General features: G+C 45.3%; 1 protein-coding gene and 1 pseudogene across 6 annotated transcripts; one reads left to right on the plus strand and one right to left on the minus strand.

Annotated features, from left to right (window-relative positions):
• The first annotated feature begins 1,859 nt into the window (after nt 1–1,859).
• LOC147703729 (cytochrome c oxidase subunit FA4-like) lies at nt 1,860–2,088 on the plus strand (annotated as a pseudogene).
• Nucleotides 2,089–21,556: 19,468 nt separating this feature from the next.
• Nucleotides 21,557–117,049, minus strand: LOC147703730 (importin subunit alpha-1-like). Of its 6 annotated transcripts, none has more exons than XM_086928964.1 (12): nt 116,963–117,049; nt 113,574–113,646; nt 101,032–101,175; nt 97,929–98,014; nt 97,024–97,292; nt 96,578–96,660; nt 85,727–85,987; nt 78,112–78,345; nt 76,022–76,204; nt 74,639–74,788; nt 52,509–52,551; nt 21,557–21,915 (listed from the first exon to the last, which is right to left on the minus strand). In XM_086928964.1, the coding sequence occupies exons 2-12, from the start codon at nt 113,637–113,639 to the stop codon at nt 21,902–21,904; spliced, it is 1,533 nt and encodes a 510-aa protein (XP_086785090.1). In that variant the 5' UTR covers nt 113,640–113,646; nt 116,963–117,049; the 3' UTR covers nt 21,557–21,901. The 6 variants fall into 6 exon arrangements, with proteins under 6 accessions (XP_086785090.1, XP_086785089.1, XP_086785088.1 ...); XM_086928963.1 differs by having other exon boundaries at nt 113,574–113,728; nt 116,963–117,004; XM_086928962.1 differs by lacking the exon at nt 21,557–21,915 and having other exon boundaries at nt 52,302–52,551; nt 116,943–116,982.
• Between the last annotated feature and the right edge of the window lie 27,130 nt (nt 117,050–144,179).

The raw sequence follows: 144,179 nt of genomic DNA on the forward strand, positions 1-144,179 counted from the left end.
CTTGTACCAGTCCTCAAAATGGCCCCCACCCACATGGCCATGCCCCATCAACACCCCAAAAAATCGAAAAACACACAAAAATCACCACAATCCAATGCCATCCATGCCCTCCATGATGTTTACATTAAAGAGACCCCACAGAAAGACTCAGTCCATGCACCACTGAGTACCCCTGGGCAAAAGGCCCCAACAACAGCCAAAAAATCGAAAAACACACAAAAATCACCACAATCCAATGCCATCCATGCCCTCCATGATGTTTACATTAAAGAGACCCCACAGAAAGACTCAGTCCATGCACCACTGAGTACCCCTGGGCAAAAGGCCCCAACAACAGCCAAAGAAAATCGAAAAACACACTAAAATCACCACAATCCAATGCCATCCATGCCCTAAAGCATGTTGAAATTCAACAAATCAGTTGTATCATGCACCCATAACTAACCCTGGTCCTACTGGATACTTTGGCTACCCACAATATATTTTATTTAATGTTCTGAAAAAGTTCCAAAATTGTAGTTGCAGCAAATGTAATGCCCCAAACAAACTTACTTGTGAAATTTCTAATCCAAAAGTGATCCAAAGAAAGTCAAAAAGGCCTCAAATCCAAATATCCAGCAGCATCCACAAAAAGTAATCGTTCCAGGTCAAGATCCAAATCAAAGTAACCAGGGCATGAACAAAGCACTGGGAGGAGCCTGCTGGACAGGAACAGGAAGTTGGAGACTCTGGGGCACTTCCTTCCTCCCACCCCCGCCAAAATGGACTCATTGCAAAAAAAAGTAAAGGCAAATGTCAACCTGAGGAGTTATTCTGATAAAAATCATCATTTTCAGAAGGTTTATGCTGCCTGCTGGTGGATTTCTTGTGCAGAATTGCAAATTTTGCAATTTCGCAAACGGGAGACTGTTGCTGCCCGCCGCATCTACGTGTTCTCAATTGTTTACTCCCGCGATGCGTGATCACGGGCCTTTATGACGTACTTGCGTTGACAAACTCCCGCTGTGCAAGGTGGCAAGCCGCGATGACGTAATCGCGGTCGACAAACTCCCGCGGGATCCCGCAGCAAGATCCAAAATGGCACAGCAGACGCAGACATGGAGAAAAACAACTCTTCAAACGCTGAATGACGGTAAGTGAATGCCGCACGCCGCAATATTGTATTTGTCAAGGGCGACCAAGCAAAAAAATCCGCTGCGTGCGAATTTTCAAATTTTCGGCAAATTTGCGAGAATTAGCGGATCGCGAATTTGCCGAAAATCCGCAAATTCCGCTAGCGGAACGGATTTTACACCCATACTTAGGTTAATCCAAGTCGCTGTGTGGAACATTCATATTTAACCCATCCAGCAGCTTCCTGGTGGCTACTGTACACAGCCAGTTCTTCCATAAAGTGTATGGCTTTCCTGGGAAGTGATGTTCATTCCCCCTCCCGCCCCCCAATCTACCATCAAGTGATAATGTAATTTAATTTGCAGCATTCAGTGATAATGGGCAGAAAACATACATTTTGTGGTGTTCCTTGACTGAAGTGAACAGGCTTTAGAATCAATATAGTTAAACATTCCAAGGAAACCCGATAGCAAAGTGATTGGCTGGTCCCATTGTGAGCAAACGAATGTGGTCACATGACCATGAAAACCATTCAGAGGCCACCAGAATAAAGTCATATGTCCAGGTGTAGCCCTGATCACTCACAAGCCTGCAGCATGCCGCAACCTGTCAGCTCATTCTTCTGATCGAATCACTTTTAGTGCTGGAAGATTATAAAAAAAAGTCTGTCCCTTTATTGAGGTCTTGTACTATTCATTAAAGTCTACACCGGAAGTCTAGTGACTAACCAGAGAATCGCGGTTATCATGTTCAGCTGTGTGCGGAGCAATGTCACAAAGAAGCCAAACTTTATCCCTGTAACCGCTTTCATGGGGCTTGGACCATTGGTTCATTAATGCACGCGTTGCATGTGATGAAGCATTCGGAGGCCACTTGGGAAAAAAACAACCCTGAACTTTGGAACAAAAATACTACCCACACAAGTTGGGTCCAGAAACCATAGGTTACAAGGAACTAAAGAAAGAAGGACCATGACTTTCGAAGCACAACCTGCGCAGTCAGTGAGCTGTACAGAAGGATGGTGATATTCAGACGCTGATGACCATCAAGCCCTTGTTTTTTTATGCTGCATAATTACTTATAAGGGAACGTTATCAGCAATTCCATCCTTGTAAGTCACATTTACGTTACGTGCCCTACATTTCCATTTGAGGTGTATATACAATGAATAAATATGTAAAAGGTGCACTTAGGTTTTTAGACTTTGATTGTGTGTAAGGGGTATAGAACATGACAGTGCGAACAGGGATTCTTCCCAAAAAAAAAACAACCTTATATACGTGCCTCTTGTAGTACACATGCCCACTTTAGAGCTCCCTCAAAGGTAGAACCCAGTCTCCATCATCCAGACTGCTAGAATGCACCATTTGTTTCTTCTAAGTTCCTGGTGGTTCTATTATTACATCTAGCAAGGCTAGTGGAGTACCATGTTGTGTGTGGTCAGCCCTTTGCATGACTACCGTAGAAAAAGTGCACGCTTTCCCCACACGTTACATTTTGTGTCCGAAACATGAGCACCCACCCCAGAATGTATACAAACCCAAGATATGTGGTCCCAAACATTTTACAAATTCTTTAAGGGACACAAGTAAATACAGAAGTGTGTGTTACAAAGATGAAAGTGTCTACCTCAGCTTTTGGTTTCATTAATAGATGAGCCACTATGTGACGCCAGACAAGGATTCTTGTAAAATTACCAAGACTAGTATCAGACATGGTTAGAATGAAGAGTCTTTGTTTACTAATACACTCATGGTTACTATACTTTGAAGACTTAGGTTAAGGCACCCACATATTTCTATAAATTGAATTAAATATTTAAATGATTTGAGATTCCAGCTGATGCACCCACATATTGCCCAACACTATAAAGCAGGATGAGAGCCCTCTCCTATACAGAGTAGCCCACAACACTGACATGGATGGCAGCATGAAACAAGAGGTGACATGTTTGTGTGGCTACATCTTGTAATGAAAGGTGGAATGGACAGTGGGCGGCTATTTGCTAAACAGAAGGGTCAATCTTAGAAGAAACCTCTATTAGAAAAAGCTTCTCGTTGAATCACTATCGCCCAACTACAACCTGCGGTTGGCTATTGAGGGTGGAGAAATTTCAAGGTTAGCTTAGGTTCCAGAAATTATGATTTTTAACCACGAAAGACCAAACAATTCCAGTAAAGAATAGGCCTCAAGAAAGTTCTACATGCTTGGTATGGACTAATTGCCCCTTGTTTCCTTTACATTTTAAATGCTATGAGCTTGCCCTAATTTACGGGTCACTTTGTTCACCTCTAATTGTCTTCTTTTGACCCCCTCTCCTTCCAGCATTTTGATACTTTGCTTCTGTGATTTTTTTGCCTCGTGTATTAAACTTGTGATTTGTACCTCCTCGTACCCACTATAGTTTTCTGCTAGGAAATGGAAGCTAAATCCACCTCTCTGTTTGAAACATTTGAACGACTACTCGTTCAAAATTAAAATGGCCGTCTTATTACATATACAATCTGCAGTTGATGGATAAGACTTGACTTTCAGAAAACTGCTATTTTCAGTATAGCCTTTTGGGTTCCCTTGTCTTACACTAGCTGCAATGTTTGCAATGTCCCTTGCCCACATCTAATTCTCGAACTTTCAAGTTGCACTCCTGGGTGTTCTACTAACGCCAAAAGATTTCTCAAAACAAGAGCTCCATAATAACACATTGGCTCCTCTACTGAGTTTATGGTTTCTTCCTGCCCAAGTTTCTGTTGTAATCTTCTATGTCAGCTTTGGATTGTGGAGCACTGTGCTCAGTGCGTTCTACATTCCCTGATAGCTGATGGTTCCACTCTCTGGCAGTTACTTACGGACCAGCCGGAGGGAGAGCCACGCATTTCCACTCGGATGATTGATCTTCAATAAACCTGACAATTTATATTACTAAAGAGTCCTGTCAACTTACTACATTTTGGCGACATCCTGGCTGTTGTATTCCCGAGGTGGAAGTGGCTGGAACCAAGCGTGAGCACGAAGGTCGGTTCAGCGTTGTTCTGAACATGGATTAGTGCAGAAAATAGAAGGAGCTTTGTTGGCTGTGGATACGTGTACTGTGAGTAGCGTCGTTTTGGCAGAAGTCGGCGTTTTCGAAGTATTTGGAAAATCTGGCAGTTGGAGTGTAGCGCGAGCTGGAGTGTAGCGCGAGCTGGTTACGGTGACGTAGGGAGATCTTGAGCTAACACGCTGCTGCGTTGTTTATGCTCGATCGCCTGTAAAAACATCACGCAAACCACGCTCGACGCGCTACTACAACAAGGCCGATTCCCCATAGAAAACACGTACACACGATGTAGCAGCCATTTTGTTCACAAAGTCAGCTCCGGTGAAGAGAAAAATATCGATCAGAATCAAGATCGACATTTACTTGAGGTACTTTACGCATTTAAGTAGATTTTTGAGAGGTATTAATTCACTATAACTTCATTATTTAACTGTACTGTGCTCATAGTTTTTGGAACTTCAAAGGATTTGAGATCATATTGTCAATTTTAATTTCATTCAGTTTCCATGGCAACCACCTACGAGTTTGTTGGTCAGAGGTTTTCATCTGCAACAAAATATTTTACTACCATAACCTTGCAATTTATTTTTCTTTTTTCCTTTTAAAGAGTGATTATACTGGTACTCAAGCATTCATTTTTTTGTTTCCTTTATTTGACATTCCTTTTGTTATGGCTAGTCAAAGCACCATAGTTACCCCACCTATATTTTTAGCTTCTCCTGGACCACTTGCAATAGAGTGGGAGGACTGGCTGCCAATGTTTGAGAACTATATTGATGCAATGGATGGATCCAAATTTAGTGCAGAGAGGAAAAAAAGCTTTATTGTTGAATAACCTTGGGAAAGAAGGGCAACGTATTTTTAAGTATCTGCCTGTTGCAACCTTACCTAATGGTAATTCCATTGAAAATGTCTTTGAGGAAAGTAAGAAACGTTTGGAAACTAGATTTGCAAGAGAAATCAACATAGTTATGAATCGTCATCAATTCTACACTCATAAGCAAGGAGAAAATCAGTCAATAGATGAGTTTGTATCGAAACTAAGAGAGCTATCCTTGAAATGCAAGTTTGGTGCGATGACAGATGAAATGGTACAAGACCAACTTATTGTACAGTATAAGTGCAGGAAAACGCAGGAAAGACTTTGGGCAGCGAAAAACCCAACGTTGAAAGATGCTATTGAAATAGCAAAAGTACTTGAACACTCACAATACTGTATGCGTGAGATGAACAAAAAAGAAGACGTTTTTGGCAGCATTGCTTCTTTAGTACCTTGTGGGGAATCAGAAGTTGGAGCGGTGTCTAAACCTGGAAAGTATTTTCAAAGAGTACATTATCAAAGAGGAAGGCAACAATTTAGGTCATGTTACAGATGTGGGGGCGCTCACAATGCAGACTACCATAAATGTCTGGCCATCGACAAGAATTGTTTGAAATGTGGACGGAGAGGTCACTTTTCAAACATGTGCAGAAAATCTTTTAAGCAAAGGATTGCAACTATAGATGATAGTAGCGAAACTACACCTGTTTATACTGATGATGTGTCTTTGCAGGTAGATAGGATTTTGTGTGTTGATGATCCTGATGATCAAATTGGTAGGAAGAACCGACCAAAGGCTGAATTTAGAGTTAATGGTGTAACTGTGGAGTTGATGGTTGACTGAGGATCAATGTACACTATTATTCCCAAATGTATTTATGACAAACTTTGGCCTGGTGGGGAATTACATCCCAAAGATATCAATCCTGGGGGGTATCAGGGAGAAACCATCGTTCTTATAGGTTTCACAAAGTCAACCATTGAATTTAAAGGCAGATCGATAGACGGTAAAGTCTATGTTGCAAAGGATGGACCACCCATTTTGGGATGGATGCATCAATTTGACTTGTCCATTATTATAGACCCGAGGGCTCCGACACAGGTATTACTTGTAGAGGATCCTTCTTTGGAAGATATTTTGAAGGAAGCTAAGGATGTATTCAAAGACAAATTGGGTTGCTTTAAGGGATATGTGCATAAAATAATTTTGAAGCCAAATGCTATCCCAGATCAGCATACAGCAGGCAGGACACCTTTAATAGCCAGGGAAGCGGTGAAAAAAATGCTTCAGGATATGCTTGATTCAGGCGTGATTGAACCAGTTGAGAGCTCCTTATGGGTTTCGCCAGTGGTTATCACTGAGAAATCTGATGGCAAATTTAGGTTTTGCATTGACCTCAGGTCTCTCAATCAAAACGTGGTGGTCGATACCTTTCCCCTCCCTAACATTAACAAATTAATTTTGGCATTAAGTGGTGGGAGAGTTTGTTTAAAATTGGATCTTAAGAACGCCTACCACCAGATTAGATTACATGATGATTCTAAGTCTTTGACAGCGTTCATTACCACGGAGGACATTTACCAATGTGTTAGAATGCCTTTAAATTGTGCTCTGCGGCAAGTATATTCCAAAGGATGATGAACGTCCTGATTAAAGGGATCAACAATATCATTTTCTTTCAAGATGATATTTTGATATTTGGGGACACAGTTGATCAGCATAACCATACCCTTCGTGAGGCTCTATTCAGGATCAGGGAATCAGGAATAACTCTTAGGCAGGATAAGTGCAAGTTCTTAGTGGATAAGGTGGTTTATTTAGGGTATGAAATCTCAGAACAGGGAGTGAAGCGCAAACAAAATCTGTTTGATGCTATTCGATTAGCCCCCGTTCCATCGGACAAAGATAAATTGCAATCTTTTTTAGGATTAATCGAATATTACTCCAAATTTATTAAGGATTTTTCTACTAAAACAGCTGATTTAAGATCTCTTTTAAAGAAAGGGGTTGGCTTTTCGTGGAATAATGTTCAACAGATTTGTTTTGAAAACATAAAAAATGACATTTGCTGTGCAGAGGTTCTTACACCTTTTGATACTAAATTACAATCTGTACTTACTGTGGATGCAAGCGCTACTGGTCTTGGAGCAGTTTTAGCTCAGATCCACAATGGTAAGGAGAAAACCGTAGCGTTTGCATCAAGAACTCTGACCCCATCGGAAAGTAATTATTCTGTCATAGAACGTGAAAATCTAGCTGCTGCCTGGGCTTGTGAATATTTTAGAACCTATCTATGGGGAACCAAATTTACACTTAAAACGGATCATAAACCTCTTATAAGAGTGCTGTTACCGGGGGGCGATACAAAGTGTCCGGCTGGATTAGCAAGATTGCTTCTCGTCTCCAGGAATTTTGCTATAACATTGAGTATATTCAAGGTTGGAGAAATATACAAGCCAACTGCCTCAAGATTGTCGCTTGATTGGGAGATGGTTGATAAAGTTGCTGTTTTGAAAAAAGAAAATGAGGGGGCTGTTGCTTTTATTCAAGATGCTTTAAGTATGTGTGAACCCCAGGCTTTAAGTAGGGATGTGTAGGTCAATGCTATGTCTACTGACAATGCTATGCTAGAACTTAAGAACCTGATAAGAAGAGGTTGTAAAAGGGAGAGTACTGTTTCTATCACCAATAGGCCATTCGTTAAAATTCTAGATGAATTGTCAGTGTGTGAAGATATTGTGATCATGAGGGGGGACATGTTCATTCCTCCGACTTCTTTGAGACAAAACTTAATCAAACTAGCACATGAAGGACATTTGGGACAAACTCGCACAAAACAGAGGTTAAGAACAAATTGGTGGTGGCCAGGTATGGATGCGGATGTGAATTTATATGTTACAAATTGTCAAATTTGCAAAGAGAGTGATAAGCGTTTGAAAACTGGTATACAAGCATCTTTAGGTCACATCTCTAATCCGGGCTTACCTTGGCATACCGTATGCATGGATTTCATTGGTCCAATGAATAGTCTCAAGGAAAACTTACGTTTTGGCATAGTTGTTGTGGATGTTCACACAAGATGGTTGGTAGTAAAGTTCTCCAAGGATATCACAACTTTGACTACCATAAATGTTTTGAAGGGTATTTGGAAAGATGAAGGGCTACCTTCAGTGCTTATAACAGATAATGGCAGGCATTTAACATCTCTGGAAATGAAAAAAAAAAGTGTCCACTTGCGGTATCAAGCACAGCCGTACTTCCCTATACAACGGAATTGTTGAGAGAGCCAATCGTCTTATTAAAGGTGTTATCCAAATGGCCATTTCCAGCGGTAACAACGTAGACTCTATGGTATGACATGGTTTGGGCTTATCGCTCTAGTGTAACCAACAAAACGCCTTTTGAAATGATGCGTGGGAGACCACCCAACACGAAATTGGTTCCCACATGGATCAAGGACATTGTAACTAAAGATGTGTTTTCCACCAGTCCGTCTCGAATTGCTCCACATGGTAAAGTGAGCTACAAAAGGAACTTAGACAAGAGAATTTGTCCTGGAGACTGGATTAAAATATGCTCTGGCAGACCGGGTGTTTCGTTTAGGAAATATTTAGGTCCTTTTAGAGTTGAACTTACTTTACCCTATTGTGTGGTGTTGGAAAATGGGGAAAAATGGAATTACAGGCCGGTGGCTTTGTACCAGAAGGGAAATGTATGTGCAGAAGGTAATGGGAGTTCAGAGGTTTTAATTAAGAACAAGAGTGGTGACAAATGTTTAGACAATATGTTTTTGTCCATGTCTGATGGTGACCTTGTTTACAATTCCCAGGAGATCTGTGCTCCTCAAAGAGTAGTACAGGGAGGAGGTGATGCTCATGCTTCTGTTCCTGTAGATTCCCTTGTGGTGAGTCAACCTACCCGGGAGGTAAGACTTTATAGAAATCGTTACCCTCCTGGTTACTTAAAGGATTACATATGTAAATAACTGAACCTGTTTACTTACTGATACACCTATTTGCATTGGTAGGTTATCTGTTACTCACTTTCGCATATTTGTTAGAGAATAGACTTCTGTAATATTTAATCATCTTTATGTATTTATCCTAAATGTTCTTCCTTAATTTTTATTCTTCCAGACGATGTTTGACTTTTGTTTGAGTAATGCTTCAGTATTTTATTTCATGTCTTTTGTTTAAATAAAGAGAGGATATGTTGTAATCTATGTCAGCTTTGGATTGTGGAGCACTGTGCTCAGTGCGTTCTACATTCCCCGATAGCTGATGGTTCCATTCTCTGGCAGTTACTTACGGACCAGCCAGAGGGAAAGTCACGCATTTCCACTCGGATGATTGATCTTCAATAAACCTGCCAATTTATATTGCCTAAAGAGTCCTGTCAACTTACTACAGTTTCCCTTTGCCTGTTCGTGCTATGAAGCTGTGCATGTCTTAAGGATTTGGGAGAAATGTTGAATTAAGTGACATATTTTCTAACAATTCAAGCCTGCATGATGTAAGATCATATTAAAATGTACTTAGACTTTCACACAAAACAGCAGTCTTGTCTGGGGCTCCAAAATCCATAAAAGGACCCTGGGTAGAGAGACAGAGGGAGAACGTTCATGATCGAGAAATCAGTTCAAGTGAGCGAAACAGAAAAAGGTCACTTTAGCAGAGGATCGCAGAAACAATTGCTTTTACTGGCCCCATGATTGAACCCAACGTAACTACACCTTTATGCAGTCTGCTCTTTCCCACACAAGGGACAATAACCTTCCCACAGTTCTTTTTATTTTAATTAACAGATGCAACCTTGTTGCTATCAAGCATGCTACTGTGGCCCACTCATTAAAACAGCAAGAGAGTTTTGAATTTGTTATGCACATGACCGCTTAGCTCACACTCATTTTGCAAAAGGCAGCAGAACAATTAACAGCTTAATTGTGTTATCTGGATTGTGCGGACTACAAATTAGCAGCTATGCATGACCAGAGTAATGCGCATATCCTACAAAAGTTGAACAGTACACTCTTTGCTACAGTGGCCATCAAGCTGTTCAGTACACTGCTTTCTGTCCGGAATAGTGTAGTCCAAGTTTTGGTATTTTTTGATAACCAAAAAAAAGTTACATTTAAGAGCATGATAATTAACAACCTGGTACAGTATATCTTAATCTCAACTGTCCCCCAAAAACTGCAAGGAAGCTTAGATATTCATATCACATCCTGCAACAAGAGTTTGTATGATCTCCTTGAGAAGTTTGTCTGTGGGACATGTTGTCCCAATTTGCCATACAAGTACTTACTGTCATTTGTGGATTTAATTTGATGGCAGAGCATAGAGACTGGCTCTCTTCAGTCTCATCCTAAAGCATTATTAGGTTTATCCCCCCTGGCCTATGTGTGCTGTCATCCAATGTATGACACTGGAGAGATCATGTTTGCCCAGGCCAAGAGTTTAGTGGATTGAATGTTTGGCACGTCATATGCATTCTGCATGCGCGCACTTACTAGCATTTGTTATGGTTTAACTAAGCATTCTGTTGTGCTTTGTAATAAGGGCTCACGCATGCAGCTGACTAACTGCAACCTTTAGTTGCTGTTGGGCAACATGATAACAGAGGAGGCTGTCAAGACAAGAGCACAGGCGTGCCTCCATTGCCATTTGGCATCCTTTGGTAAGAGTAGCCTGGTTTGCTGGTACTCCACACAACCTCAGGGTTGCTTTGGAAGAACACTTGGCATTTTTCAACACTTTCCACTTTGTCTTAGAACACCAAGCGCATTGCCATGAGAGCTCTCACACAACTGGTTCGTGTGCATTCTCTATGTATTATTCGGCAGCACACGTCACCGCGTAGCATGGTGGCAATTTTTATTTTGGAAGGAGAACTACAGTCTGCCTTCTCATTCAGTAACAGACACACCACTTCGTCTTGATTGTCATTGAATCACCACACACGAGCATTCTCATCAACAATCTGCCTTAACACTCTGTAATGGGCACACCTTTTCTTCAGAGAAGGACTCTTCCATCACTGCATACCAGCCACGAATTGTAATATTGCAAGGTATTTCATTTAAAGATTGCCTACACACTCAGTAACAGGAATACCATTTCATCATTGTCACAGTACTCTGCAGTGATTTTGTATTTTCATTTAGGTACTTGTGTTAGGGTTTCAGCATTACATTTTATTACTGCATTTTTGGTCAAAGTATTTTCGTTTGTCTTGAGTCTTGCCTGGAGTCCATTGTCAGATACTGGAGCACATTTAAGGTACACTTCAGGCTATGATGTGTCCTCAATTTATTTGAATTGTGTTATCTACCTCTACATTTGAGATGTTGGCTGTTTTTGTACAGGTTTTTTTTTTCCAAATTGCACATTTACTGCATGTTTCTCATGGCGACTCACCAGTAAATTACTCAGCCACCTCCTTTTCCAACTTAATCTGGTAAACCACTCCTTTGGCTGCCATAGATGCCAATGGGTACAGACCAGTGTGCAAATTTGCCTTTTAATTTGGAAGCATTGGCCGTTCTGGCCAACAAGTTTTTGACAGCTTACCGGCTGTACCAGGGCCTTCTGAAGATGGTCAGTGGAATGTTTAAATGGAGGCTATCACTAGGATGTAAAAATAATTCTCAGAAGCCTAACATTAAGGGGCGGCTCCTCCGCTACGCCGGAGGAGCGTTTCCCCACTGCTCTGTGAGCAGGAAAGGAAAAACAAAATGATAATTCTGCATTATCATTGTATCATTGCAGTCAGCTGGTTAGGGACGGGGCTGAGCCGTGACAGGAGCAGGGGGGGGGGGGGGGGGGAGGAGTGGTGATCATTCCAACCACACAAGGCAGTTTGGCAGGCCAAACAGTCATGCACATTTAGCAATTATTGCACAACCTGGGTGGAGAACATGCACAGGCTGCCACTCCATGCCAGAGTGTCGAACCACCGAGCTCAGACCAATCAAAATGGGTCTGTAAGGCGGATTTGTGATCGGTTAGGTGAGTCTGGGAGCCTGTGTGCTTCCTGCTTCTTGTCCATTGAGTCCCGGCATAGACTGAAGAGGACTGCACCAGCTGGCCTGCAGCCTAGTGATTTATTTTTAAATGTATTTTCATGCCCCCAACCGCCGTTAAGTGACAGCCACCACTGATCATTATGCCTGAATGTCATCTTCTGCAAGCGTAAGCAACAACCAGATGAAAACTTGGAAGAATATGCAACAGCCCTTAGAGTTATAATTAAAACGTGCAAATTTGGTCCTACTTAGACACTTATTCGTGACCAGTTTGTATTTAACTGTTATTCAAGGAAGATTCTGGAAAGATTGTTGAGTTGCAGGAATCAAACTTTGCAAGAAGTTGTTGAATTAGTCAAGAGCTCGAGAGATCACTAATTGTTTTCCAAAGTGAACCTTTTTTAAACACTGGCAAGATGTTTTGGTTCAGGTCATAGGTGTGGGTCAAAAACTCATCTCAGTAATTTCCCTGGCTGTCCTACTGTTGGCAAGAGAGGTTTACTGTGTAAAAAACAAAAAAGGATAATTTTCAAAGTGCGTGCAAGAGTGTGAAACAACCTGTGAAGGTTGTAAGTGTAAATGTGGATATATGCGCAGAACCCTTCAAATGTTGTCCACATATTGGACTGTACTGATCAGTCCACACCTGAGGAGAGTCCATCATGTAAAGGTCGCTTTGGTAATGTCATCGATGGTCATAGCAGATTCTGGGTCACCCATCACCATTCTGAGACACCACATTTCCTGAGTCGTGGAGCACTAATTGCACATTACTCCCCACAGAAGTTAATCCCAAGACGTTCAGAGAGAATGATATCTACATGCTTGGCTACTTCAAAACTAATGTGTCTTGTCTGGATAAAGAAACCTACACTAAAAGTGTATGTAGCACAGAAAGGCAGAAATAGTATTGGGTGGCAGGACCATGCCAAAATGAACTTATATGAATTCCCAGGTTCCGACAACCCTGTAGTGGTTGGTGAGGTTCCAGCATCATTGGTTGGTGACAAAGGAAACTGTAGACCATATCCTGGACGGACATTTTTTCCTCACTGGCTTTTTTTTCCAGCACAGTGCCAGATAATTTTACTCTTGTACTGGATGCTGCAGAATGTGTGGCAATGAGATGTTATGGCTGGGCATTAGTCTGCTATGAGTGAGCAAGCATGGTAGAATGCTTATGCAGAAGGATGCATTTTGGGAAAGGTTATGGAGGACACATTCCAAGGTTTGCAGGTGGAGACATTCTTAGTTGGCGATTTGGAGAGAGAGAGGAAAAAAAAAAAAACTCATGTCACTTTGGTTAATGGAGTTGTCCTTAAAAGGGATTGTGTGGCCTCACTGTAGGAGAGTAGGGTCTGCTTTCCTATGGTGACCCCACTTTTTGCTTCACTGGTTTTCGACTTAATGTGGCTGTGGGCCTGCTAATCAGACCCACAGCCCTGCTGTTCGCTCTCTAAATTCACAACCATGTACTTTAGGTACATTACCAATTGGGATTGGGTCACCTTATGAGCCCCTGTACAGTGTACCCAGGGCATAGGTCAATCCAAGGCCTACCAGGGGCTGCAGCATATCTTTTGCCACCCCTGGTAGGCCATCCAAACTGACAAAACTGGCTGATCACTCAGCTGGGGCAAGGTCATGTAATCACCCCTTGCTTAGATATAGTATACCCATGTCTAAACCTATATCTGGACACATTACCTATAAGTCACTCCTATGGCAGGCCTTAACAATCCTGGAGGCAGAGTGCTTGGTTTTATGTGAGATGGTGCTCTAGCATGAGCTGAGCCTGTCTGCAGCTTTCAGAACCATGTCCTTATAGCTGTTCCAGGGTATTGCCATACCATATACTCTTAAGTGCATTATAATCCTCGCAGTTAGATGCTATATTTGGTTTGGCTTTATCGAAACATGTTGTGTAAGGTGTCATACGCTTTGGAATACTACCCCCTCGCCAATTTTGGCGAGGGGGGTAGCATTCCACCCTTCTAGAGGGAGAAGACGTTGCTAACAGTAAACACGGTTTAAACTAACCAGAGCCTCAGCATCACAAAATGGATGCTGCTGCCACAGACACAAGTCTGGCCTCCTGCTGCTGACCGAAACTCCGGCAGGGGAGGCCTGGACAAAAGGTTTCCTGTCACAAGGAGGTGTTACACCACCCCAGACAGGAGATAGTGGATTGAGTCAGGGAGGGCGAGTGAAACTAGACACTGCCTGGGGCACACAAGGTGTCCCATGCATAGCCCAGTTCAAACTGGTGCTGGGGCACTCCATCCCCAGCTCTGGCGCAAAACTGGACAAAGGGAAAGGGGTGTAACCACCCCCTTCCTGGGTCCCACCCAGAAGAGAGACCTAGCAGGTAATCCAGCCCCTTGATTTGGAATAAAGGTAGGAGCTGTGTCCATAGACCATAGATAATCCCGACTGAAACTTTGAAACAGAATTCTGGACCCTTAGACATCCTACTCTATGTAGAAGACTGAAGAATCTCCCTTTTGGTCAAGGAGTGACCACCATGCACAAGCAGGCACCATCAAGCGCTCCAAGGTTTGCTTTGCCGCTGCTCCCGCTGGAGCTCGAGCGACAGATAGACAAGAACCAGACTCCCAACAGCTCAATCCACAGCAAAGCTGAGACCCGTGGAGGCGACGTGAGACCGGCCATCTTGAAAAGCCTGCTAAATGCTTCCTATGCAGCTATCAAGGCACCCTCGAAGCTGTGCATTGGCATTGAGAAGCCCCAGTCCCGAGTAGCTCTTGCACCGAAGATCACCTCTCCACACTCAGAGTGCTGCGTGGGGCCCTTTTGCAGTTTACTGCTTGATGAGTCTGTCTGGTCACTTGCCCGTTGGCTAGCGGCCTCTGGAGCAACCAGACCAGCAGTGTAGTTTTGTAGGATAGTCGTCAGACTGGCCCTCGCTCCCCTGAAAAGGAGCGACCCCTCTGACCTTGCTGGTCCGAGTAAGAAGCAATCTTCAAATCCTGCGTTGGTTGCATTTGCCAAGGCCTGTTGACTCCAATCTAGAAGCCGACACCGCTGACAGTGAGAGCCTTTGTGGGACAGCCCGTGTCCACCTCCTGGTCATCGTCGATACCTCCGGGTCCACGTGGCAGCAGAGACAAGCTTCTCAACAACCACCTGATTGCACCCAACATCGCCTGGTTCCATCCTGGTCACTGTCTAGTGACCCACTCTGTCCCCTCTGCTTTCAGGTACTCTAAATCTTCGAACCTCCCTTGGATCCAACCGGACTCTTCTCTCCTGGCCGACTGCAGCATCTTCACCTCCAGGCTCCATAGAACTCCACGACGAACCCAGACGCACTTTGACACCTATGTACCCGCTTCCTGTGGGTGAGGTAACGCGAGTACTCCGGTGCTCCTGTAGTAGTTTACACCTCTAGTGTCCTAGTTTTAAGTGGTTAAGTTCTAGTCCAGTCGGAAGACTTCCAAATCTGCAACTTTCTAACTTTTACGCACCATTGACTTCAATGGTGCACACGTGCTCCTTCAGGCACTGCACCCGTATCCTGTGGGCCTCCCAGGTCCTAACTGCTGTTAGTCCAGTGTAGCCCCAGTGATTCTCAAGGCCCTAGACCTTACCATTGTTCGTGACGTGGTTCTTATACCACTATTTTTGTATATGGTTTTAGGGGCCACCGGGCCTATCCATAACTGTGCAAATTTTGTATGTTATTCTGTGCTTTTGTTTAAACGCTTCTGCCTCAGTCCTCAAAGAGTACAGAGGATTATTCTAGTAATAAATACATATATTTTATAATATATAACTTGTGTCGTCCTTTCATTTGGTATTAAAAGGATTGCATATGGTAAAACAGCTGGCTTCACATGCCCTCTTGAGTTTAGCCTAAGACTGCTTTTGTCCATGCTACCACTAGGATAGCTGGTCTATAAGGTTGACTTACAACCAATCACCATAAGGGTTGTTTGGACTGATACAAGGTGCTCACTAGTATAGTGAACATCATACATCAGGCCAACCTCACACCCACCTACAAAACTGTTCAACAAAATAATGTCCTTGGCCCATTTAGTTCACGGGGGAACCACCAAGACATGTATGAAGGTTGAGAAACCCTACTGGTGCCTGATATGAATAGTTATGCTCAAGATGGAGAGGTGTCCTGAGTGTCTACACAAGCACTGGGAACGCATGCATGCTCTTACACCCGAAACCTGAGTCAAAGAGTACTTAGACAATACTAGGGTTACATTTTGCAGGGCCTTAGCCCACCTTACCAGTCCGTGATAGGTACACCGGGTTTCTCTTTGATTAGGTCTTGAGGCGGATGCATCATTCACAGAATCATTTTACTCCGACACAATTATCAAATTCTTAGAAAGTATTTTTGTTCTGGAAGCACACCGAAAATTGTAGTAACAGACCGCAGTACACACTTGGTGTCTAACCATATGAGAAGATGTTTGTGCAGTATGGACATTGAACAAAACTCAGTTTTCATCATCTTCCTTGGATGGGTTGGTTGAGTAGTGCAAGAGTATCATTGATGACGGCATACACACAGCTTTGAATTCAGGGCTAAATGTGGGTCCAGTTGTTACTCAGAAAGTTAGTAATTACAATATGTCCCAACATTGCACCATGGGACTGACCCCTTTTTCATTCCTAAATGATAAAGGCACTTCCTTGTTGTCATCATGATTGACTGAAATAATTCACAAAAGTGCAAGTGTTTTCCTGCCCAGACATAATATATCCTCAAAAATGAGGAAACAAAATCTTACAGGAAGCAGAATTTTTATAAGAAACCCATTACTGGGTAATGTTTAAAATTTCCATCAGAGAGGGGGGAGGGGTAAAAAAAGGGGGGGGGGGTCAGGGGGGTCCAAGTTCACTGCCCCGTTGAAAGCAAACAAAGTTAGCAGAGGTGCTGCACTGGTTATTAAAGGTTGGTGGAACAAGAGAAAGTTAGTAAAGCTTATGCCAGAGAAAATAAGTGTAATTAGCACGAGGAAAGGATCTTTTCACACTTGTATAGTAGGTAACCAGGTACAGGTTGATTGAAATCTATTGAAGAAAGGTTAATTGCCCTGCGAACTTGTGGGTATTGGGTTTGTTTATGGATTTAAACTGTCAAGAAAGATGTAATGATTATAGAGAGGTCTTAGTGCAAAGGTTAATTACTATGCTTGTTTTTGTTTCTTTAAGAGGTTGAGGGGGTAATGTAGTGGATTGAATGTTTGGCAGGTCATGTGCATTCTGTATGCATGCTCTTACTCATATTGGTTATGGTTTAAACAAACATTGCCTTGTAATGATGGCTCATGCATGTAGCAGACGGTTGAAGATTCTAACTGCAACCTTCAGTTGCTGTTGGGCATCCGAACCAGCTGGACGTGACACCGTGGGCAATTGATTATATGGAACCCTACAGCTGCACGTAAGTTTTTGAGCTGGAATGTGGCAGGCACTAGAGCTAAACGAACTGATGCTATCTGGGTGGATTTTGTCAGTCAGCATGATATTATTGCCATGCAGTAATCTTGGGACCCCGCCAGCAGTTTTAGCTTTGATGGGTACGCAGGTTTCGTCACTCCAGCAGTTGTAGGGAATCCGGGGAGAGCAAAGGAGGGTCTTCTCTTCCTCTGTTCGCTTAACCTTCCAGGTGTTTTCCAACAACTTGAGGTAGACTCTGGCAACATTGATAGTTGAATGAAGCGGTTTTGACCGTAAGAGTTATTAATTAAGTTTTATAATTCTATTGACTGCTCACAGCACAACAAGCAAATATGTGCTTTGGACCAGTTTATGTCAGATTTTAAGCTGAAACCTAGTTTTGCACCAGAAGTGATTCTTCTGGGCGATTTTAACATACATCCTTGTAAATGGGACTGTTCCTTAGGGGAACCTTTTGGGCCGCTAAGTGGTGGGGTTCCCCTCTTTTAGCATAGCAGGCAGGGAGAGGCTCTTGAGGATTTTTTGTCTAATATGAACCTTTTTGAACCCTGTATTGAAAAAGGAGAGGAGAGAGTACCCACTTTCATAGGGCGGGGAGCAGACTCAGTCATTGACTATTTTTTGATCCCCTCAGTTTTGGCTAAAACTACAGTATCTAGAGTGGTGACTTCAACCTTCAGTGACCATAATCCTGTCCTGCTTGAGGCAGTTTTAGGGAACTCCAGTGGTGCTAAGGAAAACAGGGGAGGAGGGGGGGGGGGGGGGGGTTCACAGGAGTTTATCCACAAAAGATCAGGGGAGAAGAATCAAATGGGACAGGGTGGTCCCAGAAGTGTTCTTTGAAGATCTCACAGTCAAGTCTGAGGCACATTTTGCAACCGCCTTAATGGTGTGGCCTCGGCTGTGGAGATATTGGGTGTCTACGTGGCCATATGCGATCAGATTGCTAATAACTTAGAGGCAGATAACAGGGCCAAACCCAGGAAACACACAAATGGTTCAATAAATGCTCAGGGGCTCATGGAGCTCTACTATAGACACTTAAACGAAGGCCAAGAGATAGGGCCATAGTTGCATCCCTGCGCAAGAATTATAAAATAGCCATTGCCCTACGTAAACGGCAAATCAGAGAGCAGGCTTGGGACAACCTTCAATCTATTGATGTGCTTAGGGATAGTAAGAAGTTTTGGGCTACAATTAATCACCCGTTCTTCCTGGAACAGGAAAATGAGGAGATGGATTGTGTAATTCCAGATGAACGGTGGCTTCAACACTTCAATAATATCTATGGCGTGGGGCTCCCTGATCTAGTGGCAGTGGATACCATGGGTACTCGACGGGTAAACCCAGTTACATTTGATTTGACAGAAGTGGAGATGGCAATTAGAGCCATGTCAAAACATAAAGCTCCAGGCCCGAAGGGGTGCCCGCTGACTTATATAGTCTATACCCAGCTTTTTGGGCAAAAATTCTGACTAATGTTTTTAACGCCGCATCTCTAGTGGGTGTCCCACCTTCGTGGGCCACTGCGGTTATAGTCCCAATTTTTAAAAAGGGGGATAGAGGGGACCCCGCCTGTTATAGGCCAATTTCCCTTCTAGACTCTGCAGTAAAAATCCTTGGCAGAGTGGTTCTACAGAGATTGGGGGATTGGCTCAAGGACAGGGGGTGCTCTCTAACCTCCAGTATGGTTTAAGAGGCCATAGGAGTACCATGGACCAATGCTTAAATTTACATCTCTTGATAAGCAAGTATACAGTCGCCAAGAATGGGCTACTGTACATGGGCTTCATGAACCTTGCGTCTGTGTTCGATTTGGTTAATCGTTCCAAACAATGGCGAATCCTCAGGGAAATAGGCATAGATCCAGCCTTGGTAAACTTCTTAAGTGATTTTCACCGGGACCTCTCAGCTTCAGTTAGGGTCACCAGGGAGGGGTGATGCACCGGCCAATTTAGTTCGAGGAGGGGCGTCAGACAGGGGTGCATTCTGGCACCCCTACTCTTCACTATTTACATCAATGCCCTGGAGGAGTCTCTGGGAGTGGCCACTTTAGATATTCCGCGTGCAGGGGGACTGGGTATCCCGGTTCTCCTGTACGCAGATGACGCAGTTTTACTGGCTCGTACAGGGTTGGGCCTACAGAGGCTGCTGGATCATTTCGTTAGCTTCATGGAATCACTAGATTTAAAAGGGAATATTTAAAAATCCCATGTAATGGTGGCCAGAGCAGGAAGCAAAAACAAAGGCAAAAACATTTACGTGCAATGGAGCAGAACTATCGAAGGTCCCGGTCTTTACCTATCTGGGGGTCCTCTTTGATGAGAAGGGAAATTGGGGCCCTCAGAAGAAACTCAAGGGTAATGTTGCGAGATCTACAGCAGCACTCCTGGGCTTCTCAAAGAGGCTGGGAGCTAGACCTATGGAGGCAATGTTAAAAATATACAAATCTAAATGCCTAGCGATTGCCTCGTATGGGGCGGATTTATGGGGCTATACTGCTCTGAACAAAATCCAAGTCGCAAAAAACAGGTTCTTAAGATCACTCCTGTCACTTCCCCAGTCGACTCCGACCTACACAATGAACTAGGTATGGGGTATCTCAGACAACCTAAAAATGGCCCCACTTTTATGCTGGGTGAAATTGTGGTTAAATGAAGAAATCACACGAAACCACTTGATTTTAAAATCTTGTGTAGCCCTGGACAGGGCAAACAGGATTCCATGGCTGAGTTACGTTAGAGCGGCGTGCTTCAGGCTTGGGTGTCCTGAACTGTACACTTCACCTGAGGGCCTACAAAAAGAGGACATAGGTTGGATTAAACAATTTTTTGAATCTGCTGTGGCAGATCGGGAAGAGCAGGAGCTAAGGAATCCAGGGGTTAGAAACAACAGTTAGCTACTTCTCCTGCTATTGAACCGTACCTAAGATTTGTGACTAAGCATTTTAAATCGCTTCCTGTTGGTTAGATTCCGGTTCAATCAAATTAATTTAACCATGGGTACTTTCCCAAGGTGGGGTAAACCGGAAAAATCAGCTCCCTGTTCTCGTGACATGTTTTCCACACAGGATACTCTACATTTCGTGATGTTTTGTGAGCATTATTTAGAGCCAAGGAAAACATTTTTATATCCCTTGTTGCGTGAGGTCGCCTTCGTACAAGTCAGACCGGCCCTGCTCTATCTACAAATGCTCAGTAGTATGCATGTCACCCACAGCGTAGCGTGCTTTCTGGTGGCCGCTGTTCGGATCCATAATAGAATGAGTGTGTATGTAATAGACTATGACTAATAGCAGGAAATTTGTTGGTTAAAAAAATTATACTGTATATAGCATATGATGTATTTTTGTATTGTAAATAGGGTGTTGCTGAACATGGAATAATCAAACGCATATTCATTTTTATCTGTTTTTAGGATGTATGTGTTTCTATTGCTCTTTTATGATTTTAATTAATCGAAATAAAGAATCTTGGACCGACTGATTATATGGAATAAAATCTCTGTTGAAGACCCACCTGATGTGTAGATCCATATATCATTACAGAGTTGATGGTTAACAGGTTTGACCCAATGGGTGCACACCAGACAGAGGCTCCTGCCCAGGGGAGCCTAGAATATCACACTTGCTTGAAGTTCATTCGCTGGATGACATGGTAAAGACAGCTACATTTAAAATAAAGCTTTTCAATATTTTGGCAATACAAAATAGAAGGATTAAGGATTTCGATATCTGCAACCAATGTTAGGGATGTTTGAGATGCCACCGAGTAAATACATCTGCCCAGGAGGGATGCAAAAGTTTTGTTCTCAGATCACTAACTTTGCTTTTAAGTAATTAACACACCCAAAAGCAGCTGTCTGTTAACATGTATACTGTGAGAACAAGCAAAATAGTTCTAAGATATCGGAGTTAGCTCACAACTACTTTGAAAGGACTGCACTGACGACAAAGGGATTTACAATCTAGAGTCCATTCATAGTGGAAAGAAAATTGTAATATGCATGCAATGAGTGGATTATGTAAAGTTTCTAGGGCTACTTCAGGACCATTCGCAAATCCCTATTACTTAATTAAGGGAAAAACAGTGACACTCCACACAACAATATTTTAGAAAAATACAAAATATTTATTCATTTTTTTGATATGTTAATTATCGGATATATTATCATAATCATATACATATATTGGAGTACCAAGATGACAGACCTTAACTACAAAGACTAGCACAGACGCACACATTCTTACTACTTTCATACAATAACATACACACAGATAGATATCATAAATATTATGTCACACCAAGAATGATATGGATGGTATCTATAACAATGATCACAGAGAAAAAACAGTGATAATTCAGTGTAGATAGATTGTTAGGTCTTTAGATATGGACCAGGTGGACGGCTGACAACGTGCGCTTCGACAAACCCGGTGTTCATCAGGAGTTTTCACCTTTAAAAGCTGTGCTCTGAAAAGGGATAACATGTATATAAGGCCAAACACATCTAAATTGTTTATAATTTGTCACTGTTGAGTACTGATACTTGCAAACTTAATAACAAAAAAGACAGGCATGGTAAAAATACAATGAAGATAAATTCTCATATTTACTTGGTAGTGTATAAAAAGAGCCAAGAACACCAAAGAGAATGAAAAAAGTTAAAAACCAATACTAAATATTGGAAATGCAACCTTATACAGATTAACAGAGGAGGCAACATTGTGACTTACATGATAGTTTAAAAGATACAGATTAGAACATGGCCAGACTGCAATGAAAAACACATTCTTACCATATAACAAGAAGACATCTACAAGAGAAAAGTGCATAAAACCAAATGATCTTTGTGAGGGATCCGTCACCGCAACCCAACCCGAGATGGCAGCCGGGCTGGTCCAAACCGGAAGTGGGGTTGGCATTGCAGACATCCGGCAACAACCAGGCCGAACGTCATCCGGTTTATGGACACAAATGGCTGGGTATGCAGAGAAGGCGCCGGAGACCAATGAGCGGGAGGAGGACAGAGAGGACGCCACGAGGAGGATTGACAGAAGAAGACGCCGAAAAGACACCAGAGAACGCGAGCGAGACCGCCCCCTGAGGGAACCAGAGGAGGCGAGATCTCACAATACCACGGTCACGGGGGACCGTGGCAACAGGCGAGTGATGGGGGAGACTGGGTATTCTTTCAAAGGGTGGTGGTCGGGCCTCCTGAGCACCTCACTGCGCCGCTAGCACAATATTCCCTCACGTAGACACCCCACAGTTAGGGAACGGTGTATGGTGTGCACAATTCCCCTCCCTAAATATACATAGTGAACACAGAGTCGCTGACGCCTGTCTTGTGTTTTTTTTCCCTTTCCTTTTGTTATGGTAGACTCAATCTGCAATAGTAATTTGGGAAACAGTGGTGACAACAATGTATCCATTAACGGAAGTTCGGGTAACATCGGGTCCGCGACTGGCTGTGCTGACTCAGCAGTAACTGAAGTAGTAAGAGTGGTTAACAACGGGAGTGACAGCGGTGAAATACCTCCTATATTAACAGAGCTGCCTAGTAAAATGACTGGGAAAGCTAAAATCGGGTGAAAAAACAGCTGAAGTGGTTGCAGATGGTGCATTTGATTTAATCCCTGAAGAAAGAAATGAAAGTGACATAGATTTGGCTGTGAACTCGGAAATGGCTAGCTTAGATAATAGTAAGGCATCTGGCATTAGTAAGGAATTAATAAATGATTTTCCAGTGCCGGTTAGTGCGGGTAGAGCGGAACAACCCAGTGAAAATGCTGATCTGTCTGAAACCGGTGATTTAACCAAGGAGGTGGCAGAGGAGCGCTTGAATGCGGATTACGAAGAGATCCCTGATGATATACACAGGGTAGCTACAAGCACTACTAAACCTCTTGGTCGAAAAAAAGCCAAAACAAAAGCCAAAACCAAACTCAAGAAAGGCAACTGCAATTCTTCGACTCTTGGTGTCTTACGCCAATCCATGCATAAAGCCTATCAGGGATGCTAGCCCTTTGCGAAAATGGGTTCAAGCAAAGGGAGGTGTAAAGAATATGGCTCTGCATTTATCTGGGGACAGCCCAGTGGAAGATACCAATTTAAGAGAAGGAATAATTACTCCTCCATTGCCTGATAATACAATGTCTCCAATTCTTGCCCAGGCCGATCTAAAACCGGTTGCACGGATCAAACAGAAGAGGCTGCTAGCAGTACCTTTTACTGTTTACTTTTGCTAGCAGTAGCTATTATTGTAAATTCGATTACAATCTCCAATCTGTCTGCTACTGCTGATGCTTTAGCTCCAATTTTGTCCAGTCCGCTTACTAAAGAACTACTAGCTCCTGAAGGACTGTTGGACTCAGACCATCCCACCTCTTTGGATTTAATCTTGAAGACCCTCATGGACCAGCGACAAGAAGGGCAACACTATTTTCTCCAGCTGAGGGAAGATAACAAATAGGAGAATTCTTTGCTGGAGCGGTCTAGCAAATTAGGTGGGGTCACCCAAGAAATTGAAGAGTTAAAACAGAGTTGTCGATGTGGTGGAATGGGCTGTCCGCAATGAATCTTTAATCAATCAACATGCAGAGCGAATAACGAATTTGGAAACCAAACTGGAAGATATTGAAAATCGATCAAGAAGGCAAAACCTGCGACTTTTTGGGGTCCCGGAGTGGTCAGAGGGTGCAGATCCTAGGGCCTATGTTAAACTATTTCAGATCTTTCAGACTGGGACTGGGATTCGCAATTGCAAAGAGTCCGTAGACTGCCTCTTTTTCAAAGAAACAAGGAAAGCAAGTTTCCTTGTCCTTTTCTGATACACTTTGGTAATTTTCTACTGAGACAGGCGGTCTCATTAAAAGCTAGACCCAATACTCCTGTAACCGTGGAAAATGTAACATTTTTTGTTCGCTCTGATTTAAGTAGACGTACTATGGACAGGCGATGGAAGCTTTGTCAGCTAACTGATTCTTTTAAATCCATTGGTTGTGATGTATATTTGCAAGAACCGGCCCGCTTGAAGGTGATTAAGGGTGGTCATGTACATTTCTTCACAGATCTGAAAGAAGCAGACTTAGCACTCTCTAAGCCAAGCACCTGAATTTGAGTATTAATTGTAGCCTAATTTGGTAGATGAAATGAGGAGATGGGGACGGCTAAGTTATACACATAAGGAAGCACCCGCATAGAAATTAAAATGGGGTAGTCTGAAGGAAGTGCTTAACTTGTTCTATGGTGGATTTTTCTTACTTATCTTTTTTCTTTTAGAAACGAATAAATACATTGATGGTGCTTACTATAATTATAACTGACATTTTCCGGCAAATCCATACTCATTTCTATAAATTTAGGTCCTATTCTTTCCCTTTTTTTTCACTTCTTTTTCTTTAGGGTTTTCCCTTTGGTAGGGTTTGTCGGTCGTAGCCTCCTGGCTCCCACTCTGCTGCGCTGCTTTATCTAACGGCAGCAAGGTACAGAGGGGTGTTCTCCACGAAGGGAATAAGGGGTGGGGGGATAGAGAGTGGGTTGAAGGGTGGCTGGGTAAAAGGGATGAAAATGTAATTGCAAGAGTTAGAAATGTTAAAAGAAATCAATGTAGAATATCTATAATGGTTCTTTATAATACAGAGGAAGATAATTTATCTACTTTATCAAGATGTATTTTTTTAGATGCCTAGCTTGGAATGTGGCTGGTCTTAAAAACAAGAATAAGAGGAGACTGGTTCAAGAAGAGCTTAATATGTATAAACCTCACCTGGTAATGCTTTCAGAAACAAAGGATTTCAGGACAGGAAATTATTGAGTCAATTGGGATACGAGCTTGTTTGTTCTACTTCGGGTGCTTCTATTCGGGGGGTTGCAATATTAAAACAGAAGCGATTAATTATTGAAATTACTCGAACGGCTGCTGATTGGAGGGGTTGATGGGCAATAACTCAAGCTGAATTTAAACAATGTAAATATGTTTTTTGTGTGGTATATGATCCTAATGTGGACGAAACAACTATATAGACTGGCTAAATATAGAATTGTTAGGTTGGGAGGGAGAATTACTGATCATGGGTGATATTAATTGTGGTATGAATTATGATGCAGATACTACTAGGTGCACAATACATCCTAATATTGCTGGGTTCACCTATTATTCTGCGCCCCACAAATTGTGCTCTCAAATAGATATGGCTTGGGCTACAGACAGAATTTTGGATAGCTGCACCATAGAACTGTGCCCAAGAGTAACATCAGATCCCAACCCCATTTTGTTAGAATTTAACATTTCTACTAGGAAACAAGGGGTCAGGTATTTTACGTTTCCTAGATACCTTATTTCAGATTTAGACTCTCTCTCAACTTAAGGGGCATATTACCGAATTTATTGAGATCAATCTCAATTCAGCTGCTGTAATAACTGTTTGGGATGCTTGCAAAGCTAGTATAAGGGGTTTCACCCAACAATATGTTTTTAGAAATAATTCAGAACGTTTGCAAGAGGTTAAATCTTTGACTTCTAATATCTTATCCATGGAAATTAGGTTGGCTGAGGCCCTTCGACAAGGTGAACCTAATGCTGACGAGACAATAGAACTGGTGAATTTACAGTCCGCTATTAAGAAAACATTAAGGGAGAAATATAGCAGAAAACTCCACAAATATCATTTATCATCGTATGAAAACTGAGACAGAATTGGGAAAATATTAGCTTACAAGGTAGCTGATAAAAAGGCTAAAACACTTATAAAGGTCATTAAAGATACTAACACCGTAACTTATAATCCACCTGAGCAGATACTTGATCAATTTGCTCAATTTTACCGTAAGCTATACACACCCGAAAAATCCTCCCATTAATGATCATATACTAACATCTCAATACTCATGATAGCCCCACGATAGAGAAGGAATTCGTCAACTTGAGGCAAATATTACTTCTACAGAAATAAGGTTAGCAATTGCCTCTCTCCCCTCTGGTAAGGCTGCTGGGGAAGATCTGCTTCCCATTGAACTCTACAAAATTTGCATCCAAGAATTACTCCCTCTTTTCAGTCTAGTCATAGACTCAATAGGAGAAACCGGGAAGGCTCCGGCTTCATGGAACACTGCTAAAATTACATTTTTTCTTAAAAAACAAAAGCCTGCAGATGAATGTGGGTCATATAGACCCATTTCATTAATAAATGGGGACGCCAAGGCATTCGTGAAAATTTTGGCTACCCGACTAGCCCACCTTATGCCTGAGCTGGTCAATATACAACAGCACGGATTTGTCACTGGGAGAGATACCACCGCTCATGTCAATATGGCTATTACTGCCTTTGATGTTGCAGCAGTTGACTCCACCCCACTCGGAATGGTCATGCTTGATGCTGAGAAAGCATTTGACCGAGTGGGGTGGGACTATTTATGGGCAACACTCAAGGCTTTTGGATTTCAGGGACAATATCTTGGCTGGATTAGGTCACCGTATGATCAACCGACTGCTATAATTAGCTATACCGGCAGGAGCTAATCTAAATTTCCAATAGCGAGGGGCACTCGGCAACGGTGTCCTTTGTCACCCTTGTTGTTTGCTCTCTTTGGAACCATTTTTAAATGCGCTTCTCTCTCAAGCTGATATTATCCCCTTCCAACATAGTAGGAATGCTCTAAAAATAACTGCGTACGCGGATGATATTGCGATCTTCACAGCTGATGTAGTTAAAGCTATTCCAGGGATAATTAGGGAAGCAAATATGTTCGGGGCTATTTCTGGCTATAAATTAAACCTCAACAAAACACAGATCATTGTTAATTATACACCATCCGTCCCGGTACAAGGCATATGTACAAATGCTGTATATTTGGGAGTGAAACTTTCTGAAAATATTGATGAATTAATTGCACTTAATTACAACTCATTATTGAAAGAAGTAACTTTCATTAAAAATGGCATAAGATACCACTCAGCTTAGCCGGACGGATTAAATTGAAAATAGTTCCTAAATTTCTTTATTTAGATCAAATTTATTTTTCAAAAAACTTGATGGGATATGTAGCAGCTATATTTGGGGGTACAAAAAAGACTGAGTTGTTGAAACTTCCAATTGAAAAAGGAGGGTTGACCTTACCAGGTTTTTAAATTATATTTTTTCGCTACTTTTTTGGGCGGTCTTCGAAATCTGCTTAAAACAGAACATTTGTTATTTTTTCTTCAGTTTATGTTGGGCCCTGCATGTAATCAATTCCTGGCTAGAGTCAATGACCCAAACTATTTCAAGCGGGTTAAGTTTAAGACTGTCTGGGATATCATTAGAATTTGGAATCAAATTATGACTATGGTAAGATTAATTTCTTTCACGCTGAATTACTACTTTGGGGCAATCCGGGAATTCCCTGAATCTTTTCAGACGGTGCAGGAACTTTTTGGACTAGCTGAGGTGTTAACACTCTGATCTTTATGGTCCTGAAGGTTTATTGGATTTTACATGACTTAAATCTCTACACATTAAATGACGGTATGTACTTTAAATATATTCAAATTCGAGACTTTTTAGTTCGGAAAATGAAAATTAATGGTTTTGGTCATTCTGATATTTTAAATTGTCTCTATTCTGACCGGACTAAATCACTGATTAGTGAAGGCTATCGACACCTAATCCATTTGAAAGAGGATGATTGTGGTAAATTAGCCACCAAATGGACCACGAGAATGGGATTAAACATAACACCAAATCAGATCTCTGCGTCTTTGTCAAATTAACCAGGTTGTTCAATCCTCCAGTTCAAGACTTCAATCATATAGAACCGTCTGTCAATTATATTATACTCCTCAAAAAATTTCCAGTTGGCTACCAAATAATCAAGTGATCGTATTAAATGTCCCAAATGCAATCTGGTGGCTGCCGACTTGGAATATAAGCTCTGTCCTGCTTTGGCAGAGTTCTGGAAAGGAATTGAAGGGGTTTTAATCAAGAAGCAAATTATTTTCCCGCCACATTCAGCACACTTGATCTTATTAAACTTACAGGATGTAAATAGCCCACATAAAGAATTAAATATTTTATTTGCTTGTGCAAGATTAATAGCTAGGGCTTGGATCTCTCCGAAACCCCCGCATGTTATTGAGTGGATGACTTTAGTCTATGAAATGAATGCCATGAATAGCACTAAGGGGCTCACCCTCCTTGAAAAAAACGAGAGAGAATCTGGGGAATGTTTATTTGAATCTATGACTTTAAGACAAGTACAATTAGGCATTTTGGCTAACAGTTGTATTATCCTATGAAATTATTGTTATAAAGGATACCTCTGTATTGTTAATTTACTATGAGTTGCGTAATACTATGTTTAGATTGAATTTTACTGTTTTGCTTTGTCTCTCTTGCAATGAAAATAAAAATATTTAAATAAAAGCAGGGATTATTCTCTATATAAAACCAGAAACCGGTATACAGATATAACAGACCTGCAAGATAGTCCTAACACCGTCCCTTGTCCTATAGCTAAGGAGGGAAAAGGGGAAATGAGTGGATTACCAGGGTGAAACTAGGCAGTACAGTGAGAAATATTACAATTGAGTCAATGCATACGCTTGTCTTATTCAAGAAACATCTCGGGTAGCAATGGGCGTTTGTTGAAATTGTACAAAGTGGGCAATATCCCATGCAAATTAGGGAACAGCCAGATGTGCTGTAGAAGGGGGAGGTGAACAAGTAGCTGTTGATTAGGGCAAGCCTTTCTCAGCAAATGAAAATCAGGTTTGAGGGATATTGCAGGGACAGGTTCAGGATTTGTCAAACAGACAACCCCTGAAGCCCCTATGAATTGGTGGCGATATTAGAGTCCGTTTTTAGACATTAGATGGTAGTGGTTGAGGTCTGGCAAGGAAATACAGATGTGGTCAGCGAGGTACGGTCTTTCCAGAACTTCCTACCACAGAGCAGCACAGTCTGAAGAGGTCAAACCATTTAGTGATGATGAAGCAAGATGAGTGAATAATACCCGGAATATACAATAAAATGTCAAGTAGCTACAGAAGAAGTTTTGGAGACAGTAGTGCAACTCAGAATAGCTTGTGGGTTGTTTCTTTACACAACCAGATGGAGAACCTGCATGTGCACAGTTGTTACATTTTATGTACAATTAGGGCAGGTCAAGGCTTCCTGCATGACGCTGCCCTGTACTTCCCAGCGTTTATTAGTACTACAGCTACTGCATCTAAGGCGTTCGCGCTTTTTTAAATTGTTTCCCCTGTTTTGTATTTTAGTTGTATTGATTTATCTGCCCCCGTTTTTAAATGCGCAGTCTTTGCTGTTAAAACCGCCGTTTTTGCATTGCTATTAGAGCGCCTACCTGCACTCTAACTTGGTGATCTTCACCGCTGTTTGGCGGGCCATTAGCTGGTTGCTGGTTCTGGGGAAAGCTTGTCGGCCATCTTGGGTGGAGTTTGGGACGTGACTGGCCAATCGAGTTAGTACTCTAGTGTTCGCCTGGACACACGAGCTCCCTACTTAATCCTCACATGGAAACGTGCAGCGGTGACGCACAGCGGGCGCGCCGTATTCGCGCCGGAGTCACGCCAGAGTCCAGCCCGTCTGTGCCCGTCCGGGCCCAGATGGGCTTAGGGCCTGAACCTCTGGCTCTTTCTTTAGAAATGCTGATAACGTACTCCCAAGAGGACATTATGTCGCTGCGTGCCCCTAAAAAGCCATCATGTAAGTAGATCTATAAGGATTCGTCACCTTACACTGCCTGTAAGACATGCATCACCACGCAACTAGATAAGGGAAAAAGCACCCTCCTAATGGCGCTGCTTAATTGTAGATCTCTCCAGTGTCATGCTCTGGAAATTAATTTCCTGATACAAGATCATGAACTGGACATCCTGTTCCTGACGGAGACTTGGATTGCTGCCAGCCCAGGCACAGACATGGTTCAAGCCCTTCCCCCTGGTTTTTTGATATACCATCTTGATCGACCTAAAGGGCGGGGTGGCGGCATTGCCATTATATATAGAGATACATTGGTGTGTAAGGCGCAGAACAGCGACGTACTGGACTGTGAGAGCTGTCAGTCACCGTAGGAGAAACCTGTAAAGAGAACTGTCAGGCATCGTGATCTATCGTCCACCAGGAGTCTTTGTGAGTTTTGTTGGCTCTCTGATGGAAACAGTCACGCAGTTGGCTTACTCGACGACTAATTTTATGTTGTTAGGAGATCTGAATCTCCATTTTAACGACCCAACGGACCCTGTGGCGGCGGATATGCTGAGTGATTTTAAAGCTTATAATCTTAACCTAAAAAACCTGGGACCCTCCCACTCCAAGGGTCGCCTTCTTGATCCTATCTTCTCAAATACTCTGTACCTTACAGCTCTGCCCGTTACCTTGGACTGACCATTTCCTGGTCCCGGTCAGTCTTCAGGTTGACCCGAGAGTGGCCTCCTCTCCGAGAGTTTGTACTCTGGAGAGAGCTTGGTCCAGGCTATCAGTTGATAACTGGATCGCGAGACTTGAGAGCTCATGCCCCCCTGTAGCAGCGGATCCGGTTACAGCTGATACGGATTTTGAGCTGTGGATAACTAACTCCCTGGACGTCATTCGCTCTAAAAAAAAAAAAAGAGTAGAAAAGCGGGGTAAAAGGATGGGTTCCGCCCCTTGGTATTCGCCGGACTTACGCATCCTCAGGAAAGGATGCAAGAGGCTGGAGAGAACCTGGAGAAAAAACTGGGAGGTGGCAAGCCGGGATGAATATCGCAGGGCAATAAGAACATATAAAAACGCCCTTCGCAGTGCTAAGGCGCAATTCTTTGAAGATAGGATAAAAAGTGCCTCTAATTCTTCGAGAGAGACCTTTACAGTGGTAAAGGAACTCCTCAAAATCCCGGAGCCCCCACCGACTCAGGATAATCCTGCTGAAAAGTGTAGAGAGCTAGCAGAATTTTTCCATCTAAAAATCGAAAACATCTTTGCTGCCCTGCCCCAAGTCGTACAGGTTGCACAGACAGGCAGATAGTAGGAGAAGGCTCCCGCCTGGATACCTTTGGTCCAATCCCTGTAGCCGAGGTCACAAAGGAGCTAGGATCCATGAAGAGTGGTTCACCAGAGGATCCAGCCCCAATGAGATTTTTGAAACAGGCAACATCTGTGGTGGCGGCTCCTATAGCGAACTTGATTCATGCATCCCTTTCCCAGGGTGTGGTGCCGCCGAGCTGGAAAAGAGCAGTTGTAAAGGCTCTTCTGAAGAAACCCAATCTGGATTCGTCAGATTTGGCTAACTTCAGGCCCATCTCTCTGCTGCCGGGTCTTGGTAAGATCGCTGAAAGACTGGTATATCGACAACTATCAGTCTTTCTGGAATCCAATGGCCTGCTGAGAGATTCACAAACGGGCTTTCGGCCAGGGCAGGGAACAGACACCGCCCTTTTGGCAGTTGTTGAGGAAGCAAGGAGCATTTTGGATTCAGGAGGGTCAGTGGCAGTGATCCTCCTGGACCTCAGTGCTGCCTTTGACACTGTAAACCATCAAGTGTTGATCCAACGGCTGTCCAATGCGGGGGTCACAGGAGTGGCGTTGCAATGGCTTAGGTCATTTTTGCATGGTCGTACCTATCAGGTCTGGGAAGGCAGCGAGAAGTCTCCATCTATCCCCCTCCAGTGCGGTGTGCCACAGGGCTCCTCGTTGAGCCCTACGCTGTTTAACGTCTACATGGCCCCCCCTGGAGGATGTGGTGGCCTCTTTTGGGATAAAAATTGTCAGCTATGCTGATGATACCCAGCTGGTGGTCTCATTGTCTCATCTGGAGAAGAACCCAGACTCGCTGCGCCTATGCCTGACCAATGTACACACCTGGATGTGTGAATCGTCGCTTAAACTAAACGGTTCCAAGACTGAGATAATGCGGTTAGGGCACAAGACTCCCTCTCTCCCCTTGACCGTCTGGCCCAGCTGCCTGGGGGAGCTTCCTAGCCCCAAGCAGGAGATCAAGAGCTTGGGAGTATGGCTGGAGCAGGATCTCTCCTTTAAAACTCAGGCCAAGAAAACGTCGGGGGTCTGTTTTGGGCTTCTTCGTTCAGCCCGTAAAGTCTTGCCCCTCCTCCCCTTGCCATCGAGGAAGTTACTCATCCAGGGGCTAATTATCTCCAGGCTTGATTACTGCAATGCCATATTCCTTGGTGCTCCGGAAGCCACGCTCAATAAGCTGCAGCAGGTGCAAAATGCCGCGGCTAGGCTGTTGACTAATACATCAAGGAGACAATCAGCTAAGCCCGCCTTGGAAGCATTGCATTGGCTCCCGGTGAGAGAGAGGGTCAAGTTTAAGGCTCTCTGTTCGGCCCATAAGATTCTTCAAGGGAAAGGACCCCCTTCTTTGAGGGAGCTAGTGGTGCCCTATAAAGCCAACAGAGCTCTTCGCTCTGATCAAAAACTTTTGCTACAGGTCCCCAGAGTTCACAAAGCTCGCACTGGAGGCAGAAGATTCTTGGTGCATACAGCCACCCTTTGGAATTCGCTCCCTTTGCAACTGCATCGTGAGACTTGCATCCTTCGTTTTCGGAAGGCTCTGAAAACACACCTTTTCCCATCTTAACACGCTGGATTGGCTTCGTATTGGTCTGACGGACTCCTTGACAAGCGCTGGGATGCCCAAGGGTAACCACACGCTATATAAGACTAAAAATAAATAAATAAAATAAATCATTGGCACAGACAACCTACTGGATCTTGGAGGTCATCAAATTTCAAATGCTACTAGACCCTCCATCAAACCCAGGTGTGTGCCTCCGTTCTGGATGTAACATTTATATTCAAGGTAGGGGATTGCATGAAATGTGCAGTGGCGACTGCGACATACACAAAGTGGAAGTGCGGGTGAGGAGAGCAGGACGAAGTGCAGGATGACAAGAATATGAAAAAGTTAAACTTGCTGGCTGCATCACGCCTTCGTACTGGAACTTCCTTGTCCCAGCAGACACTGCAGGCTAGTCACAGACTCCCTGTCCAATCCCTGCGCTACAGAGCAGCGCGGTGTTTAGCCCAAGCTGGCTAGAAATACGCCCTACTCAGACCAGGGAGTCTGTGGGCGTTCTATACAGGCAGGTTAAAGAAACCCAAGTGCCCATGTGAGTTTTTGGTTAGCCCGAGACAGGCACACAGACGAGCACTTCGGGAGTGCACTAGCCCCCCTCCCATTCATCAGCCCCACCCCTCCCTGCACACACTGGATGAGCCAGCGGCTTAAAAATAAATACTGAAAGTTTTATTTTTTTGCTGCTGGCTCTGAGCCAGAGGATTGACACTCCGCCACCGCGGAGGCGCCACCCCTGGAAATGTGAATTACAATGGCAAAGCCATAAATTAAAGTAGTTGCAGTAACTTAATGTAAAATATGACAAGGTCAGGCAAAATCCCCAGTCGGGTACATAAAATATTAGGAATTCTCTGGTTGACTGCAAGCAGGAATGGAAGAAAATTAAGTTCTGCACTATAATTGAAGACATATGCCAAAAGTAGGTAAAAAAGTGGTGATTAACCCCTAGACCATATTTCTGCATACAGAACTGATCTTCTGCTGATGGGTTGACATCACATGCTCCAAACTTCAGTGAAGGGCTTCCACTGCAGCTCTTTGGCAGCAGCCATAGGTTTTGTTCTTCTGTTTTTTGCTCAGGCCCAGCTTGACCTCTTCTGGCCGTGCCAAGTTTAACATAGTAGATCCTGGGTCCAAATTGTGCAGGATGGCTCATATGGCTGTAATTGAGTGCAGGTGAGGGCCTAGGTGCCCACAGTCCTCTCTGTGTAGGACCAGAAACGGGTAGATTTAGGCCAGTGCAGCTTGCTGCTATAAAAGACATGTACACCGCACTTTCAACTGATTTCTATTGCACACATCCGGGGCCCCATCTTGCTAGAGCCGGAGCTTGCCCACCTGGAAGTCACAGGGGCAGAAAGTTCATTATATTGAGCTGGTCTCTGCATTTTTGCACTCCAGCCTAGGATTTATACAAAAACAGTGGTTCTGTTGAGACGTACGACATTTTCTTTGTTCGGCTCACTTACTTTCCAATACTTTTTGTATACATCACATTATTATTCTTGGAAATACTGGAAAGGAGCATTTGTAGGAAGAGAAAAACAAGTTTATGAAAATGAAAACACACCAAAGTTTGACTTTTGCAAGACTTTTCTTATTTTTCAAAATGTCAGTCATGAGTTGATCACAGATAAACATAGAAATGGGTTGTTGAAAACATAAATGACATGGGAATCACAAGTGAAGTAAGGTGCTCAGGCGAGTGATAGTGTGCAGTGACACAATAACGTATAGAGACATAAAATTACATCAGTCCATAATTTGAAATCAATAGTTTCAACACACAAATATTCTCTCTTCAGTTGAAACTTGGTATGGACAGGTTGAGAGTACAAAGTCGACGTTTCGACCCTTAAACATGGTGTAGACTTTCTGGCAACCGTATCGGGTCTTCTTCAGGACAAAAACATAGGACAACCTGTGAATGAGTAAGGAGCAGTTTTAGTTGCTGGTGTGTGGAGAGTGTTTGTAAAACGGTGAGACAAATCCCAGGTTCTGAGGGTCACTGGGCCACCCCATTAGAATTAATGGTTATCAGCCTAGGATGACACCAGGCTGTGGCCAGAGTGGCACAGACAGCAGTGACAGAGCTGGGCTTTGTGATCTTGTTCCTCACAGGCATTTTAAGTGCAGTAGAGCCATAGGCCCCCTTTGTGTGGAGGCAGTAGTCAATGGATTTGTACAGCTTGTGCCCCTGGAGGAGAGCCTGCTTTCTGCACCTCATTCAATCAGTCTGTTCACTACTAGTCACTTGGTTGTATTTGGTCAGTTTTTGAAGCCTAGGCAGTGGAATAGCTGGAGAACATCTACTGCTCTAGTGGCATTGAGGTGCAGGCTATTCTGTAGGGGGTTGCCGAATGCAATTGTGAGCAGTATTTCATCAGATTATTTGCCTGACAGACTTTCAGGCATAGTTTGTGCAATGACGTGCGAATACGATGACTGAAGAAATTGCACTCCGAGAGAGTCATTTCTTCCTCTTCTATGCAAAAGCAAGGAAGCTATTTTGCATTGCCAGAAGTTCTCAGCAACATTTTAAATCCCATCAAACGATCACTGGATTTTATCGAAAATAGTTCAGAACTGACTCCGAAGCAGTGCCAGACATTTCTAGTCATGGTTCTGCCATCACTTTTAGCTATGTCCTGTACTCTATGCCACAAGTGTCTTAAGCGGGACTGTGCTTTCACAGGGGGATGGTGCTCTGATGGTTGGAGGTGATCAGGAGGGAATCAGTCTTCCACTGTTCTTTAAACTACAGTGGAATCCTCCACTGATGCTCAGGCAGGCAATTCCCCACAAGTTGATAAGACTGCAGTTCTCCATTTATTTGGGGGGGCAATACACTTGGGCTCCGTTTCAGATGATACCTCAAGAAATGAAACTACTGTTCACACCAGCACATGCCAGTACAGAGGCGATGATTGGGTAAGATTTCACTCTCCTGGACACTGATTGGCATATGCAGAGTAAGGGGTGAGCCCCCCCCATCGTGATCCCTTGCCTAACCAGACAAAGGGAGCTTACTTAATTCCCCCTCCCGGCGTCCATCTTTTCCTCCTCTATATTGTAGTTATACTCCCTAGGAGGGTTCACCTTCTGAGCTGTGTCATGAACTTTATTTCAAGCATGCAGTTAGATGTCACCAAGGGGAGGGTGCCTAATCTGATCTATTTTTTCCCCATCGAAAAAATCCTGTTTTCTATTTTGTCTTTATTGGAAAGGAGTGTCAAGTTCCAATTAGGCATTGGAAAGGTCTGCAATTCTGTTTGAAGTACAGAATGCAAACAAGATTATCCTTACCAAGCCAAAATACACAGTGAATTCCTTTAAGGATAATGGTGTGAAAAATGTCAGGATTGTTCCTTTAGTGGGGGTGCGGGTCTAGAGGTGCTTTTGTTGAAACTGGTATACCACTACATAAGTTGCCTCCCCGAGAAAATGCTTGCAATTTGGACAATGAAGAGCTATGTTTCAATATGCTTTTTGGGGATTCAGACCAGGGATCCTCTGGAGAGAGAAGAGAAAAAAAAAAGACTAACTTGGTTTTACCCAGTGTTCAAAAAAGGAATTAAGAAGTGCACTGAAAAAGCTGGGAAAGGAAATTTATCAGCTCTGTGGGAGGGTGTGGTAGGTCGTTGGAAGCGGGAACCTGCAATTCCCAGCACTTTACCTGCCTCATATCGTAATGTGCCCGTTTTCAGTGGTGTCCCAGTCAGGGCTGTTAAGGTGGATAATTCCACAAGAAGTCAAAAGGGTATGACTAAGAAAAGGAAGACAATGAATATATTCTAATGTGGTAAATAAAATTACCCGGACATTTTTCGATACATTAATAACAATAAGGATAGCTCATAAAATGAGAGGCAGAGTCTATGGTATCGGAGTCAAAAGGGCTTTAATTAGAATGACTCGAGTCATTGAGAATCGGGTTCCATCACCACTAAGGTTCAGGAAGGGATATCTACCGTTTTATTATCATCACACAATATATATAGTAAAACCACATAATTGCAATGAATACAGTAGGCGGAACACTCCAGGCGGAGCAAGTGAAAAGAGAGAGATAAGAACATATGGGCGTAAAAGAAGGCGTGTACGGAGGCGTACACGTGGGTGTGCACTTGATGAGTCATAGATGTGTCATAGGTGGGAGGATACATAGAGGAGGTCTGCAGGGTCAGCAGAAACCTTTACCCTGCATGTGCGCGTAACTGATCATGACGTGGAATTGACGTGCAACTGGAGAGAGCTGGGGGTTGACTTTAGCACTAGTAGAGGAGTCTGGAGTCTGGGATGTCAGAACGACCTGCACCTTTGGCATATCTGATATCTTGTGTTTGGAGGATGTATTGTCTGAAGTAAAAGTCTCTCGAGCAGAGGCCGTTCATCACTAAATGCTAGTTTGTGCATATATTTATTCGTGGATTGCGTGGGGCCATGGGCCTACTATGGCAACGGGTTCAGTAAATCACTTGCATGGAGACAGGAAGGCTAGGCCCTATGCTCTGCAGGAGGAAGTATGTTTACCTATTTCACTAGACTGGAATGTGTTTTTTTGCGGAGGCTGAGCAGATAACTGTAGGCAAAATACCGTCTTGGCAGGCAGGCCAGGCCGGGCACCTCTCGGCTGGGCAGGGAGTAAGGTAGAGGTCAGGGATGAATACCTAAACTGCAGCTTTCAGAGACAGAAGAGGCTCGGAGCCTGAATTCAGGGCCTGGCTCGGCTGGGCCACAAAAACGTGTGTTTCTCGATATTTAAACGTGTACCATGTAAATGCATTGGCAACGTAGGCCTCAGTGCAGAATTAACATTACATTCATGGAAGGCCTAATAACTGACATGCTAACATTAGACGGAAATGCAGGGGCATTATTATGACAGGCACAGGAAGGGAATTACATGCTAACATGGATACACATGGGGCATAGGTACGTTGATAGGGTGAGAGGAAGGGGACACACTGACTACCTAAAATTTCTGTTTCCTCATTCCCTCCTTGTCCCCTACTGCGCCCTTTAGGATATATCTATTTTCATGAGACCATCTATTTGTTCATTTAGCATCATTTGCTTGTCTTTTTTCATTCGAGCACGGGAACGTGAACGTGGACGGGGAATGCAAGCAGTGGCACACAAGCCGCAAATCACTGGGCCACATTGCAGACAGAGACAGCACCTGAATACTATGAGCAGTACTATCCCTAAAAATGACAGTACGGTCCAGCCCCATCCTGCTATTACACTCCAGAGCCAACCGGACCAAGACCATGGGTCCTGATGCAATTCACAGGCTATCTTATGGAGTCTTGTTATAGCTGCATACACTGATGGTGCGTTATTAGGTATGAAAACACAACAACTGGAGCCGATCACTCTACAAGCTCCGCCCCTATTGGCCAGGATGGCGTCAAGAAGAAGGCGGTTCTGAAGAACAACAAGTCTCATAGCAGACTGCTCTTCGGTCAAGTTTCCTAAGGCAAAAGTAGTCTCGTTCACTACTGCTTCAAGAGTTCTTGTTAACCTGCGTATTATTTTACTATTTTGGACGGGACCTATGAACCAGAAGTATCCTTTAATGTAATCCTTGTACTGGTCCCACGCTGACTCAGAGTAATCGATAACTGGAGGAAGGTCTCTCTTGTGCCTTACATGTACGAGTCGGGAGTCTCGATGATAATTGGATGGGGCTAGAAAAACTGGTGGCAGTAGGAACGCAATATAACATGTTCCATCCCAATCTAAGGGCAGACGTACATAAGCTATCTGACCACAAATAAAATAGGAATGGCGGGAAGCTTTGAAAGTAAACTTTCCTTTATCACTGAATTCGACCACAGTATTACAATCACTGTGTCCTAGATTCACTGAACCATTTTTTCTAACGCATAATTTACCTCTCACTGGTAAGACTGTAATAAACGGTGAACCTGTATTGGTCTCGGACTGGACGTTCAGAACCATGAGGTTGAGGGAAACATTCCCTAATTCGTACACTTCATTTTCTAGATCGGTCCCTTTCCTTTGGGGAAGACCGTCTTTGTCTGGGAAACATGCTTTATTCATAACTGTATTCAGGTCTCCTCATATCCAATCGCCCTGGGAAACTGTGGACTTACTGTCTAGTGATGACATTAAAGCAAACCATGCTCCGCACGAACCATTGTGCGAAAACGGATAAGGAAAGAGGGGCAGAGCTCCCTTTATTTTCTGGTAAGGTGGGAGTCGGCCACATACCCAGCAATCTGTTACATTGCTGGTCTGGTGGGAATGGTGTAACATACGGATGAAAGTGTTGTTGCGCAGTGCTAGTCGATAGGATAGTTTGTGAGGTGTCAGGTCACTGAATGTGTGCTCTACAGTGTCATTGAATGTACATGGGAACCAAGAGGAGGAAAGAAAACATGTAGCGTCAAGCTTATAAATATAATCGAGATACATAGAAAAAACATAATTATCAGAGTTACTATGCATCTGCTGCGTAGATTTTTGCAGTATTTTTCTTTCATTTCTTTCTGTCTATCTCTCTCACATTTTGGGTCTACGATCTTATACATGTCAGGAACCGGTCTAACCGCTTCACCCGAGGGGGACTTAAACAATTAAACACTGTCTGACTTACTAGACCATAACTTAGACCTGTACTCCTGTTGCGGAGTCTTTTCTAGCAAAGGGAGTTTAGTGTCAATATCGGAACAGTTCAGAAACTTTCGCGAAACAGTCCTTAGAATCCTTTACCGTGCCAAGTCCATGGAATCGTTTTATGTGATGGGCATGGATCCAGCCCTTGCGGCCCTCGACCTTGACGGCGGTCCTCGTGGTTAATAACACTAACTTCGGCTCACGCCAACGGGGCTCCAGAGGGCTTGAACGGTCGAAGTTGCGGATGCAAACCAGATCTCCTGGAACGATTTTGTGGCTTTTCACCTGGGTGTTGTCGGGGAAAGCAGCGGCAACCTGTGAACGACAAGTAAGTAGTGCAGACATCAAGGAAGCCAGGTAATCTGTCAGCATATTACTGTCAACATCGGTGATTCTGCGTGGCATAGGCGTACCCCACATATTCGGTGGTCTACCAAAAACCACCTCGTACGGAGATAGTCCGGTTCTGGAATGAGCTACCATACGCATGTAAAAGAGGGCAACCGGCAGGGCTACCATCCAATCCACGCCTTTTTCTTTACAGACCTTCGCTAGTCGTGTTTTTAGAGTACGATTGTGTCTCTCGACGAGGCCTGCTGCCTCTGGGTGTCATACGCAATGGAATTTCCACTGGTACTCTAACAGGAGAGATACTTGTTTCATCAATTCAGAAGAGAATGGCTGTCCATTATCTGAGTACACGACACGGGGCAAGCCGTATCGCGGAAAGAATTCACGGACCAACTGCTTGGCAGTGGTCACAGCAGTGTAATCTGGGACTGGGTATGCTTCTGTCCATCTAGATAAGGCACATACAACTACGAGGACATACTTGAATCCTCGACATCTGTCCATCTGAATATAATCCATCTGGAGGACTTCAAAAGGGTGGTCAGGAGGATGAAATCCACCTTGTTCCACGGGAATGCCTTTGCCTGGATTGAACTGACAACAGATCATGCAGGTACGCACTTTCTGTTTTGCTGCTGCACGTAAATGCTTGAACCAGATGTTTTGTATACTGTCTAACATGGCTTTTTCTCCTAAGTTTGCTGGACTATGTGCTGTATTTATGATAACTTGAACCATGGAGTCGGGGAGAAACCATGTGGCTTTGCCTTTTGTCATCCATCCCTGATCTGTCTGGACCCCTCCTTGTTCAGTCCATTTCTTGATTTCGTCTGGAGTGGCATGTGTCTGTATGTCGAGTACATCTTGTGAGGGATCCCTGACGGTCATGCAATTCGTCAGTGATGATCCATCAGTCTTTGTCGTGTCAACTGGAATGTCTGTTTGAGTCTGTGCTGTAAGTTTAGCTGTTCGATCTGCCAGGTCGTTACCCTGGGTGATAGTGTCAGTGACTTTTGTATGTGCTTTGCACTTCATGATGGCTATTGCTGTAGGCAAGTGTATTGCATCTAACAGAGCTTGAATAAGGGGACCATGCTGTATTTTGGCTCCATGAGAGGTCAGAAAACCTCTTGCCAGATGACACCGAAGTCGTGAACGACTCCAAACGCGTACTGTGAATCTGTGTATATGTTTACTTTCAGGTTCTTGGCTCGTATACAGGCTTGGGTCAGAGCAATGAGCTCTGCTGCTTGGGCAGACAAGGTGTCAATTCGTCGTGTTTCTATGACTTCAGTATCGGTGGTCACTGCATACGCGGCCACTAACTCTCCTGTGCTTGTTCTCATACATGAACCATCCACATAAAGTGTCAGGTCTGGGTCGGGCAATGCAAGATCTGTCAAGTCTTGTCTTGGCTTTGTCACTGTGTTAATGACTTCCACAGTCATGTGGTGTAGGGTCTGCTGTGCTCGAGGGCAAAAGTGTAGCAGTATTTAAGGTATTGCAGCGTCTGATCTCTATGTGTGGTTGGAACAGTGTCAATTCATATCCTGTCAGTCTTGCTATGGTCAAGTGTTGTGTCTGTGTCCTGTTTAAGAGAACTTCCACTGAGCGTGGAACCTGTACTGTCAGGAGATGTCCTAACACTATGGAATCGCTCTGTCTTATTGCTAGAGCTGTTGCTGCAACTGATTTTAGGCACGCAGGCAGAGCCTGGGCCACTGGATCCAATGTACCAGAAAAGTAAGCACAAGGCTTGTGTTTTCCTGCTTGATCTTGTGTGAGAACAGATAATGCTGTGCCATCGCGTTCAGTGACAAAAAGTGTAAAAGGTTTGCTGTAACATGGTGTCGCTAAAACTGGTGCTTGACAGAGCTTTCTTCAGTTTATCAAAAGCAAGTGTATGTTCCCGAGTCCAAGGGAGGACAGTCGAAGTCGCTGCCTCCTGTGTTGTCAACTGTATGAGTGGTTTGGCTAGATATGCGTACTGGGGAATCCATTGTCTACAGTAAGAAGTGAGGCCAATGAAGGCCCGTACTTCCTTTTGTGTCTTGGGCTGTGGAAGATGTGCAATTAACTGAATTCGGTCAGGTGTCAACTGTCTACCCCTCTTGGACAGCAAGTGTCCAAGGTATACCACTTGCTGGGCACAGAACTTTAGCTTTGAAGGGGACACTTTGTGCCTCTTTTCTGCCAGGAAGTATAAGACTGTCAGTGATGCACGTTCGCAGTCTCGTTCTGTCCGTGCTGTGATCAACAGATCATCAACATATTGGAGCAGTGCAGTGTCAGTATGCATGTGAATACTGTCTAGTTGTCGTTTTAGTGCTTTACTGTAAATACTAGGGCTTTCTGTGAACCCTTGAGGAGCCCTCGCAAATTCGAAGCTTCGGCCATTTAAACAGAATCCGAAAAGGTACTGGCTTTCCGGATGGATTGGGACACTAAAGAAGGAGTTCTTGAGATCTATGACAGTAAAGAACGCTGCTTCGGAATCAATTGCAGTCAATAGTGAAGAAATGTCTGGGACCACTGGGTACTGGGGTATATGCATTTGTTCAGTTCCCGGAGGTCAATCACTAGTCTGTAAACCGGTGGTGCATTTGGGTCAGTTCGTTTAAGAATCGGAATGATAGGAGAATTACATACATTGGAGTCAGTTTCTACAACCACTCCTTGTGCAATGAGTTTGTCAACAATTTTCAGTAAGGCTACTACAGCCTCAGGTGGTAACTTGTATTGTCGGATTCGTGGCAGTACAACTCCTTGCTTGAGTGTGACACGGTATGGTGTAATGTGCATGTAACCTACATCAGTCGGACCTTGCGCCCATAAATGCTGTGGTACTTTCTGAAGTGTGGGATCAAAATCTCTCAACACATAATGACCTTTAAAATCACGTAAAAACAATCTCACTCCTTCCGGAGAACAACAAATCACTGCTCCTAGCTCTTTCAACGTTTTTATACCAAGCAAGTTCTCTGGACATGATTTCGTAAGCAACAAGTCTGTAGTGCGGGACAATGGACCAACTTCTAGGGAAACTGGCTTTGACACTTCGTTAACAATAGGCTTTCCTGAAAATCCCAGGGAAATATTCCGTGAGCCTGAGAGGGGTGCCCCTGGGACCTAGTCATGACGGATGGTAGTTCTGCTCGCCCCTGTGTCAATCAGGAATTTTCTGTCTTTCCCCAATACATGACTATGCACATAGGGACCCTCTTGATCTACAGGAACCTCGATAAGGGGCAAGCCAACCTCCCTCTCTAGGCTGTTTCATGAGTACTGTTGGTAATCTGGGTAATCTGACTGTGCGTATTGGTACATTTGTTGCGTGACATGTTGTGTGGCAGCAATGGGTTGGGGTACAGCTACTGTCTGTTGCGCGTTCTGTGGAGGTTGCGTGTTCAGCAGGATGTGTTCCTGTCTAGGAGGACGCGGTCTTTCTTTCGTCTTGCCTGTAGCTATATTGTGTTTCAAGACAGCACATTCATTTATATAGTGACCTGGCTGTTTGCAGTAGTTGCAGTTCCCTTTGACAGGTGCCGCGTCCTCTCTGGCCATCGGCGGCTGGAACTGATTGAGCAACTAATACTTTCATTTTCGTGTCTTTCATGCGTCTCTTTTCGTATTCCTGTTCTTCTCTAATACGGTTCTGGTGGTACTGTAACATTTGTAACATTTGGGAAGGGCTATTAGCTTGCCAGGTACTCTCAACCTTCAGTACTCTATTTTTGATCTGCGGTAAGGAATTCTCTACTAATTTGGTCACAAAAAGATGTGGGTACGATTCACTACTTGTCTTCAGGCCGCTATTAATAATAAAACATTTTTCAAATCTAGAATAGAAATCACTAGTGTCTTCATCTTGTTTCTGTTTGCAGGGTGAAATAGCATCCTAATCTTCCTTTTTGGTAGTCAATAATCTCGGCAAAACTTGTATCAATAGCTCAGGTAATTCTTTAGCTTTATCCCCGAGACCAGTACCAGGGGTTCGTGTATTATCCTCGTCTTCTAATTCTGCCCAGTTAATCTTTTTCTCTCCCACCTCCCATTCTTTTTCTTTCAGTTTTTCGTAAATGCCTGCTGGTAACAGGACTTTCAACATTTTAATCGTATCAGCATATGTATACTCCCCCATGCGGTGCATGTCTTTTAACTCACGGTGGAACCCTGCTGGGTCTTTATCATGACAGGGCAGTAATTTTTTCATTTCCAATAATTCCATTTTCGTTAACGGTGTGTAAACGTATACTCGTTGAAGCTCACCCCCAGTTGTTCTAACGGGATGAACCTCTCGTAGGGGATTCTGTCTGTCTATGTAAAAGGTCTTTCTTTCTCGGTGTGGAACAGAAATCAATTGTGGGGTCAGGAATGTCATGTATTTATGTCGTTGATCTAGAATGACATTAATTAATTCGGTACCTAGACCTCTCCATCTTGCTAGGAGTAAATCGTCCAATAATTTATACAGGGGACCTGGATCAGAATGCTGACTCTCGTACAGTGTGATGAGATGTTGAATCATGTAAATACCAGCTAAACGCTGTTCTTCCGGAGGAAGACTCAAAAATGTTTGCGCTACTATGTCATCCTTATATATGTTAGAATTACCAGCCCATTGAACTGCTGACCGGGCTAGTTCCTGTTCATGCATAGTACTAAGCTCGCTACTCCCTACTCGTTTCTTCAGTGCTTGGTCAGTGGCTTGGAATATGTGTTCAAGGGAATATTGTTCTGGTATGGGAGAGAGAGAAAGTTTCTTATATTCTAGGCGTATGGGTCTATCAAACGGTCTTGCCCTACCTACGTATTGTATTTTACTTGTGTCCTCAGTTACTGAATCATCGTCCTCTGAATCTTCGTCATCCTCTTTCTCGGCTTCTCTCGGCTTGCTCTCTCTTGTGTATCTCAAGGATTTCTTTACGAATTTTCCTGTACATTGCTTCTACACAACTCTGTTTATCATGTTTACCAGCAGCTATGTTGTCACTCCAATTTATCATACCTTTAGTTACTTCATTATTTGGCTGATCTTGTTCCCTGATCAAACAATTAATCAAAAACTGTAGGAGCATACGTTGAAGCTCCACTTTTCTATTTGCCATGGCCTCTTGTATACTTTCAGGTCCCTCCCCTGTTCTAATGAAGTGGTATATTTGGTCTAAATGGTCCCTCATGCCTGGTAGAATAAGCAAATAGTCTGCAACGCGTCTTAATCGTACTGAGTATATAATCATTGGACCCTCCCCTGGTACTGGATCATATATACAATCAGTAAGGCACTGTAAGGGATTGGTATGTAGCTGGTTTTGGCGTGTGCTGTAGTGCTAAATCTCGTAGTGATGATCGTTTTAATGGTGGTGGGGTGTGCGTCGCATCTCGAGAGGGCCCCCCTCCCGATGCTCCTAGACTGGAATCGCCTAGGCTTGAATCGGCTTTTACTGGCAGCGCTGTCGCTGGTAATGCGGGTTGATCTTGTACTACAGGTGCTGGGCGGAAAGGATTGGTGGGGGGGGGGGTTAGTATTATTGATAGGGTTGGAAGGAGGATTAGTAGGAGGCACATTTACATTTACATACTCTGAAGCAGCGTCATCTAAATAGGAGGAAAGAAAAATGTCCGCTGCGGTCTGTTTATGATTACGGAGTTTAGTCGGGATCAGTGGTGGCGGCAAATTAATGGGTACTTCCAGGGTCACTTTAGGTAGGCCCTCGGCGAGGAGGGGATACATGCCTTTAATAAGGGCATTTCTTTGTCTGTCCAATTGTTCTGCTCTAACCCGTTCACCTTCTTCTAGTAGTTCTTTTTCTTGGGCTTTTTCTGATGTTTCTCTACTTCTCTGCTTTCTTAATTTCTTTCTCTGTTTTTCTATGTGCTTCTTTACGCCACAATTCTCTGGCATCTTTCTGGGATTGTCTGGCTTTCTTTTTCCACAGTGCTTCCTCTACTCTCATGATGCAATCAGCATCCCATGTCCCTGAGACAGGCCATCTAGATTTCTCTTCCAGATCCTTTGTGTAATCTACCCATAAATCTAAAGTACAGTATGGCATCTAAGCCATGTTTATGATACATAAAGTGTCCGGGAGTGTCCCTAGGCGGGACGGGAACTGCCTCTTCGAGTATCCCTTTCCTGGTTCCTATCTGACGTAATTTCGAAAACAGCAGCATGTTTGAACTAGCTTGAACGAAAACACAATAAGCACAACGATGGACTGCAAACAATCATTCATACCACAACATTAAAACATTGCCAACAGATACTACCTAGTACATAGAATAACACAATTCTGAATAATTCAAAAATACAATACTATACTGGATGCACTGCTGGAACAGTACAGTCATACCGGTCTCATAAAGAGACACATCATACCGCATCCACCTAAATGGACACGTCTTTACCGGATCTGTGTACCCAGACCCGTCTTGACCGGGCTCAAATAAATGAACCCGTCTACATGCGTTCCCAACAACGGTACTCACCGGGAAGCAAATCTGAAGGCCTCGGAATCTCGATACTGGACTGGACTGCTACAGCTTCTTGCTGCGCATGCGCCTCGGAACAGGTGGGCCTCCGGATACCTCGGACCTTGCTCTCTCGGCTTGGGCTCTGGTCGGGACAGTCTGCAATCCTCACCGCCTCGTATGGGTGCCTGATCGCAGTCTCCGTCTCCACCGTGGGCCTGAGGGAGTTTAGCAGGAAAACCCGCGGATGTGAACAGTATGGGTCTGTCACGGCTGTAGAAGGGGTCAGGGGGCTGCGCTTACATCGCTGGCGCGTGGGGAAGGGGACTCGTCCCTGTTCGGGTGCCAGAATTATGTGGTAAATAAAATTACCCGGACATTTTTCGATACATTAATAACAATAAGGATAGCTCATAAAATGAGGCAGAGTCCGTGGTATCTGAGTCAAAAGGGCTTTAATTAGAATGACTCGAGTCATTGAGAATCTGGTTCCATTACCACTAAGGTTCAGGAAGGGATATCTACCGTTTTATTAACATCACACAATATATATAGTAAAACCACATAATTGCAATGAATACAGTAGGCGGAACACTCCAGGCGGAGCAAGTGAAAAGAGAACATATGGGCGTAAAAGAAGGCGTGTACGGAGGGGCACGCGTGGGTGTGCACTTGATGAGTCATAGATGTGTCATAGGTGGGAGGATACATAGAGGAGGTCTGCAGGGTCAGCAGAAACCTTTACCCTACATGTGCGCGTAACTGATCATGACGTGGAATTGACGTGTAACTGGAGAGAGCTGGGCGGTGGACTTTAGCACTAGTAGAGGAGTCTGGGATGTCAGAACGACCTGCACCTTTGGCATATCTGAAATCTTGTGTTTGGAGGATGTATTGTCTGAAGTAAAAGTCTCGAGCAGAGGCCGTTCATCACTAAATGCTAGTTTGTGCATATATTTCTTCGTGGATTGCGTGGGGCCATGGGCCTACTATGGCAACGGGTTCAGTAAATCACTTGCATGGAGACAGGAAGGCTAGGCCCTATGCTCTGCAGGCGGAAGTATGTTTACCTATTTCACTAGACTGGAATGTGTTTTTTTGCGGAGGCTGAGCAGATAACTAGGCAAAATATCGTCTTGGCAGGCAGGCCAGGCCGGGCACCTCTCGGCTGGGCAGGGAGTAAGGTAGAGGTCATGGATGCATACCTAAACTGCAGCTTTCAGAGACAGAAGAGGCTCGGAGCCTGAATTCAGGGCCTGGCTCGGCTGGGCCACAAAAACGTGTGCTTCGATATATTTAAACGTGTACCATGTAAATGCATTGGCAACGTAGGCCTCAGTGCAGAATTAACATTACATTCATGGAAGGCCTAATAACTGACATGCTAACATTAGACGGAAATGCAGGGGCATTATTATGACAGGCACGGGAAGGGAATTACATACTAACATGGATACACATGGGGCATAGGTACGTGGATAGGGTGAGAGGGAGGGGACACACTGACTACCTAAAATTTCTGTTTCCTCACTAAACAGAAAATAAAAACATTCAATTTCCCCGGGGACATTGATCTGCATAGTAACTAGGGCGGGGGAGGGGTTCTGTGAGAAGTTGGCCTGATATGTGATGTTCACTATTCTAGTGGGCACCCTGTATCAGTCCAAACAACCCTTATGGTGATGGTTGTAAAGTCAACATTATAGACTAGCTATCCTAGTGGTAGCATGGACAAAGCAGTCTTAGGCTTAAACTTCAGAGAGCATGGGAAGCCAGCTGTTTTACCATTTGTAACCCCTTTAATACCAAGGACACCACACTGGTTTTTTACTAACACAACCCCTCTGAACTCTGAGGTCAGAGGCACAAGCACATAACAAGATACTCAATTATCATACAATAAGTTGCACAAAATACAGTCGAGCCCTAGGGGTGTTGCAAACCATATACTTAAATAGTGGTATAAGAACCACATCACAAACAGGGAGTAGGCCTAGGGCATCGCTGGGGCTACACTGAACTACCAAAGGTTTGGAAGCAGGAGGCCCACGCAACGCATGTGCAGTGTCTTCACACACATGCATGTTCTCATAGGAATAGAATGGGAACACATGAGTTAGAAACTAGTTGATTTAGGACACTTCCGGATGGACTAGGAGAGAGCTACTGATAACTAGGACACTTGGATAGTCAATACCCACAGGAGCACTGGAGTACTCCCGTAACCTCACCCACAGGAGCCAGGTGCATAGGTGTCAAGTTGTATCAGGTTTCGTTGCTGAATCCTATGGAGACCTGTGAAAAGATGCTGCAGGCGACCAGGAGAGAAGTGTCCAGTTAGATCTAAGGGCGGTTTGAGGATGAAGAGTACCTGAAAGCAGAGGGGACAGAGTCTGGGTCACTAGCCAGTGACCAGGAAGGAACCAGGCAATGTGAAGCAATCAGGTGATGTCATGAAGATTGTCTCTGCAGCCACATGGACCAAGAGGTGTCGACGATGACCAGGAGCTGATACGGACTGTCTCACAAAGGATCTTGCTGATAGCGGTGTCGGCTTCTGGATTGGAGTAAACAAGCCTTGGCAAAGTCAACCCACACAGGGATCGAAGCTCGCTTCTGTTGCAGACCAGCAAGGTCTTGGGGGGGCTTCTTTTAAGGGAAGCAGGGGCAAGCCTGGAGCAAGCAGTGTAAATTCAAAGGTTTGTTGTCACAGAGGCCACTAGCCAACGGGCAAGTGACCGGACAGACGTGTCGAGCACAAAAGTACAAGCAGCTCCCACGCGGCACTCGTGGAGTGTGGAGGGCTGTGCTTTGGTGCAAAAAGTGCTCGAGGCTGGGGCTTCTCAATCCCTAATGCACAACTTCGAGGGTGCCTCAGAAGCTGCACAAGTAGCAAGTTTTCCAATATGGCCGGTCCCACATCTCTCAGCTTTGCTGTGGATCTGGGTCAAAGTCATCTGGAAGTCCACCTTGTCGGGCTCTGTTCTCGGGCTCCGGCGGGAGCGTCGGCAAAGCAAACCACGGATCGCTGGATGGTGCCTGTTTGCACAGGGTGGTCACTCCTTAACCACAAGAGAGATTCTTCAGCCTTCTAGTTGCAGTAGAATGTCGAAGGTCCACAGGGTCATTTCAAGTTTCAGTTCAGGATAATCTAAAGTCTCAGGACTCAGCTCCTACCTATATACTAATCAGAGGGGCTGGATTACCTGCTAGGTCCTTCCTATGAGTGGGACCAGGGAAGGGGGTGGTTACACCCCGTACCCTTTGTCCAGTTTCGCGCCAGAGGTGGGGCTGGAGTGCCCCAGCAATGGTTTGAACCGGGCTATACATGGTGCACCTTGTGTGCACCAGGCAGTGTCTAATTTCATTTAGCACTCCCTGCCCCAATACACTATGGCCTGTCTGGGGTGGTGCTAGCACCTCCCAAGGCAGGAAATCTATTGTCCAAGCCTCCCTCGCTGGAAGGACTCCCAGCAGCAGGAGGTCAGACTTGTGTCTGTGGCAGCATCATCCATTTTGTGATGCTGAGGCTCTGGTTAACTTTAACCAGGATTAACAGGAACAACATGTCTTCTCCCTCTAAAAGGGTGGAATTCTACCCCACTCACCAGAACTGACAAGGGGGCAGTATTCCAAAGCGTATGACACCTTACACGACATGTTTTGATCAAACCAAAGTTAGCATTCAACCGCGAGGATTATAATGCACTTCAGAGTATATGGTATGGCTATATCATATAACAGCTATAAGGACATGGTTCAGAAAGCTGCAGACAGGCTCAGCTCATGCTAGAGCCTCATCTCACATAAAGCCAAGCACTCTGCATTCAGGATTGTTAAGGCCTGCCATAGGAGTGACTTATAGGTATACATGTGTCTATATGTAATGGTAGGTGTAGGGATACTACACCAAAGCAAGGGGTGATTACACGACCTTGCCCCTGCTGAGTGATCAGCCAGCTGTGTCAATGTGGATGGCCAGCCAGGGGTGGCATAATACATGGTGAAGCCCTTGGTAGGCCTTTGATGCACCTATGCCCTGGGTACCTATGGTACACTATACAGGGGATCATAAGGTGACCAAATACCCAATTGGAGATGTACCTAAAGTACATGAGTCCATTTTACAGTGATAGCAGATAGTTGTCCTGGGATCCTCCCAATCAGGGCCCCAGGCTAAGTCGAAAACCAGCTAAAAAGGCAGACCAAAAAAATTGGGGTAACCATTTAGTCAGATAGCCACCTTCCTACAGGTTCATCGGGAATTACCTCCCAAGGTTAATCTTCTGAATGCCCCCACTCCTCCCAAGGTTAATCTTCTGAATGCCCCCACTATGTTAGAGAACTTTATTGGAGTTTGTGAGAACTAGATTAGTCAGCCGCAGCCTATGCAGGTAAGAGCATTGGGGCAGGAATTAGACAGACGACCATGAGGGAAAATTCCATAATTTTCCCATAGTCTGAAAAACCCCATCACTTGGCTGCACAGGCCGCGGCTGGGAGTAGTGCACACTTCTACCCTGCCGTCCGACACTTCAGGGAGTTTCAATTCATTTATCCAATGATCTGTTTGAGCCCCCTGGAGTGAGAGGAAGAACAGGAAGTGGGCCCCATTTGCACCAGCTGAAGTTGGAGTACAGGGAAGTTAACAATCTATATGGGTTTACCAGAGAGGAAACCTCCACCACTGGAAGGAAGGGGGGGGGGGGAGTTAAGGGCTATATGGTGTCTAATCCAAAGTATGAGAGATACAGATAATGACAACACTGAAGTTTGTCTTGCACCCCAGTTCTGGGCTTGTCCCCAAGACAAAAATATTGTCAATACCAGGGGCTGGTTGAGCAGTCTAAACCAATACCAATGAGTGGTTTCCATCCTACAACTATGGAAAGGTGACCTGCCTAGAGAGAGAATACTCATGCTTTGTGAAAGTGAATGGTCGAGTGGAGCACTGGTAGTCAATTCAGATCTGGGATTGGGCAGGTTGGTGAAGCAGGTTATTTTAAGTACCACGAAGGAGACTTATCTATACATATGGGCTCTTAACCTCACAATAGTTCTTTATTTTTATTTTTTACACAGAGTTTTATATAGCGCAAACTTGACTAAAAGGTATCTGGTATCAGAACGCTTTACATAGCACCAGTTGTGTTACATATAACATTCATTTGTGTTATGCAAGGGGAGATTAAGTGATTTGCCCAGAATCACAGGTTGTTCAGCGTCATTGCTGAGACACGAACCTGGTTCCCCAGATTAGAGGTCAACCGCCCTAGCACTTAGGCCAACTCCTCTCCTCTGAATTTGTATAGAATTATGCCAAACTGCAGATATGGGGTCACACAATGCTAGGATCAAATTGTCAATAGGAGGGTCTTTTTGGATGAGGTACACAAGACAAGAGCCTTCCAATGGAAGGAAGATCAACACTAATCTGGCATCTGCAAGAATGCTTTGAATTGGAAGCACTTTATTCAGTAGACAGTAACAACGTTGGTTTCTGTAACTTAGGAATCAGTTTGTGTATTCTTGGAGAATGGAAGTGGTTTACAACACAGGATAGTTATACAGCTTCCCATTACAAATACGTTGAGTGGGGAAAGTTCAAAGCATATTGGAAGAGTGTTGTAATGAAAGGAACGCGGGATAAGACCGCAGCATACTAGAGTGATACTTAATCAGTATCAGGTCTAATTTCATTCCACACAGACTTGGCTAGGTAGGTGTTGGGGCAACCACAACGGTTTTTCTATGAGAAAAATAAATTTCTTTTTATTAACTTCTATGCCATCCTAACAAAATAATAACACGATTATGCAAAACCACCTTTATTAATTCACAAGAGAACAAAAGTCATCTCCAAGTGCATTGACAAGAAATACAAAGTGCTGCGCAAGAAGATTCACTTGACTACAATCCTCCAATTTCCATGAAAAGTCAACTTTGCAATTTCTGTCCAGTTTAGAAATTAAAGCAACCTTGAGCTTCACTAGAAAACTTGAAAGTGTAGCATTCCTCACCAGCCTCAGGCTCTACTGCAACACCGTCCTTGTCCTCATCCTCCTGCATGGAAAAAGTATGATTTTAGTACTCCGGGTTAAAGGTTTTGAGCAACTTTAAGAAAAAGGAAAAAACCCGATAAATTTGACAAGAACCTACAAACTAAACAATATAAAAATTGCAAACTTTTCAAATATATTCACAATTGGTCAATATAATCAAGATTTAACAAATTCATCAAGAGTAATATGAAACCAAAGATTGGTGCTCATTGCGCCAAATGTTTACTTTGAAGCGCACAGTAGAAATTTCTGCATACTGCAGTATAAATACAAGCACCTTAATCCATGCCCAATATGTCATACAGCATTTGTGTCATTTAAGGGTGGTAAATAATGTACAGCCTATTATTCACTTACGTACTAAATTTACCACCTCGTAAGAACTTGCCCTCTGGTTCCAGCAGTGCTAGGTTGCACCTGACCAGTTTGCCCCATAAGTGTTGGCAAAACGTCTTAAAAAAAAGTTTTTAAAAAGGAGATTTACTTCAGTTTGTGTGAACACTGCAAGCCATTCAGTCCACCACTGTCCCAATACTCCTGAGCATCATAGCTACCCATGGAGTGAAAAGTAGTCCGTACCATATTAAACTAGCAGTTCTCTGCAGACCGTCTCCTTTTCCAAAACCTAAGGGTAAGCCAACCAACTTTAAGCTCAAGCTTCCAAGTCAAACAATTCCTTGAAAAAAGAAAAAAGTAAAAAAAGATTTGAAGGCAATACCACAGGTTGGACTTTAGGAGTAGGGCCATGTGCAACAAAATGAATTACAGCCCAGCTACCATCTCAAATATATCAAAATGCCAAGTAAAGCCTTTCACAGCAAAACAAAGCTTGCATCTCAAACCTCCAGTTTGAAAACACGTTTCATGGCTAGATTGTCCAGTCGGCTTCTTGAGTTTTAGTATCCTACTGCTGATAAGGCATGCCTCTGGCCATGAGATCTCCCATGAGGCCCTTTGAATTTGATTATATTTTGGTCTGTAGTGCGAGGTATGGGCCATGGCACCTTCATCCAATCACCAATATTATAAACCCTTAAATTCTAATCCGCGTGCAAGGACCCATTATCTATTGATACAGAGAAACCCACAGAGTTAAAGCCACTTTGACGAGTTAATCATGCTCTAGCAAGAGGTACTATAAGTGAGGGCATTGTACCTACTTAAAAGGCCCTGGGTGTTGGGAATCAAATTAAAGCCCTTCTAAGTCTCTTAAGCCAAGGAGGGGGAATGTTTGAACTAGCTCCTCAAAACTACGCCTGATTCTGAAGATGAACAGGGATTGTCAAAGCATTTGTTTTCCAGCAAAGACACATATAGACGGACATTCTCACAGTTCTTTTTTACTAATTAAAGGAATTGCTCAGTAGGCTTGGAGAAACTGATGTGTACTACCAGCAGAGTAAGTGGGCCTTACCAAATCGTGTTCGCCAATTTTCACCAGGCAATAACTTACATGATCATATTTAATTAGCGAGAGCGGTCACACATTGGCACTAGGCCCCACCCACCCCACCCCTGTTGCCCTCAAGGCATGCCTGCGGAGACTACTGCTGGGATTAGTTAGGAGGTGTGTTGGAACGGTTTAGATGGAGACTAACAATTTTGTTTTAGGACTTGTTCTTGGTAGGGTGGGGGAGTTGAGGAGGGTTGGGTTCTTGGTAAGGCGGGGGGGCAGGGGAGTTGGGAGTTGGTGTTCACCGGTGTGTTCAATGGTTTTAAGGGAGAGAAGTGGCGGAATTGTGATGGGAGCAGTACCCGATTTGCGATGTATTACTTTGAATGTACGGGGACTACACACAATGACAAGTCGCCACAAGGTCCATGTATATCTGGTCAGGAGGAGGGGTACATATAGCATTGCTCCAAGAAACACATCTTACTAAGTCAAAGGGCCTAGCATTGCAGCGTAGGTGGAGTGGGCAAGTTTTTAGCACATCTTCTGTGTTTGCAAGGGGTGTTGATTTGGCTCAGGGCAGGGGTCCCCTTTCAGGTGCTTAAACGATAGATGGCAAGGGCAGATTTGTTGGTGTTGAAGAGCGCTTGTATGGCAGGGAGGTAACCTTATGTAGTATTTATGCCCCAAATATGGATCAGGCGAGGATTCTGGATCAAATGTCCAGCATGCTGGCACATTTCCTGGCGGGCCAGATAATCTTGGGAGATTTTAATTCAATAGTGGACACGGTCAAGGACAGGTCGCATCCCCCTTACCAGATTCACCGGTTCATTGATTGTCCAAGTATAGGCTTGATTGGCAAGCTAGGTGGCAATTGGTTGATGTACGGCAGTCGCATCATTCGCAGACAAGGGATTATTCCCATTTCTCAGCACTACACGAGCTTCATGTTAGGCTAGATTCCATACTGTGCTCCCCATTGGTAGTGCCTTCTGTAACATACACTGAATATCTCACTAGGACCCTCTCCTACCACAACCCGTTGCTGATCACCTTTCATTGGACGAAAGAAAAGGCTGAAATAACCACATGGCCATTGCGTCCCGAGACATTAGATGACCCAGTGTTCAGTAGGGAGGTGGATAACGCATTACTTTAATGAGAACACAGGCACTGCTACCACTAGGGCGGTGGATTGGGATGCCTTTAAGGTGGTAGTAAGAGGGATATGCATAAGCATATATGCTAGATTAAGGAAAACCCTGCTGCAGGATGTTGAGAAAGCTGACCAGCGATTGAGGGTAGCGGAACAAGCAAGGACGGAGCACCCGGAATGCCAGAAAGACGTAAAAGAGGCTAAGAAGAAGCTAGCTGTGGAGGTAGTCAAGTCAAAAACCACTTTATTCGATTTAGTTAAAAATCATAAAAGCATTCTACAATCACAAAAAAAGGGACAATACAAATTCATGAGAAATTACATAAATCAATGGATCAATAGTGTTTATATATTCACAGTTTAAAAACAGTTAAAAAACAATAGTAATTTATATATTCACAATTTAAAATACAACTAAAAAGGAATAAATATTTGGCTAAAAATTTACAGGTACAAGAAACATTATTTCATCCTTCCGTGCAAAACCCTTATGTTACATTTTAAGTCGTCTCCTCCTGATCTTAACAGCAGCAACAAGATAATTGGCCACGCTAAACATAGCCAAAGCTGAATCCAATAATTGGAGATACAGGAGGGCAGGTTTTGCCTGATGGAAGGCTTTATCCTTCAATAAAGGTACCAGGTATTTCTGTCTGGGCACAGTAAAAAAATGACAGAACATCATAAAGTGCATATTATCTTGCGTTGAGAAGTTGTCGCAATTACAGACAGGGGCATCCTCCTCCTTATACCAGCCTTGACTATCACAAAGGACCGTATAAATCTGGTTAAACCGAAGTTTAACCAGAAGCCACCTGTGAAAAGGGATGTTAACAATGGTAAGGTACGGTTGTATAGTAAGGCAGGTAATGGTCAGGAAATGGGCTCTGACCGTGGGTTTAGTCAGTTGGCGTTCCTCCCTCTCCACATTTTTCAATTTGGTAAAGTGGAGCTTAACCCAATCTAGATCAGATTTCTTTAGACCTTGAGGGACCGAAAAAATATCAGGACGACCAAGGTCCGAAGAACACTTATGAATGTATGATAGCCAAGCAATATTTTTAGAATTATCCAATTTTAAACAGTCCGCCAGTATTTTATGATTCAAACCTAGGTTGTTATTGGTCCAGGTCCTTATCCATAACAAAATAGGAGCCTTTAAAAGGGTGTCAGAAATATACCCTAGACCAAGTTCCTGGTGAACTGAAAACGTGGCTGTAGATTGGGGAAGCCCTAAAATGGATCGAAGGAACTGGTTTTCTTCCCTTTGAATAGATTCACCATTCACATAACCCCACAGACCTGAGCCATACCTGGCTATTGCCACAGATTTCGCCCTAAACAGGTTTAATAAAGCACCAGTTGGCTTCCCACCCAGTCTCCTAGAAAAACTTAAAATAGCATTAGCCGAGCTCCTAACTGCTTTAGTTTTAGCTAGGATTTGGGGAGACCAGCTTCCCTTGGTGTCAAAGATTACACCCAGGTAAGTAAAAATTTTGACATTAGTGATCACGTCACCATTGCAATAGAACTGTTTGGAATTATTTTTGACAGCCCCAAAAGCCATGACGTGAGATTTGGAGTTGTTTATCACTAAGTCAAGTGAAGACATAAAATCATTGAAAGCATTTAAAAGTCTTTGCAAACCTAAATGGGTCCGAGCTATCAGAGCTGCGTCATCCGCGTACAGGAGAACAGGGATACGAGTATCCCCTGCACGCGGAGTGTCCAAGGTAGCAGTTAAAAGAGTCTTCTCTAATGAATTTATATAAAGAGCGAACAGCATGGGAGCAAGAATGCAGCCCTGCCGCACGCCCTTACTTGATTTGAACCAAGCTGTACGATTACCTTCTTGGTCCATTCTAATAGAAGCTTTTAGATCCTTGTGGAGTACTGCCAAAAAATATACAAGGGGAGGATCGAGTCCCAATTTTAACAACATGGTCCACAGCCGGGCTCTATTAACCAAATCAAAGGCTGTGGACAGGTCCATAAATGCAACAAAAATTGACCCCTTTTTTGCAGTAGTGTATTTCGAAATTATCAAATGAAGATTTAAGCATTGGTCCTCTGTTCCTCTGCCTGCACGAAACCCGTACTGGGCATATGTTAAAATATCGTTGTCTAGAGACCAACTGTTAATTCTGGCTAGCAAAACTTTGCCCAGGATCTTCATGGAAGAATCCAATAAAGAAATTGGTCTAAAACACTTGGGGTCACTTCTTTGGCCCTTTTTAAAAATGGGTACTATGATTGAGCATGCCCAAGTTTTAGGCAAACCCCCCTCATGCACACAGTTAAAAACATTGGCTAAGATCTCAGCCCACATCTCAGGGTTAAGTTTGTAGAGGTCCAGAGGGACCCCGTCTGGGCCCGGAGCTTTATTAGCAGCAGAGCCTAAAATTGCCAGCTCTACTTCTGATTTACTAAAATTTAACTTAATAGAGGTTGGGGAGTAGGGCATTGCAAATGCCTCAACTATTTCATTTGAGCCATATATATTAGAAAAATGATTAATCCAGTCTGCTTCAGGGATTTTTATTTCAAGATCCATGTTATTTGTTTGAGCAAATAAAGGATTATTAATTATGGCCCAGAATTTGGAACTTTGTTTAAGGGTTGTAGAATCCATTAAAGAATCCCATGCTTCATCTTTGATGGCCTTTTTTCGCGATTTAACCGCCATAGCATATTCTCTTCTCAGCTGTGCCACCAAAGACCTATCTCTAGGGGATTGTTTAAGGGCTTTCAACAAAGCAGAGTGCGCCTTGGAGAAAGTGCGATCAAACCACCTAAACACTGGGGCAGGACCCCTCCTTGGTTTAGCTGTGAGCTCTTTTTCTACTCTGGCACAAATAGCTTCAAAGGCACTAACTACCTCCTTCCTCCTCCTCTCCATCCCTTCATTTCTCAATTTCTACTGCCATGTATTGCTCAATTAGACCATGAAAGTCCTCTGGGAAACTTTAAACCATTTAAGGCGCCTTCCCTGGTCTCTACTCCTTACATCCCTTGCAGAGGTGGCCCTCAGATCCCCTTTGCACAAGCCAGAGGCCAAATCATTGTACTACTGCAATAAAATTGAGGAAGCAAAGCAGTCCACCAAGGAGCTTTTCTCTATTTATAAATCTATTGCAATAGGAAAATCCGCCGCAGTACCTAAGAAACTCTGCACCACGGAGGGCTGCAATCGAATTGCTGAGTACTTTGCAACCAAGGTCTCCAACATTTATAACTCCTTCCCCCAAAGGGCAGACAGCGGCCTTGCCCCCATGGAATTCCCAAGAACGGAAGGGGAACACCGGCTAACCCCTTTTGTCACTCCTTCCACTACGGAGCTTCTCCCTATTTGTGGATCCATAAAATCCGGTTCCCCTAGAGATCCGACCACTCCCAGTCGGCTAAAGGACAGCTTGCCAGTTCTAGAGCCCTATGTGCGTCAGCTGCTGGACATCTCCTTTGAGTCTCAGGTGGTCCTGAAGGCCTGGAAACAGGCAGTGGTACTTCCTCTGCAAAAGAAGGCCAACGTTAGCTTTGAAAAGCTGGATAACCTCCGTCCTATTTCCCTCCTTCCCTATATGGCGAAGGTGGCGGAAAAAATAGCCAACATACAGCTCATGCAGTTCGTGGAAACGGCTTCGCTACTCCACGACTCGCAATTTGGTTTCCGCCCCCGTCACTCGACGGAGTCTGCTCTCCTCGTGGCGGTGGAAGCACTCAGACAGGGAGTAGACGAGGGCCAAACAATGGCATTGATCCTGCTAGACTTAAGCGCAGCATTCGACACTGTAGCACATTCCACCTTGCTACAGTGTCGGAATGGAGGAGGGGTGACAGGAGCTGCGCTTGGTTGGATCAAGTCCTTCCTTTCTGAGAGGTGCTTTCAGGTCAGATTGGGCGACTGCTACTCCAGGGAGATTGAGTTGGGCCAGGGCGTACCTCAGGGTTCGTCCCTGAGCCCAACTCTATTCAACATCTACGTCTCCCCCCTGGCGGCTATCGTGGAGGGGTATGGTCTCCGCCTGGTGTCCTACGCCGATGACACGCAGTTGGTCATCTCCCTATCGCGCGCGCCCGGACTTGCGGCGGACATTTTCAGGAACTGCATGAAAGACCTTGCTGCCTGGATGTCTGCAAACTGTTTAAAGTTAAACGGGAGCAAGACCGAGGTGCTCGTGGTGGGGGGTGCACCGTCTGCGTGGTCGTCGGCGTGGTGGCCACTCTGCTTGGGGGAAGTTCCTGCTCCCTGCCGTGAGGCCAGGAACCTTGGCGTGTGGCTGGATAAGGACCTCACCTTTGGCCCTCATGTCGGTCGAGTGGCAGGGATTTGCTTCGGTGTCTTGAGAGCTCTTAGGAAAGTACTAGATCTGCTTCCCATTTCTGCTCGTCAGACACTGGTACATGCCTTGGTCACCTCCCGACTTGATTGTGGGAACCTGCTCTATCTGGGGGCCACAGGCAGGGTCACCGGCCGCCTGCAGGTTCTTCAAAACGCGGCAGCGCGGCTGGTCCTTAGACTCCCTAGGAGGTCATCCGCCAAACCAGCCTTGCGGGCGCTCCACTGGCTCCCCATAGAGAGGAGAGTGGAGTTTAAGGCCCTTGCCACCTGTCATCGTATCCTGAACGGCAAAGCACATCTTCCGCTCCAGAGCCTAGTAGCCCATTATGAGCCTGCACGCAGTCTTCGGTCCTCGCAGACCGGGCTGCTAAAAGTCCCAAGAATACTCAAAGCTCGTATGGGAGGCAGATCCTTCAGATACCTTGCTCCCAAGCGCTGGAACAATCTTCCGCTGGAACTTCGGCTTGAACCCTCCGAAGTCCAGTTTAGGAAAAAACTTAAAACGCACCTTTTCAGTAGATAGCTTGGTTGGGAGGAGGGGGGGACAGTCACTCCACTTGTCATAGCGCGGGGACACGCCAGTGGCGTAACCAGGCGCTTAATAAATGTCCATTAATAATAATAATAAAGAGAGAGCCTCCAAAACTAACACCGGGTTGTGGTCACTGAACCCGCTTACAATTGCATTATAGAATACATAGCGTAGGAGCCCCGGGGACATAAAAAAGTAATCGATTCGCTTCCCCTTGCATTATACGTGACCACACGGTTTGTTGGATCTGAGAACCCTGGTTCATATAAATCATTTGATGATAACAGATTTTCCATTGCCACACCCTTAGGGCTATGTTCAAAATGTGGCAACGATGTGTGATCTGGACCGGTATCATCTACAATCTGGCAGTGAGACTCACAAATGCACATTAAAATCTCCCATCATAATTAACTGAACAAAAGTGGTTTGTTTTGACATGTAATTAATTAAAAAGGAGGATAAACCTTCTAAAACAAAATTAGGTAGAGAGGCTACGCTGTTTTGATTATAGGAAGTATGTTGAGAAGACCCATGCGGAAGGGGATAAGGCAGGAACACTACTAGCTTGGCTAGTGAATCCGATACCACAGGGCTCCCCGATCTTGGCACTGGGGTCTGATGAGGGTACAGCGGTCTATACACAAAGTGGGATCATGCATGGGTTCAGGGAGTACTATGAGAGCACACTAACAGCAGATGAGGCGGATATGGAGTCCTTCTTGGAGAGTGTAACACTCCCACAGCTATATGAAGAACACACGAAACACCTTGGTCAAAACATTACGCTTGAAGAGATTAGGAGCGCCATTAAACAGATGGCCCGAAATAGGTAATGCATCTACTCCCGTAGGCCTATTGAATTTTATATGGAATTTATAGACATATTGGCACCAAGGCTCCTAGAGGTCTATGGTGAGGCGTGGGATTTGGGAGCGACCATGCGAGAGGCCCTCATTGTTCCACTATTAAAGCGGGGATGAGACGATACGGACACGGAGGCATACTGTCCATTGTCCATGTTGTCCACAGACTATAAAATACTCAGTCGGATCCTGGCATTGCGCCTGCTGCAACATAAAACTAGCCCGATCCACGAAGACCAGACAGGGTTCATCCCTACCAGGAACACTATTACCAATGAATGGAGGCTGATGAGGTCTTGGGAGAAGCTTGCGAAGGCTCACCCATGGCCGCAATCCTCTCAGTGGACATAGAAAAGGCCTTTGACAGCCTAGAATGGCCATATTTGTATAAAAACGATGGGGCACTTTGGGCTGGGTGAGGCGTTTGTGGGGTGGACGACGGTGCAATATAATTCGGCAGTAGCTAGAGTGAAGGTAGGGCAGATGGTTTCTTCCAGATATACAGTACCCTGTGGGACGGGTTAGGGTTACCTTCTTTACCTGCTGGGTTTTGCTTTAGCAATAGAACCCTTGACAACGAGGGCTAGGTTGGGACAGTGGTCTGAGGGCTTAGCTTTTAGAGGAGAGCAGCAGCACATCTCGTTATACGCAGAGGATGTTTTTGGAAAATACGGACAAAGCATTGGAGGGGGAAGCACACCTGCTATCAGATTTTGGGACGGTTGCAGGACTGAGGGTTAATTGTCTAAAACATGTTTATTTCCAGTGAGACCAGGGAGGGCGGCACCTAGGATATCGCAGACAGTGCGGTGGGAACCATCTTGTTCAGCGTACCTCGGAGTGCATGTCTATCATGGAGCCAGTGATATGTTAGAAGGCAATCTAGGGGGATGCATACGAGCACTAAAGGGAAGTGTGGCATTTTGGACTACCATCCAGTTGTCGGTGATGGTTAGTATAGCCCTGTTGAAGATGGTAGCACTCCCTCAGCTGTTGTACCGTTTTAGAAAATTGCCTATATGGGTGCAATGCTCGGTTCTCACCAACTTTAAGTCCATGATAGTGGGGTTCAAGGGGGGGGGGGGGGTCAGGGAGGCGCAGAGTGGCACTACAAACATTGATGAGACCAAAGGCGGAGGGCGGATTGGCGGTTCCTGACCTGGAATTGTATTACATAGTGGCCCAACTACAGGTTCTTACACAGGCGGTGGCTGTGGAATTCTGGGGCCCTGAATCCGTGGGAGGTAGGGGCATTCCAAGACATGTCCTATCCTTTATAGTAATGCAACAGCGATTGGCCCTGGGAGATCTTACAGTGGAAGAGAAGACTGAGGTTGTGTTGGAATAGGAGCCAGCAGAGAGCGGGTGTGCAGAACCCCTACGCGCCCGAGATAACACGAGGGATGCTGACAGCATTTCCCCACAGGGAAGATTGGGTGTCATTGTGGGACTGGGAGCAGACAGGGATCAAAGTGATAGGGACCTATACGAGGATGGTGTACTGCTGCCTTATCAGGTGTTGCAGGAGAGGTTTGATCTCCAGAGGGGAGGTTTTCTGATAAACGCGGCCAAGGTGCGGGCAATACAGAAGCATTGGCAGGGGGGGGGGGGGGGGGGATTAATAGAGCCTACAACAATGATGGCATGCAAGTATGTGGTGATGGCGGCAGGTACGTTTAAAGCAGTTACATGCTTGTACTCGAGGATGTTGATGGGAATAGCCCCGTTGGATACACTGCGCATAAAATGGGAGGAGAGCATTGGAAAGTCCATACCGCAGCCCACATGGGGGCACATCCTGTGTAGGGCGTGGAAGGGCAAAAGGAACGCATGATTCCAACTGGTGCCTCTCTTTATATTACATAAGAGTTATTTGACACCTGGCAAGATCATGAAATACTATGTTAACAATGTGATGTGTCCTAGATGCACTAGAGTAGAAGCAGAATTGAAGCATATGTTGTGGGAGTGCCCGAACTTGGGAAGCTATTGGGAAGAAGTGGGAGACCTATTAAATTTAATCACGGAGCGCCAGTTGCACTTTGATATGGCTACATGCATTCTGCACTGGTTCACTCACTTCTAAGACAAAGGTCACAAGTAAGTTTGTAGATATGGGTCTGGTGCTGGTGAAAACGAAAATAAAGATGCGCTGGAAATCGAAAGAGGGTCCCAGCATTAAGAGATGGCAGGCCGAGCTACTTAAGTGGGCTGGAAGTGATTGCAGTTTGCCTCCAGCAGGCACGACGTCAGACTAATGAAAAGTCGCTGGACGTTGCATGGGAGGAGTTGGTCCACATGCTCATCTGTCAATCGACTGAGGAAAACCGGGAGTAGATGGATGGGGCGCACGGGGGAACTGCAACACCCTGTAAGGGCATCCTGGCTTTAAATCAACACGAACCTTAACTATAGAATTGTTGTGGATACATGGAACACACTTGGAGTTCTGGACTTTTTGGTTCCGTCCAGAGGTGTCAGGGTACAACACCCAAAGACCCCGGAGTCCCACCTGCCTTGGTGCACAAATGAACAGAAACACGGGCTTCTCGATGGTGGCGTCAAAGACCAAAGGTTTATTACTGCAGGGACACAGAAATCACAGAATCTACACACGGGCAGAATCTAGGAGACTGTTCCATTTGTACAAAGTGGGTTGCTCCTTATATACCAAAAATTGTGCTCTAGGCAAATATTTCACATGTCGGTACATTCCCAAACCTTTGTGTCTCTAAACAATAAATATTTGGCGTTACACAGGAACTGTCGATAATATCTGATACCAAACATCACGAAGAGGGGTTCCCACCAGTCCATCACAATCCCTTGTCAATATTGCATTCAAGACCCGGACCGCCTCATCGTAAAGTTCGTTACCTCCCCCTAATAAAGGCCCAGAAGGAAAGGAGCAGAGCCAGGTGCAGAAGATAGAAAAGCGGGATAAGAGATGTTTGTGGGTTGTAAATGGGCAAGGCTACCGGCTTCGGCCGCCTAATCATGATCAGGTACAATGGACAGGAAAACCAGTTCAGGTGGGCTGGCCTCGGGCAGAGGAGGCAGCCTTTGTCGAGTCATGCAGCTTCAGCGTGATCTGGTTTAAGGTGCACGTGTCATGTAAGAGGTGAATCTCCGGCTAAGGCTACGTGTCCTTAATCAAAGTGAAGTAAATGAAATGATCAGAGGCTATTGCATATGTGAGGGCAAGGAACCACAAAATGGCGGCCACGATCTAAGATGGATGCCGTGGGTATATCAGAAATATGTCAATGGAAGGAGTGCTCTTGCTCGTAGCGTAGCGAAAACACCAGGATATGCTAAATGGATCATTTGCGGTTCGCTGATACTAATTTTATGTATTTCCGACAAACTTGAAAACACGGGTTCAAGTCGTCACGGAACCGTCACGGAACCTCAGACCCTCCTTTTGCCCTTACATAGGCAATTACTCAATCTATGTCTGAATCTAGTTCTATGCTCATCAGGTCAGTGACATGCTGTTGTATCATCATCCTTTCTCGTGTCTTTTCTCCAAACGCAGGTGGTTTCCTAAAACAGGTTATAGCACAAAGACTACACAGAGCAGGACCACACTGGATAATCAGACAACATGAGAATAGGAATACTAGGATGACACCAATGACCATTAGAACCTTCCATCCCCACGCTGAGATCAGAGTCCAAAACCACTCCATGAAGGACCAGTTTCCCTCATCTACATGTATGGAGTCCGAAATCTTGTGCAACTTAGAGATCGCCTCGTAAACTGTTGGAGCATTATTAGGAATAAAGACACAGCAGCTTGATTGGATCATTCTGCATACCCCACCTCGATCTGCAAGTATAACATCTAGAACCATACGGTTCTGCAATGTCATGAGCCTATCCGCCTGAAGCTCAGCTGTCAGATTGCTAAGGGCACCAGCAGTTTCGGTAATAGTAGATTCAACTACCCGTGTTAGCTGACGTATGTTTCTACTATTGGCCATAGGCCCCCAGAACGGAAGGAAGCCTTTGAAGAAGTCTCCAGCTTCCTGACCAGCGGTATCTTCCTTGCTGAAGACACCTCTTGCTACTCTTGTTCTGTGGTAATCAGGTGAAGCAGTGTATGTCGGAGGCAATAATCGAGCAATATAACATGATCCTGAGAAGTCGGCAGGCAACCATGTATAAGCTCTGTCTCGACAAATGAAATAGGTACCCCTAGCAGTAAGAAAGGCAGGGGAAGAGTTAGCCGGAAACACATAAGTCTCTACGCACTCACTCCTCCCTAGCTGAGCTCTCGGATTTCTCCCATTACCTTGCAAACAGACCTGACCTCGGTGAGGTACGACCCAGATTGGAGTTGAGCTTTTACGCTTGCTTTCTCCTAGACTAAGGCGATACTCTGAAGTATTCCAACTTAAATATACTCGTAATTCGTCTCTAGGGTATGATGGAGTATTATTGACGTCTTTGACCATGTCAATAATTCCCTGGACTAAAGCTTTGTTGGCAGAGTTATATTTAGTGGAACGTGGTGGACGTGGAGGATAGGTCTCAAGAGCATAAGCAAAGATGGTTTGAAGGGCCTGAAATGATCCATTGTAGCTGAAAGGCAAAACCAGATAGGGAATACCTTTATCCATAGTGTGAGGTATCAAGCCACACACCCAACAGTCTGTCGTGTTAACTACCAGTTGGTGTTGGTGCAAGAGCTGTACAAAAGTATTATTAATGAATTCTGAGCGTCGAGCTTGCTCATGTTCCGGAAACGAGTGAAAAGAGTGTATAGAAGAAACAGTAGAAATAGCAGGATCAAGGGGAGGTACTGTAGATACTGGCACAAAAATCAAATTTATGCTAAAGACAATTCCACCCACCAATGTTGCTAAAACAATCAAAAATGTAATGGCACATTGCATCAAGAAACATTTGCTATGAAGAATTCTATTTAGTCTGTTTCTGCGAACGTAAATCACATTCTTTCGTTGCAGCGCAGGAAGCTCCATCTTCTACAATCCGCTCGCGACCACTGATGATGTGTACGTAGATGAAAATGCCTCTGTCAGCCCTGGGAGTTCCCAGTACTAACAGAAAGATCGACCTTGTGTCAGACCCCTGCAAATTCAAACTAGGCACACAGCCACGACCCTACGGCTACCCAGACGGCAAGGCAATTTTAAAAACAATAAACAATAACAAACTTCCTGGCTGAAGGCAAAAGTTCAAAATATATATATATATATCAAAATCACAGTATGCAGTTGCCTGCTTTATTAGTCCTTTTTATGGCTTCTAAGGTTGTATTTCTGCTTCGCTGGTACTGTCTGATCGGAGAATAGTGTATCACTAGCAGCTGTTGCAGAGTTTACGTTCGCAGATGGCAAAGTTTCTTCTGATGCTGGAGACAAATGTTCAATGTTCAAAGCAGTCTTTTCAAGAGGAGAGTCACGTTTCAAAGTGTCAGAAATCAAATCGGCATCGCTGAAAGGGACAAATTTCGGAGTTGTTTCAGCTTCGGAGGCACCAATTCCCTTCTTCACCCAGTCGTCGTAGGGCAGCGGCAGTGGAACACGCTTTACGTGAGAAGCGTGGATCCAGTGCTTGCGACCAGCAACACGTACAGCTGTCCTCGTCGCCAGCAGGATTTGGAAGGGGCCGATGTAGCGAGGCTGAAGATTCTTTGTCCTCGCAAAATTTCTGACCACCACGTGGTCGCCGGGTTTCAGCTGATGCCCTGGACTCTCCGAAGGTTTTGGCAAAGCATCAAAGACCTGTTGATGAATAAGACTTAATTTAGCAGTCAAGTCGTAAAGATAGTCTATCAACATAGGATATTCAATGGAGCAGAATTGTTTAGGCCTTGGCACACCCCAGACATTTGCCGGGCGGCCAAATACAATCTCATATGGAGAAAGCCCTATTCTAGAATGCACTGTTGCTCTCGTTGATAACAAGGCCAAAGGAAGTGCGTCTGGCCAAGCCAAACCTGTGGATGCTTGAATTTTGGCTATTTTAAGCTTGAGGGTGCCATTGTAACCCTCGACTAAACCAGCAGACTGGGGATGGTTCGCACTATGAAATTTTTGTTTCAATCCTAGACCAGCACACACACTCTGCATAACTTTCCCTATAAACTCACTTCCGTTATCTGACCATACAATCCGTGGCATTCCAAACCTAGGGAAAAATTCTTTGAGAAGAATTTTGGCAGTTGATAAAGCAGTGTTGTCCTTTAGTGGGTATGCTTCTATCCACCTGGAAAAAGCACAAACCACCACCAGGACGTATTTTAAATTGTTGCAGCGTTCCATGTGAATGAAGTCTAACTGTATTACTTCAAAGGGACAGGAAGGAGGAGCAAAATGACCAGCTGGAGTTGGAGTTCCCTTGCCAGGATTATGCATCAAGCACACCATACAATTTTTCACCACTCTCTCTGCACACTTACTGATTCCCTCATTCTTCCAAACCGGAGCTAACATCTTACATATCCCTTTAGAACTTATGTGCGCCACTCCATGCGCCATCGTCACTACTGCAAGCACATACGCATCAGGCAACATCCAACGCTGCTGTTCTGTCAAATCGATCCAACATCCATTCGAGTCCAATTTGCCCGTACTTTCTCTCCATACGCGTTTCTCTTCCTCAGTCGCTTCTTTCTGAATCTCTTTCACACTTTCCATTGTGTCCTCACACATTCCAGACTCAGCAATCCATCTTGCAGACGTAGCAACATACATTCTACTCATCATGTCTCTAGCTGTCTGTTTAGCGGTTTCATCAGCAAAGGCATTTCCCCGACCAACATCATCCGTGATTGCTTTATGAGCACTGCACTTCACAATCGCAACTTCAGTCGGTAAGGTTAGAGATTCTAACAAGTCGTTAACTAGCTGACCATGTTGAATCTTAGTCCCATGGGACGTAATGAAACCCCTTTCTCTCCACAACCGGCCAAAACTATGGGCCACGCCAAATGCGTACTGACTATCTGTAAACACATTCACTCTCTTTCCCTCAGCTAAAACACACGCTCTCGTAAGAGCTATTAACTCTGCAGCTTGGGCAGAATTCTGACTCACTCTTGCAGTCTCCACAATCGTCTTCAAAGTCGTTACCGCGTAGGCAGCAGTCACATCACCATTCTCCAATTTAAAACATGACCCGTCCACATACAGCGTACCATCTGGGTCGGATAGAGGAGTATCTCTCAAGTCGATACGACCTTTTGTCTCTTCCTCCGTTTTGAAATAACAGTCATGTGGCTCAGAATCACTCGACTCTTGATCAGTCGGCAACAATGTTGCTGGATTCAATACATTGCATCTTTTGATCTGAATATGACTCGCTAATAACGTCAGCTCGTAACCAGATAATCTCGCACTAGTAAGGTGTTGTGTCTTCGTTCGGTTCATGAGTGTGTCCACTGCATGAGGAACCATGACCACTAGCATATTGTTCATCACCAAACCAGCAGATTGTCGAATGGAAGCTGCAGCTGCCGCTGTAGCCCTCAAACAACTAGGCAATGCTCTAGCTACCGGATCTAATGTTGATGAGAAATACGCACAAGGGCGTTGTTTATCACCAAACTTCTGTGTCAAGACACTCAACGCGCAACCTTCTCTTTCGTGAACGTAGAGCGTGAATGGCTTACTGTAATCAGGTGTGCCCAATACAGGAGCTGAACACAAAGCTTTTCGTAATTCAGCAAAACTCTCTTGACATTCATCAGACCATGGCACCGGACTCGGAACATTTTTCCCAGTCAAAGCTACCAACGGCTTTGCTAAAAGTGAAAAATTTGGAATCCATTGCCTACAGTAAGAGGTAATACCTAGAAAGGCACGTACTTCCCTCTGTGTGCGTGGAACACTCATCTGCGTAATTGCTTTTATTCTTTCTGGGGTCAACTTCCTTCCCTCCTTTGATAAGAGGTGACCTAGGTAGGTTACTTCTTGGCAGCAATATTGCATTTTGGAAGGTGACACCTTATGATTCAAATTAGACAAATGATGCAATAGTGAAATTGTAGCTGCCTTGCAAGTTTCCTTGTCATCGGCAGTCACCAAAAGATCGTCTACGTACTGTACTAGGGCAGAACCTGGAGGAAGGACAAAAGAATCTAATTGGCTTTTTAAAGCTTGACTGTAAATAGATGGACTTTCACAATAGCCTTGTGGAGCGCGTTTAAATCTGAAACTGCGACCTCCTAAACAGAAGCCAAAAATATCTCTGCTTTCCTCGGCTATCGGAATGCTGAAAAAGGCATTCTTCAAGTCGATGACTGAGAACCATGTAGCTGTAGCAGGAATCAATGTTAACAAAGCAGTAATGTCTGGCACTACAGGAAACTGCGGAATTACAATCTTATTAACTTCTCTAAGGTCTATGACAAACCTATAAACTGGAGGCTTTGTAGGATCTGTTCGTTTCAAAATCGGCAATACAGGACTATTACAAACATTTCCTCGCGTTTCTTCAACCACACCTTTTTTAATCAAATCTTGCACAATCAATAAGAGTGCACGCTCACCTTCATTCGATATTTTATATTGAGGAATTCTTGGAAATTTCACATTCGCTTTCAAAGTTACTACATACGGTGGAATCTCTAGTAGACCTACATCATTGGGACCAGTCGCCCAAAGAGAATCAGGGAGTGAACGTAGCTCCGGCGGGAGTGCGTCCATAGACAAGTACATCGGAGAGGTGAGTCTTTTACCCAAAGTAAGCTGTACTCCTTCCGGAGAACAGTACAATGTCGCATATAGTCGTTTTAACAAATCTAAACCAAGCAGATTTTCATTACAACCTGTCGTCAAAATTAAGGGTGCTTTCAATTGACACGGTCCAACAGAAATAGACAAAGGACCAGATATCGGGTTGTACACAGGGGCGCCTGAAAAACCTACGGAAACATTTGTTGAGCCAGACAAAGGTGCGCCAGGGAGTTTCGCATGCATGATAGAACTTTTTGCGGCACCAGTATCCAACAGAAACGGTTCGACTACACCTGATGTTGCTACTGCGACATAAGGCCCACTCTGATCCACTGGAACTGATACTACTCCCTCTCTCTGTCCATGGCTGTCCTAGTACCCATTTTGTTGAAATCCCTCTTCAACTTCACAATAATCCTCAACAAGATATTGCTGAGATCTATTCTGTTGAGCTGACTGTACATTTCGCTGATCAAAGTGATTAGAAGGACGATCATTAGTTTGTGGAGGCATAGCACCTCGTCCCCGACCTCTAGAATTCTGTGCAAAACCACCACGACCTCTCTGAGCTGCTGCCGCATTATTTTGCGCTAAAATCTGACAATCATTTTTATAGTGACCCTCTTTCTTACAGTACGCACACTGATTCCACTGGTATTGAGGCCTGGTCGAATTATAATCTGTCTTTTGATACGAATTCTGTTGCATATTAGTCTGATTCGTGCGAGGCGGATACGCCTGCTGTAAAAGAACTTTAGTCTTTAAATCTTTCGTTTTCTTCTCTGATTTCTCCTTTTCCTCTTTATCCCTATTTTCATAGTACTGTGCAGTCGCAAGTATTTGCGCTGTCGTAGATACAGCCCACGCACTTTCTGAGTCTTTCAATTTATTGCATAATTCGGGTAACAAATTATGCACAAATTTATCGACAAACAATCTCTGTCCTCCTTCAGTGCTCATATCCTGACCACTATGGTCCACAAAAGTCTCTTCGAACCTCGTGAAGAAGTCGGAGACACTTTCGTCTTTCTTCTGCTTGCATGCGGATAATTTATCCCAATTAACACGCAATGCTGGCATCAGAGTCTTCATTAAATCTATTATTCTGCCTGGCAGACTAGCAATTAGGGGTTCGGGTTTCGCACCACCTATTTGTTGAGCATCTGCTGCAGTGATAGCTGCCCAATCACCACCTAAAGCAGCCTGATGATCCTCTCTACGAATTTTAGCCCACACTGGTTGTGGAACTACATTACCGAACAACATATCAATGTCGGCTAAGTTCATTATACAAGCCTCAACTGTCTGTGTCAATTCCTTGTAATATCCGGCTGGATTCTTACGTGGATCTGGCAAGGCCTGTTTCACTGCTAACACTTCTGCTCGCTTCCACGGAATATGTATCCATACTCTTTGGAACTGTGCTGGAGCAGCTGCAATACCCGCATTATCATCACGTTGTATTGCTTCGCGCCAAATTGAAGGAACCTCCCTCATAGGATATTGGCGACTTAGCTTCATTCTACCTTTCTCTAAATCTCTCGGCGAGCGAAGAGATGGATCAATCCTAAAACTCAAAATGAGTTCCATCGCTTCCTTTATATTATCGCCCACTATCATTCCAGCAGCAAACTCTTTTTGAATCTTAATTAAATCTTCCAAATCTGATTCGACATCGTCTTCTTCTATTTCCTCACGCAACAACGAGCACATCTCGTCGAAGACGTATCGCTGCGTTGGCTCTCCCCATTGCATAAATGTCTCTAACACATCTTTCGTACTATATCTTCTAACTTTTGTAATCCATCTGAGAGCCGTGGAGTCTAAAACTCCCCGTTCCTCAGTACTTGGAAGCTGACTCCGTCTCTGAACAGAGTCAGGAGTAGGAGTCTTAATCAAGGTTTTATATATAGGAGACAGCATATTAGTAACAGAATCAGTAATTCTTCGACGAACAGAAAGTGGAGTTAGTATACTCGCAGACATAGAGAACGCAGTAGAGGTAGGAATAGATGACGAAACAGTAGGAGTATCGAGGAAAATAGTTTGAGGACCAATAGGTACAGTGGTAGTTATAGGAGCGGGCAGTGCAGGAAGAGGAGGAGCTGTAGGAACATTTACATTCACCACAGGAGGTATAGGAACTTGATTCTGAGGAACAAGAACACCAGGTTGTCCAGCAACCGGCAATTGAACATTCGGTATAAGTGGAGCCGTAGCACCTTGTGCATACGGTGGAGGCGACCGTAACAGATAAGATAGCAGAGGATCGTTTTCGGAATCCTCCAGTATCTTAGCCATTTTCGATGGCAAGGCAGGATAGCACTTGTCAATCGCTAAGTTACGCTCTCTAATGGCTACATCTATGGCTTTCTCACACTCGTTAGCCTGCAACTGCTTAGTCGCTTGCTCTAGAGTTAACTCTTCTAGTTCTTTTTGCTCTTTTTTCAACCTTTTCATTTCTCTCTGTTTGGATTCTTTCCGCCAATAACGAAAAGAGTCAAACATTGCCGGCCGGGCTTTCTTCCTAAACAATTTCGCTTCTAAATTGTCGAGAATCTCTTGTTCAAAACTACCATGCAGTGGCCAACTAAGGACACCATCCTTCTTACAATAACGGACCCATATCTCATTATAAGTTATAGGACCCACACCATACTTACAATATAGGTCATATAGGGGAGTCCCAATCGGAGGAACCAGACAAGAGTCCTCTAATTGTGAGTCACTGTTGCAACTAAAACAAGACAACATTTTCCGACTTACCATTTTCAGTCCGGAACACAAAACAAACAAAACACGAAACAAATTGTGCACTTGAACCAAGAACTTAGGCCTACCAAAACGAACTGATGTATCGATACTCAAAACTGAACCAAATAGATTATCGTAACCAGAACAACTAGTGATAATCTTACAAAACCAAACCAAACCAAGAACCGATCAAGGATTTTTAACAATCCTCACAAAAGTAACCAGCTAGCTATCACTAAATACTTAACTGAGGCACTGAAGACGTCACCAAGGAGAAACCCGTCACGTTTCGCCGTACTAAGGACTGCACCACTTCGGGTCCAAGACAGGGCGACGGTCAAGGCAACGGCCCACTGCAGCCGTCCTGAACGGGAACCCTCGTGGAAGAGAACTTCAGGGCCACTTTTGCGATATGCCGGGATCGATGAAGTGGGGCGCCTCCCTCAGGAATCTTCACACGAAGCTTCTCGAACTCTTCAGGCTTTTGGACCGGTACCGAATGACGTCGCCCCACGTTGGGCGCCAATTGGAGTTCTGGACTTTTTGGTTCCGTCCAGAGGTGTCAGGGTACAACACCCAAAGACCCCGGAGTCCCACCTGCCTTGGTGCACAAATGAACAGAAACACGGGCTTCTCGATGGTGGCGTCAAAGACCAAAGGTTTATTACTGCAGGGACACAGAAATCACAGAATCTACACACGGGCAGAATCTAGGAGACTGTTCCATTTGTACAAAGTGGGTTGCTCCTTATATACCAAAAATTGTGCTCTAGGCAAATATTTCACATGTCGGTACATTCCCAAACCTTTGTGTCTCTAAACAATAAATATTTGGCGTTACACAGGAACTGTCGATAATATCTGATACCAAACATCACGAAGAGGGGTTCCCACCAGTCCATCACAATCCCTTGTCAATATTGCATTCAAGACCCGGACCGCCTCATCGTAAAGTTCGTTACCTCCCCCTAATAAAGGCCCAGAAGGAAAGGAGCAGAGCCAGGTGCAGAAGATAGAAAAGCGGGATAAGAGATGTTTGTGGGTTGTAAATGGGCAAGGCTACCGGCTTCGGCCGCCTAATCATGATCAGGTACAATGGACAGGAAAACCAGTTCAGGTGGGCTGGCCTCGGGCAGAGGAGGCAGCCTTTGTCGAGTCATGCAGCTTCAGCGTGATCTGGTTTAAGGTGCACGTGTCATGTAAGAGGTGAATCTCCGGCTAAGGCTACGTGTCCTTAATCAAAGTGAAGTAAATGAAATGATCAGAGGCTATTGCATATGTGAGGGCAAGGAACCACAAAATGGCGGCCACGATCTAAGATGGATGCCGTGGGTATATCAGAAATATGTCAATGGAAGGAGTGCTCTTGCTCGTAGCGTAGCGAAAACACCAGGATATGCTAAATGGATCATTTGCGGTTCGCTGATACTAATTTTATGTATTTCCGACAAACTTGAAAACACGGGTTCAAGTCGTCACGGAACCGTCACGGAACCTCACACTAGTGGGAGGGTGGGGGGGGGGAGAAAGGGGGTTCTTATTTGTACATTTGATTAGATATAGTATGTAAACAATGTTGGTTATAGTGCAGCAATGCTTGTGGATTAGCGGTTTGTTACAGTTTCATTGTGTCCTACAGGGGGAACATTGGACATGGAAATTGATCAGTAAAATGGTGGACTTGAAATGGAACCAACTAATAGACGTTTCACCGGGGGGAGGAATGTTGAGTAAATATGATGTTTTTGATTGTCGCGATGAAAATCAATAAAATGTTTACTAAACTAAATAAATCATATCTAATTAAATGGATGATATCGCTACACAGTGGCCAAGTGACTTTGACATGTTGACAGTTAGGCTTTTCTAACCCTCCTCCACCCCCAAAAAATAATAAAAGCGCCAAACAGTTATTGCTACAGCAGTGAGGTCCAGTATGAATTGATGCCATTTGAGGTAGTGCATTAAGGTTGAACATGGTTCGGAACAACATTTGAGTCTCCCATATCCCATTGGATAATGGAGTATAATTCCCCATTCGAGGATCAGAAAAACAAAATGAGAATGTTAGGTATACATTGAAACATTATGTCAAGACATATTGACAAATATTTAATTCTGCCCTTACATGTCCATGTACAATATAGAACACTATAATTTGGTCAGTGTCCAGACGAAATACCATGAAAAGGCTTACAGGTAAAAGTGGTCTCTGCTCCTTCTGTACTTCAGATACACATGGCTTCACCATGTAGGTAAAACAGTTTCAATGAGCTTCTACACATACTAGACAAGTAGTCTAAAGTTCCTTAAAATAAAAGCAAAAAGGAGTCAAACCTCTGAAGAAAAGTATTTTTCAATCAGTGCCAAAGCAGCGCCATACACCATGCGGTTCTCATGGGTTTGTAGTGCTTCGATGCTTTCCAAGCCACCAAGTTCTTCCACCAGGAAACAGAGCTTCTCCACTTCTCCCAGCTTCTCCGCTGCCTGTTGATCAAAGGAAGTGAGCTTTAAAGAAACAGCATCACCGTTGGAAAGAAAGCCAAGATACTTAAACTAGAGAGGAATGGTCAGCACCACTGACAATGTATTCAGTATGGATCACACGCTTTCTACAGCACCAGTAAAGGTTTTGTGGCTTGATTTCATTCATACTAACCATCCCTAAATCTACAGATGCAAGTTAAAAAACAAGAGCAACGCTTAAAATTAAACCCTATGCTTTAAAGGATTAGAAAAAAAATCTCACAAGGTCACCAGTTCAGCTTTGACAAGTTACACACGTGTAAGATGGCAAGTAGTAATGACTGCAAGTGTTTATATGCAGTGGAAAAGAGCAATTTTGATAAGTGTTTAAAAAATGTAACCCAAAGAGTGGCCATTGATCTCGATTCTGGGAAACGCATCCGTAATTGCCAGAACTGAAATAAAATAAGGTGGGCAGATGGAGAAGCAGTATTGGCCAATTACTAGACATCAAACAGTTGCTTTTGACATGGCGGTAGGTCAATTAGATAAGTCTAACCTATGCAGGCCAATCATCAAAATCCCAATTTAGCTACACTGGCTGCATGAAAACTAGGGCAAGAGGTTCAATAACTACCCAAGGGAAACTACAGGTACCCATTTAATCCAGTGTTTAAAGTTTAGCACACCATTGAATGGTAGCAGCATCCACACCAATTTCAAAGCCACTAAACTTGGATCAATTTATATCTCTCCAAGTATGCCAATCTTCATGGAAGCGAGTTTGATTGTGCTCGGTAGCAATGTCCAAAACATAAATCCCCTACTGTTTAAGTCGGCCATGCCCAGACCTCCCTAGTCATGATGGTACATCAAAGCAGCCTTGACCAAGAACTTCAGTAAACTGGGACCCTTACTAACCACCATTGATTTACAGCGACCTAAGCCTTTTTACACTACTTCGTGTGGAACAAAGAATGGCACCCTTCACCTTAACAAGATCCACAATATCTTGATGCACTGCCAGTGCCTTTTATTCGCATCATCCCACCTCCCAATAGCAACACACTCTAAAGCGTAAGACTAAAAACACAATTACTTTTAAGGATATCTACACTGTTAAGTACTTTCTAGCGCTGCCCTACCAGAGTGTGCATCGGAGCACTGCATAATATAGAGTTGAGACCAGTCCTTGAAGGCCAATGCCAGCATTCTCATACTGGCTACAATAACCCTCCATTGCAGATTGCTCACCTTGAAGATTTTCGAAATTGCATCAAAAATGGCCAAAGTGACTTTGCTGTCCTTACAAGTGAGCAGGTTTAGTAAAGGAGCCATCACTCCACACTGGACCAGCTGAACCACCTGTTCCACCGTCCCACCACTGGTGTAGTTTGAGACAGCCCACACAGCCTCTTTCTGAGCTTTGAAGTCACCCTGTGATTAAGAAAGGACAATTGCAAGGTTTAGTGCCAACACTTCAATGACTGATGCCAGACATATCCACCCCAGTCTTCAAAAACTTTTAACAGACTGTGCTCATTAAACAAACTACTTTACACATTAGCGGTTCTCCCATCCAAGAACAGTAAAAGAAACTAAAAAAGGCGTTTAAAAATCCGTTGCACTTATGTAGTGGTTACAAAGTTACACATTTGTAGTATTGCACAGTATAAAATAGTTAATGGTGCACAACTACACTGAAAGAATTTAGGAAAACAAGAGTGAAATTTGGTATACTAAGCCCTTGGATTATAAACCCTAGATGACCATTTACTGCTCCATGTACAAAATCTTAATACAATATCTGAATCTATTAGATACACGAATCAGGAGTGCAGTTATTGCAGTCTAGAGCAATTCCTATTCCCCTCAGATGTGCTCACTTTAGCCTCAAACACAATGTGGCTGTAGACAGAGTAATCCTCAAAATGCCCAGACCATCTGAAAACATCCAACATGGTCTTAGTTAACAATGATCCCAGATAAGTGTTTAAGAGCAAACCTAGCAAGCGGAGAGGCTACCTAGAGGTGTTCTGCTCTAGCAACTATCGAAGGCTGGATCACATGGGCTTCCAGTTACAAAGCACAGGATCTTTCAGCTCAGATGCTTTACTTTAGATTCCCTCCACCGTAGACTTAATTTGTTAATCAGGAAACCTTGGAGCCACATGGTTCCCATTTCTTGTAGGCAGCAGAAGTCCCACAGTAAGCTTAAGTATATTGTTAAAGCAGATTATAGAAGCATATTGTCTTTTCTAGATAAAAGGATTGTATATTACATTTTAGATTGTAGGACAAGTCCGAATGTAAAATAGAAGGTACTGCAGGAATACCTCTTGAAGTAAGAGCATTGAAGGTACTCCCCAGTATCAGGAACTATTCCATTTGAGAAGGGTCAGGGGATGGCAGCTTGTCCACGTGACCAAAGAATATTTGAATATCGTTCTTATGCAGGATGGGGGGGGGGGGCTGAACGTGGTTAAAATTAAAGTACTAATGTTCTCCTTTTGTCCACTTAAGTTGGATACTGGCAATGCTAATTTTAAGGAGGAAGTTGAGAAAGATACATTGGCAGCTACGGAGAAAACAAGATTGCAGCTAGCGAAAATGCAGCCCACAAAACGTGAAGATTAAACCGTCACCCAGGAAAGTAAGGCAGATGCAACTTTATGGATTGCTGATCTACATACAATTCAACTGAACATACCTTGCATTGCTGAAAGTCATTTGGTTAGAAAGTTAAATCAGCCATACACAATACTACTTCCAAACAGAATCCATTCACCACTTGAAGTAGGTCATGACAACAAAATTAGTGAAGACAAAAAGGCTACTTTTGTTACTCTAGGTGCAGAACTAAATTTTAACTGTTGCACAAACGTTACTGTAAACACCACAGTGTCAGTAATCATCAGAACTAAGATGAAGTTAAGGTGCATAGAGCACCCTACAGCACCATTCCATGCAGTAACCTATTCCCATCCATTAATGATCTAGTAACAAGCAAATGGTACATTGTAAACTGGAAAATACAGTCTAAGCAGAAACTTCAGACTACTATCCATCTTGCATGTGTCTTTGACTGTTTCCACAACTGACTCAAAAGAGTCGGCTTGAGTGAACTGCACTAACCCTTACCCACTCAATTCCCTCCAACACTGAAACTTTAGCAATAAATGGCAGTAAAGTTACAATAGCCCAAAAAGTGGCCTATAATATTCATCACAGGATAGTTAGCCTTCAACATTCGAGCATTCAGGTATGAAAATGTCAAGTTGCTCGCGCAGAGGCATCCACCTGCCAGTACCCATCACAAACTAAGATGAGACATACAACATTACCTTGCTCAGAACCTCCACTAGTGGTGGGAGCAGGCCACAGGTGATCATCTGTTGTATCTGCTGTGAGGGCCCAGCAGCAATATTACTCAACACCCATGCCGCTTCCTTCTGGATACTCTTTTTGCGGTGGCGCAGCAGTTGGGGCAAGACGGACAATACGCCACAGTTGATGGCCACTTGTGTTTGGAAATCTGTTCCAGTGACAGTGTTCCCAATTGTACGCAGAGCTGAAGTCTGGAAATGGAAGACAACGTTTACCTTTTAGGTTTAACAAAGGTGCTCACGCTCTAGAACCAAAAAGTTCTCTATAATCAATGATTTAGGAGATCCTTGTGCTCTGTAACATTATTAAATGCTTTTAAAAACACAATGAATCCATAGCAAGCACTTCACTTGGATCTTAGCTATTGTAGAGGATACGGTTGGTGATCGACCAGGACTAGTGGCACCAACACAGTTAATCTACTCAAGTGAATATTATGTTAAATACAAGATAATTAAATTAAAATTAATCAAATCAAAATGTTTAATAAAAGAAGGAATTCACCCAAGATTGTGCTAGACCGCTCCCTGGTGGAGACAAAATAATAGATAATCCTGTATCACTAGGTAGGTGGGTCAATAATCTGGTGGGAGAGGGGAGGAGCTTCGCGGGCAAGCAAGATGGCCGCGTAAGCTCGGAGCTCCGCAGACCCTCCGACCCTCCGCAATAATCCTGCTCGAAATCCTGTTCCACGTAGGTGGATTCCGACTGCTGACGGATCACTGATGCGGAGCCTGCCTCCCGCTCCCGAATCGGAGGTTCCTACGCTGAGCTACGTCGTGTGATGTCCCTTGCCAAGGAAGCGCCATTGTCTCCTCGGTCTCCGTCACTACGCATGCTTGGGATGCGTAGTGCTGGGTGGTGATCCCCACTGGCGGAATTTCCGATACTGCTGTGTCTCCCACCACTGGACTGTGCTCCACATCTGTTTTACAACCTCGGCTCGGCGCACGTTAGGCTCGGAACTGTGTGTTGTGCCCCACGGTCTCATCGGACCCAACATGGCGGGCAAGGGCGACCCGGACAAGACATCGAACAAAGGAGTTCGTGGCAAGTCCCAAGTGCAGCAGAACAGGATTGATAGATATGCTCAACTACGCACTTCACCTGCACCGGGGGCCTCTGCTAGGGACATCTCCTCATCGGGCACACCAGACGGGTCCGAGCCCACCCTCAGTGACATTATGGGGGCCATCTCTGGCATCAGAGCTGAAATGCAGAAACAGCACGAGGTCTTGACCCACAAGGTGGACACATTGGCGGTGGATCTCACCCTCATCAGGGCCGACCTGGGTAAAACCAACGATCGGGTGAAATCGCTGGACTTGAAAACCTCGAGCCTTACCACTGACGTCTCGGACCTGCAAACCGAGGTCCGGACCCTACGGCTCGCTTCTGACCAATTCTCCGGGAGACTGGACGACTACGAAGGTCGGGCCAGGCGACAGAATGTCCGCATCATTGGCGTTCCGGAAGGGTCGGAAGAGGCATCGGCAGACCTGTTCGTTGAGGACCTTATACAGAACCATCTTACTCCCCCCGGGTTGAGCAAATTCTTCTCGGTGGAGCGAGCACATCGGGTACCAGGTGGCCCGCCAAAGTCGGGCGCGGCACCTCGACCCATCATTGCTAGGTTCCTCAACTTCAGGGATCGGGATGCTATTTTACAGGCGTCCAGGAGACACGGACCGTTACAGTACCAGAACTCCGAGGTGCACTTTTACCCTGACTTTACCAGGGCGGTACAGAGACAACGCCAGAGCTACGGGGGAGTGAAACGGCGACTGAGGGACATGGGACTCAAGTATTCGATGATGTTCCCGGCCAAGCTGCGGGTCGAGCACGAAGGCCGTGCATTGTTCTTTGACTATCCGGACAACGTAAGCGAATGGCTTGACACCCTACCACAGCGCAACGACGACCGGGATAACAGCGAAGGGGGCGCTGCTGGTGGCGCTGATTTGTGAGAACTGGCTCTACTACGAGGACACTGGCGGTTGGTGGTCCTGCTACATGTGACATTCGTCCCTTTTTCGGTGTAATAGCAATTTGAACTCCTGTCGGTTCATGGGGGGCGGCGGGAGGTGTCCGCGGGGAATCCTTACTCCTCTTGGGGCTTTTTGTAGACTAGTTAATGGGGCGACAGGCACACTGCTGGTTGGGGGGGCTCTTTAGTCTGCTGCAGGGGTGCAGGGTGGGGGGTGTTTTGGGACAAGTTCGAATGTCTTAGTGTGATTTTGTTTTCTTTCTTTCGGCAATGGGTGATGTATATTGTTGCACTTTTGATTCTGCAAGGGTCTCTCGGGCCGGGTGGGGGAGGGTACCACGATGATGGGGGGTAGGAAACTAAAAGTTGTCAGTTGGAATGTCAATGGGTTGGGTGACCGAATCAAACGGGGAATTGTGCTTCAAATGCTCAAACGACACATGCCTGATGTGGTTTTTCTACAGGAAACACATTTGATTGGGAACTCATGTAAGGCGCTCAATCGCAAAGGGTACAAGATGGTGGCACACTCCGGGTTCACTTCAGGCTCTCGGGGGCGGGCGTTCTTGTCCGATCTTCCCTTCCGCTGGAGATTGACGTCACTACAATAGATGATAGGGGACGCTACGCAGCGCTAGCGGGGCGGTGGGAGGGGAGGGCCCTCATCCTGCTTTCGGTTTACGTCCCGCCTGGCCTACAGACCAGCACGTTCCAGGACCTTGGTGGCGCCATTTTAGCTCTGCCTGACTGCTTACTTATTGTCGGGGGTGACTTCAATTCGGTCTGCTCTGGCACTCTGGACCGGCAACCGTCTAGAGACCTTCGCCACTCTCAACTGTGGTTGCCCTCGTTTATAGATTCAATGGGCCTTGTAGATAGTTGGAGACTTACACCCCACGCTTCGCCAATACTCCTTCCTGTCCGGCGCGCATGGCAGCTTGTCCCGTATAGACTACATCCTTACCCTGGCAGCTCACGCTACGGCCATGGCTGAGGCTCGTTTTCTGGCGCGAGGAGTTTCTGATCACTCGCCGCTCCTGGTCTCCTTTGACTTAGATATCGCCCTGTCGGTGCGACCGGCAACGGTCAATCCATGGTACTTCCGTAACCCAAGGACCCGTGCCCTGCTGGCCAAGGCTATAGACCTTTACTTCTCCGAGAATGAGGGTTCGGTTGGGTCGGCCGCGACCCTATGGGAGGCATTCCAGACCGTCCTGAGAGGCGCGGCATTCGCTCTAATAGCGGAGGCCCGTCGGAATAGAGATGCCGATCTCCTTTGTATCGAGGAAGAGATCTTGAACCTCGAAGCCGAGCTGGATCCGGAACCTAACCCGGACCTCCTCCATGCGCTTTCCCTAAAGCAATCGGAGTACCGAGATCTCGCTACGAATGCCGCCCAGACCCTGGCTAGGGAACAGCAGGGCCGTATCTATGACGTGGGAGACAAGGCTGGCAAGCTGTTGGCCTGGTTGGACAGGAGGGAGTTGGCCAGTCGGGTTGTACCTGAGATCCTGGGGGCAGATGGAACCCCTGTCACTGACCCCGCCGCCATAGCCGAGTCTTTTGCCGACTATTTCAGGGGGTGTTTACACCTCCACTTCTGATTGCTCAGAGGCCGATTCGGCAGAACTTCTTTCGACCGTGGATCTTCCCTGCCTCTCTGAGGCGGATCGCGAGGATCTGGATAGGGACATCTCTTCGGACGAGATTGCCCTTGCGATTCGCTCTTTGAGATCTGGCAAGGCGCCGGGTCCCAACGGAATCCCGGCTGAGCTCTACAAGATACGGCCTGATGTGGTCTCCCCGCATCTCCGTACTATGTTCCTGGAGGCGCGAGACGCCGGCGTTCTCCCCCTTGACCAGAGGGTGGCCACAATTGTGGTCATCCACAAAGATGGGAAACCAAGGGATGTGTGTCGTTCATACCGGCCTATCTCCCTCCTGAACACTGAACCCAAGGTCCTCGCCAAATTGCTTGCCAACCGACTGGTTGGGGTTATTGGCGACTTGGTGCACCCGGACCAGTCGGGCTTTATTCCGCACCGCAACACTGCCCTCAATTTGAGACGGCTTCATGGCGCCCTGGCTAGGGCGCACACTCTTACGGAGCCAGCGGTGCTGACATCCCTCGATGCCATCATGGCGTTTGACTCCATCGAGTGGAATTACCTCTGGGCAGTGTTAGCTAAGTTCGGTTTTGGCCCGGTCTTCCTCAGCTGGGTGAAACTCCTTTATGCCAGCCCAATGGCTAATGTATCAGTGAATGGTCGCCTGTCGACGTCTTTTGTCCTTCACAGGGGTACCAGGCAGGGTTGCCCCCTGTCGCCTCTCCTTTTTGCCCTGGCTCTTGAGCCCTTGGCGGCCACACTGCGCTTCCACCCTGACCTCCATGGCATTACCTGGGCACCTGACTTCGAGGACCGTATCTCCTTGTACGCGGACGACATCCTCTTGTATCTGACGTCCCTGTGCAAGTCTCTCATTGTTGCCTGTGACGTGCTCAGACACTTTGGGAGATACTCTGGCCTGATTATTAATTGGGCCAAGTCCTCCCTATATGTATTGAAAGGGGACACGCCGCGCCTCCCCAGGGGCTGCACTATTCAGGTGGCCACACAGGGCTTCTAGTACCTAGGGATCTACATCTCTGGGAACTCGAAGGTTCGATACGACCAGAACTTGCTCCCCCCACTGCAGCGCCTTCGACGCGACGTGGAGGGTTGGCGTAAGCTCCCGCTCTCCCTGCTTGGCTGAGCGGCCCTGTTTAAAATGATGTCCCTGCCCAGATTCCTGTATGCCCTGCAAAACACCCAAGACCCGGTACCGGCCCGATATTTCCGGGAAGTTGAGTCTTCAGCGGGCCCTACTTTGGGATGGCCGCCCGCTCCCGTGGTACGACGGGGGCATAGCATTACCGGATGTTCGTAGGTACTATTGGGCCTCCCAGCTTGCCGCCCTCAATCACGGGTTTTATGGGCCGGTGAATAGTCCCGGCTACGCTATGGACAGGTGGCTTATGAGTGGTGGTAATTATTACCGAGCCCTCTACTCTAGATCCCTGGATCGGCGCATGTCCGGTCCCACGAGGACGGCAGTCTCGATTTGGCGTACGATCACCAAGGTGCAGGGATGGCAGGGCAGACTGACCGGCTTCACTCCTTTGTATGAATCCGATATGTTGGGCAGACTATGGCACACCAAGCGCTTTGACAAATGGGACCTCATTGGCATCACTAGGGTGGAGGATGTGGTTTCCAAAGGGACTATCAAGACCTTCCCCCAGCTACAGACTGAATACCAGCTGGGTGCCTCGGAGTTTTTCCGATATGCCCAGCTGAGGCATGCCTTGCTTTCTGCTATGACCCCTGGGGAGGATATTCCGGAAAGCTCACCGCTGGAGGACAGAGTGCTGGACGGCCATATGCCCGATAGCGCAATCTCACTGTCCTACAAAAAACTAATTAATTAATGTTCGCACTGACCTGCTCCTTGGGTTGCGAGACCAGTGGGTGGCGGATGGCTTGGAAATTGACGAGGAGGACTGGCAGAGTGCAGTGTCCTCCCCTAAGGAGGTTGCCATCTCGTCTCGGCTTCGTCTGGTCCAATTCAAAATCCTGCACAGGGTATACGTTACTGGCCCCCGCCTTATACACATGGGTTACTCGCCTGACGGCCTCTGTCGTCGAGGCTGTGGTACCCTCGCTACCTTCTTGCACATCTTGTGGGAATGTCCGGCCATAGCGTCCTACTGGAGGAGGATTCACAGGGTCATGAGCGAAGTGTTGGGAGTGGGGATTGCGGCTGAGGCTCGTAGGTGCCTCCTTAACATCTGGGAGCCAACAGATCACAACACTGCCCAAACTCAGTGGGTGACCCTGGGCAACATGGTGGCCAAGAGAGACATCGCTCAGAGGTGGGGGGCCAATACGGCACCCCTGGTGGTACAATGGAAGGCCAATATGGATTGGTGTATGTTCCGGGAGAAGACTGTCTATGTTGCCAGGGGTAAACCTAACAAATGGAACAGGGTGTGGGGTGCTTGGAATTCTTACTGGGGCGATGTGTGTCTGCCGCCCGAGCCTGTTTCATTGGATGAGCACCTGTCACTGTGACCTATGACACCGACTGTGTACGACACCTGATTTATCCTGCTTTCCCCCCCCCCCCCTCCTATCATCCTCCACTCTTCTGTACTCCTGAGCTGCTGGTCTCTTTCTCCTCCCGGCCTTCAATTCCTTGCTGTACTCTTCTCCCATTGCCACTCTTCGGCGCCACTTGGCGTTTCTTCTACTGTTATAAAATTATAAAATAAACCTGTAATTTCCTGCCATACCTGACTTGCACTATTATGCTCTGCCTACTATGCTGCCTTGCCTCCGGGATGTTAGGCTGAATAGCTGTGTGCTCTTGTGAAATAAAGGTTTTCAAAAATGTTTAAAAAAAAAATAATAATCTGGTGGGAGGCATGCGAGAAGATTAGGGGAACCACTTTTAGAAAGTAATGATAATCAGTCCATCTACAGTTGTGCTTTCAATACCTTCCTAAATTTAAGAACAGTGGATTTATCAGGAGAGAGAGACAAGAAAGCTGCACGGTGGGGTTGAAACAAAAGCATGGCTGATTGACAGCAATGCAGCTGGTGATGTTTTTATAATGGAACATTTGCTGAGCAGCATGGATGCTCTGGTGCACCAAGCCTAGCTATTGTTCACTATGGGGTAATCAGCTGAACAAACACAACATTAGAAATACTTTGTCATGCCTGCTGTTCAAGGATCTACCTCAATTTTGGTCCACAAAGATAGATCCAGGTCTGCATCTACAGAACCATGATTAAACTACAAGGCAGATCACAGACATGCCCAAATGGAAAGATTAATTTAGGAATCGCATTTGAAGTTCAAACACCCAAACAAAGGCTACAAGTAGAACTAGGCTTGCATTTTGTAGTCCTTAGATTCAAGGAAATTACTTTTTGGGAAGGTGTTTTTTTTAAGCTAAGGGTACTTTGTTTGGGAGCCAAGAATCATAAACTACATTAAAGTATTCAGAACTGCCCCGATGAAAGGAATATATAGTTGCTCCCACTGATCAGATATCCATTTTAAGGGATTGAAATCAGAATGAATGTTAAATTACCCAATCCAAACAAACATGCAAGAACCATGGATCAGTCAAGATGGAGTTCTCACACCAGAACTATGAATGAAATGGAAACCGGTTGCCTTTCCCTCTGGTCCGACAGACCAAGGAGCTCCTTCTCAATGTAGAAGAACAATCAGTGAGTGCATCACCAGGGTAAGGTGCCATTTGTCAAACCCATAGAGGTAGGTGGAGATCGGTTCTTCACCCCCAAACTCCTGAAGACCCACGTAAACCATGCACAACCAATCACAGCTATGTTGAATGTAAAACTGAAAATGGCCATCTCCCCAGTGTTGGACTACAGAAATGGAAAGCTTGGGTCAGTCAAGTTTTCCACCCTAAAGTAGGACACAAGCTAGCAAGTTATTTCAAGCACAAAACAATCAGGGAATTATCCAATCGCCTAATCCGAGAACTAAAGTAAAGAATCTGTACATACCAAAATTTCTAACTCTTCACTGGCCAATAGCTGGACAAGTCTCCTCACGATACCAGTGTTTACCACGACAATGCTGTCATTTGTGCCATTTGTTAGGTATGACATTGCCCAGCAGGTGGCCGATAAAATATCCTTGTCATCGTGATGAAGCAACTGTATTAGCGCTGGCAGGATCTGAAGAACTGCTTCCATTGGAGGATGAGTGTTCTTATTCCTGCAAAGATTCCTTAGTGTCCAGGTGATTTTGCGCAGGAAGCCAACCTGAAAGAGAAAGACTCGTGAAACTAAGGAAGGGTGAAATTAATGTCAGACCAGTGACCATTACCATTAGAACTCGCTCAACCACCTATGTTTCCAAAGGAATAGGTACAGAAAATATTGGAGAATGTTCTAATTTAGGATGTCACCACTGTATATCTGAAGCACTGGAAAATTCTACAATGCTATTTGGCTATAAAGTGGATCATTAAACCACAACTGGGCAAGCAGTCCCTCGACAAGCTCTTGCAGCCCTCATTGCATGATTGACCAGAATCATGCGACTTGAGGCTATAGATACATCCACCTGCATAGTTCACACAAACCTCAAATTTTAGACGCCATGGGGACCACCTGCTCCTCTCCATCAATGAGTCATACATAGACAGCATTTGGCTTCTTGACCAGGCTAGATCAGCACTGAGAGCTTGGATATCACTCAACTCCTGTCATTTTCTATAGGAAGTTTTAATTACTTGGCCTGCACACCGACCACAAAGCAACGACACCTTGTCAAGTCCCTACTCACTACTCCAAGCGCCAACATTTGTAAATTCAAGCTTTCAGTACCACCTTTTCAGCCATTAGGAATGGTGCTAGACTAGTCGGGTTGCAGTTTGCCGATTCAGACCTACCGACGAGAACAGCAGAAAGACCCCACGGCTCCACTGGACCGCGGTGGTGCAGCCGCCCCCAGCTGAACTTACTCGTGGTAGGAGTGGAGGGGCGATACTCGACTCGCGGCGCCAACTCGGTCCCGCCCGCCCGACACCACTGATCTCACCTGGCCCCGTTCAGCATGTCGGGGCCAGAGCGGAGGTAGAGGCAAGGGTGGGGAGTGCGCAGAGACGCGGGTGTCGAGAGCCGCGACCAGGGGGCAGAGAGACAAGCGCCGAGCCTCAAACTATCCCCACGTGGGCCTTTGGAGCCATAGAGCAGCAGAACCACTAGCACGGAAACCAACCTCCCGCCTGATAGCTTGACATTTTGATGACACAGCAAACCTTTCATTTTGCTGGCCGCTTGGGCTGCTTGGGGCGGATGACCACGCTCCCACTGCTGCAATTGCTGATCACAGCTGAATACAGTTCCAGTCCTGTCCGATTCCCCAGTTCGTGCTTTTTAGAAAGAGCAGGCGCAGTGTGGAGGCAAACTGCAGGGAGAGCTGCGGAGCTGTGAAACCGCACCCTCTGCACTTCCTCGTGCAGCTGTGCAGATTGATCTAGCCTTGGCCTCCAGTCATGGCGTGCAGCCAGCGCCAACCTTGCCCCCCCAGCCCTTCCAGAGGGAGGGGGAGCACTGGGCAGACGGGACCGACTGGGCCGACCGGCCGACTGGCTAATCACTGTTAGACTCCCACGGAACACTCGGGAAATTCAGGTAGTCATTGCAGGACTTGTTATCAGCCAGCGTTGTCCACAGCTTGCAGATACCGTTGCTGGCACCAAAACAGGGATCGCGCTGGTCACTGCATCAAGGAAAACCGGCGAGGCAGGACCCCTGGAGCGGTACCACAGCAATTTTAAGATCGCAGCTGCTAGCGGACACCTGCCCCCCTCCCCCGCAGGAGGTGGCAGAGTGAGTAACAGCTGGCAGAGTGGGGGAGCCCAGTGCCTGGACCAGGTGGAGGGGCCAGAGGTCCATCAGGCCGGAGATCGAAGGCCAGGACTTGATACCTGCAGTGAGTAGTGATTAACACCCAGAAGCAGTGAGGGGAAGAAAGGAGAGGATAGGCGAGAGCCCGGATTGTGAGTTGCGGGGTGCGAGGAGAGGGTGAGCCACTACCTCCACCATGGAATTGGCTAAAATCCTAAAACATCTTGACACTAACAATTCGGATTGACACAGACTTACAGCTAGCAGACGATAATGAGGTCCGGAAAAGAAAGAAACTTGCTAATAATCTAAGATCACAGAAAAAAGAAAACAAGGAGAAAATGGGGATAGCAGCAAACAAAACGTGGAAAGTTAGAAAAGAAAGAAACCAACGTGAACCCGATCTTCCCTCATAACACCTTTACCAATTACTTAATTTACTAAATCTCAACTACATAGGAAAAAAAATCATTAACAGAATCATTATCAGAAGAGGGAATAAAAATGGAGACAAAAAGAGACTCAACAGCTACCTTGAGCTCAGGCCCCGACACTCTGGAACTAATATGCATAAAGGGTGCACCGCAGTCAAGAAACCTCACATTAATCCAGCCCAAAATATACACCAAGTTCTCATTTCTAAAAGACCCAGGGACCGCAATATTCTCAAAAATAGGAGAAATAAAAGGGCTGCAAACTCCTTTGCAACCAGGAAATCAGGATCAACTCCCGCAACCATCATCAAATAGCCAAACAAGGGGACCAAATTAAACTGTTGCGTTAATTCATTCAGAATACTCTTCCCAAACCAAGGGAAGAGGAAACATCAGCAGGAGTATACAACAAAATCCAGAAAAAAAATAGAAGAAAATGACAAGCCGGAACCAACTATGGGGCTTACAAACAAAAAGACAATGGAAACAAGTCATGAAGAACAAATAAGGGCAATTGACATTGACCAAAGTCAGATTAGGCAGGAAATCGTGGTGAGCTCACTGTACAACTCAAAAACTATGAAGAGCCCCCACAACCCTTTAAAAGCAGTCACAGAGGGGAGTGAGCTTGAAACTCCAGAAAAGGAACCGCTGGGTAGGTCGCAAATCAGAACGGACACTAAATTTATTCGAACACTCTACCAGGCAGAGGAGACACAAGGTGCCTCAAAAACATGCAAAGCATTGCAACAACTTAGTCCGATAAAACCAAACAACTCGATTTCACGAAACCACCACCAGCAAAACAGCCAACCAGACAGAAAATAAATCAAAGGAGCAAAAAACGCTAAAAAAAAAAAACCTCCATTACCCCACACCAGTCAACTAACCAATTACAAACCTTAATACCGCAAACGTCTCAAGGTAAATCGAGACATTAGAATATCAGAATGGAGTGAGCCGTTCCTTCAAGAAAGTAACTATAACCCTAATGGTGATAGGTCTTTCTTAGCATCACAAGAATGGGAGGAATTAGTTGAGTCGTACAGTCACGACCAAAAAATACTAACAAACTCTGCAAATCCAGAAACAAAGGAAAAAACAATAAGACCCAGAACTTGATTTGGGCAGTGCTGTTGAGCACAATGCAATACCAATCTCATAAATTGGATCTTCAGTTAACAGTACTCCAAACATTAGAGGACTTTACGTCAGGGATTGACCAGAAATTAGCCGACTTGAATGGGCTAATAAAATGAGGGCAGGAGGAAGCACTCAAGGACAGGTTACAACAACAAGAATTCACTTGCGCTCCAATAGTGGACAAACTACTCACACTTCCATTAATACTGGGCGATTTACTATCCACTGCGAGTGGAAAAAGTGAAACCCAGATCATAGTGAGTAACAAACCACCCACCTTCAGGGGAAAAGAAATTGAACCTAAAGTCTTGGAGACAATAAAAACATCTAGAGATCATTCCCCAGAAGGGAGAGAGAGATTGAACAGAACAAGCAGCATTTGCAATGCAATAGGTCTTGCACTCACATGATTGAGCAATTGGCATTGTAAATGACAATGCCTTCTATTTATGTTTTGGGTTTAAAAAAAAAAATAGAAGGCATTGTTATTTACAATTCTAATAACTTAAAAACACAATAAACCTCACCATCTATACCAACAGAAAGTGCGCTTTAGATATATCAGGTGGAAGAGCAAACACTCCGAATGGCGCAGATGAAAGCACCTTAGAATGGACCTGCTGTAGATCTATACGATTTAACCTGCTGGTGACATGTTCATATCCTATTGAGAAATCTCAGTGCACAAGCCAACTCTGGGGCAGCCAATCAAAAGCAGCCACGCATTTCGACTTCGCTCTTCTCAAGAAACTAGGAGATGCTTGTACTTTGCTTCCTGATGTGGGTACAAGATGTGTACGGTGTAGGTAAAGGCTCCGAAGCCTTGTTTATGGGCCCTGTTTCAGCAAAGACAGTGACTGCAGTTTCTTGGAGATACCCCTGCCTTGGAATGCATTCTAGGGTGCATGCACATCCTTGATTGGTCTACCAGTTTCTATAGCTTGCCTTATTGTTAGTAGTATCCATTCTGTCTTGTTCGTAGCCCACACAACAACCACCGACACGCAGGCCAACACTAGAACCAACAGCAACCCCTGTTTGACAGGCTCTCAATTCACTTCCACCTATGCTTAAAAGCGTATTTAATCCATACACCCATTTAATTCTGTCCCCTTTGGTTTTGCTCTGTGACAGGAACACCACAATGGATCCCAAAGCCTAGACCACACTCAATCGTTACCCAATTAGCATTAACCCTAAAGTCCAATGACTACCCGATGTCCCATCAAAGACACCACACCACTAAACAGTCATCTCACATTCCCATGCAAACCAGTTGAGGAAGTTAAGCAAGATTCTCTACTTACACCTGACTGTTGCCAATGTCTGATTTCAAATCTACAAACATGCGTGACAACAATGTTTGGAAATCATGCTACACTTCCAATCATAAGACTACGCCAATCATTGAGAACTGATCTAAGGATGTCACAGTGAAATCCACATGACTTGATCGTACCCTGAACACAACCTCATGCAGACCAACAGATCGCTAAAACAAAGTGGGTATGGGAGAGAGAGGTATAAGAAAAGCGCCCTACCTCATCAACCCTCACTTTCTATGCATATCATCATTCCTAAAGGCATCTACACCCGGACTAGCATTTTATTTATTACTGTTTATGAGATGATTTTAGTAAAAAAAGGAAGAGTCCAAAGTTCACCTTTTTTCCTTTCCCCCTTTTCCCCCACTTGAGAATCATGGACTGCCTCACAAACGTCTGTCAGTGAATGGCTCTGTTCCCTGCTGGTAAACTATTTCAAAACCAAAACTATCAAATCAGAACATACAAATGTGCCAATTCTGTTTGGTTCTCCCCCGACACTTTCACCCTTGCACACTCAGTTAGAAACCAGGGTATACATTTCAAGAGGCCTGACCTTATCACCTCTCTACCACCGCTTCTAGAGAACTCCTCATCTGCACACCCTATTACATATGGTCAAAATACGAGTTGGTCAGCCAGTTCAAAGCAAATTGGACTACTTCAGCAGCCTACACACCGACCTTTCCCAAGTCCCTGCTCCTTCCTCTGGAAGGAGTTATAAAGTCTGCAAAAGGAATTCTCTAACCTACCTTAGCATACCTCAAGATCAAGTTATCTAAATGACCTGGGAGCTTGTTCAGACCTTTTGTCCATCCAGCAAGAGCACACCGACCCTCCCTCTTCACATCTCTGATGTCGTTGTCCCTCCGTAGCCCGTGCTGGACCCCCGTTGTCCCTCCGTAGCCCGTGCTGCACCCCCGTTGTTTACATCATAGCGATCGGTTTAGGTACTCGTGAGAGGGCGGGCTGCAGAGATCTTCTCCAATGTTCATTTGCTTCGAGCCTTTAGAGCCTGGCATGGGATTGGCTAGATGCATCTCTGCAGGTTAATTGGCTCAAGGGTCCCGCACACTAGCACGGGGCCTATTTCTCATCTCCTCCCTGCAGTGGGCGGTTACGATGCACTTTTGGAAGGCGCATGCACGGGCCTGCAAGCCTCGATAGACCGGCCCTTGCGCTGCAGGCAGTTCAGTCGCCATGCGACCAGTGGGCACACAGTCCAACTCCGCAGCACCTTCCCTGACGCCATACGCTGCCGTCGAGGAGGATCCTCCTCCCGCAGACTGGGTGAGTGGGGGATTTATTGCGTTTTTGTACAGTGCGGACTTTAGCCGAAGGTGTCAGAGCGCTTCACAATAGGAAGCGAACTGATACATGAGCATTCTCCATTTGTGCCGATGAAGGCACAGTATCAATGTTCATTTCTTGAGCGGACAAGCCATTGCGGGTCGCTCCAGTGATAGGGCGAAAGTGAAACTGAATGCTGGTTTGCCTGCGGGACAGGCGCTATGCGCGTGGCTGGACGTGCGCTTCCACAGGACCACAATCTGCGCTTGCCCCGGTCGGTCTCCCTTCAGAGGCATCTCAAGAGCGAGACCTAAAAATTAATTTGACAAAGATTCCTTGACAACGAACACCCGGCGAAAGAAAAAAAGGGAAGGAAGGAACAATTAACCAGATCAAGCTCCATGGGAAACAGCTTCGTCAGCTCACAGGCTCTCCAGAACATGCAGTGGAAGAAGGATCTAGGGTGCCATCGACGCCACGGCTAGGAGATCCCCTACCCTTCATCGAGTATAAGCCCTGGAATAGAACACACAACCTCCCGATCAACGAGGAGTCTGATCGCAAGAAAAGCGCGTCTAGCAAGAAGAGCGAGTCTAGCAAGGACTTACTAACTAGTAAAGCATCAACTAAAGCCGCCCAACACACAATGAAGCAGGGTAGCCACACAGGACGAATTAAAAGAGCCCCACCACTCACCAAACATTCTCTGAACACGGCGCAGAATACCGCCGGGAAACCTAAGGAGACAACGCTTGCGCTGCAACACAGCACCGACTGCAGGACAAGCAGTACCAACAACATAAAGCCAAAAGAGCACACTACAACTAATGGGGAGCTCCCTCAGTATTCAAACTACGAATTCAATAAAGAAGAAATAGACACCATCATCTTTTCCCCCCCACTATAAATCAAGGGGCCGAGGAGACATTTTGAACAGAGGAAATGCACTAAGACTTCTGCAATCAATCCCCAATCTTGCGAATATTAACACCTTGGACCTACTGTCAATTGAATTCCAGTTAACAGCACTCAGGCCAGTCTAGAGGTTACAAAAACCCGATGGAAAACGTCAGAGCTAGCAAGGAGAATAATACAGGAACTAAATACCTTCCAAAGGTATTTTTAAGATCAGCAACCATCAACGAAAACAATAAGTCTTCCTCAATTTTAAAAAGGAGCAGCTCTACAACCTCATGTCAATCAGCATTAACCTGCTTTTTGCCTACAAGCAACTGGCAGAGCATACAACCTACAATAGCACCGGCTCTGCTGTGGATCAACCCAGAGAGTGTGCAGCTAAATTGGCGACTAACAAAGTTTTTTGACATAACAGCAAAGCAACTGGAAAATTTTCGTACGTTGCCCTTGGAACATTCAACAGAAGCTTTGCCAAACGGATAAACCCATTAAATAGAACAGGAAGAGTCACTAACGGAGCCAACGTCCTAACAACTCTTCCTACCTTCGTTACACTTAAAATAGTAGTAAGTGGTAAAAAAAAAAAAAAAAAGCTTTCCACAGTGATCTAAATTATAAACACTCCGTAGAGGTTCCTCCTAATGAAGTGTTGCAAGTTGTCGATGGAAATCAAGAGTGAAGGCAATGACATTGGAGGATTCTCCCTACATCGGCCACCGCCCCCTTTACAACAACACTGCGACCCACAGGAAAAAGGCTAAATGGCACATTGGAAGAAGTCAAATAACTGTGGCATCCGCCGTCCTCCATCCCTTTACTTCGCTTTTTTAATGAGTAACTGAAATTAAATATGTGGACCAAATAACAGTATTTTTAAATATATATGATCAGATGTTTTATTGTATGCAACGGTTTTAATTAATCATGCATAATAAAGAAATTCCAATTCCCACCTTTTTTAGACTGCCTACCAAAAAATAAATAGTCGGTTGCAGAGCTTTTAATGTGCCTCAATGCAGTTTTGTAGCAGCAACTGTACAGTTGTTCAAACGTTAACACCCACACAGTGGCGCTGGAACTATTTGAGTCATTGATATAAAACGGATAACACCCTCAAAGTGTAGCAAATGAAAGCAGGAAGGGTGTGGTATGCAACCAGTGGTGCATTTGGGAGTGCACTTTTGCAAATAGCTTACCAAAACATGGTGTGGAAGAACACTCCTTTACAGACTGCACAATTCTAATGAAATGGTCCCTAAATTCTTGCAGCCATGAAGTTTTACTGAAAACACTATAGCGCACAAATGTGTGGAAATCGTGTTTAAATGAATAGATACTGGTGCATCACAAAGCAAAGGTGCTTTGTTTTGATCCCATTGAAATATTGGTTTCCAAAACTTCCAAGTTACAAAATAGTTATTTGTGCTTTTCGAACTACTCAAAGTTGAAATATTTATACAGCTCAAGTTTTGGGTCAGTAGACAGAGCAATATCATGGAGCCTCCCCTTCCACTTAAATTGTCAGTTAATTTGACAAAATCCTCACTTTGGGGTCCACGTCTTTCTTCAAATGCGATTTCCAGGTTAAGAATAAGCAGCCATTTGTAAGAAGATCAAGCCTGACATTTGACCCATTTCAAGATTAAATGTAAAGGCATTTGTTATTGCCCACTAACCTTCCGAATGTCAAAGTGTTTGTTGGGGAGCTGCAGGCCCACCCCCTTCCCTCCACACCTACCTCCCCGTATGCCAACTAATGCAAGTCAGTACTGCATCACTGGACACCAATTTCAACTAAGTTGGTCTTCGTGGATGTTCATTATCAATCCTTTAAGAGATTCCAGGCAAAACCCTAACAATCAAGCAAATGCCACAGCTGTGCCTGTGTGCAAATGAACCGATAGTGCCACAAAAACAAAAAACAAAAACAAACACAAAAAAAACAAACACAAGTATAGAGGTCTAGCCTTTATTCTGCCGGTTAAGTTCTAGCAATTTCTATTCTCTAACTAGTTGATCACTTTCATATGATTAATGCTTACTTTTAAGTAACATCTTCCATTGAAGTGTGGGACATGGTTTAATTTGTACTGATGTCATCCATCAATGCTCCTCATCACATTTCAGTCTAAGAAAGGGCGCAGTAATGGTAGGTGTACCCCATCACTCAAACTTTATGCCAAGACCCTGTGAGAATTGGTTGTGAATGAAAAGTGTTCTAGACAAAGTGAAGTGGTAAGCTTAAAAAAAAAAAAAACCTTTACAATTAGAGGAAATGCTTAAACTTCACTAGAACAGGCACTCCGGATATGGAGTTGTGCTTGAATTTAACATGTGCAATATAATAGATTACTAGGTTTTAGGAGCATTTTAAAATTTAGCAAGCTTAATATCTGCTGTACTGGTTACTCATTTTAAATTGAGCATTTGAAAATAAAGTTGCTTGGAGACCAAACAAAGTGGAGGTGGTGTATGGTATATATTAAAAAAAAATGAGCAAAGATCCATTTCTGAAGAGTCCATATTATCCCAATATTTAATACTGCAAACGCCGCAATATCCAGTTTTAAAATACAAAAAATAAAAGTTGTCAAACAATTAAACTATTTGTTTTCAAAGCCACTTGCAGTGTGGTTTATGGAGCCCCAGCCCCTCAACCTTGCCAGAGTGTTGCGTCCTTTGGAACACTTCACATTCTTCTCCTCTACAAAATTACTTTCCAAAGAGCTTCCAGGTCATCCAATTATCGGAATGACTGGCTTACTGACACAACATAACTGACAAAAAGTAGGTAAAATGGTTGATACCTAGGAGTCAGCCTAGCTTGCGCTCACACATACAAACACTCTGATCCTTAAATGAAGAGCTTGCCCAAAGAGACCATATTTCAAAGTATCCAATTCAGAATATTTGCGGTCAGCGAAAGGCAAAAATCACTGCAAGCATTGTAACTGCAACCAGCCTCCATAAGGGTTCAACCAGAAGAATGTGGGTGTATGTGGATGCAGGAAGGTGGGGGGCAGGAGGAAGAGAAGTGGGCCTTTGATAAAAGCTCATCCTGTCGATAACCAGATCCGCACAAAGATTTAGCAAATGAGAAACGGGGAATTTGATTGCCTGAAGTCGATGGCTAGATTCTCCAAAGGCTAGCATTTAACGGGCTACATGGTTTAAACCACTCAAAACATTTTGAAAACCCTAGTTCCATGGTCTTTCCCAAAACCTTAGTCAGCTACAAGCCATGTTAGTCCGTACAATTACGCCACCTTCATTAAATTACATCAAGCAATTTCAATTCAATGTTCTAAATACAGAAGCTACAGAAAACAATGTGTTTCAGTGGGAATGTAGAACATTTGGCTAGTCAACCCCTCATGGAAAATTGGCATGTACAAACTTTTACACGGGTGGGATATTTAAGGGAGATTAGCTTGACCAAGGACTCCAACATGCTTTCATGCCTCATCAACTGACAATCCATAGCATGAACTTGGATAATGTTGACATATGCCTGGGGCTACAACGGTTTACATGACACTCAAATTCAACAAGGCATTTGCATCAATCTCTCGAAGAAGGAATTTTTATACAGTTTTGGGATGAATACAAATCGCCAGATAAGGTGTTGTAATGGTGCCTAGGCTCCCATCGGAGATCCTCCTTCCTTAGAGAGTTACAAACCATTTTACATACCAGTGTTAAGGCGCTGGCATTGAATAGACCTGGACAGGAAGCTAACACTGGATGAACTGGGCCATTTTGTACAACTCTAGGCACTGTGTGGAGTTTGCTTGTTAAAAACCACCTACTTTTAGATCAAGAACTCATAATTGTATACAGATAGAAAGTCACTATGATCAACATTCAATTTTCAAAAGGTCACTTACTGGTGTCTGAGGCGTCACCAGGGAAAGAAGTGGGGGAATAACATTACATTTGAGCAAAGAATCTCCGTAGAGTGGGCCAGCATCTGCAACGATAAACAGCATAAAATTAAGCTACCTTAGAGGCCATGCATTGCAGGTTACTTATTCAACATTGATTTAATGGCGAGAACAAACTTGATTAAATAATGTTTGCTAATTTTCAGTTAACATTATTCTGTAACAGTACCCATTTGGTTCAACAAGAAACACCAGTTTAAAAGCATGATCTGCTTTATATTCACATACTGTTCATTCTTTAAACACATGCACACTACACAAGTTAACGAATACCTTTGGAACTAGTATATCAAAGTTTAATTTGGAAAAACAAAACAGGTCTTTGGTACTACTATGTATTTGAATAGCCCAGGACACATGCTGCCATTACATGAAAGAACTCCCCTTACCTGCTATGTTGCCTAGCGCCGACACAGCTTGCTCACTAATGTGCGGGTGCTGCGATGAGAGCAGTGAAATAAAAGCTGGGATAGCACCACCTTCCACCACAGCCTTGGTTTGCTCAGAGGTCCCAGCAGTAATGTTAGTCAGGGCCCTGGCAGCCTCAAACTGCAGAGTACTGTTCTCATTGCGGGCCAACAACTCCACCATTAAGGGGATATTCCCACGCTCCATCATCTCATCAATGGAAGGATTCCTCTCCTCCGACAGCATCTCTCTGGAAGGATGAACAAATGTTCAAGGTGAGCACAATCTGAAACAATTCAGGCAACGTGCAGTCTTACTTGATGAGAAAGTTTTAGATAGCTGTATTTCCAGTCTAACTAGCAACAAAATGCATCTTCAGTGGATTTACTTCTCAATTAAGCCATGCTGGTTATGGACTGCTCTGTCAGCACTGTATTGGAAAGTGCCAGTCACTGGAAAGTAGACGAGATGCCTTAGGCAAAGAGCAGGCAGATAAACAACCCAAAAGCAAACACAAGATGGAGAGCTGAAATGTCAGACACTTCCCCCCCCCCAGATCGGAGTTGAATCCATCATTGTTCTTTAGCTCCCTTCTCCACTCTAGTTCAGTCCCAGCCATATGCAAACCAGTCGTGACCCGGTTCCTAAAAAACATCCAATCCTAATGCATGAAAAATTCAGGTTCTTGTAACAGAGGCATTAGAGGGTAGATTGAATGCCCACATTAAACAGAGGACTAGGACCAAATCATTTCCACAAGTGTCAAGTTCTAATATGTAAATTAACTTAGAACATAACCAAGTGTCATTAATTTCAATGAACAAGCATGTAGGACAACATTTAAACTAAATAGAAGCTTAAACACAGGAAGAGCAATGGCCAATACCTTCCAAACTGCTTTAATTTCAACTCAACATCTCGGTCTATAGTACTCGTTCCCGGGACCGTTTCCTCCAAGGTAATCGGCATAATCTGTAACGAATTGATAGGAGATTGATAGAAAGCCAGAAGACCACAAGACTGGGCATTTCACTATACCTCACCCTCCAGGACTGTCAATCCCACAGGATTTTATGGTCAATTCTAACTTGCATTCATTTACGCCAACAGCAATATGAGCAACATCACTACAGCTTGAAACCTGTAGTTTGGAAACCTAGCTTGGGTAGCCTGGAATCTTCACAATTTAATTACCACATTTCATTAAGATTTTATTGGGTAATGAAACCTTGAATCTGCACACTGACAGTCATTTCAGATCAAACTACCAGCACCAGAAGCCTCCCAAACAACCCATAGCTAATGTCAACTGAAGTTAACTACGATAATTTAGAGGTCAGACTTATTTGTGAGATCGCAAAAGACGAGGGCATCACATTTGGTGCTTTACAAACGCAGTAAAGGAGGTTCATATACCGCAACAACCGAGACCAATATCTAGAGTTCTGGAAAATAGTCTAGTAGTGAGAGACTAGTTTACACCACTCATTTTAATACTTTGCACAAACATCCAAAGCCAGATATGGCATAGAGCCCTCCACCAAATCTCAAATCTGTCCCTTTCAAATCATCCCACCGCTTTCAATTTGAACCACTTCACTTCTTTCACCGGAGAATTCTATGTACTAGCGATTGGACCTGCCACATTAGATGAAACGTGAGTGCAGATAATAGAATTCTTCATATAGAAGCTCCTCAATTGAGTGGAGGATGGGACTAGGTACATGGTGTACAGAAGTGTTGTCCACCCATAAGACAATAGCAAGTATCCTTACCCTGGCACTAATCTAGTGTGTAAACGAGAGCTGGGCCAGCCTCTGGACATAAGCGAGACTTATTGGGTCAGACCTTGAGGGGGTACAAAAGCCCTCATTTATTAGACCTTGAACTGTCCAGTTATGGTTTAGCATGTAGAGTGGTAGAGGAGACTACAGTATTTTGTGAATTAGTTGTGACAAGACCTCATCTGTTGCTGATACATGTTAACTCTCGTCCTAGTGCCAACACCCAAATTAATGTATGTATGTGTACGTTGTGCATGCACTGTATGAGTGAACCAGATTAATGGAAGTCTCTGGGTTCGTTTTGGGAATCTACTGGTCGGTTCATGTGCACAAGGGAAGGTGAGGATGTTTTCCCAAACACTGGAGTATTGCTGACATTCCTAAAGCTGGAGGGATGAGAACCAGACAATGAAATGAAGAGGATACAAGACTACTTTTAAAGTCTGATTAGGTCGTTTTGCTGCAAGGAACTGCCGATTAGTCTCAAAGTGCTGCAATTTGGTATCGGACAGGTGTAAAGTGGAACTGCAGCCTCTTAAGGGTCTGAAGGGTCCTTTAGGTGAAGCCAGTCTGGTCCCTCTTCCTGATCACTGTTCAGAGTGGCTGTCGATGGCCAGGTGCATAACGTCCACACTTTTGCCACTCGTTGTGAGTGCTATCAAACTAAGGATTAAACTGGTGAGAGGAGCATCACTCCGCAAAAGCAGAGTCTGGAAGAGTCGCTTGAAAGTAGTGCTAACCAAACTGGTCCCAAATGTACAAATACAGTGAGCGGGGAGATGAGGCCTGCTAACATGGGGGCTGCTGACACATGGTCCAATTCTAAGTTCTTTAGCGAAGGAAGGGAAGCTTTGCAAAGTACCAAGAATACTGCTAGAAACCAACGCTGGCATCCAGCTTCTCAAAGGTGAGGAGACTAGTTGGAGGCTGATCGGAATCAAGGTTAGTCTCCAAGTCTGAAGCACTGGAGGTGGATGTTGCTTAGCCCAAGACAGTCAGTGTGCAGATGCTGCAGGAGGTGATGAGTAAGTGACAAGCAGAAGTACCTGGCACCAGACCTTCTGGTCCGGAAGATTACAGGGGCCGACACTTGCCTGACACGACTACACAATGGCACTGCCAAAGTGTTCCTGAGTGGAATGCCACTGTAACCCTGAAGGCAGCCAGCCACAAGGCATGGTCCTGAAGTGTGGATAAAGCAGACTGGTGTGCTTTGACAACTGACCCCACTTGTGTGGGCCAAGCTAATGTCCCATCACCCCCGAGTAGTGAGATGCAGTGCTACCCTCAGAACGGCCTTTGGTGGCCCCATGACCTCTGACCCGGCCAAACTCACTGCACCCAAAACAGGACCTGCAAATGACCAGAGACTGGCAGTAATGCTAGTCAGACTTATGTACAGCCTCCGCATCTGGTTACATGAACAGGAGTGAGTGCAGACATTCACAACCAGGGGATTCTTCCTTTGGGATGGTGAACCAGATGTGTGCTGTGAGCCCAGACCATCAGCAGTCAGAGAAAGGAGACTTTCATTGGTGATACACCAACACTAGAACTGGGAAACTGAGCACAGGAACTCTAAGTGAGGGGGTAGCACTGAATCTGATAATCCACTGCACCAGATCTTGCAACTAGTTCGGGGAAGTTAGGGGAGCTTGAACCCTCGGTACAGTGTGCCTGCACCAGTGGGTAGTTGCAACAGTATTTTGTAGTATGTAGCATCTCATCTACGTGTACTAAAGTAATTTAAAAAAGATAAGCACTTGATTTGGCAACTGTAACAGTGCAGTCAGAGCTTGATGCCCCTCCTCACTACCTTCCTGTGGTGCCCGTGACAGTTCACCATTGATACTACCGAGAGCCAAGTGATGAAGGGTTTTTAAATGCCCGTTCTGCACAGCCATTGCAGCGTAGATCCCGGGATAGAGGTAAGTGACACCAGCCCCACAGAAGATGCACAGTAGCCCCCGGTTGCCAGTCTGAGCAGGATCAAACACTGGTAATGAAAAATCCTAGACTATTGCTTCAGAACAAGAGCCCTGGAGATCCAATGCAAGGGGCATTGATGGCCAAGTAATTAACCAGTGTAGGGAATGAATAAAGAATTAGGTGCTTCAACATTTTAGGCCACCAGCAACTCAAATCAGTAGAAAGAACCACCCTGACCATAACCCCGTGCTGCTTAGGCTTTGCTCTCGTCCTCACCGCTGCATGCCCAGCTTTCTGTTGCTCTGGAGAAAGACACCCATCTTTGTCAGAACTAGTAACATTTCTTTGTTTCAATATCTGCTCAGCTTTCTTAGCTTTCCTGATCTCCACGGACACTCCGACTCTGCGCCGTCTGAGCTCCTGCCATGAAACAGACCATGTGAAAAAAAACAAAAAACAGACAGAATTCACCAAATTGACTAATACGTCCATAAAGTCATCAAGGTTCCACCTGGAGAATTTGGCTAATATACAAGCAAACATATTGGTTTATGGACACAACTCACTTGCTGGACTGTCTGCTCCAAAAGACACCTGACAAGTGGTCGGAAAGGCTACAATGCATTGTGTTGCATAACATTTTTTTAATAAAGAGCCTTATCCCACACTCATTTATGGACTGTAAACATGTTCATAGCAGGTTTAAAATACTCATTTACCCACCTCAGTAGAATGAAAGTCCAAGTACGCCTTGCCAGGAATCAAATTGTGTGATGCCAGCATTTTAACAAATCGAGAACGGCAATTATTTATAGAAAAATTAGTCCAAGGTAACCAGCTTTAATGCTACCTAGTAGCCTATAACTCAGTAAAATCGGCACAATGACTCCAGCACAGATTGTTCAGTTTCATTTTCATCTCCTGTGTTGGAGCTGCCCTCCTATAGTATGATCCTGCAAAGGTAAAAGTTTGCCTCCAAGCAGAGTTTACAAGTAATCTACAAGCTAAATACATTTTAGTGCCTTCATATTAGACCAATCAAAAGGTGCTGGAAACGGGGTTCAGAGTCAGTAACGCCAAGTGCTGGCTGGGTTAGGGACTCTATTAACAGTTGTGGTCCCTTGAGAATGACATAAGTGAGTAAGTCAAGGCCGATCTACTGCTGCAACAGTGTCAGATCAGAACCATAATATGCAAACACTGCATGGGTTTTAAGGCTTTGGCGTTCATTTTCATCCCGTGTGACCAGAAGTTAAGGGAGTTAGTTGTACTCCTTGAAAGTTAAGTCACCAAGTGTAGGAGAGTAGGGTCTGCTTTCCCATGGTCACCCCAATGTTTGCTTTTTTTCACTGGTTTTCGACTTAATGTGGCTGTGGGCCTGCTAATCAGACCCACAGCCTGTTCTCGCTCTAAATTCACATATATGTACTATACGTACATAAACAATTTGGTACTGGACACCTTGTCAGCCCCTATACAGTGCACTATAGGTGCCTAGGGCATAGGTGCATCCAAGGCCTACAAGGTTTTGCAGCATATCTTTTGCCACCCCTAGCTGGTCCTTAAATTGACACAACTGGCTGATCACTCAGCTGGTATTTACAACAAGGGGTGGTGAGGGACAGAGTCTCTGAATTAAGCAGAAAGCTCTCACCCAGTCAAGAGATCAGGGCTAGATCCAACACCGTTTTTTAGCTCACTGCACCATCCCAGTTTCAGAACCTGGCTGTATGCAAATTAGTCTGTTCCTGTCCCAGTGCATGATGGGAACAGGGCAAACCAAACTACAAAAGCCAATTCTTACACTGGGAAGGAAACAAGCTCCCGGGGACCGGTTTCTGGCATTACAGCCGTCTTCGGCCCAGTTTGCTTGAATCCTGATGGTGCAATGAGCAAGGGTCTCACATCTGAGAATACCCTTCCACGCTTAGGGTGGACACTCAGCTGGGGCAAGTTGGTGTAATCACTCCTTGCTTAGATATAGTATACCTATATCTGGACACATATATACCTATAAGTCACTCCTATGGCAGGCCTTATCAATCCTGGAGGCAGAGTGCTTGGTTTTATGCGAGATGGTGCTCTAGCATGAGCTGAGCCTGTCTGCAGCCATCGGCACCAACTCCCTTAGCTGTTCCAGGATATTGCCATACCATATACTCTTAAGTGCATTATAAAACTCGCAGTTATGTACTAACTTTGGTTTGGCTTTATCAAAACATGTCGTGTAAGGTGTCATACGATTTGGAATACCACCCCCTCGCCAGTCCTGGTGACGGGAGTAGCATTCCACCCTTCTAGAGGGAGAAGACATGTTACTTTACTAAAACACGGTTAATCCTAACCAAAGCCTCAACATCACAAAATGGATGCTGCTGCCACCGACACTAGTCTGACCTCCTGCTGCTGACTGGAACTTTGCAGGGGAGGCCTGGACAAAGGGTTTCCTGTCGCAGGGAGGTGCTACACCTCCCCAGACAGGAGATAGTGTATAGGGGCAGGGAGGGCTGAAAGAAACTAGTCACTGCATGGGGAGCACAAGGCTTCCCCTTGCATAATCCAGTCAAAGCGGTTCTGGGGCACACCAGCCCCAGTGCGAAATTGGACAAAGGGAAAGGGGTGTAACCACCCCCTTCCCTGGTCCCACCCATAGGAGGGGCTTGCAGGTAATCCAGCCCACTAGTTTGGATTAATGTGGGAGCAGTGCCAGCGCACATCAGATTATCCTGACTGAAACTTTGATACAGAACTCTAGACCCTTCAACATCCCACTCGACGTGGAAGACTGAAGAATCTCCCTTGTGGTCAAGGAGTGACCACCCTGTGCAAACAGGCACCATCCAGCCACTCACCGTTTGCTTTGTTGCTAGAGCAACAGATCGACAAGACCCAGCTATCCTGCCTTCCAACAGCCCGATCCGCAGTCCCGGCGAATCTGAGACCCGTGGAGGCGACCTGAAGCGTGGGGCTGGCCATCTTGAAAAAACCATGAAGTGCTGACTGTGCAGCTCCTGAGGCTCCCCTGATGCTGTGCATTGGTATTTGAGAAGCCCCAGCCCGAGCAGCTTTTGCACCTAAGCTACCCCCTCCACACTCAGAGATATGTGTGGGGCCCTTCTGCATTTTGCCTGCTCGACGCGTTGGTCCAGTCGCTTACCCGTTGGCTAGTGGCCCCAATACCGACGAACCTTTGAATTTGCTCTGCCAGTCCGGTTGCTCTGGACTGGCCCTCACTCCCCTGAAAAGGAGCACCCAGCTTTGACCTTGCTGGTCCAAGTAAGAAGCGATCTTCAAATCCTGCGTGGGTTGTGCTTGCCAAGGTTTGTTGGCTCCAATCCGGAAGCCGATACCGCCGACAGCAAGTGCCTTTGTGGTACAGCTCGTGATCCACTCCTGAATATCCTCGGTGCCCCAGAGTCCACGTGGCAGCGGAGACAAGCTTCATGACAACCACCTGATTGCGCCCGACATTGCCTGGTTCCTTCCTGGTTCCACCCTGGTCACTGCTGAGTGACCCAGACTCTGTCCCCTCTGCTTTCAGGTACTCTACATCTTCGATCCACCCTTGGATCCAACCGGACACTTCTCTTCTGGACGCCTGAAGCATCTTCATCTCCAGGCACCATCAGACTGCGTGACGAAACCCAACACACTTTGGCACCTATGCACCCGCTTCCTGTGGGTGAGGTAACTAGTGAACACCAGTGTTCCTGCACTGGTATACACCTCTAGTGTCCAAGTCTAAAGTTTGGTAATTCTAGTCCAGTCGGAAGACTCCTTTAACAGTAACTTTTACGCACCATTGACTTTGCATTGGTGCATGCGTGGGCTTTAAGCGCTGCACCCGAGTCCCGCGGGCTTTTCCAGACTTCAACACTGCTAGTCCCGAATAGCCCCAGTGATTCCCAAGGCCTCAGGCCTGACCACTGTTCAATTAGTGATACTTATACCACTATTTTAGTATATGGTTTAAGTGGCCCCTGGGCCTCATCCATAATTGTGCAACTTTCATATGTTTTACTGTGCTTTTGTTTAAACGTTTGTGCTTCTAGACTCAAAGAGTATAGAGGATTATTCTGAGAATACATATATTTTTATAATATATAACTTGTGTGGTGTCCTTTCATTTGATATTACAGGATTGTGATTGGTAAAACAGCTGGCTTCACATGCCCTCTTGAGTTAAGCCTTTAAGGCTACTTAGTCCATGCTACCATTAGGATAGCTTGTCTATAAGGTTGACTTACAACCATCACCGTAAGGGATTGTTTGGACTGATTGAAGGTGCCCCCAGAATTGGAGACATCATAAATCAGGCAAACTTCTCACACCAAGCAATTTAGAGAGGATTCCAAAACTCTACTACCCTTCATACCCACAGGAAGTTTTGAAAGTGATCTGCAGACCTACTTCGCTTAACATTAACTCTCCTTAAGCAAATTATATGCACCCTTTAAATTCTTTAACTTCCAACTGAGCTGTTCAAATGTACAACCACCTAGAACATAAGAGGAAACACTTTACCAAGGGTGGCGGAGGACTCCAGACCATCAGCCACAGTAAAGGCTGTGATCGTTGTGAAAACAGAAACAAGGTCCGCTCTACCTCCTTCACGATCCCTGTGCCACTCACTACTTATGAAGTGGCGTGGAGTGTGTGTGTGTGTGTGTGTGGGGGGGGGGGGTAACGTCATGGGGCAGGTATAGTGCTCCCAATCAAATTATTTCCTGAGTGATTCAAGAGATCTTCTTAATACCAATTCCATGAGCAGCTAATATCCGATATATTATCCAGCTACATACCCTCAAAGTGGTCCAGCCCCAGTAACCAAATTACTGCGTCTGAGGATAAAAATCATTCGGCCTGCCATGCGGACGATAGCTGGTTTCCAGTTACAGCTGCCTCTGAGCCCATTATATAGTGTTGCAGATTTCACGGTTTTATCACATTTACAATCAGGACATCACTTGGCACTGCAGGTATGCCACAAAAATGATTGAAGTGTCAGCAACGTCGTGCAAAATTAAAAAGTAATAAAACTGACCTATCTAATGGCAGTGGTGCAAAGCAATGTATGCAGGACAATGACAACGCAAATTTTAAGCCAACATTTCTAGATTATGATAGTGACCTCAGCAAGGTGTCAATGTTGAAATTAGCATTAACAAAATCACTGAGTAATTACACATTCTCACAAACTTTAATTTTGGATTAAAAATCGATCAAAAATATTCAAGTCATGAAAGGAATAGGACATACGTTTTTATCAATACCGAGACCCTGGTGGCAACCTATGGGACCATGGCAAAAATTCCTTCACATGGTGAGCATGAAGTTTTGGCATAAGAAACACATGCCGAAAAATTCCCAGCCAGCCAGGACCCAGTTGTAATTCTCAGATCTCCATCCCCTCATCTGGTTATAATGTGTAACCTTCGTATGAGCAGGCGGCTTGGTTTGCTTCCATCAAGGGAGTTGCAAAAATCTTCCACGTGTTTCTATCAACACAAAACAGCAAGTTGATGCTCAATAATACTCCCCCAGTTATAGGAGCTGCGTAATCTCCAACAAGAAAAGAAAGATCCAGGATCTTAAGATGGTAAACCCAGATTGAGGGTCCCCTTGCAGTGTTACAATATTTATCCCAAAGCCCAAATGATGTGCTTTAAAGATACGGCGTGTTCATATAGTACAGCTACATAGGCCACTCGTTTTATTCCAGTGATCTAGGCAATGTATTCATTACTTTAATAAAATTGTAGCAAAAAGGTACAAACAAAAAAGGTCAGCAACACTGGCACAGTTCATTTCAGATGAGAATGAGTTACAGAATGTTAATCCAATCTTGGATCCACTTTGAACAGGCTGCATATTAATAGATATAACTACATATCCATTGGGAAAGCTCAGCCGAACCATAACCTTTGCATGGTCACTTTAGACAGGACCGGCTGTCAAGTTTCACCTTCTGTTTGCCCACTTAACAGAGCATTTCTTCACTTCTTTACAAAGTAGCTACACCTAGGGGGTCCAAATAGCTTTGCATCTGGAGGCCAGAAGCAACCAGGAGTATGCAAGATAACGTATCCAGACTTCACAGAACCAGGCCACTTCTCCATGATAAGGTACAAACCTCATGTGTCTGTGTTCTGCTAGTTGCACACACTCTCAAAGAAGATCTTTTGTTTAAGTTGTGGATTTTCCTTGACCCCAATGGGACCTACGTTGTCGTTCAAGGGACATGGCAATGGCATGAATACACACTAGTCAGTGTTTATGCCCCGGCACGCCAACATTCCCGCACTATGGAAGCGGTTGGTAAGATAATGCTAGACTCCAGCTCCTCTACACACCTCATTGGAGGAGATTTCATTGACGTAGACCCACAGCTAGGTTACAAACAGATGGCAGCTGGAACCCAAATCCCTACACCATTGGCAGACTTTAATGTTGCATGAGTACTTATTTTTCTTTTGGGGGTTTAAATTTGTTTCATTGGTTTCAGAGAAAAGCAAATACATTGCATTGCGGGGTTGAGTAGACGAGAGAATGCATATGACAGACTGAAGCAACCTTTACATGAAGTTTCACATAACCTGTAAGGGCTGTCAGGCCCCACAAATGTCATTGTGTTGCGTTGCCATGATGACGTGTGGATCGAGACAACGATCTCCTATGAACCCAAGCTAAGTACCAAAGCAAAAAAAAAACGCCCCCCCCCCCTATCAGTGTGCGCGTTACATTGAGCGCAAGTGTGGAGCACTCAGTGCCTCGTCTCGGATTCTGCGGTGGCATGGTTTGCATCTGTTAGGCGTAGTTATCTCGGGCATGTTATTTCGTTAAATTCCTGGGATAAAAGTGTTTACAGTTGATGCCAGATCATGTGGAAGGTGGCCGTGGTCTGCACGAGTGTGGCTTGAATGTGTTCCATCCCCAGTGTGTACCAAAGTTTGTGCAACCAGCCTGTGTGAGTGGGCCGTGTGTTAGTCCCCCAAAGAGACAGGAGGTGTTGGGAGGCTGCCTGCAATGCCAGACCCATTTGTCCCCCCCTAATGGATTACAGTAGGAAATGGAGCGTGTTCGGAAGTCCTAGAATGGTGTAGGCTGGAAACCGTGGGATTTTTGAGTCAAGGGAGGTTTCTGTCGTGGAGGACAGATGTCCAATATGCCATGATCTCTTTGCAGTCCCATAGAAGGTGCGTCAGAGTACCTGTCTCACCACAACCCCTCCAACAGGTTGGACTTTGAGACGGGTTGCCCCTATGTAACCTAGCTGGGGTTAGGTACCAATATGTGGCTAGCTTCATGGCGGACTCCCTACCCGCAGTGTTCCTAGCCATGTGGTTAGCCCTATAGTAAATTAACTGCCACTCCAGGGTTGTGAGCGTTCTCCCCAATTCCTCTTCCCATCACCTCTGACCGGCCTGTGTCGGAGGGAGGAAAAAGCATCATAGAGATCTGTAATCAAACCATGATCCGATTCTTTTGTAACTAGCCATTTTTCAAATCCGGTCATTCGCCTACCAGCTAAGGGACTAGTCTCTGGCTGTGTGAGCCAATGCTGGAGTTGGAAATATTGAAAGAGCTGTGGTGATTTGACATCATAGAACTGACAGTTTGGAGAGAGGTAGGAAGCCCACCAATTCAAAAAGATGCCCCGCCGATCTGCAGTTGGAGCCTCGCCATTGTGGAAACATGTGGGAGTCGGTACCTGGAGGGAAGTCTGGGTTATCCAGTAGAGGAGTTAGCAGGTACAGGAATGATGAGTTCCTGCTTGGTAGCCACAGAGTCCCACACACCCAGTACTGTATGGGTGATTTCTGGAGGTAGCGCGGTCTGTGCGCAGTGGAGGAATGGTATTTTCCATAAGGAGGTCTGGGCCATAGCCCTGTCTTGGAAAAGCCAACTCGTCTCTGATTCGGGCCTGTACCATTCCAAATATCTTAGCTGTGCCGCTTGAAAGTATTGTTGCAGATTTGGAAACCCTAGGCCACACTCAACCATCACCCAAAAAGCTTATGGTCTGTTCATACGCGGTCTCTTCCCCACCCATATCCAGTGCTAAATTGCCTCTTACAGCGTCTGGATAGTCCCGGTCGGAAGGAGCACTGGAATAGTCTGAAAGATATATAGCATCTTGGGGAGTGAAGACATTTTCACAGCCGCAATCCTCCCTAGCAAGGACAATGGTTTTGTCTGCCATCGCCTAAGATAGCTATGGATCTGTGATAATACTTTGGCGTCATTTAGGGCCACCGTTTGTTGTTCCGTGGACCACATGAGGACGATACCTAGGTAGGGAAGTTGCGTCTGAACTAGTAGTCCCCCTCCATACGTGGGTGGGCATTTTTACCAAGTGGTAATATCAGGGATTTCCCTCTATTCATCTTGAGGCCAGACACCATGCCGAAGGCCTCCACCTCTTCTAGAAAGGCCGGCACCGAGCGCCTAGGACTGTCAAGCGCTGCCAAAATGTCTTCAGCATAGAGGCCGATTGGGTGTGGCTCCCCACCGAGTGTTATGCCGTGGCTATTAGGATTATCGCACACCCTCTGTGCTAGCGGCTCGATAGAGGGCAAAAAGGAGGGGTGAAAGTGGACACCCCTGCCTGGTGCCACATTGGATTTAGAAGGGTCGTGAGCACAGTCCGTTGATATGGATACTCGCCTGTGGATGATAGTAGCAGCTTGCAACACATGCTCGAAAGCGTTCCAACGCCAAAAAGTGTATCAGAATCCTCTTGAGAAAACCCCAATTGGCACGATCAAACGCTTTCTCAGCATCGATGACCAGGAGCACAGAATCGGAGTGTTGGAAATGGGCTTTGTCAATTAAGTGGAGGATGCGTTTGTTGTTGTCGCTACATTGTTGACCTGGGATAAAACCCGACTGGTCCGGTTCTATGATCCCCATGAGACAAGGTCCACGCCTTGAGGCTAGTATCCCTGTGAAAAGTTGGAGGTCGAGGTTAAGGAAATCGGCCGGTAAGATGAACACTGGGTGGTATCCTTGCCCGGCTTAGGCAGCACTATGATGTCAGCCTCTAGCATGTCAGGTGAATGGAACCGGGGCCCTGGAAGGAGTTGAAGAGTTTAGTAAGAATCGGAGTGAGTATCGGACAGAAAACATTGCAAAAACTGGAGGAGAAGCCATCAGGACCTGGCGATTTCAGGAGTTTGAGGTGTGAGATGGCGATGGCCACATCCTCAATTCTGATAGGTGCATCTAAGGACCTTGCGTTTGATGTGTTCAAAGCGGTGGGGGCTGCGCCGTGCAGGTAAGTTTCGGCACCATCTATGGGTGTGGAATATGCCTTGTAGAGTGATGCATAATAGGCCCTGAATGCTCCCACTATTTGTGCCTCGTCGTGGATCTCCTCCCCTTCTTTGTTGTGTAAGGTTAAAATTGGAACGCTGGACCTTGGCCAGAAGTGCGCTCACTAGGAGGCGTCCCATTTCGTTCTCCCCCCCACATAGCATGTGTGTCGCAGTCTGAGAGCAGTGTATTCGGCCCGATCTGTATTTAGACTTGCCAGTTCAGCTCTGGTGATTGAGCCATTTCCAAATTCTTGGAGCTCCCGTACGACTGTGCACCAGTTTAAGTTCAACCACTTTGGCCGCTAGCGTTTCCTGTTGGCTTTTGCGGTCTTTGTCCTCCGCTGCCGAAATGGCTATTAGTTCGCCCCTCATCATTGCCTTTAACGCCCCCCACACCGCCGCAGGCATGTCCGGACGGTCATTAAGCTCGATATAATCAGTAATGAGTTTGCAGAGTTGTTGGACTAACTCCTTACTTTGCAGGAGGGTGTTCCCTCAACCTCCACCGAGCGGGGGGGAGGGAGGGGGGGCTTTTGATGCACGGGACTCTAAATATCATTTCCACAGCCTCATGATCTGAAATGGCAGCCGGAGGGATATCCACATCCACATCCACTACCAGAGTCGCCAACTCAGAAGAGCCTATGAAGTGGTCTAATCTGGCGTACTTGTGGTGCACATGAGAGTAAAAAGTGTAGTGCGAGGTCTCGGGGTGCTTAACTCACCACAGGTCACTCAGTCCTCTGTGTCAACCACTCTTTCCCCGTCACGAGAAATGGCGCCTGCTGTGCCAAAGTGGTGGCACAATCGGTCCTTTTCTTTATCCATCACCAAGTTCAGGTCCCGACTCCCATAAGTAGGAGGGAGTCAGGGGAACGTAAGGCCACCAACAAAGCATTTTTGACAAAGGGCTCCTGACTCACGTTAGGTGCATAAAGGGATACCACTGTCATGGTCATGCCTCCCACCATGATGCTTTAGGCAAGTAGTCTGCCTTTGATCTCCCCAACCCGACCATGAAAATGGCAGCCAGAATAGAGACCCCAGTCTTTGTCAGGAGTGGAGGGAATGCGCGGGACCTCATCCTATGCCAATCTTTAGTGAGTAAGTGAGTTTCTTGAAGTAAGCAAAACGCAGCGCATGAGTTTTCTAAATACGACAGGACAGCAAGCCGCCTAATGGGGTTGTTGAGCCCCTTCACGTTCAGTGTAAGAACTTTCAACGTAGTGCCAGACATCTCATTACCGGGATGCAATTCTTGTGCAGTCTACTATCTGCCTTTCACACTGTACCCTGCATGCTGGCCTCAGCCCTGGTCGGAACACTGCTTCCCTTCTGCCCCCCACCCCGCCCCCCCACCCCCCAATTTTCCCAACTGGCACCCCAACCTGACCTCCCGCCTCCCCACCAAACTAACTGTTGAACGTCACTCCTGTGGCCTCCCCCATGTCGTTGTGCCTTCGATGTTTCTCGTCTCGCTCCTTGGTCTCCTCTAGGGTTTCCCCTATCGTCCATTCTGCTTTCCCATTTATCCTTTCTCTCAGTTTCCCTTCGTGAGTCCTCTCTTAGCTTCCCGTTGTCCCATCTATCATTTGTTCGTTCTATCACTTCCTCGCATTTTCTTTTCTCTTTCTCATCTTTTCTCTACTCCTTCTTCGTCCCCTTATTCATTGTCTCACTGTCCTTTGTGTCTTTGCCTTCAGCTCATGTGTTCCTTGGCCCCTCTTTTACATCAGCCCCTCAGTCCTTTCTCCTTAATTTACCCCACACGTTCTATTTATTCTCTCACCCATCGTCATTCTCTTCTCACAGTGAACCTGTGAGCCTTTCCTCCGGTTTGTTCTCGCTGCCACGCCAAGAGACACCACGTTCAGAATACAGGAAGCGAGCAAATACCCCTGCCAGGTCCTAGTTGTTTATTCTCACTCTCATACCACAGCACTCCCCCCCCCCCCCCCCCCCCGCCTCTGAAACTGGTCCCAGCCACCATGAGCCAAATCTGAGACTTACCACGCTGTGTCAGGCCTAGAGGAACAGAAGGCCCACAGGCTTCCGGGAAACTATGACGCAGCGGCATCCGCCTTTCTCACATTCTGTCAAATCTTGATATAGGCTGAATCCCCTAGACCGCTGCTCGAGGTGCTGCCTGCAGCTAATGGGGGTACAGGGCTTAACTAGTACCAGTGGTTGCAGCTCCGGCACAAGTTTGCAGAGCAGTACCTAATTTTTATCATCTAGCTTTTACCAGTGCACGAAAGAGAGGCAGAATACGAGAAAAGAGGAGTTAAAAAGAATGAAAAACAAGCATTGGCGTTGCCAATAGGTCTCGCAGTAGGAAAGTTGGAGCTGTTGGTTTTGTAAATGACAAAGCCCTTTAATTTTTTTTAAAGAAAACAAAAATAAAAGGCATTGTTATTTGCAATTGTAATAGCTCCAACTTTCCTACTGCGAGACCTATTGGCAACGATAGTGCTTGTTTAAACTATACCCCATACCTGAATCAGGCCAAACATAATTGTTTAGATCTTTACTATCCAAGCTACAACAAGCACCAAAAGGTAGACTCTTGGTTTCTTTGAATTTGTTGTGCAGGTTATGAACTTTATTGGAGACTTGGGCAGAGAGCGGACCAGAAGACTGCTTAAACTATCAAGCAGGAAAGGCCAAGGGGGTTACTTTTAAATTGATCCCTAGAAAGATAAAACAATGTGATTTGCATGTTGAAGTAATCTTTAATGCAGCTATATGGTCCCCCATTTGCATGCATGACATGTGCAAGGCTCCAAAAACAGGATAGTTTGTCATCCATTAGGCAGCCAGGATGTAGAACACTTTAAGTTTGCAAGATATACAATGCTGGCGCTTTAATGGCGAGCATATGTAAATACTGGAATGTGTTGTTGCATTGGTACCAACTGTTGAACAATACCACCAGACAAAAGAACTCATTTTAACTTTAGTGCTATAGGACATCACTGCAAATGGGTTAAAAATAAGTAAACTCACTCATTACTAGTATGAATGCCACAATCAAATGTAGAATAGGGCTGCAGACACCAAAAATTAAATCAGATTATGTCCCGCTAATAGCTTTTAGACACAAGTCCTTTGGCTTTCGAAACAACTAAATACAACCCAAAATGATCAAAGGATTCTGGTTAGTCTGAAAATAGAGACTTCATGCTAGACCTCATAATAGGTTTATCGTCAGGCTATGAAAATTGACACAGTGTGACCTTTAAATCAAGTCACCATTGGATGGTGGTGATATTTAAGAAAAGTATCTATCTGAAAAGATGCAATCCACAGGAGATAGACCTCAATGCAGCAATGCTTGACCAATGTGAAGCTAGAGAACCAGACTCCAAATATCAACAAGGATTTGGAGACAACAAAGTAAATTTATCACCCATAATTATAGCATCACTCAAATACGCTATACTCCACAGAAATGTAGCCAAGCCTTGAGTAAATTTGTGTGCGCATCTCTGGTGTACTTACACTTGTAATCTTGCCTTTGTTCTTGTACCTCTTCAGACGCTTCACTGTTTCGCTTGTGGATGGCATCTTCAAGCTAAAGCCAAGCAAAACTCAGTCACTTTTCAGCCTGGTTTTAAATTCAGCAGGGAGCTGTATATCAATAAGTGGTAAACTTACTACAGTGAAAAACAGAGGAAAGGGATTTAAAGTAAGTGCAACTACAAAGGATGTAAACGTCTTTTGCAAGAAAGACTAGACCTTGAGTGTATCAGCAGGAGAGAATGCCACCCAACTCAAAGCTTTACTTATGTTATGAATCAAAGTACTGAATATTGGTTTAAACATTCATACCAGAGCTATAGCCATAAAGATGTAACTGGGGTTTGCCTCGACAGCCTACTGCCCCCTCGTTATTACTCATTCCAGTCCTTGCCCCTGCGAGAGGTCTCAAGTTTACAGTTTGCTACAACACGGTTGGGACACAAATCAATTTGCTTATATAAACCCAGTCACTTCCCATAAGGAATGTCTTCCTTCCCTTTAGTTTTACAAACCCCTTCCTAGTCCAGGTAACTGGAGTTTAAAATCTGGTTCATTTTAATTGAGCCAACTGGACCTACCCCCTGTTAAAAAATGATATTTAAAAACAATGTTATGTTTGCATGGAGACACCTTGTCATACGATACATTCCCAACCAAAGCCATTCACCACTCCCAACCAAGAACACACCCCAGTTACCTACACACCTTTTTCTCCCTATAAATACTCTCAGACAATCATCCCGTCACAAAAATATAAACAAAATGCACACTGAATTGCCAAGATCAGCCATCAGAGCCCAAGAAAAGCGGCTGTGGACCCCTCCACATGTAAATCAAAAAAAAGAAAAAAGAAAGCTCCATGAAAAGATCTCCATTCACAAATACTCCAAGAGAAACTGCTCACTCCCAGTGAGGACTGAGACTTTTACTCCCCAGAGGTTCCCCTGGGAAAATGTAGAACTAATGTTTCCGCCTGTCCATGTACAACTCACCCAGACCAAGCATTACGTTAATGCTTCTCTAGGCACCTGCTAAGCAGAGATGCTCCTCTTGTGGAAAGTGTCCTCCAGCCAACCTGGACGGACATCACAAGCAGCAACAAAAACACGCCCCTATCTGCTGAAGTCCTTGTGGCAACAGTGCAGAGAACTCCAAGGTCTTTGAGTAGTAACCATTTTAGTAAAACAACCTGAGCCACTTGCTTCACCCCCCTTCCTTCCTGAAGCATAGGTGCTCCATCCACTACAAGCAGAGTTTCCTACATTACTTAGAGTGCTGGACTCCACCAGCATAGAAGAAACCAGGGGACCTGCAACCACCTGGGAGAGAAGTCGGCCCACTCCCAGAAGAGCACCAATCAAAACTAAACTTAAAGACTTATCCAGGGACCTCCCCACCCAAATAAAGTATGCACTAACCTTCAACACAGACAAAATAAAATCTATTCATTTACATAGAGTTAATACACAATAGTTATGGGTCAGGAAGCCCTGGTCAACCACATGCAATCACAAACCCCACTCCCTTTTCCAGGATTCCATAAAGGAGGACACCCCAGTCCACTTTATGCACTCATGGGACAGCACAACCCCCACGCCAACAAACAGTAACTCAGTGCATTGTGGGAGCTGTACTCCTGTTTTGTTTTAAATTGATCCAATTGGCTTGGTCACAATGGTATGCAAAAGCAAAGTTCAGGAATGGAAAAGGTATGTCCAAGTGACATTTATTGGCTGGCCCAGATATCGCCCATCAAATCTATTCATCATCTCTCACCAAAAAACACGCGCCAGTTAACCGTACACTATTTTCCCATAAATACAACACTTTCATGGACAGTCACCCCTTCGCACCATTCCAAACATATAACAAACAATGCCAAATGGGTATCCAAGTAAATTTGCCAATCCAAGTCAAAGTTAAAACTGCAGTGGTCCCTATTAAAAATGTAGTTTATTAAAGTAACCACTATCCGCCTACCAAGTAACCTCTCAAGGTGACTGCCCACTTCACTTTTGACCCCAAGTACACATTATTATGTTTCTCCATGCACTACCATTCCCCTCCAGGAAACACCATCACTCTAAAGTTCCACTCAAGAACTTCCCCCTTAGGAAAGGCAAAGCTATTAACCTACAGCGGTCCTTGTGTAACTAATTAATTCGCACCAGCCATTTGTTTGCATATTGGGATTTGTGGTCCTTCACATCGTAAAATCAGAACTGCAAGTCCCAGCATGCAAAGCAAAAACCTCTGAAATAGGTTCACCTCAAGCACATTGTTAAACCAATGCACCGCTAGCACTGAGGACCACACTATGTACCAAACCTGGGGATTAATTAACCCCCAGCTTTAGCAGGCCTGGATGTCACTGGACAATTCTGTTTAATAGAAAGCATGGAAAGGGGTGTATGGATCCTTAGACTAGGATTGGAGAGACTGATCTGCAAGAGGCTCATAAGCACGACCTCTTGTAATAGAAAGAAAGGAGGAGTTGGAAGGGATGTTAGAAGTGTGGAAAGATTATTGTAGAGATGGCTGGAAAGGAGAATAGAGGTATGGATGTGGAGAAGGGTGAGTGCAGAGAAGGAGAAGGATAGAAAGGGACGCCGAGATGGATGAAGGGGGATGAGTGAAGAAAAAAAAACAGATGGATGTTGACTGAAAAGTATAAATAGAGAGAAAGAAAAAAAGTAGATAGAAAAGAGTGATCACGGAAGGAAAACAGGTAAAATGGATGGAGAAGGAAAGCAGGGTGGACAGTGGAATGGCAAGAAAGAAAGATGATAGGAAAGAAGAAAGACAAAGGATGGAGGGAAAAATTACAGAAAGGAAGTAGAACAGACTAGAAGAAGAATGGCAAAAACAATGAAAGGTAAAGAATTTCAAAAATCCACCAGGAAAAGCAGCCACCTGAGAAACTGCCGCTTCGCCTGCCTCCCCTGCTTGATAGAGCCATTTATGGTATGGTTCAAAGTGGGGGTAATTTGTTTTTCTAGCTACACCCTTGTACACAACACCCAGGAGGGCGCACCTTAACAGAAGGTAATCATGTGTACCGCCAGGAAAACATTACACAAACCTATAAAAACTCTCCCATGACACAAAATCACCCGGACCTCCCAAGAAAGAGGCCTCCCGACCCCTCTGTCCATCCAGTGGCTGCACCGACACAAAGCAAAGGAAAACCACCCCACCAGCATCCATAAGCACACGTGCTAGTAGGGATCCCTGGGCACTTTTAAAAATCATTAGCAACAAACACAGACAATCAGAGTTCGCTATTAAAACAGGTCAAGTCCAGGCCCCAAACAAGAAAGAGGGCGAGCTAGACGCATAAACAAACACCTTTAAAATCAAACCCTTACAAACAGGCTTCGCCGTCGGCAGGATCGGTGCTTCTAACGGCCCATTAAGGGCACCTGATAATTTTAGATGTCGTGAAGAGGCGGGGCTACACGTTTCACTCCCACATGGTGGCCAATGGGAGGACAGCGTGTGGCCTCTGAGGCAATGGCCTCCACTCATACTTGTTCGCACAGAAATCAAGCATCAGTTCCCAGTCCAGTGGCCTAGCACTGCACACACTTTACAGTCCAGGTAATAGAAAAACACTGATCACATTTGGGTACCAAATACCGTGGTCTCCTGTGATGCGAAGGCCCTGAATGCAAACGATTTGTTCATTTTAAAGTATGTTTTGCTTTTTCATCGGGTTGACCACATGACCCAATGGATGGACTTCAATGTTCATATGCCTCTGTGACGCCTTGTGTCCAGACGTTCTTTGGATTGTAATACCATTTAGAAGTTGTTGTCTTGTGTTTACTTCACTTTGATCCAGCTGATATAAACGCTCCAGGTAACCGTGGTATTTAAGCTGTTAAACTGCTAATTGACCCCAGTAGCCGTGGTATTTAAATTGGTAAACTGCTAAATGACCCCCTTTCATCCGTGACACCTTGAGCCACTCCTGGTTTTTCACTCAACGTCAGTTTGCAGGATGAGTTTATTCTAAATCTAAACTTATGGTGATGGAAACTGAACTACACCCCCCCCCCCCCCCGCCCCTCCAGTATGCAAAATACTGTCGGCTACAACGCTAGGACTGGGTTGAGAGGTCACACGCGCTATGGGGATACATGGTAGCCGGACCTGGCTTTCTTTGATTGGTGGACGGAAGGTCCTGGGATAGGGATGCATGTAGGTGAACGCCAATGACAGGTGTAAGGGCATGTGTAAAAGCACAGCTGCCAGGTTTCCCTGGTCCATACATGGATAGGTAGGCCAGTCCTGGTATTTCTTAGAACTCTGGGATTTGTAGTCCTGGTTTTAATCTGGGCGCACTACGACTACAAGTCCCTGAAGAGAAAAAAAACTCAACTAACTCCAAATTCTAAAAGTGGCATTCAACGAGCCCTCTTTCATTCAGCCGGGATCACACACTTGTTCATTCATCGACCTAAATCATTGCTGTAGCACAATAAAAAATAAAAAAATCAATATTGTTATGTGTGGGACACCCGTAAACTGGGGTCAAACTGTATGAACGAAGACTACAACTCCCAGAATGCACGATGACGTTTGATGAAAACCAAGTATGAACTACTCTGTCCAAGGTGGCATGACGTCATCCGGTAAGCTTAGCAACGTGTGATTTGTTAAGGAGAAAGTGTCTCCAACCAATGCTATTTGTAGTGAGTGTATACTACAGGCTCATACGAACTTTTTTTATCTGTTTGTTAAAGATAATTGTTCTTTTGTTTAGATTTTATTTCAGAATTTATTTTTACATTTAGGAATTTGATTGCTTTTTACGTGCCAACCTTTTCCTTTTTAGACTTGACTTAATAGCACTGGCCTCAGTCATGGACAATGTGGGGGTTCGTCTTTGGGTTGGATTGCAAATGGTAGAGAGAGAGGAATGCAAGACTCATGACTCAGAAATGTGGTTTAGCTTTCTCCGATATATCACATTTGTTCTTCTCATTAGTGGCCCACTGGCACTGCGATGCGCACATTCATGTCTGTAGCAGAGGACTTAGCTAAGCATTTATTATGGTAGCTGAACTATTCACATCTGAGACTGCATGTCAATGGTAGCATCCTCGTTTTTATTAAAGAATTGATCTGTGTTTGTCTCCCCCCCCCCTTGCATTACAGTGATTTTTGCAGGGACTACTTTTTGAAGAAAGATAAGCATTCGGATATCTAAGCAGGGGGACACAAGCAAAAGAACTTGTGTGGCAGTTGCAAAGTTACCAAGGCAGCCCCGCCTTGATTCCACCTACTGCCCCTTTCTTCCACTACCTTACACTTCCTGTCTCTTTATCTCACTGTTGCAGTTTCCTTTTCACCCCCATTTCTGCTTTTGAAACAGTTTTCCCATCTTTCACGTTCACCTTCATTCTTTTTTGTTATGAGTATTTGTATAGTGCACAATTCACCCCGAAGGGTATCCTGGCGCTGAAGCAGGAGCTTTTATTGGCCGAGCCAGGGCTGTGTCTGGTTGAAGAGCAAAGTCTTCGTTTCCTTGCAGGATGCAAGAACTGAGGAGGGGGCTCTGATGTCCAGTGGTAGGTCATTCCAGGATTTAGGATTGAGGTAAGAAAAGGCAAGGCTGTTGGATCTGGTTCTGTATATGCGGGGTGTGAGTGCGAGTAGGAGTCCGTCTTGTCACCAGATGGAGTCCCAAAGGAAGGTGTCTTTGCTAACGATTACTACTTTCATCTTATCTGTGTTTAGCTTGCGGCTGTTGGGTTTCATCCATCTGCCGGCTTTGGTCATGCAGTTGGAGAAATAGGTGCAGGTGTTTGGCGTCTTATCGGCGAGAGAGAGAGAGAGTATGAGCTGGGTTCCATCAGCATAGAATATGATGTTGATCCTGTAGGCGCGGAGGATGCTGGCAAGTTGGTTCATGTAGGCATTGAACACAGCGGGTTTGAGTGAGGATCCTTGTGGATGAGGTCCATGAGTCCAAGGTGAAGGGGTCCACCCTGAACAACTGGATGAGGCTTTCAGGAAGCAGCAAATTTAGCAAGCTTCACATCCTTGGATGCCAGCTTTGTGCAGTTGTTGGATAAGGATGGGATAGGAGATGGTGTTTAAGGCTGTGGAAAGGTCCAGTAAGCTGAGGGATGTAATGTCACCGCAGTCCATGATCCTTTAAATGTCCTCCATGATGGTGATGAGGGTGGTCTCTGTACTGTGGTTGAGCCTGAATCCAGACTGAGAGGTATTGAAGAGGTGGTTGTCGTTGCAGTGTGTGTCTAGGGAATTTATCAACCTTTCCATGACTTTTGCCAGGTAGCATAAAAAGGAGATCGGCTGGTAGTTGGCTAGCATCTTTGGCCGGCTGAGGGTTTCTTGAGGAGGGGAAGCACTATGGCTGGTTTCCAGGCATCTGAATAGGTGGCTGGGATGATTGAAGCATTCAGGATCAGGGAGAGGGCTGCACTGCTGTGGTCTAGTCCTTTGGTAAAGACGCAGCGAGGGCATGGGTCAAAGGCTGCTCTGGAGTTGATGGGCTGCATGATCATTGCTATTTATTTAGTGGTGATGGTGGACCAGACCTTCATGGTGTCCAGCGGGTATTGGCTGAAATGCGCAGCAGGGCTGTGACGGTGTAAGGGGCAGGTTGAGACTCGAAGGTGTCGCAGTTACTGGTGATCTTATTGCTGAAGTATAGGGATGGCTGCCTCAGAAATCCTGAGAGAGGGTTGTGCTGCTGGAGCTTGCTACCTGCAAGGTGAAGTCTTTCACGATGGTGAATATGTCCTTGGTGCTCTGGTGCTGCATTCAATCCGGTCAGGAGTGCAGAGCGTTTGGTAGCATTTATTTACTGATGGTAGTGTTTGGGGGTTGTAGTTGCTCATGTTAGTGTCGTTCTGACTTTTTCTCCATCTGCGCTCAAGTTGCTTGCAGTGACATTTGCTGAACCTGAGCTCTTCCGTGTACCAGCTTGCTTGTAATCTGGTTCTTAAGATTTTGTGGCTTTGAGAGATTCCAGGGTGTTTGGTCAGGTAGTTTTCCGAGCGTTAACATTGGATATCGACTCAAGGATGTTGTTGTTATGTCAAGCCAGTGGTGTAGGAGTTCGGAATCCCAGGATGCTTCTAAGATCTTGTTCCAGTCTCATTGTGAAGGTTTGTCGATAGTATTTCTGGGGAAACATCCTTTACGACGCAACTTTTACCACGCAGTGCCTTTACAACGCTGGATTTTCAACGCAAGTCATTACAACAAATTGCGCTGGGGGGCGCTCTAGGATAGGTAATAGTTTAATTTACTACCCAACACCTTCCCTACTACCCACGGGGACTGGAGTTGGAAAAGTAAATTAAACTATTCACTATCCAGTACCCCCAACGCAAGTCGTTGTAACGACTTGCGTTGAAAAACCTGCATTGTAAAAGCATGCGTGGTAAAAGCATGCGATGTAACAACGTACATCCGTATTTCTGCGGTGATGTGGGAAGGGTATGCTGAAGTTGATGAGGCCATGATCGGATCAGGTAATTGATGTGGGCTTGTCTACTGTGATGCCATTTGCAGCTGGTGAAGATGGGGTCCAGGAGATGTCTTGAGCCATGGGTCCAGACCGGTACATCGCACTCGGAACCGCTGTATTGCACTCGGAACCACCACTCGGGAACCGACGCACCGCCACCACTGCGTTGAGAAGATCGATGCATCACCTATACAGCGCGGAGAATCTCAGTGCATTGCCTTCAGAACTGCCGCTCCTCGGAACCAATGCATTGCGCACGAACTGTACACATTGTCAAAGTTGCATGGAGAAATTCCATGCAAAACTCACCTGTGTGGGGATCATCAACGCATCTCACTGTTACGATCAAGGTATTTTTGCTCTGGGGCCTGCATGGGTCCTGTGTCCCCCCCTGTGCTCCATCGAGGTCAGCCTGGTCTTGACCTTGTCCCGGTCCAGCTTGATCAATTGACTCTTTAGGTGCTACTTGCTTTTAAGTGCTATACTTTGCATTTAATCTTTAAAAATTAATATCTACTTCTACTGGATGGATTCTTGATATTTTGATCTTGTTTTATTCATAAAATCATAATACATTTTTTTAACTGGGAGTGGCGTCCTTTTTGTGGTGTTTTCACTGTGTTACTGCATGAGCTATTGCACAAATACTTTACACATTTTCTTATAAGTTAAGCCTGTCTGTTCTGTGCCAAGCTACCAGAGGGTGAGCACAGGATAATTTAAGTTGTGTTGCAACTCTCCCTGACTTGGATTGTGGTCCCAACGTGGACTGATTGCATACTTCTGCCAACTGGATATCCTAATTTCTAACAGTGTAATAAGTTACATTTGTGATAAAAGAATATTTAACGGCAGCTACATTTTTGCCTTCAGAGTCAAAGGTGCAAAACAGAGAAACATTTGCAAAGCCAATAGTTTGCCCATTTTGGCTGTCCTAATGAAGAGCCATGGCTTTATAAATAATTTTTCCCAATGTTGTTTAGCATCCATAAAAAGCAAAATAAAAAAACTGAGCAGTGGTAAATATAGGAGATTAGACTATTTGGAAAGGTGGGTTGTGAGAATGAGTAAATATTTGTATTGATGGAGAGCATGGGCCAATTACTAACACTTGGGAAATTTTGATGGTTATTGTTAGAAATGGGGGACTCTAGTTGGCAATGGTTTACACTCCTAAAATAACCCCTGTTCACCCCCTTGGTAGCTTGGCATGAGCTGTCAGGCTTATCTTAGAGGCATTGTGTAAAGTATTTGCACATAACCAACAGTAATACAGTGTAAGTACTACAAAAGGACACCACATCAGTTTAGAAAAATATCCAATATTTTTATATTCTTAAGATCAAAAACGATAAAAATCCTGACTTTGTGGCTATTTACATTTATATTCCACGCTCCCCCTGTGTCCACATTGCTTAAAAACTAAGAGAAACCCCACAGGACTCACCAATTGGGTGAATTTAGTGCTGCCTCACTCCCGACCGCCATTTTGGGTGTGGGCTTAGAAACGCTCCAGGGGCTAGCGCTCTAGTGTTTGTGAATGCCCTTTGCCACACCTCATTTAAAGATCAGTATGTCAAATCGCAGGGCACGCACGCAGCGTCGCGCCGGAGGAGCGCCAGAGGAAAGCCCGTCTGTGCCCGTCCGTGCTCTGGAAGGACTTAGGGCCAAGACCCCTGCCGATTTCAGATATTCCAAGGACGAGCTATTGGCCATAGGTAAGAGTGTGGAAGGAACATCTCTAAATGCTCTACCACAGTCCTCTGTAATGCTGGATTGTGGGCTGATCAATAGCAGATCCCTGGTAAAACATCACCAGGAAGTGTCAGACTTACTAATTGACATGGACCTAGATGCCCTATTCATCACGGAGACGTGGACTAGTGTGGACACCTCTGTTGAGTTGGGCTTGTCGTGCCCGGAAGGGTACAAGCTATTCCATAAACCTAGGCCACTGGGTAGAGGAGGGGGGCTTGGAATGATTTATAAAGACAAGTGGGATTTTTCCCCTCTACAGGTTGACGGGGTGGCGGGGGTGGAGCTACTGGGGTTCTCCCTGCAAGAACCAAAAGGTAGGATCCTGACTGGATTGTTATGCTATAGACCACCAGGTGCGGACACTCAGTACCAGGCGCTGTTTGACACTATTGCTGCCCTTACCCTGTCTCACTCCAGAATGTTGATTCTGGGAGACTTTAATCTATGGGACAATGGGTCCCTGGGGAGTCATCTGAGGGACTTGAAGGACATTTGTGGTAACTGGGGTCTTGATCAGCTGGTACAAAAACCAACCCACTCAGGGGGACATATCCTAGATATGGTCTTTGCCAACCAGACTGAGATTATGGTGACTGATATCCTACCTCAGTGCTGGACCGACCACTCCCTTATCCATTTACAGATCTCCATAATCACTGAGGGGAACGGAAGTGAGTGCCCGGTGACTTATAGGAAGGGACGGAATTGGTCTAAATTACCACAGGATAAAACAAAGCCTATCTTTATAAGCAACATATCCTATGATCCAGAGGAATCGGTAGACCTGAACTATCAACAATACTGTAAACACATCATAAATACCCTGGATACATTTGCTCCTCTGAAAAATATACAAAATAAGAGGAAACCATCTGCTCCCTGGTTTAATGAGGAGCTGAAATCCCTACGCAATGCACGCCGACAGGCAGAAAAGAAATGGCGTAGATGCTATTCGGAACCGGATAAAAAACTGCTGAAAATGGAACAGGCAAAATATAAAGGAGCTATTGCCAAAGCTAAGGCACTCTTCTATGACACCACTATTCTCCAGTCCCCTAACAGTACTAAAAGCCTTTTTAACATCATAAGGGATCTCTCACACCCCACTTGTACAAGCAACAAGGTGGTTGCTACCCAAGAACTATGTGATGAGATTGCATTCCACTTTGAGGAAAAGATTGCTAAAATTGTAGGGGGACTGAAGGAGGAAACGACTAACTGCAAAGAGGTGCAGATAGAAGAAGAGGAACCTAAACCAATTTCGTCATCATTGGAAAATTTCATCCCTCTTACAGAGGAGCTCTTTTCTACCCTGGCCCATAATGTGTCATCAGGATCGCCTTTAGACCCCCTTCCGCATAGGCTCTGGAAGGAATATGGGCCACAGCTGTTCCCTTGGATGCATCAGATTTGTCGCCAATCCCTTGAGGAAGGCACAGTGCCAGAAGCATGGAAACAGGCAGTGGTTACTCCCCTGTTAAAAAAGCCTTCGCTGGACCCTACTATTCCGGCACACTTCAGGCCCATATCCCTCCTGCCCTACCCGATAAAAATCGTGGAAAGGCTGGTCAGCAGATCCCTGTCAGGATATTTGGAAGACAATTGTCTACTGGACAAGGACCAATTTGGCTTCCGCCCAGGCCACGGAACAGAAACTGCATTGGCAACCATGTTGGACAACCTTCGAATGCGAGCCGACATTGGCAATTCCTCAGTCTTGGTGCTGTTGGACATGTCGGCCGCATTCGATACGGTTAGCCATGCAGTTCTGCTAAGTAGGCTGGAAAAACTGGGCGTGAAGGGCAAGGCCCTGAGGTGGATACAATCCTACCTGACAGGCAGACAACAGATGGTGACTCTAGCACCCTTTTCATCTTCCAAGTCCCCAGTCAGTCATGGAGTACCTCAGGGCTCCTCGATCAGCCCTATTCTTTTTAATATCTATTTGCAGCCTTTGATCCCTATGATTAAATCTTATGGAATAGATTTGATAAATTACGCTGACGACACCCAACTGGTGTTCTCCTTAGAAGGACGACAGGCGGTGACAATGGAGACCTTTCAGAAATGCATGAGCAGGGTCTCCAGATGGCTGAAAGTAAACTCCCTTCAATTTAACGAGAGTAAGACAGAGGTAGTCTATTGCTCGTCAGCCAAACTGAGTCAGCAACCTTCCTACGAGATCAGGCTTGCGCCGGGAGCTGATCCTTGCATCCCAGTCAAGACCGTGCGTAATTTAGGGGTAATGTTTGATGCGGATCTCCAAATTACCTCTCAGACCAATAAAACCTTCAGTGTCTGCTTTGGATTGCTCAAAGTGCTCAGACAGATTTTGCCCCTTCTGCCTGATGAGTCTAGACCGCTAGTGGTTAGGAGTGTGATCCTGGCCAGACTGGACTACTGTAACTCCCTATATCTAGGGGCCCCCTTATACATCTTACAGGGGCTCCAGAGAGTCCAGTCCATAGCGGCCAAGCTGGCACTTAAAAGACCTCGCAGCTCCTCCACTACGCTGGCGCTCAGAGATCTACACTGGCTGCCAATCGGGAGTAGAGTCGCTGTTAAGTCCTTATGTATTGTGTATAGAGCCCTGCACAACACGGGACCTATTCCTTTACAGGAAAGGCTCAACTGGTATAAGCCTACCAGGTCCCTGCGTTCCTCTAGCCTGGGTTTGGCAGCAACCACCAGGATCAGGAGATCGAGGATGGGAGGCAGAGCCTTCTGCACCTCCGCATCTAGGATGTGGAACGAGCTTCCCCAGAACATCAGGCAAATTGACACCCTGCTTGGATTTAGAAAGAGTCTGAAAACATGGCTGTTTGCCAAAGTTTAATCCCCTTAACTCCATTTAATGGAACTGGCGGCTGTTTTACATGTCATGACAGCCAGTGTATTGTTGTTCCATCAGACTACTTCCTGTTTGGGCGCCAGGATACCCGTAGGGTGACAGTTGCGCGATACAAATACAAATACAATACAATACAATACAAAACAATACAATACAATACAATACAATAAAAATCCACAATATAGTACATAGAAATCTTCAGTTATCAAAGTAATCTTAAAAATACAGTTCATTGAAGTCAATAGCTCCGTCCAGGGCTATCACAGCGTCATGAACAAACAAATCCAAACAGTTCTGGCTGACCGCGGCATTGCAGGCCAACTACGGTGTCGGGAAGATCCACAAAACAACACCTTTAGAAATGCAGGGCGTCAGCGGCCTATCGTTGAGCTCCGAAAGCACGGCATCCACAGGCCTTGGTTCCCTTGGTCGGAGCAGTAGTCGTCAGGCCCTTGAAGTCACACACATTGCAGATCGAACTCCTCTTGGTTGAAGTCAGGAGCACTGGCTTCGGCAGGTGTCGGGTGCTGTGGTGCAGAGTGCAGTGGTGCGGCGTGCAATGCCCTCAGGTTGCGGTGCAAGCAGCGGCTTGGAGGCGGCGTCATATGGCGTCGTCGGTGAGACCAGGGTCGCAATGCAAAGTGATGTGGTGCTCGTCACGGTGCTGGCAGGTCATGGTGCAGGCAGTGGCATCTTCGTTGCTGAAGCGCTGTCATCGGCTGATGAACTGGAGTAAATGGCACCGGTGTCTGTAGGCCAAGGCTGCGGTGTGGGAAGAGGATGGTGTGTCATATAACTTACAAATGGTTCCCTCGAACCAAGGTGCAAGCGGTGGCATAGATTTCGGCCTGGAGCGGTGGCGTCGGGGATACCAAGGCAGCGTTGTGAAGTGAGGCGGTGTGAAGTGCGGTGCCCACAGGTCGCGTTGCGAGCAGCGACTTGGTAGCAGCGTCAGATGCAGTCGTCAGTGAGACCAGGGTCGCGTGGCGGCATTGCATCTGCAGTGCCTTCAGGACACGGAGTCAGCAGCGGTGTGGTAGAAGCCGTCCGGTTGCTTTTTCTTCTGTTGCAGTACAAAAAACACAGTCCCCAGTGCTGATAGCAGAAGAACTTCAAGTCTTTTCTGTTCCTGAGACTTCTTGAACAGGGGGGCAAGCTCTACCTCAAGCCCTTGGAGATACTCAAAGAAAGAAGTTGCAGAAAGTTCAGTCCAGTCCTTTCACTGCCCAAGACAGAAGCAGCCACTGCAGGCCAACACAGCAAAGCACTCAGCAAAGTGGTTGTTCCTTCTCACAGCTTCTCCAGCTCTTCTTCTTGGCCCAAAAGAGTTCTAAAGTGTAGGGGTTTTGGCCCCACTTTTTATAGCCCAAAATCATTTGTCCTCTCAGGCAGAGTGTCTGTGCCCAGCCAGAATCAGTTCTGTCCTCTCTGGTGCAGCTTCCTGGCAGGAGGCGGAGACAGCTTTGTCAGAGGTAGACCAGGCCCATTCAGGTGAAAGGAAATCTCCTCCCCCTACTCAAAATGCAGACCAGGTCTATTCATCCCTTTCCTGACCCATCTAGACTCTCTGGAGCCACTGCTCCTCTCCAGCCCCTGTCATCCCAAAACCTGACAGTCAATCCACAAACCCAGCAGAGGCCTACTGGATGGCCGAGCAAGAAAACACCTACTTTCTAAAAGTGGTATTTTCAAACACAGAATGCAAAAAACACCTTCACTGAAAGATGTATCTTTAGATTCTGAGTTCAGGCATGCTAAACTGTATTTCTCTACCTTGTTCCCAGGGCCAGTTATTTGTATAAGATGTTATAAACAAACTCCCCATTCTTTCCTATGGGAACAGGCAGCCTTGCAATGGTGAAAAACGAAATGCACTGTAATTCACCACCAGGACATGTCACACACCTCAAGACATGTCCTACCTTTAACATACACAGCACCCTGCCCACAGGGGTACCTTGGGCCTACCTTAGGGGTGCCTGACCTGTAGAAAAAGGGGAGGTTGGGGCCCGGCAAGTGGGTGCACTTGCTAGGTCGACATGGCAGTTACAAACTGCGCACAGACTCTGCGGTGGCAGATCTGAGTTACTGTTTCAGAACTACTCATGTGGGTGGCACAACCAGTGCTGCAAGCCCATCAGTAGCATTTGATTTACCAGCCAGGCACTCTCAGTACACTTTACTAGGGACTTCACCAGTAAATCAAACATACTAATCATGGAAACACCAATCCATAACATAATTTACAACAGGAGCACTTGCACTTTAACACCGAACAGCTTGAGAAAGTGAGCAGAGACACTAAATCAGACCGGGAGGGTAGAAAGCAAAAAGACAGGGGAAATACGCCAAAAGATGCCAAGTCTAACAGTTATAGATTGAGTAAGTGTATTCGGGGAAGTTTGAGTGTATGTTTGTCTTGACAATTTGTGTGCAGAAGGATAGTTATGTTAAAGATTATGTGAGCAATGTTTTGTGTTGTATGATTTATATAGAATATTGAGGTGTTAAGAAGCAGATTTATATATATATATACATATGTATGTGAACAAACTCTGTCTTTAACTCATATAAGTAATTAAAAGCACTGAGGTTAAATGCGGTCCTGATAATAGTATGCATGTTTATCAGCATTTACCGCTGAAAGCATTGGAGCTTAAGACACAAATGCACCTATGCAAGTGACAACCTATTCTGCAGGTAGTGATGTTGCTGGCTGTAGGAGAGTAGGGTCTGCTTTCCTATGGTCACCCCACTTTTTGCTTTACTGGTTTTCGACTTAATGTGGCTATGGGCCTGCTAATCAGACCCACAGCCCTGATGTTCTCTCTCTAAATTCATAACCACGTACATTAGGTACATCACCAATTGGGATTGGGTCACCTTATGAGCCCCTGTACAGTGTACTATAGGTACCCAGGGCATAGGTGCATCCACGGCCTACCAGGGGCTGCAGCATATATTTTGCCACCCCTGGCTGGCCATCCAAACTGACACAACTGGCTGATCACTCAGCTGGGGCAAGGTCGTGTAATCACCCCTTGCTTAGATATAGTATACCTATGTCTAAACCTATATCTGGACACATATACACCTATAAGTCACTCCTATGGCAGGCCTTAACAATCCTGGAGGCAGAGTGCTTGGTTTTATGTGGGATGGTGCTCTAGCATGAGCTGAGCCTGTCTGCAGCTTTCGGAACCATGTCCTTATAGCTGTTCCAGGGTATTGCCGTGCCATATACTCTTAAATGTATTATAATCCTCGCAGTTCTTTGCTATCTTTGGTTTGGCTTTATCGAAACATGTCGTGTAAGATGTCATACGCTTTGGAATACTACCCCCTCACCAATTCTGGCGACGGGGTAGCATTCCACCCTTCTAGAGGGAGAAGACATGCTGCTAACAGTAAACACGGTTTAAACTAACCAGAGCCTCAGCATCACAAAATGGATGCTGCTGCCACAGACACAAGTCTGGCCTCCTGCTGCTGACCGAAACTCCGGCAGGGGAGGCCTGGACAAAAGGTTTCCTGTCACAGGGAGGTGCTAACACCACCCCAGACAGGAGATAGTGGATTGAAGCAGGGAGGGCGAGTGAAACTAGACACTGCCTGGGACACACAAGGTGTCCCATGCATAGCCCAGTTCAAACCGGTGCTGGGGCACTCCAGCCCCAGCTCTGGCGCGAAACTGGACTAAGAGAAAGGGGTGTAACCACCCCCTTCCTGGGTCCCACCCATAGGAGGGACCTAGCAGGTAATCCAGCCCCTTGATTTGGAATAAATGTAGGAGCTGTGTCCATAGACTTTAGATAATCCTGAATGAAACTTTGAAACAGAACTCTGGACCCTTCAACATCCTACTCGACGTAGAAGACTGAAGAATCTCCCTTGTGGTCAAGGAGGGACCACCCTGTGCAAGCAGGCACCATCAGTGCTCAAAGGTTTTCTTTGTTGTTGTTCCCGCCGGAGCTCGAACGACAGAGATCGACAAGAACCAGACCCCCAGACTTCCAACAGCCCGATCCACAGCCACAGCAAAGGTGACACCCGTGGAGGCGACGTGAGAGGTGGGACCGGCCATCTTGGAAAGCCAGTGAAGTGCTTCCTGTGCAGCTCCCGAGACATCCCCCACCTGTGCATTGGGGATTGAGAAGCCGCAGCCCAGAGCAGCTTTTGCACCGAAGATCACCTCTCCACGCTCACCGAGTGCTGCGTGGGGCCCTTTTGCATTTTCCTGCTTGACGCGTTTGTCTGGTCACTTGCCCGTTGGCTAGTGGCCTCTGTGACAACCAACCTACAAATTTACACTGCTGGTCTGATTGCTCCAGACTGGCCCTTGCTCCCCTGAAAAGGAACAGCCCATCAGACCTTGCTGGTCTGATCCAGAAGCCATCTTCGATTCCTGCGTGGGTTGCATTTGCCAAGGCCTGTTGACTCCAATCCGGAAGCCGACACCGCCAACAGCGAGAGCCTTTGTGGGACAGTCCATGCCCAGCTCCTGGTTATCGTCGATACCTCCTGGTCCACGTGGCAGTGGAGACAATCTTCACGACAACCACCTGATTGCGCCCGACATCGCCTGGTTCCTTCCTGGTTCCTTCCTGGTCACTGGCTAGTGACCCAGACTCTGTCCCCTCTGCTTTCAGGTACTCTACATCTTCGATCCACCCTTGTATCCAACCGGACTCTTCTCTCCTGGTCGCCTGCAGCATCTTTACCTCCAGGCTCCATAGAACTCCATGAAGAAACCTGACGCACTTTGACACCTATGCACCCGCTTCCTGTAGGTGAGGTAACGCGAGAACTCTGGTGCTCCTGTAGTGGTTTACACCTCTAGTGTCCTAGTTTTAAGTGGTTAAGTTCTAGTCCAGTCGGAAGACTTCCAAATCTGCAACTTTCTAACTTTTACGCACCATAGACTTCTATGGTGCACGCATGTGCCTTTAGACACTGCACCCGCATCCTATGGGCCTCCCACGTCCTAACTCCTGTTAGTCCAGTGTAGCCCCAGCGATTCTCAAGGCCCTAGGCCTCACCATTGTTCGTGACGTGGTTCTTATACCACTATGTTAGTATATGGTTTTAGGGGCCACCGGGCCTATCCATAATTGTCCAACTTTTGTATGTTATTAAGTGCGTTTGTTTAAACGCTTGTGCCTCTGCCCTCATAAAGAGTACAGAGGATTATTCTAGTAATAAATACATATATTTTTATAATATATAACTTGTGTGTTGTCCTTTCATTTGGTATTAAAAGGATTGCATATGGTAAAACAGCTGGCTTCACATGCCCTCTTGAGTTTAGCCTAAGACTGCTTTTGTCCATCCTACCCCTAGGATAGCTGGTCTATAAGGTTGACTTACAACCAATCCCCATAAGGGTTGTTTGGACTGGTACAAGGTGCTCACTAGAATAGTGAACATCATACACCAGGCCAACTTCTCACACTGGCCATATGAGATGCATTTCCATTAGGAGTGTTTATGGTTGTTGCCTGTAATGCTGCAACTAAGGGCACATAACCTGCTAATATTAGAAATAAAAGTGTGTTATCAGTGCACATTAATTTAGTAAAGATACGCAGCAAGAAAATGTAGGCTTAATCAATTGAGAATTTTAAAAGCTTTCTCCAAAGTCGAAACGTAACCCCAGCGCGTTGCGTGGTCCTCATGGAACACTAGCTCTACAAAGAAGAAAAACAAAGCAGGAGTGGTAGGTCAGCAACACAGAGAGCACAGGGGAATATAGTGGGAGAGACACACAAGAGCAAAACCAGCACTTCCTCGAGTAGTGAAAGAAAAACAAGAAAGTAGTTTCCTGTATTTAAGCAGTGGAAGGATACAAGTAATCCAATCAAATCTCTCTTCCCTCCCCGGTTTTTCAGATATGGTGTACGGAAGGCAATGGTACAGTCAAGTCCCTCGTGGACAATAATTTGCATTTGTGGAGAAGTGTGGCTCACTGGTTAGAGCAAGCAGACCCTGCAGCAGAGGTCAGACCCGGGACCAGGGTTCGATTCCCGACGCGGCAGGGTGTTGAGCTCAAATGTCCACGGACTCGATAATTCTCGCTTCGGTGCCTGACCTAATCATGGGTTCACACTCTGAAACTCTGGGCATTAAGCTTGCTTAATCTCGGCCCCCCCGCGGCAGGATGCCTGGCTTTCACCTTGGGGGTGCCCTGTAGGGGCTATCTCACAGGGAAAAACCAGGACGGGTTCCCAAGGCAAGCGCGGAGATACCCCTTCGGGGGTCGATTCTGGCGCTATATAAGAAATACAATAATAATAATAATAATATTAATTATAAAGATAGGAGCACCCTAATTGGGCACTAGAGGCCCTTTGAAGATACAGGGTTCATTAGATCAATCATAGCCCCTATTCACTAATTTTAAATACTGTTAGAGGAGTAGGGTGCTACAAGTGGTATTAGGCACTTAATCACGAGCATTTTGTGTTTACAATGGATGCTATATTTGTCTGTAGGTACGGAGGGGTTAGCGTTTTAATGTTGGGAGAGCTTATTAGACTGACGCTCCCCTCGTGGTGTCCTACACTGGTTGGGGGCGTTGTTTCACCTCTTCAAGAGAGACGTCCTAACAATCGGGAAATGCCCTACACGGCGGGTGGGAGAGACGGTTGAGTCGGCCAACAGTTTACCTCGCAAGCAGTAAGTGATTGAGAAGACGCGTGGATGAACAATTAAACGGGCCAAAAGGGGTTCTGATACACTTGAGGGTGTTTTGGGTGCGAATTTTGTTGAACTCGAGTAGGCACAGATGCCAGCATTGGGTATGAGGGGAGAGAGCATGTACTATCAGTCCTGGCATTTTTATACCAACTCAGGCTGGCAGGGAGTTTAGTTTCTATTACCTAAAAGGGCTGGAAAGAAACAACAGGGTTAAGCCTTGTGATAATTATGAGTGGCAGAATACCACTAAGTAAGGTCCAGCTGTGAGTAAAGGATGTGGGGGTACAGGACACATCTCGGGTGTTCATTCTGGGCACTGGTATATTTGATGCACATAAATGATGGGGCTAATTTACGTAAGGAGAATATACATCTACAGGCTTCCCAATAAAAATGTCATACAAGCTTCATATGGACATTAACAAGATTGGGAGTGATGTTGTTAATGAATATTTTTGCTTCCCTTCAGAGTGCTAATAGGAGCTGTTCCCCTCCCCCACCATTTCGAGTTTTTTACTAATATAAACTCGGTAAGTGTTGGGTTACATTAGCTTGGAGGGCAGTGGTGTCCCACGGGTATTTCCTTGGATCACTCAGATTTCTGAGATGAAGATGGATTATTATACACTGGACAGTTAATATGGCATGAATCCGGTATCATTTATAAAATTGGTGATAAAGGCCAATCAACCAGGCTAGGGCACTACATTAATAGTGAACCCCCTACCACGAGATTCATTGGATGAGGGCAGCACTAGGTTTTTTAAGAGTGTGTTGAGAAGGATGGGAATTTGTACACCAAGTAACTTGCGTTTTTAGATTAATGTTTGCCAGTGGTTACGTTGTATATGAATATAAACAAGGGCCACTGACAGTGTCATGTTTTGTTTTTGTTTCTATATTACCGGTCTGGCTGCTGAACACTTTGATGACTGTCTGGCTTGCGTTTCCTGTATGAAGCTGCACTTCAATAAATGAAGAAATGTTTTACCTACCTTGTGGCTTCTCCCACCTGGGGCTAACTTGTGGTTTGAATATTTGCGGCTGGAGCTCTGCCGCGGGAGAGGCCTGCCGCGTGCAGCGCGGACCCGGATGGTGCCTAATGGGTGTCATTGGAAACGGGAGGTTGGCTTCAAGTACAGCTACAATTCAACATCAGGCGACGTGAGCATGACCTGTTCATCGACCCACGGAGGTATTTTAAATGCAGTTATTTTTCTGCTGAAATTACGAGATGAACTAACTGGAGGTGTAACATAAGCACTGCAAAGACCAGAAGGCTGTGCAGTCAGCCACGCCTAACGAGGCAGGTCCGTTGGAGATAAAGTGCGAGATGTATCGTCATTTCTTTTTCACCAGAAAGCCATTGATAAAGGGAGAGATGCCCGAAACCGGTCTGGCTGCTGAACACTTTGATGACTGTCTGGCTTGCGTTTCCTGTATGAAGCTGCACTTCAATAAATGAAGACATTTTTTACCTACCTTGTGGCTTCTCCCACCTGGGGCTAACTTGTGGTTTGAATATATATATATATATATATATATATATATATATATATATATATATATATATATATATATATATATATATTACCTACTGGCTATCGCCAGTAGGTATATATAGTTAGGATTAATTCCCTAAGGCATTTCTGAAAATTCTATGTCTAATAACTTTGGCGTTTGTGGACGGAATCGGCTGAAATTTTCAGGAAAATGGCACATTTTGTTTCTGAGCAGCCCCTGAAAATTTGGTGGGGTTTCGTCAAGGGGGGGCCGAGAAAAAAGGGGGGTCCCAAAACACGTTTTTCCCATGTTAATTTCCATAGGGCGGTTGGACTCACTTTTAGCTCGAACGGCTGAATGGATTTGCACGAAACTTGGCAAAATTGTAGGGACTGTTAGCCCGATGTGCCTTTGCTAGGTCTCAATATATGTGCTTCAGTGGATTTTGAGAAATTAACGTTTAAATCAAGATATATATCTGTAACAGCGCTCCGGGCAGCGATCCGGTCCGCTTACTTTTCGGGTTTCGGAACTTTGCGCGCAGAAAGCTGATTGGCTCTCCGGTGTCTGTCAACATTCTAAACAGTCCGGAGCGGCCGCCATCTTGTCTCTCGGTAGGATCGAGAGAGAAGAAGAGGTGAAAAACGAAGGGGGAATTTAATGAAAGGGGGCAAGGTATCCCCCTCTTGACCCCCTAGGAATGTTGTTGGGGTTATTAAAGGGTCCCGTGGGGAAAAGAAAAAAAAAATGATTTTTCACGGTAGAAGCGCTTCACGGGCCGCGAACTGGGCCGCAAACTGGTAGCGAAACGGGAATTCGCCATTTTGTGCTTCGTTAATTAAATTACTAGGTATAAGGGGGTGCGGGAGACGTATCCTAATCCCCTATGTTTCCTGAGGGTGGCTGAGGAGGCTGATATATGTTGATACATCTCTTCCAGCGGCTGTGCGTGAGCTTTTTTTTTTTTTTGCTGCGTGACAGTCCGGAGCGGCCGCCATCTTGTCTCTCGGTAGGATCGAGAGAGAAGAAGAGGTGAAAAACGAAGGGGGAATTTAATGAAAGGGGGCAAGGTATCACCCTCTTGACCCCCTAGGAATGTTGTTGGGGTTATTAAAGGGTCCCGTGGGGAAAATAAAAAAAAAAATGATTTTTCACGGTAGAAGCGCTTCACGGGCCGCGAACTGGGCCGCAAACTGGTAGCGAAACGGGAATTCGCCATTTTGTGCTTCGTTAATTAAATTACTAGGTATAAGGGGGTGCGGGAGACGTATCCTAATCCCCTATGTTTCCTGAGGGTGGCTGAGGAGGCTGATATATGTTGATACATCTCTTCCAGCGGCTTCGCCATCTTGCCTTTTTTCCAATGCCACAATTTTGTCGTGCACGGCAGCCATTTTAGATGCCAGGCTGGTCCCAGGCTATCACCTACCCCTGCGGATGTAGTTTATGGCCCCAGCTGTAGAGAATTCAGACATGCCAACCCTCCCGATTCAGGCGTGTGACTACTGATTTCAGTGCTAGTCTCCCGCCTCCCGATTTCTGCAAGCAAAAACCCGGGGGCATATTACGAACAACTAGCGATAACTTTTGTCTCCAACTTGTTTAGAGACAAAAATTATCGCCGCACATCGGCGATTTTTATCGCAGATAAACCTTGCTATTATCGCAGAAAAGTCAGCGATATTCATGTATTATCGAGCAAATGCTCTTAGCCATGTTATCCACCTCCCATTGGATAACATGGCTAAGAACTGCTCAGGGCAGGTGTTAGATTTTGGAGATATTCGCGCTTAGCGCGAATATCTCCAAAAGTTGGTAATAGGAGATAGCGATGTTAGAGACTGTTTCCAGTCGCTAACATCTTGGCACGCCACTTTGCATGTCATTAGTGATAAGTATCACTGACATGCAAAGCGGGGCCCAAGATGGTCGCTATCTCCTTTTAGCTGTCACTAACTGGTGTTAGCGACAGCTTGGTAATAGGGAGATCATTTTATCTCCGCTTTCATGGCTTTTAAAGCCAAAAAAGCGGAGATAAACCCCCTTGATAATATGCCCCACGATTCCTTGGGGGTTTCAGCTGACAGGGCTTGGTATTGTGTTACATGGTAATTTTTCCAGGAAACGTCAGAGGGTCGATGCAGGGGTTCTAGAAGAGGTGATAAACCATTTAAGCCTCATGAACAAGCGCATGGTCTTTTAAAGATTTGTGAAGTACTCGGGGCGGCGGTGTGTGTGTGCCCTCTTTCAGGAGCGGGCGGGGGGGCACTGCCAGCAACTTGCCAGGTCAGGTAGTGTTCAACACGTGCATCACCCTTTCTCTGCCTGCTATTGCGCTCCATGCTTCGGAAAGGTAAGAAAAAGAACGTGCATTTGAGTTTGAAATGTCCGATCCTGCAGCAGCACACTTCCAAAGCCCACACATGACAATAACCCGATTCAAGGCCCTATTCACCCGTTTTTTAAAAAATAGATAACACTCCAACAAAGTAAGATTATAAAACTTTATTAACTTTTAACTATAATGAACGGAACAAAAACTAAAAACATTTAAACATTTTTCAACTCAAAAAGCAACAATGGTTAGAAGCTGTCTTTTGTGCGAATAGTCCCAAGGCAGCACAACGTGCAGAGTTCTGGACGGCACCCAGGTGATGTCGCCTGGGTGCCGCACTGGTTTTGGGATCCTACAATGCAGCACAGAAAAACAGCGTGGGGCGTCCCGGGTGGTGCGGGGGGAGGCCTCGTCAGTAGCGGTCTGTTGTGCGAATAGTCCCAAGGCAGCAGAACGCGTTGAGATGTTGATGGGACTGTGTCCAGTGTCCCATGGCTGACACAACATGTACGACAGGCACCCAGGTGATGTCCAGTAAACTGCCGCACTGGTTTTGGTATCCTACAATGCTGCTCCGAAAATTGGCGTGCGGCGGCCCGGGGGGGGGGGGGCGTGGGGGAGGCGGCGTGAACGGGCCTCCCCAGGTGGCGGCCATCTAGCTGAGTTGCGCCCGCTCTTGCGGCTACAGCGTCTCGCTCACCATGTTGTTCAGTTGCTCCCACTCTTGCAGTGCAGCGATAGGCGGCTGCCACATGGCTCTTAAAATGGCGGACGGCTCCTCGGTTTTGGGCCTGGTCCACTGAAATGGCCCTGGGACACCTTGGAACTCGGACGCTTGCCTGCTAGGGCTTGGGCTCCATTCTCGAAAAGCGTCCCCTCAGCCGTGAAGATTCTACAAAAGTCTTGGGGGCCCCCGACTCCCGCAGGCTTCCGGTGGGGAGCGGCTGCCATGATTGCTCGCGGAATGAGCACGACGGAGCCACGAGATGGTGGTGCTCTCATGCTGACGCCAGCTTCAGTCTGAATGATCCAGAAACAAGGTGGGGCTTTCATAGTTTGGGAAAAAAAAATGTTCTAAACCAATGAAAAGTGTTATTTTTAGGTCATATGACCAAGCCTTCCATCTTTAGGAAACCAAAAGTAAAATGAACCAATGAAAAGTTTTATAAACAAGTCACATGACCTGTTATGCGGCATAGGGCTACAAAAAGCGTAGAAAATCCGTTGGCACGTGAGGCGGCGTCAGTAGCGGACCGATGTGCGAATAGGCTGAAGGCAGCACAACGCGCCGAGATCCGGATGGCACCGAGGTGGTGTCCAGCAAATTGCCGCACTGGTGTGGCCATCCTACAATGCTGCGCCGAAAGACGGCGTGTCCAGCTGAGTTGCGGTCACTGTTGCGGTACAGTGACTCGAACGCGCCGAGATCCGGATGGCACCGAGGTGGTGTCCAGCAAATTGCCGCACTGGTGTGGCCATCCTACAATGCTGCGCCGAAAGACGGCGTGTCCAGCTGAGTTGCGGTCACTGTTGCGGTACAGTGACTCGAACGCGCCGAGATCCGGATGGCACCGAGGTGGTGTCCAGCAAATTGCCGCACTGGTGTGGCCATCCTACAATGCTGCGCCGAAAGATGGCGTGTCCAGCTGAGTTGCGGTCACTCTTGCGGTACAGTGAGTCGAACGCGCCGAGATCTGGATGGCCCCGATGTTGTGTCCAGCAAGTTGCCGCACTGGTGTGGCCATCCTACAATGCTGCGCCGAAAGTCGGCGTGGGGTGCCCCGTTGGCTTATGAGGTGATGTCAGTAGTGGACCGATGTGTGAATAGGTCGGAACCAGCACAAGGCGCCAAGATCCGAATGGCAAGTCCTGGATGTTGAGTGCCTCAGTTGAGAGTTCTGAGCAGTGCTTGTAAGACTGTCTGAAGCTTATTTGCACCTGCTGCAGCTTCACTATTGCCCTGGTGTGGCCAAAGGTGGCACATGACATAGGCGGCCGGCTCTCGAGGTCCGGCGGAACTTTTTGCCTTTTCCTTTCTGCTTCTTTTCCTACAATCCGTTTCATCTGAAGACACGACCAGGTCCCTGAATGTGTGCAGGGGGACGCTATTGATTGAATGAAAATGGCGGCTTGACACAAAGCTGACTCAAGCGTTACTGTTGATGCTATACAGACAAAAATTGGTTTTCAGTTTGTACATTCTTCAGGTTTTTTTTTTCAATCCAAGTCTGATTGAGAGTTTGTAGAAAAATGGCTTCAGATTTTCCACATACTACTCTTCAACATTCTTCCTAAATGTAACAATGTGAAACTCACTAGGAGAACGGCTGTTTCTGTTTCCTTTCAAAATGCTGCCAACAATATTTTCTGAATGGAAGACACCATCTTGTAGCATAAAGGGCCGAAAGGGGTTCTGGTCTGGCCGATGGTTGGTGGAGACATTTTGACTATATCTTGGACCTGCCCGGCCTCGCCCAAAATGGCGCCGGTATAAATGGGACTCGTAACTCCTTGCCCGCAAATGTATATCTAGAAAATGTTATTGTAAGTGGCCCTGTCGTATTTTAATTACAAAATGTACGTCCACCGATTCCGCAACTGTTAGACACCTTTGTTCTTGCAACCTAATGGCCCGCTCGTTACGTTCTTCTACAGTGTAAATGTCTCCTCATCATATACGATTTCAGTTTGCTCCGTGGCCGGCCCACGTGGTTATAGGCCCGTATTTGTATACTGACATTTTCACAATAAAGGTTTTTAAAACAAAACACGGTAGTAGTATTTACATTGGGAAAGTTTTTACTTTTAGTCACTGTTTTCGAATCAGTAAAGGCAAGTGAAATAAAGCAGTCCAATTACATGACGGATAAAAGGTATATTATGTAGGAACGCAGTAAAGATAAATGCTTAAGGGCAGTTGTGTTTTTCATGTCTGCAATATAAAGTGATCGATAAGAATCTGATAATCAGGCGTATCGGCGACTAAGACAGCAGGCCGAATCTCTTTTACTCAACGGCTCCGTCATGGAAGGAAGAAATGCCCTTTTTCTCGAAAAAGGAATATATTTTACTTACAAGACAGTTGTAAATTTTCCGGGAAAGTACATTAGCCTGGAATATTATAACATATGTTTGAAAAAAAAATATTGTTCGAAAACAATAAAAAGCGTAATTTTTAGGTCATATGACCAAGCTTTTCATCATTAAATTAACAAAAGTAAAATGAACCAATGAAAAGTTTTATTAACAAGTCACATGACTTGTTATGCTTACGTTACGCGCTGCGCGCCGCGCCTCGGATCACTTCCGGGTGCGGTAACGCGGCGTGTCATATAACGCATTACGCGACAACGTAGGTCAAGAATATAGTCAAAATGTCTCCACCAACCAGCGTTCGGAACACAACCCCTTTCAGCAGTCCAAAAAGTTCTGTTAAATGACAACAGAGGGGACAGGCAACAAGAACCATCAGTCAAAGAGGGGAGGGCAAGTTCTTCTCTTCCGGGTCATGTTGGGGCGCTACCGGAACTGATCGAATTGGTAGTCTACAGTGTTTCTGGATGTTTCAGACTAAAGCTGGCGTCAGCATGAGACCACTACCATCTCGTAGCTCCGTCGTGGCCATTCCACGAGCAATCATGGCAGCCGCTCCCCACCAGAAGCCTGCGGGAGTCGGAGGCCCCCAAGACTTTTGTAGAATCTTCACGGCTGAGGGGACGCTTTTCGAGAATGGGACCCAAGCCCTATCAGGGAAGCGTCCGAGTTCAAAGGTGTCCCAGGGCCATTTTAGTGGACCAGGCCCAAAACCGAAGAGCCGGCCGCCATTTTGAGAGTCCTGTGGCAGCCGCCTATCGCTGCACCGCAAGAGTGGGCGCAATTCAGCTGGATGGTGGGCAAGACGCTGTAGCCGCAAGAGTGGGTGCAACTCAGCTGGATGGGACAAGGTTCAGAATTGAAGAGTCATCAAAAGGCAAAAAGTTCCGCCGGACCCCGGGAGCCGGCCGCCTATGTCGGGGGCGATCTCAGGCTACACCAGTGCTATAAGACTTGGGGAGGGTGTCGGAGCCAAGCGTCTTCTCCGAGTCCATGGCCATCACACCGCCCCTCAGGGGACTCCGTCAAGCTGTTTAGGAAGGTAACATATCACATTGTTTTCTAATGCAGTCAGGTCCACAAACGACACTCACTTACTTTGAGAATAGTGAAGCTGCAGTAGGTCTAAATAAGCTTCAGACAGTGTTACAAGCGCTGCTCAGAACTCTAACTATGGCACCCAACATCCAGAACTTATGCCATTTGAGAATGGCAGTGACATCGAAGCAACTCAGGGACCAAAACCATTAACGTACTTTCACGTATGAAAATCTTACTTGGGGAGGGGGCAGGAGCGAAGCGCCCCCTCCCAGTCAGCGCCACCACACCGTATGTTGAAAATTTGAAGCCATCGTTCTACAAAGTCAACCAAACTTGGATTGAAAAATCTAGAAAAATGTACAAACTGAAAACCAGTTTTGGTCTGCATAGCATCAGTAGCAACGCTTGAGTCAGCTTTGTGTCAAGCCGCCATTTTGATTCAACAAAGCACAGGCATTGTAAAAGGCTCAAAGTCAGAACTTTGAACTATGGCACCCAACATCCAGGAGCTTGCCATCCGGATCTTGGAGCCTTGTGCTGCTTTCGACCTATTCACACATCGGTCCACTACTGACATCATCTTATAAACCAACGTTATGTAAATAGTTTTTTAATAAAATGTTTTACCCTGTTTCTTTGCTGGTGTGTTGTCTATATTTTTAATATTTGCATAGGGTTTGTCGTTATTTTGTGCGGGATGGGTGATGGAGCCGAGCTGTCTTGCAGCCCTCATGGTGTGGAGCTCAGTTCATCTCACTATTTTCGTATTTCTCATGAAGGGTTGTTCCTAATATTTCTATTTTAGCGAGGTCAAAAAGAGATCCAATTAGTGGCCTACTGATTTTGCTCGATTACTTTTATTTTTTTACACGATTTTTCACTATCTGCAAAGACTAAACAGAGTATTGCGACTTTGTGCTTGTTTGTAAATAGAGAATGATCCAAAGAGAACCAATTCTAAAACAGTAAATGCTTGGACAACAATCAATCAAATGGAGAGACAAGCAGGCACGACGGATTACAACGGGGGTAAAGGCCTGCGTTAACTACCCTTCAGTATCTGCAAAGAGAGAGTACTACTAAGACAAAAGAGGGGAGGGGGGGGGGGTGCAGCGTTCAAAGCACATCAGCGTGAATAAATACGAAAATGTTTTTATCTATCACGTACTTGACATTTTAAAGCTTTTCATATTTGCTATTAAAAAACCAATGAAATTCACAGAAAAAATCATAGGTTATAGTGGATATATAGTTAGGAATTTGCATTTACAAAACCTTGAAAATTCAATGAAAAAACCATTGGTTTTAGGCCATATATAGTTAGGGATTTGCATTTACAAAACCTTATTTTACTCGCATAAAACCATTGAAATTCCATATATAGTTATAAGCGCTAACTATATATCGCGCACCCGCAATCCACTGCTGATGATGTCACATATTACATCATTCATGACATGGTTAGTGACATCACTGATGACATCACTGATGACATCTCAAATGACATCACTGATGACATCACTGAAAACATCTCATTTGACATGACTGATAACATCACTGATGATATCATTCATGTGATAATACGATGAACCTCTTCAGACTCTAATATAACCTTAGATACAATCAGTGTAAACAGACACTCACAGACTGTCACTCATCCATGGAGTTACTCACACACCTAGTCAGTCATGCAAAGAATCAATCACACCTCCATTTCCTCAAATATACAGTTATACAAACTTTACTTATTCAAACATATACTAACACATATTTACTCTCTTATACAATCCCTGATACAAGTTCACAATGATCCATACAGCCACTCACACATTCACTGGCTCTTATGCACAGTTATTTATATATGTCAACTCTCACATGTACTGTGTTTTACATATGTACTTACTTTGACATGTAGCACTGAGATATCCATTCACTCACCAATACACTCATGCACACAGTCAACCGCCCATACAGCTGTTTCCACATGCACTTTTGAAACCATACATCTAGTGAATCAACTGCTCACACATCTATGCACAGAGTCACACACCTCCCAGCCACCCACACACACACTCAGTATCCCATACAAATACTTGGGCAACCAATCAATAACCCATATAGTTACTCATATAGCTACTTATCAACACATGCAACAGTTTACAGAACAACAGACATAATGATGCACAAATTAAGACAGTTTAGTCACTAACCCATGCACTCAGTGAGACACATTTAATCACTCACTCATACAGTCAGTCATGCACCTACTAAATCCTTCATCCAGACACTTATATATCCACTCATTCTTCAATATGTAAGAGATATTTTAACTTTACAGAAACATACAGTCACTGGATGATGTCATCAGTGATGTCATCAGTGATGTCATTTGAGATGTCATCAGTGATGTCATCAGTGATGTCACTAACCATGTCATGAATGATGTAATATGTGACATCATCAGCAGTGGATTGCGGGTGCACGATATATAGTTAGCGCTTATAACTATATATGGAATTTCAATGGTTTTATGCGAGTAAAATAAGGTTTTGTAAATGCAAATCCCTAACTATATATGGCCTAAAACCATTGGTTTTTTCATTGAATTTTCAAGGTTTTGTAAATGCAAATTCCTAACTATATATCCACTATAACCTATGGTTTTTTCTGTGAATATATATATATATATATATATATATATATATATATATATATATATATATATATATATATATATATATATATATATATATATATATATATATATATATATATATATATTACCTACTGGCGGTCGCCAGTAGGTATATATAGTTAGGATTTTTTCTCTATGGGACTTTTGAAAATTCTATGTCGAATAACTTTGGCGTTTGTGGACGGAATCGGCTGAAATTTTCAGGAAAATGGCACATTTTGTTTCTGAGCAGCCCTTGAAAATTTGGGGGGGTTTAGTCAAGGGGGGGCAGAGAAAAAAGGGGGGTCCAAAAACGCGTTTTTCCCATTCATTTTTCCATAGGGCGGTTGGCCTCACTTTTAGCTCGAACGGCTAAATGGATTTGCACAAAACTTGGCAAAATTGTTGGGACTGTTAGCCCGATGTGCCTTTGCTGGGTCTCAATATATGTGCTCCAGTGGATTTTGAGAAATTAACGTTTAAAAATTTTTATATATCTGTGACAGCGTCCCGGGTAGCGATCCCGTTCGCGTACTTTTCGCGTTACGGAACTTTGCGTAGCGAAGCTGATTGGCTCTCCGGTGTCTGTCAACATTCTAAACAGTCCGGAGCGGCCGCCATCTTGTCTCTCGGTAGGATCGAGAGACAAGAGGAGGAGAAAAACGAAAGGGGAATTTAATGAAAGGGGGAATGTAGACTCCTCTTGACCCCCTAGGAATGATGTTGGGGTTATTAAAGGGTCCCGTGGGGCAAATAAAAAAATGTGATTTTTCGCGGTAGAAGCGCTTCCCGGTTCGCGAACCGGGTCGCGAACTGGTAGCAAAACGGGAATTCGCCATTTTGTGTTTCGATTTAATTAAATTACAAGATGGAGGAAAAATAATGTGAGAAATGGGTATAAGGGGGTACGGGAGACGTATCCTGACCCCCTATGTTTTCTGAGGGTGGTTGAGGAGGCTCATATATGTTGATACTTGTCTTCCGTCAAGGAAAAACAATGGTCCAAACCAAAATTTATCGTATATTCAATGAATAATATACTCACAGTTATTCTTTTTTCAATTTAAATGAGTATCTGAATTAATCTACTCAAAAGAGTCAAGCAATAATGATTGTTTAAAAAG

This window comes from Lissotriton vulgaris, chromosome 7 (genome assembly GCF_964263255.1).
Source record: "Lissotriton vulgaris chromosome 7, aLisVul1.2, whole genome shotgun sequence".
NCBI lineage: Eukaryota > Metazoa > Chordata > Amphibia > Caudata > Salamandridae > Lissotriton > Lissotriton vulgaris.

Coding starts and splice junctions, on each gene's coding strand:
- LOC147703730 (XM_086928962.1), bottom strand. CDS start 113,639: ATGCCATCCACAAGCGAAACAGTGAAGCGTCTGAAGAGGTACAAGAAC. Junction 98,015..101,031: donor AGAAAGCTGGGCATGCAGCG/GTGAGGACGAGA, acceptor AATTCGTTACAG/ATTATGCCGATTACCTTGGA. Junction 96,661..97,023: donor GGCGCTAGGCAACATAGCAG/GTAAGGGGAGTT, acceptor TTATCGTTGCAG/ATGCTGGCCCACTCTACGGA.